Below are 144,179 nucleotides of genomic sequence, written 5' to 3'. Positions count from 1 at the left end.
AACACAATAAATTTTATACGGTCGGCTCCAACATTCAACTTTAATATTGCCTCTCTTCCTTCACTATATCACATTGCAGTGTTAATCTGTTTTTTTGAGGCGATAATGTGTTTGTTTGTTTAATGTGATGTCCTTACGAAAATGCCATTAAAGTGTTATGGAATTTGAAAACTCCGTTCAAATTAAACGTTAAAAAGGTATGAAATTATGACGTTTTTTTACTAATTAATTTTTTACGTAATATTTATGGTAAGTGAAATAATTCTTTAGTAAAACATTCGATAAAAACTTTTATGTTCTTTTATGCGTTTTTTTATTATTTTACGTTCATCTACTATTAATATGTATGATTAGATATATTTCTGAAAATATTATGTCCTGTGGATGTAATTTAAGGAAATTGGTGACGCAAGCAGTGCCTATATTAAAGGTTAGTAAAATAATGAGGATTGTCTTTACCTAATTTAATTGTAAATTGATCTTTTTAATATTCTTGTGGATTATAGAAGTGTTGCAAACGCTACAAGTCTTATTATTAGGGTATGAAATTTCACTTTTAATTTTTTGTTAGGTAAATTTCGTGTTATCAGTTGCAAAAACATCATTTTGTTTGGAAATTCTCAGTCGTTATTGTCTCTAGATAAATTTCATTCAGCAACCAAATTACAGTTTGAACGTCGATTAATTAGGTTATAAATCGTCAATTACTGTGTGTTTAATAGCTCGGTTTTCAGCTGACGATTATGATAAAAGGTATAATTATTTTTGATATGAGCAATATATCGGTAAAGTCTCCAACATATGTAGACATTTTCGAAACGTTTTTGGATAGCTACGGCGTAGCATTTACTAGCTAGCTTTAATCGGTCAGAGCTTTAAATAACATACTTTATTATATTAAAAAAGATCACATTAAAACGTCATAAAAATTAGCTTTGTAATTCGTATTGGACTTATAAAATACAGAATCAATAGATACTTGATGAGAAGACAAAATATGATTTTACGACAGCAACAGTAAGCAACGAATATGAGGAAAAAATCAATTTAAACAAAATATATATAATGGAATATTATAACCGTCACACAAATCCGGTGAACAATTCTCTTACACCCCAAGTCCGTTAGTTACTCTTGCAACCTTTGATGAGAACTTTCTCATTTACCTACTCGTTGCCTAAGCACGTTCCGTAATTTTACAAAACTTAATTATACTTCTATGCTTTGTGAATAATAATTTAATTACATATGAAAGATCGTTACACAAGCTCAAGAGTGTACTCGTATATGTTTCAATTGTTTTCCCGAGGGCATGATTTGCATTTAAAGAAAATTCATTATAACAAAACCAACCAGTTTTTCATACGAAAACAATTTACGAGATTATTTGTTTTAGATATTTTTTAATATACCCATTTAATTTTAAGGTGTATGTTTTAAATTGTATTTATGCTTATACTTTCATTTTAGTTAATAAGGCTTCATAGTCATATAACATCAACAGATCTTTCTTAAATTTCGCCAAAACTATTTAATTGTTTAATATAGTCATTTGTCAGTCAGTCCTTTTAGAAGTCGTCATGGCCTAAAGGATAAGACACCCGGTGGATTCTTGTTTTTTTTTTATTGCCCTTGTAGGCAGACGAGCATACGGCCCACCTGATGGTGGGCTTCAGCAATGCCAGGGGCAGAGCCAAGCCGCTAGCCGCCTACCGTGTCTAGCGATCCAACGGTGTTGAAATCCCGCAGGCAAATACCAATTTTTCTAATGAAATACGGATTTACAAAAATGATCACGATTGATTTCCACGCTGAAGAAATAACATCGTGTACCTAATAAAAATCAAACCCGCAAAATCTATACTAATATTATAAAGAGGAAAGATTTGTTTGTTTGTTTGTTTCGAATAGGCTCCGAAACTACTGGACCGATTTGAAAAATTCTTTTTCCATTAGAAGCCGACATTGTCCCTGATGAACATAGGCTACTTTTTTTTAATTTTATTTTATTTTATTTTTTTGGTTTCATGTGTGTTTTAATGTATCCGAAGCGAAGCGAGGGCGGGTCGCTAGTTAAAAATAATATTTGTCATATACGGTGCATAGAATTTTCCAATCAACATAATGCATACCTACATATCTTAGGCATGTTTAAACAATTAAATTACGTACTTCAGTTTATAATCCTAATAATCTCATATGGTAAACAAACTTCAATTTTTTTCCAACAAAAATAATATATTTCATGAATGTTCATTTTAGCTGGTGCAAATGTGAATGATCAAAATTCTCCAACATGGCTCTCACCTCCAATGGCAGTGTGGACCACCCAGGGCATTATACTTGTAAATATGTATATTTGGACAATATAACACATAATAATAAAGCCTTTATTCAGACAAATACATTTTTTTTTCTATGTTTTAAGTAAGTAGTGGTATTAATATTAATTAAATTTTTTTTTTGGAAGCTTTTTTTTTTACCTTTGTTATTATTAGTTATTGTCTGTTTGTATAATAAAGACATAGACCTCCTCCAACTGCCTCCATAAGCTTCTATTTTCAGCTGTTCTGGTTCATGTGCTTCCCGCAACTGCATTAATGTCGTCCACCCATCTCCTAATATAACACATAGCCTATTATATTTGTTGTTGTATCTATATCCCTTTAGTTTTTAATGTCTATATTGCGAGGATGTATTGGTCTCTTAATTAGCAAAGCGAATACGCAAGAATAAAATAAAGAAAATAACTAAACAAAGAACGAAAAGAAAGTGTATAAAACATTCGTTCACCGGAGTTACAAGTGGATAACAGGGTCTTGAAGCGGTTTAAAAATCCTTGACTTTGTCAAGTAAGTGGTTCACAAAGCTATGGCGCGCTCGCTACCCGTTACAGTACTAGTTAATAATACATAATATGTGCGTATTATACCTACTTCGAAGTTACTTGTTATGCCATGTTTTTAATTAATTAAAAAACGGCATTTAAGCCGTGTTTAAAAATAATCTGTATAAATAAATATGAAAACTCATAAAAAACACTCCGATTTCAATTTGAATTTTTTCTATAATATTATGCCCACTGTCAGACATTTATACTGGGCATTAACATCTTTATCATGCCTACATAATTGGGCCGGTTAAATAGTGGATATTTTATCACTTAACAAATATTAATGATTTTAATGGCTTCATCGATGACTACTCGCTAATTTATAATACATTGTAAATTACTGTCTGTGTTGTGAACTCAACGTTTTAGTTTATGAAGCAAATTACAAAATCATCCAATTTTTTTACAAACAATTTCGTATTTTCTGGACTGCGTCTCTATGGAGAATTCATTGGATTATAAGAAAGCGGTACCATTAACATCTAAGCTCTTAATTCCAAGCTGTGTTTAAGAGAAGGCGTTAACATTTCATTAACACATGTTTTTTTAAACTTAATTAATTACATCTGCATACCAAAAAACTATACAATATATTTTGATACTCCAAAAAGGACATATTTTTAGCGTAAAACAACACAACTTTTAATAACGGAGACAATTAATTTCTGCATTCGCTTGATTTACCGACATTAGGAATCGAAATCCAAAAAGTTGAAGCGAATTGAGTATTTTTTTTTAATTTGAACATATTTTAAAACATACTTTGGAGGTGCCTTTGTATGAGCAAAATAAAGTAAATTTAGGATTCGTTGAGCAGTGTTTTTAAACAGTATGTTGTTGTGTATGCTTAGCAAACATAAGAAACTTAGGTATTTTGAAAATGTAAAGTTCTGAATGTTTTTTTTTTTATGACAATGCGGTCACTGAATTTATTATAATAATTAAGACTTAATCATACGTTTTTACTAAATATGGTTTTTTTTCTTTAATACGCTATGTTATCTTTTTTTCAGGCAAAACTGTTGTTTTACAGTTAGTTTAATAGTTGCAAAGAATTCTTTACTATTGTAACTATATCAGGGAATTCTAATGTATGCTGTAAAATGTAGAAAAAAATCACATTTAAATGTGTAAAATATTATTATGTCAACATATACCAATACTAGCTCTAGAAAAGAGACTTAAAACGTAATTTGGTATCCAAAACCTACTCAGCTTTCTCGATCTTGTTCTTAATCTTCTGAAATTTATTGCCGTTCACCTTATTTTGATATAAAATTCAAGTTATTTGTAATATTAGCGCAAAATATTACCAATCCTCTTTATCGACTTAGACAGACTAGGAACTTCGTGCTTATGCTGCCGTCATAAAGAAACGAATCGGTACTGGCCGTTTCGTGTTCTGGCGATGCGCTACGCCAGTTCTACGTAGTATTAACGGAGAGCGAAGTAGCTGGGGCGGTACAAAAGTAGCAATTTATCAGGCGGCATTGTTAACCCTCCGACTGAGTTTCTCGCCGGATCTTCTCAGTGAGTCGCGTTTCCGATCCGGTGGTAGATTCTGCGAAGCACGGCTCTTGCTAGGGTTCGTGTTAGCAACGTCGTCAGGTTTGAGCCCCGTGAGCTCTCACCTACTAGTTAAGGTTACGCTGAAATAGCCTCTTAAAGCTCTCAGCTTAGGTAGGAAAAATAGCGGCATTGGAGTAAACGAAAAAAATACAAATAGATTTCTAGTTACTCCTTAATTTTTTTATGGCGGCGTCTTTGTGGAACTATAAAAACTCTTCAGTGTTAAATCCTTAAGTATTTCTTTTTGTTGCGTAGATGTCCGTCCACGTAGACGCACTGACGTAGATTAAACTGAAATAGACAAGGCGGTGATATCCACCCGTGCGAGCTCATAACACAACACGTCATCAAACCAACTATAAGCTGTGGGTATTAGAGACTGACAAGCATACTTATAAAAGTTTAAATATATAGTTAATAAACAACCAAATTGCAAATAAACCTGTTCATCACACGAAATTTTGCGTGATGTGAAGAGTCAAACCCACAACCTTCGGCGTAACAGTCAAAAGCGCTAAAAGATTTTTACGTAAGTTTCGTTCACCGAAACTCAACGAAACACGGCATACTAGCACGGCGTCATGCACCAGAAGACTTACGCAGCCACAAAATCTTTAAACATTTTTTTAACGTGTTAATATAGAGTAAGTACACCAATCTTTCGTGTCGGAAACTTGGATAAACTACATACATCTCAGACTTAAATTATTATTATTACGGGCAGAGAACAAGCTGGCAACAAATCAGTAAATTGTTCTTCAAGTTTTATTGCATGAAACGCAAAAAGCATCCATTAATAAAAAGTACTTCGAGAACGTAGTAGAGAAGGTTTTTTTTTACCATAGTTTCACCGCCACCGAAGCGGAGTTAATTAGTTTTATCTCTAGGACATTACGTTAAAGTTCTGTGCTGAATTCTTCAGTACGGTATTTCTTATAACATGTTTTCTTGTAAACGAATTTTAAGGTGAGCTTTTGGGATTTGCTTCTCAGTTGATGAAGGCGACAAATGCTAAAAATATTTAAACTTTGATTGTTCTTGTTTTTCGGGGATTTTCTTATTTGTCATTTTATAAGGGTGTCTCCTATAAAGTACATATTGTACTATATTTACCCTTTTTAATGGTCTTCATAGTTGTGGAAATTAGGCAAAAAAATCGGAAAGGGAATTCTGATATTATAGTACAGACATAAGCGACGGACTTCAAATGACTTCGTCTTGTACGCTTATTTAGAGATCAAGAGACAACGTCCCTCATCCGCCAAGAGACAGCCTAGATGGTTCTGTACGCAATCGCAAATTTCTTTACTAACGTCTTTATAATGAGAAGATGAGCAGCTCTATACGAGGGCGGCACTGAAAATTTCGGGAATTAACGAAGTGACACAACATTACTATTTAAAAATGTATTTATTGCTTTTCGAAGTATTCTCCGCGAAATTTGACACATTTTTCCATACGATGGAACCAATCATTGAAGCAACCATTCCATTCGGAAGTTGGGGTCTCCAAAATGCCCGTTTTGTAGGCGTCCACAGCTTCTTCAGGTGATGAAAATCTCTGTCCACGCAATTTATTCTTTATTTTAGGGAAAGTATAGAAATCATTAGGGCTTCGGTCGGGGCTGTACGGCGGATGGTCTAATAATTCTGTGTTTTCTTACTCTAAAAACTCTTTTGTTCTGTGCGCGGTGTGAGAACTCGCATTGTCGTGATGGAGGATGATGCGGCGGTTGCAGTTCTCTTTACGGAGTTCAGAAACGACCTGTGGTAAACAAATGCTAGCATACCATTCTGCATTAACCGTTCTTTGTCCCTCAAGAGGAATAGTCGTAACATGGCCGGATTTGGAGACAAACGTGGCCACCATTTTTTTTGCAACACTCCGTGAACGAACAATTTTTGTTGGCTTTAACTCATTTTCGAACACCCAAACTCGTGACTGGTTTTTTGTTTCGGGTTTGTACGCGTATATTCAGGATTCGTCACCTGATACAATGTTGTATACAGCATTTGAGGATCCTGCGTGGAATCTTTCGAGAGTTCTGACGCACCAAGTAACGCGAGCCGCTTTTTGCTCTTCACAGAGCGAATGCGGTATCCATCGGGAAAACAACTTTTTTACACCTAATTGTTCATGCAAGATTATTTGTATTTGACTCATGCCAATGTCTAAAGTTGCCTGAATTTCGCGGTATGTCACATGTCGATCTTCCTCAATCAGCTTACGCACAGCATCAACGTTTTCTTGGGTGACTGCAGTTTTTGGACGACCTTGACGGGGATCATCACTGAGCTTGACACGTCCACGTTGAAACTCAGCAAACCAGCGATAAATTGTGGTTTTGGATGGGGCTTCATCACCAAATGCAGAAATCATCCGGTCAACACACTGTTTTTGTGTTAAACCACTTCGAAAGTCATAATAAATCATCGCTCTTGAATTTTCTCGAGTCAATTCCATTTTCTCAACGACTAAACAAGTTTGACAAAACCTCGTGACAAGACCGAGAATCTTTCTTTAAATAAATAAATGGTATTCGATTTTTAAAACCAAGGTGTTTTCAATTAAAAAGATTTTAATATGACAGGAACAGTGGAAATATTCCATTCCCGATACTTTTAGTGCAGCCTAGTAGAATTCTATAGATTGTATCCTATATAATATCTAACTTTTGCGACTAGCAGATTGGAAATAATGGCGAGGTAATTTAAGTATTTACTATGATAGTAATTTCATGAACTGCTTTTACGATACCTCTGTATTTTACTAAAGCTCATAATAACCTATTTGCGTATAGATAAATATACGAATATACACGTAAACACGAGCCTGTAGATAGCGAAACGTAATGTGTTAGTCATTGAGTCGGTATTACTATGAATAAATAACTAGTTATTTTTGTTTATAACTATCCCTACAGAATTTCTATCAGGTTTAAGTTTTTGGTAGTCTAATGTAATCATGTATATTTATTTTGAAATTAAGGCTTTTTAAAAACGCAAGCACTAAGTAGACGCGTGTTTTTGTTTGCATATATTATACCTTCTTTATGTGGTTTTACAAATAAGAGATCAAACCAGCGTTGGACATTCGTTATAAATGTACTGGTACCAGTGAAATGATATGAAACACCCACAACACATCTACAGAACACTATTTAAGTGAAAATTGAACATAGTTTGAGATTTTTTCAGTAAAAATGAACTTTTAACGATATCCAAAACTTCAGCAATGAAGAATTTTAGCTAACATCTCTTATAAAAAGTTGTTAGATAAAAGACTTTTCCAAGATATTACAGAAAAAGTTTTTTTTTTTCTGTAACTTCTCGCACTATTACAACGAAGGAGAAGGGTAAGTAAAATAATGTGATAATAACGAACAAGATCGCACTGTCTACGGCACGTCACGTGGGCGAACATATTAAAACTTTATTACTAGAAACCCTTAACATGAACACTCACGAAAGAAGAAAATATTTAAGCACATTGTATACTAGCTAACGAATGTTTGTGTTATGCGCTATCCGCATAAGAGTGAGCATGAAATCAGTATTTCATAAATTGGAATCGATGGTTATGAGTTCGCAAGTGCGTGACATACATTGTTGTTGTGTGAGTTCCCAGCTCGAGCTCATTCATCACGGCTCGTCGCGGTTTCGTGAATCTTATTGTTATGTTATTGTACTTACATTCTTTTAGATCCTGAAACATATTTATGGAACGTAACGTAAATTCTAGCCCATGATTTGCAAGCGAAGTAAATTGTCCCCTAGTAATAAGATGACACTCTACAAAACTTGCATACGTTCCCGTCATGATCTATGTAAGTGTAGTGTTCGCTCACGCGACCCGCACTAGTTTGAAACCCCTTCAAGCCATTCAATCCCGTTTTTGCAGGAGAGCCGTTGAAGCACCATGGTTCCTAAGGAATGTGAATTTCCATAATGACCTGGAGCTTGACTCAATCAGTATACAGTAGGCATTAATGCGCCACCTTGAGAAGGCGGCACGACACGAAAACCCTCTTGTCGTGGCCGCCGGAAATTACATACCCGATCCTGTGGACCGAATGGTAAACAGTCGACATCGTCGCCCTAAACACGTCATTACGGATCCTCCCGATCCGCTAACGGTGCTTTTAGGTACCTCAAGCACCGGTCACCTTCCTCACCGAGCCCGTCGCTTGCGACGATGGATTCGACGACTAAATTAACCCATAGACACAGCTCACTGAGTTTCTCGTCGGAACTTCTCAGGGAGTCGCGTTTCCGATCCGGTGGTAGGTCTGCGAAGCACTGCTCTTGCTAGGGCCAGTGTTAGCAACACTTCCGGTTTGAACCCCAAGAGCTCACGCTAGGGTAAAGCTAAAATAGCCCCTCAAGGCTATCAGCATAGGTAGGAAAAAAATGTAAAGAGCTCAAAGTATTAGTCGTTAATTCCATGTGAAGCTTCATACCTTGAATAAAATAACGTTTTATTGAAATTTACCAACCAGCCTATAGCCATATTATCGGCAATTATTTCCACGACAATTTCGGAAATTGTTTTCATACATGTTTTAAATACACCAAAACTGACGGGAAAGGCTTTAAATTGTTAGAAAAACTGTCATAGAAGTTGCCTATTTTGTCGCTGACTAAAGCGTATGAGAAGCATTATATCGATTGAATCTCCGAGCGCTATTGATTAACATGTATAAATCTGAATTGGATATTTACATACATATTTGATGTAGATGCGAGATAAAACTTAACCAAATATCTGAAATAATTTGTATTTTAGTATTTATTCACACAGACAAATATGCTTCATACCATTTGAGAGAAAAATTACTCTCAGACATCTCGCATAAGAGCATTGTCATTTGCTTACACTGATTAAATATGTTTTAATAAGTTAAAACGACGAATTCCTATTATTGATATTAAGCATATAAAGGAAGAAAATCCACTATAATTTAATAATAATTTAAAATACTTAAACAATTTTATACTCATAAATCATAAAATGTCTATAATTTGGAAATCAGAACCGGGCCCTTATGGCTGCGTTATATAAGTATATTATGTACAAGTGAACCTAGTAGGTATAAGAGACTCAAAGAAAGTATCGCAGCAGATAGATTGATTATTCATTCTCATTAAATAATAAATAACATTATCTATTTCACCATGAGAGACTCCAGTGACGTACTAGTCTGCATAGAACACAATTTTAACAACAAAACAAACTTGGCGTCTCCCTCGCGCAGCCACGCCGTCGCTGTAGATAATAAATCCCGCATAGAGAAATTTCCCGGATATCATTTGTACAGATGTTTTAGCAAGCGTGACCCTTGTCAGTATTCGGGAGAAGGCCTGGCCACTACGAGATACAACTGAACGAATTCCCTCACTATTTCTGTAGTCCGCAACTCAGACCGCCAAATTAATTGTATTCGTGCAATAACCATTAAATATAGAGCAACCTGTTGTATTTTTACATTGTTGGTAACGACAATGATTCGCTATTGTTTTCTCTGTTACATTTATTATACTCGTAATAACTGCTGTTCATAATACAATAAAAAAAAAACATTCCCTTCAAAAACAAAACAAACAGCTATCTATTATCTATTTACTGGTGGTAGGACCTCTTGTGAGTCTGCACGGGTAGGTACCAGCATCCCGCCTATTTATACTGTGAAGCAGTAATGTGTTTCGGTTTGACGGGTGGGGCAGCCGTTGTAACTATACTGAGACCTTAGAACTTATATCTCAAGGTGTGTGGCGCATTTACGTTGTAGATGTCTATGGGTTCCAGTAACCACTTAACACCAAGTGGGCTATGAGCTCGTCCACACATCTAGGCAATAAAAATAAAAAATATTTATAAGTTTTTGATGGCATTTGCGCCTTCGATAAGAAATGACAATTCATTACATGAAGAAGTTTTTTTTATACGTTTTTTTTAAATACTATAACACTATGAAAGAACTATGTCTGTACCAGCTCAATAAAATTAGGTAACCATATAATTTTAACACTAGGTACGGTTTAAAAAAATACCTAATGAAAATTCATAAATAAAATTTTGGAAATGGAAACTTTATTTTGTTTTTTTTTTGTTCTAGAGAAAAGCTAAGTTAAGGGTGTGTCGGGGAAGCATGTCGCGGCGATGACGTGGTGCGCCCGGCGCGGCATGCCCTGCTGACATGGCACGCAGCCGCTCCGCCCTGCTGACGCTAGCTACCATCACAGCATTTATTGGTGAGTCGTTTTTTTTTTTATTGCTTAGTTGGGTGGACGAGCTCACAGCTCACCAGGTATTAAATGGTTACTGGACCCCATAGACATCTACAACGTAAATGCGCCACCCACCTTGAGATATAAGTTCTAAGGTATCAAGTATAGTTACAACGGCTGCCCCACCCTTCAAACCGAAACGCATTACTGCTTCACGGTAGAAATAGGCAAGGTGGTGGTACCTACCCGCGCGGACTCACAAGAGATTACTCAAGCTTATTACCTAATCATCAATTCGACAATAACAATTGAAAATAATGAACAAAACATTTGACAATCAGCTCAAATTAAATAGTTTGCCTTAATATACCAATTCGTAAATTTTATCTGATAGCTTTGCCTTGACGAATAATCGCGAAGCCTGTATATAATGTAATTATCCCAAAAAGTCATACAAAATAGTTTTCAGAATTTTACAATATTTGGGCTTAGACAATATTTGCTGCCTAAGTTTCTTAAAAATTGCAAAAAAGAGAATTAACTTCTTAACATCTTCACCAACTAGATAAGTATAATATATTTTCAGTTAAGTAATGGAAATTTAATAAAAACGAAGATTTCAGTCACAATTCCTTAGGCATTATTAGAATAACTAAGATTGAAATATTGAAATTGAAAAGCCGTTAACTAAATATAAATAATAAATTGTTTACAAATTCCCATAATAGTTTCTAATCTGTATATGCTTCCCTGAACTTAAATGGAGTAGACATAAAGGGTGTCTATTTGAATGGAGTCGATTGTAAACTACACTGTTGAATTATAGTGGAGGAAAACAATGGATGAATAATACGAATTGTTCTGTTAAGCTCGTTTCAAAGCTTCTGTCCTTCTGTCTTCCGTTTTCCTTGTTGGCCCGTAGTATCAACTATTCATGACACATTGAAAAGTGCTTGTCTGCGAGAAGTGAAATGGATCGCCCTACGCTTATTTGTTTCCAGAAATTAATGTTGATGCTGGAACGATGATTTTCGTAATTGTATCCATCTTAATTTGTTTAGTTTTGTAGTAGTATTATAGTAGTAGTAAAGTTTTATCTTAATAAACAAAATCGTTGTATAATATATGACGGAGGAGAAACCTCCGTAATGTTTTGCTGACGTCACGGTTATTACTTTCTTTGACGATGACTCATGTTTGGGCTTCGAAACAAAACTTCACGAGAACTTGGTGAGCTGCGTATATTTCACGAGGAGCGTAACAACGTTCCAGAGAGATCCGTACTGTATTACGGCTCGGACACGAATGACCAAGCGCTTTTTTTATCCTATCTATGCTGATAGCCTTTAGAGGCTATTCCAACTTCGCCCTAACGTGTGTAGGTGAGCTCACGGGGCTCAAACCGGAGTGTTGCTAACACTGACCCTACCAAGAGCAGTGCTTCGCAGAATCTACCACCGGATCGGAAACGCGACCCACTGAGAAGATCCGGCGAGAAATTCAGTGGGCTCGGACCAAGCGCTAGACAGTACGGCCGGCCGCATTTATAGGGCTTGGTACACGTGAGCGTGTTTACACGTTTTTAAAGTATTGAAATTACAATAAAAGGGACTGTTTAACATCAATTTCTCATCGTAATAAACACAGAGTAATTAATTGATGATCAGATGATTCCATTATCACACTCAATCATTATTATTTTTATAATAAGTAGGTAAATAGTCATATTTGCGCCGACATATATAAAATTCAAATATGTTTGAGAGCTTTTCGGTTTCTTGGAAGTAAACGGCAGGCAGCGAGCGGCTTGGCTCTGCCTCTGGCATGAAGTCAATGGGCGACGGTAACCACTCACCATCAGGTAGGCCGTAAGCTCGTCTGCTTGCAAAGGCAATAAAAAAAAAATGTTGTGGTCACCACGCTTTTACGTTTTCTTCGACAGCTCCGAATATATATTTTTTAAGACTCTTGCGATAAACGGTTTGTTAAGATAATCCTACACCGAATTGAACGGGCGCTCTATTTCCAAAGTAATATTCTAAAATTTGACCAGATATTCTAAAAGATGAAATAGAGAAAATACGAATGTCTCAACACAACAGTTGCTGTGGCTAATAAATACAATGCACGTAAAATATGTATGACAAGGAAAACAAATTATAGTACAATAAAACACGTGACGGCCACGCACACTAAAATTATTAAGGGACATACATTTTTTTTATTGCCTAGATGTGTGGACGAGCTCACAGCCCTCCTGGTGTTAAGTGGTTACTGGAACCCATAGACATCTACAACGTAAATGCGCCACACACCTTGACGTATAAGTTCTAAGGTCTCAGTATAGTTACAACGGCTGCCCCACCCTTCAAACCGAAACGTATTACTGCTTCACGGCAGAAATAGGCGGGGTGGTGGTACCTACCCGTGCGGACACACATAATGACGCTTTAACAGAGGTGCCCGCTGGTGGTTACCAGCCAGGAACCGAACTTCGCGATTGCGATGTGTCTACGCCCTAATATCATTCGAACCAGGCCTAATCTCGGCAGTCCATATTGGAGGTACAGTCTAGGTGTATGCCCGATCCTTTGTTCGAGGTATTTAAGTCGATCTTCAAAAACTGAATGAATTGCAACGCATCGCTATCCGACAGGTGTAGACGCAGAATTAAACAATCAATGTTGTACTTTTTACACAATACATTTTATATTCGAGTGACCTAGTGGATCGTAAAATTGTCTACTCAGCAATGATTAGCAATACAAAAAAATATTTCTCAAGAAAAATGTATACATTTAATTTTCTTTAACATCATGTTGTACTCGGAAATGAAAATATTGTATATACTATATGTATATAGTACAATTTAATAAAGGCAATTACTCAAATAATTAAAATGATCTTACAAACTTTCAATTTCACGCCGACATTACGTCAATCTATTATTGATTGATGGTTGTTTTCGACACACTCCGATGAACTTTGAATCTCTCCTCTTCGTGTACAATTTCTGAAAGCACAAAGTTATGGAGATTACGAAATGCTGAAAATAGTAACATGATCGCAGACTGAACAATAAGGATTTTCATCGAACAATTCGATAATGCTTTTGCAAATTTTGAATCAAGCAATAACGAATTCAAAATCATGTTTATAGCTGTTTTTGTTTTACTGACATGTGTTTTTTTTTTATTACTTAGATGGGTGGTCGAGCTCACAGCCCACCTGGTGTTAAGTGGTTACTGGAGCCTATAGACATCTACAACGTAAATGCGTCACCCACCTTGAGATATAAGTTCTAAGGTCTCAAGTATAGTTACGACTACCCACCCCACCCTTCAAACCGAAAAGCATTACTGCTTCACGGCAGAAATAGGCAGGGCGGTGGTACCTACCCGCGCGGACTCACAAGAGGTCCTACCACCAGTAAAAAAGTCTAGGTAATAAAAAAATAAAAATATGAAACCCGTGGCGGAAATTACAATTTTAATCCAGTTTCATTTAAATTCCCTTTCACGAAAGTGACGTCACAGTAACTAGAGCTGAGAAAGGATCCCTTTACATAGGTCGGTTTAAATTTTTAACGTAATTCGGAAGGCGAAGTAAGTGAGTACATTTTGTTTAAACAGGGTGTTGTGTGTGCGCGCCGCAAGGCAGCGTGCAGGGCGGCGTGCAGGGCGGCGCGCAGGTCCCCCCCGGGGTGCCACACTCCACCTCGCCGCCCGCCGGCATCGGCGGCGTCCGAAGGTACTTTCAAACGATTATCTTACTTATTCTTTTTTAATGTCCCTCTTAACGTCACATATGAGCCAATACCCCTAATTTAATAACATACGACCGAATGGAATAAATGACATGTCTCTAGAATATGAACTTGACTGTTAACTTATAGGTGTCGTAATAACGTCACTTAAACAAATAATTCTGACTGCTTCCAATTAATTGTTTGTGTTGTATTGATGATATGTATTATTTTAATTTTTAAAAATACTGAATTTGTAAAAACCAATAAACTCTTAAAGATGGAATACAGCTGATAGAAATATTGTCATAACGTCGCAGCCGAAGCTAAGCCTAAACTAAGTATAAAGTCCCAGAAGAAGCAAAACTGAGAGTTTCAATTAGTAAAACTACTGAAACACTCACGCTTCATTGTGACTAACGCCAATTGTATGAAAATTCTCCTAAGAATGTTCTTACCTTAAATGAATAAAAAAAAACTCATACTGGCCTTGTCCTGACAATTAAAAACTAAAGAATTCCGGCAAATCTGTCGAGTCGTTCTCAGTAATGCTTCGTCACGTAATTGCAATCGGGCGGGAAATTTATATAAATTATATGTAAATACAGTATCGTTTTATCTGAATATATATATGTACTACTTGGTCAAGAAAGAACCGGGAAAATACACAAAATGTTTATTATTCATCAAAATTTATTTTATCACCTTCAAAGTATGCTGCTTCAGAAACGATACATTTACCAACGAATAATCCAAAAGCCAAATTATTTTTAAACGCTTTTCCGGAATTGAGTTCTGTTCTCGCCGCGAATTCTTCTTTATGTCTTTTACCGAATGAAAACGGGTGCCGCGAAATAGTAATTTGAGTTCAGGAAAAAGAATAAAAGTCGGTCGGAGCCATATCTGGTGAATAAGATTGGTCGATGGTATTTATTGTGATTTTGGTTAAAAATTTGCTATCACTGATGGCCTCCTGCGAAGGTGCATTTTCGTGATGCAAATTCCTAGAATTTTCTTTCCACAAATCTGGCCTTTTTCGTCGCATTGGCTCTATAAAATGCCCCATAACGCTCAAATAATATTTTTTATTTACCCTTCAAGCTTCCGGTAAGGATACCGAGTGTACAACACCGCTATAGTCAAAAATTCGTTCTAGCATGTCCGCACCGACTCTTATGCCATTGTGACTTTCGAGAAAATTCAGGTCTTTTGAGACTAGTCGTGTGGCAAGATGTTTCATACCCAAGTGATCATTTAAAAGCGCCCTACCCTTTTAAATAATCGACTTGTGAGACACAGAAAGTTCTCTCAAACTATAATGAGGATTTTCAGTCACTGTTTTCTTTATTTTTGCGATGTTAACTTCAGTTACCGACGTTGATGTCTCATCAGAGCGAGGCAAATGTTCCATCACGTCTCGATCGCTTTTGAATGCTTTCTACTACTCATACACGTGCTGTGTTTGGTTAAAGTCAATTTACTGTGAGCTTTCTATAACGTTGTCGGTGAGTCCGAACACGAAATTCCATCGGCTATCTAAAAATCAAGGCAAACTCTATGAAATTCGCAAGATATAACGAAAAAGCATTGTATTTTATAAGAGCTATATACGGGATGCAACTCAAACTCTGTGTTAAAATGTAAAACAGCTGTGCCAATCTAACAACAACAAAAAAAAATTGAGTTTGGAACCACAAACAAATCATCTATTCCCGATACTGTTTTGATTGAATTTATATACAGTATTGTTGTAAATAATAAGCACGATAGACAGGTGTACGTTCAATTACCAAAGCATAGTATCAAAAAAAGCTATTTTTTTACATAATGAACATTCGAACATTGGAACACTGGAAACTAAGTTTGACAAACACTTTGACAAAAGTTTAATGTCAACGTTTCAAACAAAAAAAAATATATTAAAAAATGTGTGTTAATAGGACTAAGGCTAGATCCGTTGTTAAGAAAGTCCTTAAAACTAGAAATTTCATCAAAACCTTAATTTAAACACACATTTTGTGCGGAGCTGAAATGTCGGCTAGACTGCGAGTAAAAAACAACGAAATGCTGGTAATGTGTTCGTTAAATAATACATACGTACGTAATACGTAATAATACATACGCAGTGATTTATTCGATTGTCTAATATAGAATTCAGAGATTATCAAAGGGCTTTCTTTTTATAGTCTCAGGCGTTTATGGTATTATACAATTCAATGAACCGTATAAGTAATTCAGATACAACTTAAAATTATTGAGAGCAACGACCGTGTGAAAGAGAAATGCGTAAATGATTGATCATTGATCATTGACTATTAATGTTAATTGAAATAGAGGAATATAACTTAAATAATTAAATAAGGTGCAAAATACACTAGCTACGTTATAACATCTATTTAGAATGCGGCTCTCGGAATAAAATAAATGTATTTAAAATAAGAGTTCATCTTGTATCGGATCCAAACGTTGCTTTGTAAAATAAAGGAGATAAAAATCTCCGATGCCCGTAATCGTGGACAGATAAAGTCTAACCCAAGAATAGGTTTTCAGTATCAAAAATGTTATCATGTAGTATGTACTGAAAAAAAAAGATGATTTTACATAGTAAAATTGGTCCAACGAAAAAAGAATCAAACATATTTTAATGAAATGGAGATCTGGGTTCAGTTAACTGAATATTTTCAATTCAAATAATAATTGTTCGTAGTATTTCAACTAAATTTTGGAACAATCATAAAGCAAATGTTAGTTAAAAATAAAAGTTACAAGTCACAAATAAAATTTATTAAATTAGTTTCAATACGAAACTGGCTGTAATAAAACAAAAAATGCAGTGTTTGATGTCTAAATAATTTCAAAACATCCTTTCTTTTCTTCATTTCGATTCCATTGAAGTTTGTCACATTAATTTAATAAATGAAATAAAATAAGTTTTGACAATGGGCACGGGAACTTTATTAATTCGTCAACATGAGTACCAATGTACTTTAAGTATTTATATAATGATATTGGGTACTCCAGAATAAATAAACAATAAAAGACTTAATTGCGTTTTCTGTTATGTGTATAATGAGAAAACAACATTTAAAGCCCTTAATTTAATAAAAATTGTTTTTTTAACAAAGTGAACTTTCTTTTTACTGAATGTCAAACTTCACTGAATGACATATATGAAAAATCCTTTTTATAAAACTAAAGAGTTTTAGACTATGAAGGTTTTTCTTTACATTTATAAGCCCGTTGCCACTATTTTCGTAGCGACCGCGATGACTTTTCGCAAGAAACTGTATAAAGCGAAACCTTTCATATTCATCATCTATGCTCGAATTTGCCTGCTGTATAAATAAAACGCGTCACTCGTGTACCTTATTCCTGACTTTCGTGAAATGGACATTAAATTATCATTAGTAATACAGATTTCTAAGAGATATAAATCTCATTCATATAAATAGGTGTTGAGACTTGCTTGACATTTGCTCAAATTGGTACTAATCTCGTGGAATTGTTTCATGAATTCACTGATACGTACGTATATTATAGTACTCTCATACTTAACTCATACTTACCCCTGAGGGCATATTGAATCCCATATTGAATGAAATATTGAACGAAAGTATGAGTTATATTACTTATTTCTGTGGCGAAGCAGTCATGTGTTCCGATTTGAAGGATGGGAAAACCGTTATACAAATATAATGATTTAGAATATTCTAAAAGTGGTTAAACAATAATGAAATACTTAATTGCGTTTTCTGTACAATATTAAGAAAAAAACATTTAAAGCCTTTATTTTCCACAAATTATTTTACATATGTAGTATTCTTGAATTGAATAAAACTAAACTCGTCTGTTTTCTCAATGATAGAGAGTTCAGTCAATCTATATAAGAAAAATACTTTTTTTTAACTAAAAAGGTTTTATATAAAAATTAAATAAAAACGGTTTTTCTTTACATGTATTTAAGATTTCGACCTCATGTTTAACTGTGGGCGATGAAATTTACTTTGTGGCATCTATGACCTGCGATAACCACTTAATCCATGTATGCAATGAATGAATAAAATATATCTAGACAAATTGTGACACTACACTACTTCATATTTTTTATTTTAAAACATTACTTGTGGTGATGGATGTAATTAGACTAACTTAAAATAACAAACAATGGCGTTACAAGTACGGCGACACGCATTCTCATTCCTTCACAAATTAGATTTAGTTAATTGATGAGATTGGTCCAACAGCGAGTCGAATGGGTGAAAGCAAGGGCCATTTTGCAGATACGTTGTGTGTTGTTAGACTGAAATCTGAAATTAAAATCATAGTACTCGTGTTGTGTTGTAAAAAATAAAGACTTACTGTTATCCGAGTTATATTTAAGAACAAATGACAAATACCTATTATTCAGTGGGCACATCACTTTTAAAGTATTGCCGTAAGCTGTACCAAGCTATTCAATTTAGATTTATTACATTCTAAGATCGTAACGTCATACGAGTATAACCTATGTTCATATATACGATATAATAAGCACGATCACTTTTGAACGACGCTATCATTTCAGATATCCAGACGTAGATCATTAATTTAAATATGAATATAATCAACCATAACAGCCCTATCTTTTTGTGATATTAGCTATTGTTCAAGTTAAAATGAGAATCCCCCACACAAACGACTACTATACTAATTTACATGAAATTATTTTTGTCCATAAATAAAAGTTATCAATTATTTTCTAAGTAAAATATTTCATCATTACATGTACTGAATATTTTACTATCTGCAACATAACCGGTGAGACGAGATATTTACAGTAAGTAATTTACTAATTTACAAAAAGTTTTTTCAATAAATAGGAGCTAAACCCGAAATGAATAAAGCCATCGAATGTGGCCGATGGATGAATTAGATTACGCTGCATGATAGAAACATTTTATTGATTAACATTGATATGCACGTTTTACACATAAGTAGTCATTGCGATAATTACCGGAATATTTTAACCTTATTTACAGTTATACAGTTGTATAAAAGAAATTTAAAAAAATACATCAATTAAGAACAATTCCATTTATGTAAGCGTTAGATTTTGTTCTGAATAACTTAGTAGAAATATTATTATCCCGTTACATCTATGAAATTAAAAACGTGAATTTACATTAAGAATATTATACTCTACAAGTTTTTATAATACTTTCAAAGTACATAAATCGTACAGAGCTGCGAAATTGAATTGTTTTGTAAAACAAAACATCTCATAAGCGAGCAGCTTGATTTCTTAAATTAATGGTTTTTAACTGTATCAACTGGAATGTTTTGTGTATAACTTTTGATTCGCTTTCGTATACATATATATTTCTCACCACGGTAGTTTAATTGCATTAGCATGTGTAATTAGCACAAGCAGTAACTTTTCAAAATTGAATGTACCAACAATTCAATTTCGCTTATTTGCTAAAAATAATGTTTTTAATGTCCAATTTATGTGGATGAATGCTTCAGCTTTGATGGCTTGGCCACATGCCTTTTCTGGGATTGAATAATCCTAAAGAGTTACCACTATGATATAATGTTATCCTTTGGTATATAAATTTCAGGATTCCCTATCGTATATCTGCCTGAATAACGTAATTAATTTTATGACATCGTAAACTAGAGAACTTCTGCTATAATTAAAAGGAAAACGCAACATCATTACAAACTATTGCTTTAATGCGGTCGTGTTTGTACGCAGATTCAGCCAATATTCCAGAGGGAGAGGGTATCGTGACTGGCGAACGCGAGGAGATCCCACTCTCATCAATTCACTTTGGCGCAGCCGACAGCCACTTGGCATTCGAAAGCAATTGGGTTAGAACATCATCAAAATCTTAAAATTTATATTCAGTGTCACATAATTAAGGTTTGCTCTTGGAAGATGCCCTAAATTATTAATCCACGTCGTGGTGGTATAAATGGTTTCGGTAATATCTTACTATCTACTCTAATAAAACTAATAATGAACACCAAAAACAATTCAATTACAATTATAATACAATTTAGCGGTAGGCAGCGGCTTGGCTCTGTCCCTGGCATTGCTGAAGTCCATGGGCGACGGTAACCACTCACCATCAGGTGGGCCGTATGCTCGTCTGCCTGCAAGGGCAATACAAGGGCAAAAAAAACGTTCAAATTTCATTAATTGTTTTATTTTTGTATCGCACAGGAAACGCAGAAGTTTATATAATATTGGCCCTCCTGATCGGGTTCGTGACTGTGGTGGTGGGGTGTTGGCTATCGGACAACTGCTGGTCTCCGGAGCCGGAGGACGCGCTGGCTGGCGGCTGACCCGTGGCGGCGGGCGCGTGCACGCACGTGTAGCGCCCGCCGTCCGCACCCGTCGACAGGGAGAGTCCGCTGGGCGCGGGCTCACTGTCGCCGGTGTTGCCGCCGCGCGCTCCTACATTACTGCACGCCGCTCGTCACTTCTGTCAAGAAACTTGTCCGAGCTTCGTCTGTGACGGGAGACATAGACCTACAGTTTTCTGACCGGAGCACACGCATCACTCTTGTCGTGTTCACGAAAAGACGAATGGAAACCACATTTCCACAGTAACAAACGGTAGAGTGTGCGATAATTGATTAATAAATAAATAAAAACTCGGAAATATTCAGCGTTTCGTAAACAATTGCAACGCTTTCTGATGTATATTGTGGTTGTGTATTTATTCGGATGAATTTTTAAACTCTAATATAACTTCGTACGTATATTAGTAAAAATGGTGATAAAGTGCAGGTAAGCATTTGTGAAGAACTTTAAGAGCTTTGATTTAGATTTTTACCCTCTAGTCAAATGTCGTTCGAAATGTGCATGTAATATTTAATGGAAGTAATTATGAAATATGTTACAATGGGTCCACCTGGCCGCGCCTAGATCGATGACCGTGCGCTAGGGATTACGAACTTGTAATTGTTAAAGGCTCGTTGTGTATCTAAATCGTTTAGTCGTAGACTTTGCTTCTAGTAATTGCTCTTACATGAACTCATTCGATCTTACATACCTTAAGCGTGGTGCACATGTACTTCTTTGTACCGATACTATTTTTTCTAAAAGTATGTGCCTTGAAAATTATATGCTTTCCTCGATTTGAATTGTAGTTTAGAAAGTGTTTTGAACCATTTAGAGAAAACTCTTATCTCTGTCTGTTCTACGGACAAGTAATCCCGTAAGTGCAATACACATCATAACCGTGCCTTTACCGTTCTATAGACTTTGAGAGGGACGTAATTAACAATAGGTTTTAACGAGTGCTCTTCACTCTTTGGAAGGCACCAGACCTGTCAAGCATTCTTTCACAAAGTGTCCTGCTTCTTCCATAATTTCATTTTAATATTAAGATGCAGTATAATCATCATAAATAAAAAAAGAGTTAGGACCAAACGACTTTAATATAAACGTCAATTGAATTTGTAGAAATATTCAAAATCACTATCACAATAGAATAAGCACTAACACTAAAAGACAACGACATTCGAATATTAATAATAACGCTAAATGTAATGTCAAAATATTATTTGCTAGAAAGAAGAAGCCGTTTCACTTCAGTTATCAGTCAACAAATTCAAATTATTGAGCCATGCTAGAATCAGATTTATCTGACATCAACTTTTTGTAATTTTAATAGTTTGTGTATTTTTCATTAATAAGTATATTTTCTGGTACGGGTCCTAAGCAAAGGCCGATCTCTGCTAATTTATTCTACATGTTTTGACTTTCACTTTTACAACAAACTGTCAATCCCCTAGTCTTATAGCTTTTGTAAGGGCTCTGTAGATAATTAATAGAAGCGAACTGCGTTTGTAACTTTGTGTACTGTACATGTATTGAATATTTGGTAAAACAGAGATTCATTGAGAGAGTGTGCCAGAATTTTCTTACCATTCCATACATATGAAAAGATTGTCTACGAAAATATAAACTAAATCCGCCTACAGGAAATATTTGTTCTTTTGTCTTGAAAAGTAGAACTCTATTTATTAATTTGTGCTTATACGGCATCAATCCATTGCAGATTTAGTCACAGTAAAAACATGACGATAAATTATTGTAACTCGAAACCTTTGTACATGTGTATTTTGTAATTAATTTTACGAGCAAAAAATCTCTAAAATTTGTTGTGCAAAAGTATTGTTAAGAAAAAAGTTCGATGATCAAGTTTACGCACCCATCGATTTGAAAAAAAATTGTAAGAAGTGTAAAATTTTCATACACACACTGGTTAAGTTTGAGGTTTAACATAAATAAAGAATTCCATCTATTAATGTGATAAAAATAGCAAATGTTTTTGTTTTTATCTTGTTATCAATTCGGATCTCGATTCAAGCAACCAAAAATAATTTTATGTATTTCCTTATTTACTTATTTCAACAAAACGACGAATATTTTCCTTCCTCAAACGTCCTATCTCTCCAACTCGTACAATAGTAAACATGTCTTGTGTTTATAAAAATGAAATGTAAAAAAATGAAAGGATCCAATATAATTTTGGTTGCATCGTCATGCATACGCTCAATGTTTTAGAATTTGATTAAATTTTGTAGATGTGATTATTTTATTCAAGTGTTGTTCGTGTCACATATTCGTGCGCATATGCGTACCCTTTGTAGGAATACGTTAAAATACTTAGAAAAATATAAGCTTAGATATTGGGTTATAAGACACCGGTGATTCATTTCCAATTTGAAAGTGGGTGTGAGTGGGAGAAAAATCATATAAATATTACAAAAAATGATTTTCTTACATATTGTATTTAAAAAAAAAAGTGTCAAGTGTTACATACCAAAGTATAAAGACTATTAAGCCCCACGAGATTGTGGATTATAGTATGTCTTCATCTTAAGATAAACCACTTTGTTAACCGATAAAATTAGTGAAGTTTTTGTAAATTTAAGGAACCCGACTGAATAGTCAAAGTTTTTTAAGTATTGTGTAAATTTATATATAGTTAGGTGAATATACTATGTCACGTAGGTACACGGGCATCGTACTATAATATTGTGCGAAACAATATGTTACAATTAGCATTGTAACATAAAACGTAACACAAGGGAATGCAATTGTTTAATTTTTGATAGTTTTTATGATACAATAAAGCTAATTAAATTGAGCAATAGAATTAATTGTATTATGAAATTGCTAACGTACTTTTGTCATATTTTTTTCTATGTTTGTACGGTATTTTAATAGGCTTTTCATAGCTGTGTTATTCTATGCGCTTTTTGCTTATTTGCAACATTATTTTACTGTTTATTCCGATAGAATCTATAGACATTTGTAAATATTCAACTACTAAAAACTTTCACTAAAATAATAAAATTAAATAATAAAAGTATTTTTTTTTTTACGTTCCTCGTTCAGTTAATATTTTATGGCACACATCACAATACTGAGCTACAAAAATCATTACACTTTGTAAATGAGCCTGATAAGACCTTCAATGATTTTAATACTATTTAATAACGAATTATATTTTTATGCTTTATCACTTTCTATTTATTATCAGTGCGATATCTCAAGCCCATTAAATTTAACCGGCTCCACGTAATTTTGATTCAATGCTCATAGATTTTCAAGCTCTATAATTAAATCAAATACATAATTACCGTCACACAGCTTTAAGTTTAATGCTAAAAATAGACTTCACACATTTTTATTATTCTGAAACAAATTTCCTATTGAACAAATGGGTATTCATTTAATTGTAACAATAAATTTGCTTTAATTGTAACAAAAAAAGTTGCTTATTCGGAGAATATAAAAAAAAATGGCTTTTATTGAAAATAAAAACATAAAGAACGAAACTGACAGGTTGTTTGTATGAGACTTTGAGAGACTTTGATAATATCTGTCCTAGCAAGAGCGGTGCTGCGCTGAATCTACCACCAAATAGGAATTGACACCCACTGAGAAGATTTGGTAAGAAACTCAGTAGGTTAAATTGTTATTACTACATAAATATTAAAAGCTTAAATAAATAAATCCAATTATTTTCGTCCAATCGTCAACGAAATCCATTTTTTCTATTAAATTTTTATGAGGTTATCAAATTAAATGCAGTAATTTTAAACATTTAAAGGTATTTAAAAACGCTCATTTGTAAATAACTATAGAAAATATATTGAAAATGAAAGTCTGGCTTGGCTCATTTAGGAATTGAAAGAAAACATAAGCTCAAACATATTTAACATAAATATGCTATTATATGAATTATATGTATAATATGTATGTCATTTGTCACGAATAAATTAATATATGTACTTAATAATATCAATACGAAAAAACTGTGTTTGATTTATAAAACTGTCCGAATAATGCAGAAGAAATAAACAAATCTTTTACGTTTTAGAAAAAAATCACAGGTAAGTTGGATTAAACTCGAGGAATAAGCATGCTGATTGGGCATTATAGCTGTTAAAAATACATTACCTATGCAATTATTTTTAATGAAAGTAATTTAAGACGAATTTACTAAGATACTTCCTAAATAAAATTAGTTTCATTTTGATAAAATTGTCAAATGTCTCTTGATTATTATTAAAAGTGTTCGCCGATGATTTATCATACATTCGACCACAATCACTGACTGACACCTCATGATTTAGATTAATTTTATTATATGGGTTAATTTTTTTCTATTCTTGTGTCATTGATACTATAAACATTTTGCTATTGATTGTGCCCATTTTTCATTTTTTGATTACTTACACTAAGGCTCGTCAATACCAACTAAACAAAAAATGAAAATATATTGGCAAACAGAGGATAACTGGTACTTAACTCAGAAAAAGAAAGGAAGAAAAAATAAGAAGGAAAAAGACTTTCTAAAGTTTTTATGGGTGACACTAAAGCACGTCAATACCTATAATAATAACAGAAGAACAAAATACAGACGAGAAAATAGTTCTGAGCTGTTTTGTTTTTTTTTTTATGACGGAATTACGAAGAAAGGCATTATTACGGTGAATTTGTGATCTCTTAAATGATAGTGCTATATTGACTATGTAATTCAATTAGGAAAGTTCAAAGGCCTAATTTGATTGGGAGTCACTGCCAATTGGGATTTGATCACCATACATATGTATACCAAACATAATCTATCTATGCAAATATCCATTGGAAGCGAACCAATGCGACAGAGCTTAACGTTTAACGCGACGTGTGGATATGAGACAGAGATTGCTGGCATTCACCCGGCACGACGCAGAGCCCGCTCCGTTGATTGACCGTATCATTAGTGGTACTGATCAACGTCAGTTATTACACGTTGTCATTAATAAACAACAGAAACTACGGACTGTATTGTAGTATAACCGTGTCTTCATCATCATCATCATCTCAGCCGGTCTACTGTCCACTGCTGAACATAGGCCTCCCCAATTGATGTCCAGTGCGGCCGATCCGTTGCCACCTGCATCCAACGTAACCCAGCAATTTTCACCAGGTCATCGGTCCATCTGGTAGGTGGCCGTCCCACACTGCGTTTGCCAGTACGTGGTCTCCACTCGAGGATCTTTCTGCCCCATCGGCCGTCCGATCTTCGCGGTATGTAAGCAATAAAAAAAAAAAAGAAAAATAATATGTGACCTGCCCACTGCCACTTCAGCTTGCTAATCTTACGGGCTGTCAGCAACTTTGGTTCTTCTACGGATCTCCTCAACCGTGTCTTATAATACCATAAATATAGAAAACGTGATGATCACTTTTTTCTCTACGTATCGCTAGTAACCTCGAGGGGTTGCGCTAGCTTCACCGAAAGTTTAAGTGATCTCACGGGGCTCAGCTTTGGATAGTGCTATCTACCACTGGATCAGAATCGCGACCCACAAAGAAGAGCCGCCAAAAAACTCAGTGGGCTATGTCCCTGGGTTAAGTTGTGCAACGAATCGAGGTGATGAGCAGCATTTTTAATAGTAATAATGTAAATAAATAAGTAAGTAAAAAAGTAAAAATAAATAAATTGACCTCGAAGTTCACCTTAAGTATGCTCGGTTGTAAAACAAATGAGGTATTATTGTTAAACATATCTCTAGGTTGCACAGTCGTACGGGAATGAGTTAAAATGTATATTTTCAATGTCTAATCATAAACTACTGAAAAAGAAGTTGCATGAAAATATAATTCTATCGTGAGCTCATCGGCATCACAAGCAGAACGCTAACACCCAAAGTGAAACATGAAGTGAAGAATTCAATTGTACTAGTAAAAAAAAAGAAAGAGCACATCGAAGGAACCCGTATGTATCTATTCTTCCCGCATAAATTGGCAAAGTGGTCGCACGGCTTACTGGTGGTAGGACCTCTTGTGAGTCCGCGCGGGTAGGTACCACCACCCTGCCTATTTCTGCCGTGAAGCAGTAATGCGTTTCGGTTTGAAGGGTAGGGCAGCCGTTGTAACTATACTTGAGACATTAGAACTTATATCTTTAGGTGGGTGGCGCATTTACGTTATAGATGTATATGGGCTCCGGTAACCACTTAACACCAGGTAGGCTGTGAGCTCGTCCACCTATCTTAGCAATAAATAAAAAAAAAACCTTCCGAGTGAGCTGCTCACTATACCCCTACCTGAAGACGCGCTTTGCCAGGGCGAATGCTCATATCGTGCGACGCTAGAACGAACTCACTCATATAACACACCGACAAGCTCAGAATTTATAATAAACTAATAAGTATATCTCGCACTAGATTTTGTTTTATATACATATTATTATATGTACATATATAAATGCACGTTATGGGTTCAACAAAATGAACGTTGATTAAAATCGCTATTGTTACAGTATTAAATCCGTAGAAAAAATAAACTATTAAAATACAAACAAACTTCCTCCTCGCATTTATGCCAAAAAGGTCACTTCAACAGCTAGAAGAAAATATTGAAAGAAGACAAACAACTTTTCTTTTAAAATGACAGTATATGTGCGAACTATTTTCAGGGAAAGAAATAGGACGTAGGCGGAGTGACACAGAAAGCCTTTGCGCTTGATTTCTACATGTAGCCGTAGAGATGTATGTCAGCCGTCTGCTTTATTGAAAGAATGGGCGCTACCAGAGCATACTAAGTACTTATCCATTTTATGATGTTGATACTGCGATAAGATGTAAGTCAAGCACTAAAAAAGTAGAGTGCCTACTAATAATCATTACTGACGTGACAAATTTCAATAAATAATATAATAAATAAATAAATATAAATATTTAATAACAATCACGCCAGGTTAACTGGTCCCGTGATAAGTTCGTAAAGAACTTGTGTTACAAGTACCAGATAACGGAAATAAATATAATATTTTTATTATACACATACATATATTTAATATACACCCATAATCCTGGAAAGACATTTATATTTATTATACAAATATCTTCCCTTGGCGGGTTTCGAACCCGTGACCCCCTTGTGTAGTGACCATGTCACTTACCACTACACCAGACGGCCGTTTCAATATTCATAATATATTTAAAAAGTCCAATGACACAAAAATATAAGTGTGTATATACGTAACATATTATATGCACATAATAAATGTGTGATTTGGCTATACAATATTGTTATGAAATCATTCGTAAGCTTGTCGCTTTTTCAGTAACATGAGTTAAGGAAAACTCCGAAGAAAACCCACACAAATTTACTGTTTACCAAATTCCGCAACATGTTTCACGAGGACTAAACCATGTATAAGGAAAAACCATCACGTTAATTAGCTTTCGTCATATCTCAAGCATAAGCTCGATACTACAAAATCGAAACTATATATTTGTTTCATATTAAATATAAATCGAATGCTATCAATAAATGTTTCTTTTTTTAAAAAGAGTTTCCAACATAATTTCTCTTTGTTAGATCAGCTCTTTGTTAGTAAAACACCTCGAGTGCTCGGAAGAGTGAGTGTTCTTAGTGAAACCGAGAAAGTGTTGTGAGAAGTTTAAGTGGGACTCTAAAACTATGTTTTTTATTGCATAGATGTGGGGACGAGTTCAAGACCCATCTGGTGTTAAGTGGTTATCGAAGCCCAAATACATCAACAACGTAAATGCCGCCACCGTCCTTGAACCTTGAGTTCTTAGTCTCACTTTTACAATGTAAAGGCTACCCCAAGCTTCAAACCGAAAAGGATTACTGCTTCACGATAGAAACGGGCAGAGTACATATTTTTTTACCCACTTTTACTGGTACCTACTTTTTATTGCACGATGTTACGAATCCTTCACGATAGAAGTCATGCAACGTTAAAAAACGTATTTCACGTTCACGTCAGGTTAAATACGTATTTCATTACAAAAATTGGTATCTGCCTGTGGGATTCCAATACCGGCACAGTCGCATCACTCGATGTACATATAACCTTTAGCATTTAGATAAATTTAACAATGAAAAGCGATGATGTCTACACATTTTCAGCAATGTTATCTTTTGGATTACATAATTATAAAATGAATGAATAAGTCATATTTTCCCTCTAAATGTCAAGAATTTCGTACAGCGTGGGTTGGAACAGATGCTCAACAAGAAACTGTGGGTGGTCCGTACTACGTTGGCGTAGCTCTTTGTAGCTGAACTGTAGCATTTGGATAACATAGACAAAACATGTCCAAAAAACTGTTTTAATTTTTATTCTGGGTAGCTTAATGTTCGTTTTAACACAAAAAATCACTTTTTCTTACACATATGTATATTTATGTATACTTATATATGTATACGTCTTAACCTAGAGAAACGTATCCGTAAAAAAATTAAGTACACTGAAAAAAAAAAACTAATATAGACACAGATATCCAAGTTTTCTGAAATAAATCGAACGCATATTTTTACATGATATTTTGTGATAGAGCTCAAACTAGTGTCTGTTTAGATCTGCTGAGCTTTGTGCAATACTGATTGCATAGCTGATTTACGTGCGATTTACATGGGTACTTGCTTGTTTTTGACTCAATGTAACTATAAAGCGAATACAAAATGAAGGGAATAGTCGATGAAAACTTCAGACTTTAATCTCATACTAATTTATTAATTTTATAAACGTACACATTACTTAAATATACTTAAACATTTTAACTAATCTTATTACAGTTCTTGTAGTCGTGGAAACATGTCTTCATTAAGTTAAGTGTTTATATTATGATTTGTGTGTAGTGTTTATACCTAGTCTTGCCATAAGTACTGAGACAAAGGAAAAAAATTCTATTGCAAATAACATTTATTACTTTTACAGTGTGTTAGTTTAATACATCAATATAAAACAATTTAAAGTTTAAAAAGCTTATTCGAAGTGGTCTCCATTGGCTGCAATACAGTCCTTTAAACGTTGAGGCCAGTTATCAATAGAAGCACGCACTCTTTTCTTTCGCAAAGAAAAAAGAAGAGTTAGAAAATTTTTCAATCGTACGGATTGTTTTAGGGACTCCAAATTAACATGGCATTTAGAGCAAGCCGTACTCTCCAAAACTGACCACAAATCATAATGCAGCGGATTAAGATCGGGACTAGACGACTCCCGAGATAAAATCTTTTGCTTTCGGACAGGATTTCTTCAAATTCTTTCCCTTACTGCTTTGACCATCTTTTTCGTACGAACACTACGTGGACGGCCAGATCTTTTTCTGTCACAAACAGAGGAGGTCTCATTGCACCTATTAATAGCCCGGTACACAAACATTTTACTAATACCAAGCGTATGGAGAGTTTTAAAAATTGCATTTGGCTCCATACCTACTTTGTGTAATGCAATCACAGTGATTCGGTTCTCTTTATCACCCCATTCCATTTTAATATCGCAAAATTTTGTACAATGTATTGGCGCCAAAATGAGAAAACTCAATGAGCAATCATAATAATATAAAAATGAGAGATTCCAAATTCAAGTGTAATATTTTGTTTATTTTTAATTGTAACAGTATCTATGGCCAGACTAAGTATATATCATTGTGTCATACTCTGTCATAGTTCAATAATTTAAAGAAGTCAAGTTGATTGTAGCCTAAAAATATGCAAGTCTAAAACTGCTTGATAGAATACAAGTCGAAACTAAATTAGAGATGAGTTTATTTATGGTTGCCTCCAAGAAACTGATGTTGAAGCTAAAAAGTAAAGGTCGGTACAATCTGGGCCGAAGCCAGGCTATAAACGCGATGGCCCATATTGGAGCTATATCCGTCGCGTATCGTGACACCAACCCGGCGATACGGACGTGTTTACGTTGCTATCTAACAACATGGCACCTTTGTGTAAGACATTTCGCGTTATGTATCAATTACAAGTTTCCTTGAAGAAAGACATCTGAGATTTGTAAGGCGTAAATAAGACACCTTTTTAAAATATAGCTCAGACTACAGAGAAGCATGTGGAACACCTTATGCTGAGTGGCTTCTATTTCTTGTGAATATCAACAATACCGTTTTTACTTTACCTTTTCCTTTCCAGTAATCTCCTTCCCCTATGTTCTCCTGGTTGGTACATATTTCTGTAGCAAATAATTCGTACGTTCCAGTCTGAAAAGTGGAATAAGACTTCTACCTCAGGCCCTAAAGTTGACATCGTCATCCTATTTGTGATGTTTATGAGCTTCGGTAACTACTTTATACCAGGTGAGCACTGACGTCGTCTTTCCAACATCATAAAAAAATATACGGTGTCTTCGATTTCTTACAGATTTGATTGAAAATGTTGTAAATACTGATTAACTCAACAAGCGCCATAAATCTCAATAACTTGCATGGTGCCCTTACCCACTTCTACCTAAATATCATCAACTACTTGGAAAAAAAACAAACGTGTGGCACTCGGGAACTGCCGCGGTAAAGCTATTTATTGCATAGTATTTTTTATCAACTTATGCAATTATAATAAGACAATGATAATTTAATATTAAAACAATAATAAAACAAGACCACGCTATATTAAACATTAATAAAAGCAAAACATTAACTGCCCCCTTCACACTCATAAGCTAGACAGCGCGAGAGAGAGATGGGCAGACTTCACGTGACGTCACGCCACGCGCTTATTCACAAACACTACACAAGCGCAACATGTGAATGTGTTGAACGCGAGCTACATGGTAGGTTTTTTTCGTTACGGAATTTCATGATTCGGTCGCCGCGCTCAAGGCCCGCGATAAAAGTTATGCAATAGCTTAAAAGTTCCATTTTCTTCTTAAAAAAATAGTCACTGAAACCAATTTATTATACTTATTCATTTAAGATGACAAGCTAAAATATTTTCTGCGCTCACCTTGAATACATTATTTCTATGGATTTAGGTTTACGTTTTATTTCATGCCCTTGTTGTTTATTTTTGTTGCCAGATTTAATAAACGATTTAGAATAATATTCAAATATTGATAATTTGGTAGTAAGAAATGCAAATCAGTTGAAGGTTGTTATGGCATTAAAAAGTAAGTTTTTTTTTGTTTTAACATGTTAGCTGCTTTAAGATTTACATTCAAATTCAAAAAAAATTTTTAAATATGAATTTAGGTTGAATCGGTGTGATTTTTAATGAGTAGTAATTAACCTTCTTAAGACCTTATTTTATTAAATCTTCGTAGCCTAAGCGCCGCTTATGCCTACACGTACTGAGCGACACGACCAATATTCAAATCCCGCAGGAAAATCTCATTAATTTTTAATTTAATATTTCTTATGGAACGGGGGTGACTGAAAATGTGTTTGAGACAATAAATTATTTTATTATTTATTATTATTGTATATACAGAGGAATAAGCTCACGGTCAACCTCGATTTTAATGTATATGGGAGTCCATAGACATTAAGAATTAAATTCAGCCCCTTGAAACATTTAATCCAAACCTAAAATATAAGTAGCTGCTTAATATCCTTCATACCGAAACACCTAACAGCTTCGCAATTGAAATAGACAGGATGATGGTACAATATCATTATAAGACAAGCCATGAAGTCTAAATACCTGTAATTTTATCACTCCGATCATGACTCATAAATTTCACTATACTCTTACTTAAGTTCTAAAATCTTCACTAATAAATAAATAAGAAATAAAGTAATAAAGTGTATGACGTTTTGAATCACGTGTATATTAACTATTCGTATACGCTACACCATTCCGTCGGACCTTTGTAATTTTAATCTACAAAACATGAGAGGAATTTCACTGTGACACATTACAGCTTTCAACTCACGAAAACGTGACATGTTATTAAGTATGACATAGTTACGCCGTCGTGAAGCCATGAAATTGTGTTTCAGTATTTATTAACGTAATAGATTTTGCACATGGCTTCGCTCGCATTGATATAAAAAAAAACCTCAAGAAAGTACAATTTTCTGTGTGAAGGGGTTGTCCTTTTCTATACCCTATTTCTATATAGAGATTATTGAAATACGGCAATCTAAAACGAGACTATAAAATTATTAAAGAATCTATGGAAATTTAGCGAAAAAGGAGAGAGAGTTCTGTTAAATAAATCTAACAAAACCTTATAACCTCTTTTGACTAACCTTCCTTTTTCCTTTGAAACTGTTCTTTCTAAGGTATAAAGTTTTCATGATGATTTCGAACTTATTTAGAAAACTCTGTATACGGTAAAGTAGAAGATTCAATTAATTATAACTGAAATAGTTTAAAAATACACTTTCTATCTTTAAAATTCTAAAATAGTCGTTAGCGCTGTTCATTTTCTTTTTAGGATTTATGAAGCCTAATAAACTCATTGAGCTTGGATTTTATTTTTTATTTGATAGCTAACGAGTAAAATAGATGAATCAGAGTCTGTTTAGTGTTAAGCGGTACCTTGAAAATAATAACCGCGGCTTACATTAGATTAATGAGCAAATCACGTCAAATAGTTTGAAAATTGACTAAACAAAGGATATAATCGAACCCATCCCCATTAATACTCGGCTTTAACATGTTTGATATATATTATATGTAAAATAGATGAATTATTTGAGTAAAATCCAATGGAATACAACTCATAAAACAATGAACGAGTAAATAGAATATTAAGGAAGTGGTAAAGTAATCTAAATGCAGCTCGCCGAAACAACGAAACTTCAAGCAAGTAATTTTCAAGATATCAAAAGAGGGAATTTGTTCCGGTACTTTGATCTTAAAATTAATTAATTGCTCGAAAAAAGTTCGGGTCGAAATTAAAGGGTAAGCTGATATCAGTCACTATTGAGAATCTGTCTAATTTGTTAACTTATTTATAATTGATTTTAAGTTGTAAGACTGCGAAGTCTAGATCACAAATTTAGGTGCTCTAAAAATATCTTAAACTGACCATTCAGAGAGTATGTTTGCAGTCTTAATAAGCCTGTGAAGTTTAGCATGATTAAGAGATTAAATTAATAAAAATTTAATAATAAAGACTGTTGTTTATCAACAAAATATAATAAACAGTAAATATGTCCATCAAAATCAGAATTACCACAATTCTATTTAGTCCCTTTAAGCCGTGTAACAAGTAAAACACAAATATTTTAGTCAAGTCACGATGGACGATAAATATAGCAGAGGTACCAACTAATAATTCAGTGAACTTGTGTGAAAACTACCGGAATTGGAGTGTTTGGCCTAAAGATGAGGTCGGGGAAATGGAAACGTGCACGTAATCAACAACGAGAATAGGACTCTATTTTTAATATAGAAAGAGCAAAATTAGATTCTGCCATGCTCCAATGTGCTATCAATACACGTTGAGGTTCTCTGTTTTTATTTAACTAAAACAAACTTATGATCGAGTATTCGAAGCATGATATTTTCACTGTTATTTAGTTCGGCTTTTGAAATAATTAAAATAATTCTTAATGTATAATTTTTTTTTGGAATGTCTAATATAACCATGATAACATGTTTAGTTAAAATTTAAGTATTCGCATTATTATGAAAACAAAACAATACCGTATATAAATAAATAAATAAATAAATATAAATATTTACTAACAATCACGCCACATTAACTGGTCTCGTACTAAGTTCGTAAAGAACTTGTATTACAGGCACCAGATAACCGAAATAAATGTAAGATTTTTATTATACACATACATATATTTAATAAACATCCATAACCCTGGAAAAGACATTTCTATATTTATCATACAAATATCTTCCCTTGGCGGGATTCGAACCCGTATATGAAGATGAAGTACACTCTTATTACTTATATTCTTTTGAAAATTAGGTTTACTTATATTATATAACTATAATATTGTCTATGGTTTGTATGTATATGTGTTACATAACTAATTTATTAAAGAAATAATACAATGTCGTTTTAATTTTTCTAACTATTATGGAAAAACATGTACGTATGTGTTTTTATTATTTTCACCTGATAGTTAGTTTTCAGGAGACGTCTCGCTTGACGCTCTAAGGTAACTTTAAATGGAAAAAGTTTTGCTCAGGTTCGTTGTAATTCACATGGCGACTATTATACAGACGTTTAATGTGCTTCGTGATCACCGTCTACACTTATATGCAATTTAATTAGTTTCTCTTCGTAAATACAAAGTTCAATCACTTATATTATAATCTGCTAAGTATTTTTTGAGTTCATTTACCGCTTATACTTTTGTATAATATAAATGACGATATTAAAATTTTACCAATACGTTTTTACTGCTCTATGCTGATGTTACACATCATTTTCTTAGTCACGGAATTAAGTCAGTTTTCTTCTAAGAATGTTATCAACAAACCTGAAAATCTAAAAAAAACTAGAATTAATTTAAATAGTCTCAAAAGACTTTTAGTAAAAATATAATGATTTTTTTATTATAAGAAACAAAAGGACTTCAATTTAAAATTTTCTAGCCACTGTACCGTTCTTTCGTAAGCTACTCACTTTGTATCTCTTGCATATAATTAGTTGGTTATTTAATAATTTGAATGTATAATGTCGACTAACGAAACATCCGAAATAATGAAATATAATATATATATGATTTAACCGTAAAACTAGTTTTACTTTCGCATTTTGTAACGCGATCCTGACCGGAGACCTTGCTTGAAAACTTGCTTAGCTAGCTTCTGTTTGGCTTGTCCGCCATACCCAGATGAACAGAGTTTCAACATTGAATTCCATCGATTTAGATTTCTAAGTATTATGATAAAATTATAACACATTTATTATTGAGATTCCCTGGAATACTCGAGAAATAAGATAAATAGGTAACTAAAATATTATAACAATATTTACATTACTCAAGTTTATGTTATCTTTACAAGCGAATAAAGGAAGGAAGGAAAGTTTCTTATTTCCTAATTCCAAAATCAAGAGCAATGTGTAATAGCGATGTATCCTTTGTGTTTAGAATAAATTTATATTCTTATTTTATCCCCGTTTATGTATACCGATCAAAATTAAGAGACATTCATAATAGTCTTCGATTAAGGTCATAGAGTCATGTCATTTTTTTAAATAAATAATACTTATGTGACAGTGTAACTATATAGGCACCTAAATGATGTGACCTGTGACGGTTTACCTCACGTTGACCATGAACGTAGAAAAATCCTTTTTAATTCAATAGAGCGTCGTTATTGTCTTGTCCCAGAGATAAGTACTTTTAATAATAGGAATTGCTTGCGGTGATCCCATCCTTAATTACCACCACTGGTCGTTGAATTGTTCACAATGCATATTTCGAAATAATTATATTACATGTCATGTTGCTCAGCTTTTTTTTGAGTTTGTATATCATCTTTGTCACCTGTTTTGGGAGCATTCGAAATCCCGCTGGCATGTATCAATTTTTATTTGAAAGTATGCATTTCCATGTTATCACGAAAGACTTCGTCGATAAAAAGCATCATGGTCTAGAAAATAAAATGTGATACTTTTAAATTAATGTAAGTAATTATTGATGGTGGGGCACAATTAAGTTTACACTGATAGTTCCCACCATCTTGGGAACCAGTTTTGCATTCCGGTTTCAAGGGTAAGACGACCGCTATACAATACAATTAAGACACGAAATATGACTATGGCATGTAGCTGCATTGACATTCTGATGTACATAGGTGGGTTTTGACTATAACTTATCACCAGAGATCAGATCGGCCTTAAGCTAGTCTGGCCTTATAGAATAATAAAAAATCAATTTCGGTTACGAATACGTTTCGCTTACAACTGGGGAAAAAGTTTCTTCATATTTTTAAAGAAAATTCACAACATTTTTTAATATAGTTTATTTACATTTAACTAAAGTATGTAGGGACCGTTTTGTTCGATAACTTTTTGCCATCTTGTAGGTAGGGACATGATCCCGTTGCTATAGAAATTTTGGGGCTTCTGATCAAAATACCGCAACAATTGGTTTTGACAATCCTCTCGTGATGTTAATTAACCTGACACTGCCTAAAAAATTCTGAAGAGATCGAAACAGGTGGAAATCTGAAGGTGCAAGGTCAGGACTATACGGCGGATGCATTAACACCTCCCAGCCAAACTCTCTTAATTTTTGCTGAGTGGCTAAATATGTGTGAGGTCTAGCGTTACCATGATGAAAAACCACACCCCTTCTCAACAGAAAGCGGCCGGAATTAATCAACATTAATTCCAGTCGCTTTCTCTCAACTTCTTGCTTTAATCTCATCAGTTGTTCGCAGTAGAGTTCAAGATCGAAGGTCCTGCCTGGTGGTAACAGCTCATAATGAATAACGCCCTTCCAATCCCACCACACACACAGCATCACCTTGTTGCGAGTTAACCCGGGTTCCGCCACATTGTCTCACATACCCCGCGCGCCCCCTAGGCGCGGGGACCTCGTAGGAGGTTCGAGCACCGGCTCGGAAAAAAAAAAAAATTGGGTTCCGCCACATTCTGTGAAGCCTGACCGGCCTTTGACCACAACCTTTTTCGCGCGTTCTTGTCGTAAGTGATCCACTTATTATCACCAGTTATCAGCTTCTTCAAAAATGGTTCGGTTTCATTACGTCATAATAAAGAATCACAAATGAGTACACACTTCATTAGGTTTCTTTCAGTGAACTAGTGAGGTACCCAAATATCAACCTTTTTTGTGTACCCAGTTTTTTTCAAATGCGCCAAGACTGTTTTGTGATCAATTCCTAGTTCTTCAGCTACGTCGTAACTACTGATATGCCGGTCTTGCTCCACTTTTTCAAAAATGGCATCCATTATATCCGTAATAGGGCGACCAGAGCGACCTACATCTTTGACATCAAAATTTCCGGATTGAAAACGCTTAAACCAAATTTGTGCTACTCTCACAGACACTGCACTAGGTCCATAAACATCGCAAATTTTTTTCCTGGCTTGCGTTGCATTTTTACCTTTTTTGCAGTAAAATTTTAAAATGTATCGAATTTCTTCATTAGATTCACTCACCTTGACAGTACGAAAAATAAATAAAAATCACACATTTTCCTAATTTGAATTTGGAATTATCTTCTTTAAAATTTAAACTTTTAATGATAACAAAACCAGTCAGTTACAAATAGCCAAAGAGATTTTATTACAAGTTCATACATACTATAATGCGAAAAGATTTTTTCCCCAACCTATTATATATATGATATCTCAAATCAAAGGATTTTAATACAAAAAGAGTGTGTACATGCTCTTAACTTAAACATATTTGCTTCTTTTACCTTCACGAAATAAGAAAACAAAACAATATGATCTATACTTCTGTAAGCAAAACTGCTTTTCCCCCAAAAAAGTGCGAACAGTAAAATTGATTGACTTTAGTTTTTCTCATCTCGATTTACGAACAAATGTAGTCACGTAGTACGTAAGTGGTCCACGTACAAACTATAGCCAACTGTAGATGATCTCGAACTGTCTGACTCCAATAGCTACATTCTATTTCAAGAGCTTCATATAACTATTAATAAAGCCAGGACTATAGCATTTATCTTAGGAATAGTGATTTTGGAGCATTTTCAATTTATTCTAGTCAGGTTTTTTATTTTTTATTACTTAGATGGGTGGACGAGCTCACAGCCCAACTGGTGTTAAGTGGTTACTGGAGCCCATAGACATCTACAACGTAACTGCGCCGCCCACCTTGAGATATAAGTTCTAAGATTTCAGTAATAGTTACAACGGCTGCCCTATCCTTCAGACCGAAACGCATTACTGCTTCACGGCAGAAATAGGTGGGGTGGTGGTACCTGCCCGCGCGGACTCACATGAGGTCCTACCACCAGTGGTGCTACTGTATAACGCAGTAACAGCTCAAAACTTAATTTTTGTTTGTATTTTCCATTGTCTAAACTCCCACAATACTATTACTTCTTCAAGACACATAATTAAAAAAACGAACAAGGTTGAACGAAACTCGTGCCCTGAGGGTTATGGGGTTTTGGGTCTTCTCGTACACAAGGCTGTGTAATTTTCCAGAACAGTTTTTTTAATGTGTTTTACGTGTATCATTGACATAGTGTTTGTGCTCAATTTGTACTCAAAACCAAACAAAAATTTTAATCAATTTAAAATAATACAATATTTTTTTGTTTGACTACTGACTGTTGTTTCGTTCGCCAGCCCAGTTAAACGAACACAAGTTATAACGCGAGATAATTAATCGCGAAAGTCATTCGTGAATATTTCTTCAGTAAATATTGCATTGGAACAATTGGATTGGTGCGGTATTCGAACACCGACATAGCCTTATCCTTTAGGCCAAATGACGACTAGACTGGCTTGTCGCATTACTGAATACAAAACGCCAACTGATGTACCTGTATTAGAACAAAAGATTACAGAATGATATCTCCTAATATAGAATATAATTATAAACTAGAGGTCCCGCAGTAGTCGAAATTCGACTATAATTAATTGGAATTGTAAGTTTGTACACTATAATGATTGTATTTTATACTTCTATAATCACAAATTTCGCCAAGACTACACTATAAAAAATATTAACAAAGACAAACAATATTCAATCTATTCTCAATTTGACAACAGACGTCAAGAACAAAAGTTTGACAATAAATAGCATGCATGCGTGTGTGCGTCAAATACACGGTATGTAGTGTGTGTAATGTTTTCTTTATTGATTTAATGTATCTTTTATGCATTATTTAAAAAAAATATTAGCATTGTGCACTTTTCGAGGTGGGTGGCGCGTTTACGTTGTAGATGTCTATGGGCTCCAGTAACCACTTAACACCAGGTGGGCTGTGAGCTCGTCCATCCATCTAAGCAATAAAAAAAAAATAAAAAAAAAAACTTCTTCTCTATATTCTCTATAAGTGTGGAAAATTTCATACTCCTCCGTCCGCGCAATTTTCGTAAAAAGGGATACAAAGTTTTTGCTTCACGTATTAATATATAGATAACTAAGAAAATGATAATTACCAAGCATATTCCTAATTTAAATTTTGATTATGAAAGGCACTAAGAAATGTATTTTATACATATTTTATTATGTAAGGTCTAGTAAAAACTAAAAAAAAACACCCCGTCCATACGAAATTATTCAATACTGATTACAAGCGCACCCAATAATGAACATAACTAACTAGTAAGTACCACTAAGCTGCACTAAGCACTGAGCATAGCTTACTAGTAACTAACCAAGTAAGGTTTAACTCAGTGTTTCCATGTCCATTATTTTATTTCTTTAGAATAAAATTCGTTAATAAACAAACTATAATATATTTAGTTGAATGTAACCTCAATCTTGAACTGCAAACAGTTTGAAGTACCCAAATCTCCTTCGAGCCACAATTTTCCTGTACTCGGGTTAAATTACCTACCCGCAAGCAATATTGACATTGCCTTTTTGTACTCATAGTTAAGTAGGACGAATTTCTCATTAGACCTCTATATTTTTTGTCATAAACCTTTTATATCGCAACGGGCGGATGCTCGATTTTTTCAATTGAGTCGAAAGTAAGGCCTAAGTAGTTGTTTCTTGTTCAAAATGGTTAGCAAAGCAAGAATTAATAATATTAATCTGTCACTGTTCCATATGTACAAAACCAGTAAGAAAATGAACAAAATTTAAATGAGCAAAATGAGCAAAATTCTTAACTACATACAAATGAACTTTAGCGCGAGTGACATCACCTATCTTGAATATTGAAAGACTCTTTTATGTTACAGGCTTAATACTCCGGTAAAATAAATAGTTCCTAATTTAAAACATCTATTTGGTAAATTATACCAAAATCTACCAAAACGAAAATTCAATTTCCACTTAACAGTACTAGAACGTTTTCAATATCATTATTGCGCGAAATTAACAAGTCCAATTAAATTTTACACGAACGTTCATCCTCCATGAAACTAGCTAAAGTAATACAACTTAATTTATTCTTACGCACGTATACTCGTAAAAACATGAAACTTATGTGTATTGAATTTCATAAATATACGGTCGAACGGAATGCTTCATATACGGGATTTACTGTGTAAATTTTATGGCAACCATAAATCAAAGTAGTTTTGCACTTTACAATTTGTAACCACAGCATTAGGTAAATGAGCCTTTATTTGATAACATCTAGGGTTACTTCATTATCTTATAGATTCGGACATGAGCGACAATTAGTGGTTTGGCTGTACTCTTGACGATACACATGATGTGTAAGAGCTTTAGTAATTGCTTACTACAAGATGTTCCGAAAGCTCATCTGCTTTTGAAAACATTACAAAGAAGCTCCTGTTAACACAAATAGTACAAACATTAATTATAGCGGTCAAGCATAGTATAGAAGTGCTGAATGGTTCGAAGTGAATATAAAACCTTTAACCTTTAACCTAGAACTTCTATTTAGATCCGTTTTCGAATAGATAATCGAATGTTGCACATTTTTTAAAGAAGAACCTCATAAGTGGTACCATTTGAAAAAACTTTCACTCCAAAAATCTCAAACCATGAAGGCTCTATGTCAATTCGAAGTACCTATTACAATAGAACGGCAATTTCCGGCAAAACGGCAAAAAGCCTCGGGAATATTTTTTTCGGAATCTTTTTTCCACATGAAAAGTATGAAAACTGTCTTGATTCGGTTGAATAACTAGGACTTAAAAGGGAACAAAAAAAACGATGTTCGTATTTTTATAATAGTTGAAAATATAATAACAGCAAGACATAATACTCCTCGTATTATTCACATAATCTACATTCAATACGTTTTTTTAGAGCTAGGTCCGTTAATATAGAGGATGTTTCATTAATTCGAAGCCAGCTTCTTGAATAGCAGCCATCGCAACTATGGACTTTGATATGGGGGCGTCACCTTGGGAAACAAAACAATTTTAGCGAGTTCGCCACGCTGTCGCTTGCGTATTTCCTCACGCAACTTTGTTGTTTATCTTGGGTACAAAGTCCTCGTAATATTAGCTCCATGATTAAGGTATTCGATCATTACCACCCCTAACCTGTCCTAGAATAACAACCCATGATCTTACCCGCGGATAGAATCGCCTTAAATTTCTTGGGAGTTGGAGATGACGGCCTCTTCCAAATCATGTATAGTTTTTTCCGGAACATAATGGCGAAGCCACGTTTCGTCCATAGTTGTGAATCAAGCCAAAAATCGGTCAATATCTTATTGTAAGAAATCCAAACAGCTTTATGAAATTGTCTATGAAAAGTCTCGTTTGTTTCTATGCATCAGAATACATTCTGGGTACCCAGCGCACTGACATTTTTTTCATACCCAAATGGATGTTTATCATACCCAAATATTCTACATTTTTCCTATAGAAATCTTCATTTCTTCTGCTATCATTCAAACAGTAACACGACGATCCGCCAAGACAATGTTTTCGACTTTTTTAGTCATTTGTTCAGTCGACCACAAATTTACTAAACAAATACAATAAAATAATTTGTACCGGCTTGATATTTGATAATAATGATTATTTGCTTGTTGTTGCGGTATCATGTTTATGGCCTAGCGGGTGCCAGACAAGTTGCAGACGCCATACTCAATGAGCACAGACACTTCATCATGCCATTTTAATTATTCATTATTCGAATTGCGTCGAGTTCCACTTCCTGATTTCCGTCACTTCTATTTTATTACAGTACTTTTTCCTATCTATAATGTTCCTCAACTTGGCGCGTGCGTAGAGTCGGTATTGTACTGTAGTTGTAATGCATGGCTGTGATTATTGTAATCCTCCTTTACCTTGCATCGTATTCCTCACTGCTGAGGATCATTGTAATAAGATACAAGAAAATAACACTTTAAAAAAATATTATAAACACAAGAAATGGTTAGGTACTCAGAAATAAATTACTTAAGATATAATGAACCGAATGTGATATTATTATATTCTCATAACATACGCAACCGACTTAAACGCAAAATTACGACGGAGTTCGTTTTTCGAGATATTCGAAACTTACAGAATAGTAGTAGGAATCTGAATCTTACCCAGAAATATATCTACAACGATTCAATTAGTAACGTTTGCTTGTACTGCATTCAGTGTTTTGGAAGTATAAGACTGCAGGTTCCTGCTCACGTATTTGGATATATTAAGTAGTATTAAAATAAAAATATTTGTAAACTTTGATCAAACAAATTAAAAATAAATTTAAATAATATAAATTATACAGTATGTTATTTAACTTAATGCGTAAGCGTGACGATGACATGTGATAATAAAATCTTATTTAATTAAAGATCTACAAATTAAAGTAGACAATTTACTTAAGACTGACTTTTTCAATGAATTCCACTTATTGAATTTCAAGCGTACAACAATAAGAACAATGAGCTCCGCCCCGTTGGGCTACTCGAGACGGAATGTCTTGTGCATTTTTAGAAAAAAAGGTAGAAACCTATGCTGATAGTCTTGAGATGCTATATCAGCGTTACCCTAGGTGAGCTCAAGGTAGGCTCAAACCAAAGGTGTTGCCAGCACTGACAGTGCAGTGCTTAGCAGAATCTACCAGCGGATCGGAAACGCTGAGAAGATCCGGCGAAAAACTCAGTGGGCTGTGTCTGTGGGTTAATTTACTCGTCGAGCCCATCGTCGCAAGCAACGGGTTCAGCGAGGACGATGACCGGTCTTGTGCGACAATAGTCACTCCTATTTATAGTAGAAAGGTGGCGGTAACTTAGTCAAGAATTCTTTTGAATACCGTTATAAACAATTATTTCCACGCGTTGGACTTTTAATAGCTAACCAACAATATCAATATTAAGGAAACAATTAATTTAAACTATTCTTAGTTAACTAAATAGTAACGATGAGGCGAACCATATAATTTTTATACATAGTGTACATACGATACATAGAATTTTACATAATTACCTATACATTTTTTATACATAGAACAGATACCATAAAACAAATAATAACATCAGTTTCAGCTTCTAATATGAACTACAGACTGAGAGGCATAATAGTGTTTTTCCATTAAGGTCTTTGTTCGGGAACAACTAACAGTGAAATTACAATGATACGAGTGTAATCGATAGAGCACACTGCTGGGATCGTATTTCGTATCGTCGCGACGCTTCGTTCACCCGGAGCGCCTTTACTTCCTGCACATCCATGGCATATTATGTATGTATGTACATATATATTTATAATATGTATATATAATAATATATGTATATATTAGGGTGGGCAAAAAAACTTTTTTTTCCTTAAGGTACTACGAAAATATCGTCCAAGATGACGAAAAAAAATTCTTGTAAAGTTTGAGCTCTTAATATTAATATTTAGAGGTGCCGTATCGTGATTTTTTATTTCCCATTTAAATAACACAGGTTTTTTTTTTCTTTTTCTCATTTTATTGTATCTCAACGAATTATCGTGTAGTAAAAAGAAATACAACTTTTTGTAGGGATTTAAACGGCCTACAAAAAGGTCTGAAATAATCTTTTGCTAAGTCAACTCAGTTAAAAGCTATTCGCGTATAACCTAAAATAATATATGATGACTCACAATTTTTAATACTTTAAAAAAAAAGGCTTAAAAACATAAAACAAAAAATTTTTTTTCGTTTTTACTTTCCATATTTATTGAGAATGAAAGCTTTGAAAACTCATTTTAATGTAGTCTATTATTTATTAATTTGTTATTTGAAATCAAGTTTTACCGCAAAAATTACTGTAGCTGGTGATTCAAGCGCCACCGTTGCGCCATTATTTACATGTAAATACTGCCTTAAGCTACGTTAATCTTTAACTTTAAATAAACTTAACGAAAGGTTATTAGTTATGGAACTAAAGTTAAGGTATTAGATATAGAACATAAGAGCTACCTACTATGAAGCTTTAACGCATTTTTGCTCCGACGGGCGCGACCATAGATTATACACTTAATATATTTGAGACGCGCGACGGGACCGATGCTTGGATACCTTTTTCACAAACATATAGCTCAGTCACTCCCTGATAGCTAACACTCCACTGAACTTTCACTGAAGCCGGAAAATACCTACATTATACTCTATTGGCTTTGAGTATAAAACTTACCCATTTATCTTATTAAAATGTTGCTCAATGGAAAAAAAAATCGTCTCGTGGTCGAAAGTAACTTTTTTTCTGAGGCGTGCCGCCTAGGAAGTTTTTTGGTATGTTTGTTTTTTGGAGAATAGAGCAACCGTTATCACTGCTTAATTCTATGGTAGTAAAAAAGGTATAATGGTAACTACAAACTCCTTTAACCCCTTAGCAGCAGTTGAACTTGGCTTCATTAAACAGGATAAGAACATTAGTGCGTCAAGGAAAACGAGAAGCGTAATCAAGTATCAATTACTTAAATTGGTAACGAAAATGCTGTCGAAATGTAAAAAGAGAACGCAAATTAATCAAACTAATGACCTCATTTTTCTGTGCCTAGCTTAAAAAGGTCCGTGACTTAGAATTGATTTAATTTTTAGGGCATCGTTTTGATAAACTGATTGTTTAAATAGAAAAAGAAACATTTATATTACAGTGTGATTATGTATTTGACTTCAAATATTCACAACAAATTACTTTGAAAAGTAAATTAAAACACTTTCAGAAACAATTAATTGTTCTTGGTCCATCTATTTTGTGAGTACAATTATACAATCTTATGATATTAATCACGATTAGAAACTTTCCTTCAGTACCTAAGTACCTATTGTACTGGTGTTATTTTATTGCGTAGATGGCTGAAGGAGCTCATGGTCCACCTGATTTTAAGTGCTTACCTGGACCCATGGACATCATAAAGTTTATATGATATTAAATATAAACAATGCATATATGATATTAATTTAAATTTAGTCATTTCATTTTATCACATCAATCTGTCTTAATAGGTTTGCGAAGCCAGTCAAAAAAGCGGTCATTATAATTTCATTCAGTTCGTCTATTACAATACTAAGTATTTTTTAAAGAATCGAAAAAAAAACGAATACTCACTTTGTTTAATGAAAAGAAGTGTAAAACATAAAAGATAAGTACAAAAGCACGTAAGAACAGGTATCATCAGGAAGATTCAAAAATTGTTAATTTTATTTTATAATAGTTAAAGTTATTCATCATTACAGAAGGTTTCAGTGTGCGTCTTCCGGGTTTTGACTTCTTCAGTTTTTTTTTTCTTATCTGACAACAGCAAAGCCTAAACGAAGGGTTATGTTTTTAGTCGTCTATGTACCTATGTGTATATTGATTGTTTATATTGATATTCATCATCTATTTGAATGTTTGCAAATTTGAAACGATTCTAAAAAATTGAAAACCGAAATTAGGACGAATATAGAATAAAAACTAAAAAACAATATTCTGTTCAACCCTTTGATTATATACACGTGTATATAGTCAAAGGTTCAACCACTGAGTAGACACTGATATTTCCGAGCGCACATATTTTATAACGCCTACTTTTTTTTATCATGAGTATTTATAAAACGAGCAAGGGGCGACGATCTTTGTATATTGGAATTTATGTGTATGTACCAACCAAAATAGAGTCGAAATAAGCCAACAAGCCTGAATCTCGGCAGACGAAAATCGGTCGAAGCAACGGAGGTATGGCTAAGCGTATGGCGTGCTGCACATCTCTTCTGATTACTTTACTCCATAGGACGTCAGTCCAGTGGCCGCAGCAATACCTCCGCTGGCTCTCGCGATCTCTCTGAAGCCGGATTAGATATGGCTGTTAGCTCATAAACCGGGATAACTCACTGGGTCAAAACCAAGGTAAGTTGGGCAGTGAAATACTGCGTCATCCGGTCCCTGAGTTTACACGTGGTCCTCTTGGATATTTTTCGTCAATCCCCAAGCTGGCATGCGACGTGATCCGAAGCACCTAGATAAATCAGGAGTCGAGCATTGATTATTTCTCCTATCCATAGGCAGTGACGAGTGAATATAGAATGAGGACAAAATTCTTTATCTCGCATAACCTGCACGTTACTACAAAATGGTGCATTAGCAGAATTCAAACATCACCAGTTGCTACGATCATCGCTTCAGAATAATAAGTCGTTTGTCCCCAAATTAGTCACGAAAGACCCCTCCCATACGGGGAAAACCACAAGCGTGTGCTTTACCGTATCATCGTAGTATCCACAGTGAAGGCACTCAACGATCAACTTAACTAGGATCCAGTGTAGGTACCTCCCGAAGTACCGTGTCCAGGTAGGACCTGCAAAACCCTAGAGGTGAAGCATCCGTGGTACGCTCCGTCCAGTCCGAAAAGACCAAGCAAATCGGCTAGACGGTCCGCAAGTTGACTGCTAGGTTAGCCAGCTGCTTGAATTAAGCTGCACACACGAAACACTGAAATTTTTGTTTTTTGTACTCTGAAAACGCTGAGCTTCAAACGATTACAAATTAAAAACTATTCAAGGCCTTTTTTTCAACTATTTCCCATCTTAAGAAGTCAAAGCGCCAGATTACAACTATAGCATATTAGCTACGGCTTCCTCCTAAAATATTTCCCAGCGTTCTACATTGTCTACATTTCACTTGCCTGCATTCTCATAAATAATTTACTTCACAGCCTTCGGGGTCGTTGAGACACTTTTTTTCATTGTTTACAGTATTTTTTGGCGAACGAAATGATTACCTCACCTTCAATAATTCATCTTAGCTTCTGCTGAATAACACAAAGGCCTTCCCTGTCCTTTGAATAAAATATTGCCGTTCCAAACAGTAAAAGCTCATTGATTCTTCACCACTTCTTTATCTCTTCGCTAAGAGTAAAGAATATTCTTAAGATTAAAACACATACATGAGCAAAGCAAGCGAAACCTCACATCAGCGAGGACCAATAAAATAAACGCCATTGTTCGACTTCCAAGAATAAATAACCACAATATTGTAATTATGTCAGATTGTGTCTCATGCACTGATAGCAGATTATTTTCGTAATGTCACAAAATCTTATGATGAGCAAGCAATCTTACACAGTATCAAATAGTAAAGATATTTCGAAACATAAGCAGTTACCTATTGCATTGTTTATTTTCAAACTTTAAATTGTTCAAACACAGAGTATTCAAAAATTTAAAATTTTTACGTATTCAGTTGGCAATATGTGGATCAACATACTACGTTGTTAACGGTTCTTTGTATTCCAAACAACACAAGTAATTTACATTCCGAATGGCAAAAATAACATCTACATGATGAAGCTGTGGGTAAATGTAATTAAAAGTAATTACATTTTAAAGTACATTACAGTACAGTTTAAGTTTACATTACAGTTTAAAGAAACTCAATACACATTATATTCAAATCATCAGACTAGCTACATTGTTTCCTAAATCTTTTTTACCTAGCCATCACCGCTTACGGTAGTGCCGCACTTTTTTTAGAAAAGGAAATCTATTGTACAAAATCCTATTACTAATGTAAGGGTATGGAGAACCTGCCTCTATTCATAACAAAATAAAATGATTTTTATCCGAATTACACCGTAACTGTCTCGGTGAGCAATGTACATATTATTATATATTTCAGGATTCGATTACCACATTTCTCAGTCAAATATATGAATTACATTTAAATCATTTGAAAAAGGGCAAATTAGTTAAATTATAAATATTAGGTAAATACTGAATATGTATTTTAGATACATATATATATTAGATGTCTTAACATCCAACGACCTATTAATTATTAAAAATTGACAAAAACATTCTTTTTTTTTATTGCTTAGATGGTTGGACGAGCTCACAGCCCACCTGGTGTTAAGTGGTTGCTGGAGCCCGTAGACATCCACAACGTAAATGCGCCACCCACCTTGAGATATAAGTTCTAAGGTCTCAAGTATAGTTACAGCGGCTGCCCCATCCTTCAAACCGAAACGCATTACTGCTTCACGGCAGAAATAGGCAGGGTGGTGGTACCCACCTGCGCGGACTCAAAAGAGGCCCTACCACCAGTAATTACGCAAATTATAATTTTGCGGGTTTCATTTTTATTACACGAAGTTATTCCTTCACCGTGGAAATCAATCGTGAACATTTGTTGAGTACGTATTTCATTAGAAAAATTGGTACCCGCCTGAGATTCGAACACCGGTGCATCGCTCAACACGAATGCACCGAACGTCTTACCGTTAGTCCACGACGACTTCAACGTTCAAATCCATACTGCAAGGAAATTTTAAAGCTGGGTTCAACGTGGGTTGTTATTGCTCGCACGCCACCTAATGTACCATAGTGTTTCAATGTCAGAAGGCATTTTATATAAAAAAATCTCAACATAAAAAATGCTATATTACCTAATATCGTATAAAAAATTATTCAAATTGAACTGAATCCACATAGAATTTTTTTCAGTATACATTAAGTTTAAAAATTTAGCAAGTAGGTGCCTAATTATTTTGACATCATAAGCTACTGCATTTATTTAAAAAAATACACAATCAAGTCAAAATATATTTCTAAAACAAAGAGCAAAGGAAACATTTGAATATTAAAACACGCAAGCTATTTAATGAAACACTTTTATGTTGAACCACCACCCGCAGACACTCTAGAGAGTTGTGACCGCACGAGAACGCCCGCAGCTGCGCATCCTGTGAAGCTGTGATCATTAACTTAACTCGCACTGTCTCAATACATACTCGTATTAGAAAGTACGAAATGACAGATAATGCTAGTCATATCCCCACTTTAAATCTTCTATCTTCTTCTTCTATATTATTATTATTATCTTTATCTTTAAATATAAAAATGAATTGCTGTTCGTTAGTCTCGCTAAAACTCGAGAACGGCTGGACCGATTTGACTAATTTTGGTCTTGAATTATTTGTGGAAGTCCAGAGAAGGTTTAAAAGGTTTAAATAAATATGAAAATGCTCGAAATTAAAAAAAAAACATATCGGCCCCCACAGACACAGAACTCAGACAGGGCAAATGGTCCAGTTGCACCGCAACAGAAATTTTCCACGTCGCACCCTAATACTCTGCTGTCTTGGTTGGTTATATAAAATGTGTTGTCTTGGTGGGCTATATACCAGCGTGAGGTATGGAGACACTGTAGACAGTGTCTCCATAGTCCTCTCCGGGATACCTCACTACGAAAGGCGGCATATACAGCAGAAGCGACTATTCGTGTTCTTTTTAGCTGTTAACTTTATACCAAAGCGGTCGTAATAGTAGTAATCCGTAGAATATATTAGTAATAATTGGAGGATCGACGTACCTCGTATATGTCAATAGTTAACAAAGCGATGCAGACCAACACTACGCAGTGGCAGTTTTAAAGTGGACTAGCAAGTAACAATACTCTAAAGATTTAAAATTAAAATAGCTATATACCTAGTCAGGTCATAAGTATTGTCACACAGTAAAAACTTTTCTTTTAGAATGCTGGCCACAAAAAAGTTTATTGAATTCGAACTTCGAATTGTTCATGAAAATAAAAATGTATACTTTTAGAGTTTTACTCATTTTTAAATATGGAGTGGACGCTTAAAGAAGACCGTGTTACAGTTATTGCGTTGCATCGTTGCGGTTACGCGCCAATTCAAATTTTTAACATACTGAAAATTTTGAATATAACCAAAAGATTCCTTTATCGTACTATCAAACGATACAATGAAGACTCTAGTGTAGATGACAGGTCAAGAAGTGGTCGCCCTCGGTCTGTTAGGACTCCAGCAGTGATAAAAGCTGTGAAGGCGCGAATTCAAAGAAATCCCAAACGTAAGCAGAAACTGTTGGCCCTTCAGATGGGGTTAAGCAGAACCACGGTGAAAAGGGTGTTAAATGAAGACTTAGGGCTTCGGGCATATCGAAGAAAAACAGGACATCGTTTGAATGCTCGTCTAATGGACCTGAGACTGAAGAGATGCCGCGCTTTGTTGAAGCGGTACGCGGGAAAAATATATCGGGAAATTCTTTTTTCGGATGAAAAAATTTTTACCGTAGAAGACAGCTACAACAAACAAAATGATAAATTGTACGCACACAGTAGTGAAGAAGCGAGCAACCGTATTTCGCGTGTCCAACGAGGTCATTTTCCATCCTCGCTCATGGTATGGTTGGGAGTTTCTTATTGGGGCTTAACAGAGGTACATTTTTGTGAGAAAGGTGTAAAAACGAATGCAGTTGTGTATCAAAATACAGTCCTGACGAACCTTGTGGAACCTGTTTCTCATACCATGTTCAATAACAGGCACTGGGTATTCCAACAAGATTCGGCGCCAGCTCATAGAGCGAAGAGCACACAAGACTGGCTGGCGACGCGTGAAATCGACTTCATCCGGCACGAAGACTGGCCCTCCTCCAGTCCAGATTTGAATCCGTTAGATTACAAGATATGGCAACACTTGGAGGAATAGGCGTGCTCAAAGCCTCATCCCAATTTGGAGTCACTCAAGACATCCTTGATTAAGGCAGCCGCCGATATTGACATGGGCCTCGTTCGTGTTGCGATAGACGACTGGCCGCGCAGATTGAAGGCCTGTATTCAAAATCACGAGGTCATTTTGAAAAAACTTTAGTGTCATAAGAATCTGTGTTTTGTTAAGTTCATTTTGGTATATGAATGGTTACATAATGAATAAACTTGTTTCAATTATTTTACATTAAACATGTGACAGAATTTATGACCTGACTAGGTATATACCTACATGTGTGGCGGTAGCCATCACAGAACACAAGATATTTGAAAGATGCCTAAATCTCGCTTACGACATTTTCAAGATAAGCTTGCATATATACAAGTTCCGAACAATAACATCCGGACCGTCGGTCTACCGAGCAAATATTACCCGCTCGGTGGAAGATCTTGCCTTTGTCGTATATCTCTCCAAACTGGTGACCTGCGACGGAACAATTGCAGCCTTCACACTTCATCATCAGCGCATCAAGAACTTCGGCTACCACAATTCCCGCATTCTCGCAGATAAAAGCAACTCATTGACAGTCGTTCCACAGCAATCCAGCATCGCAGCCTCAACAGGACGATCGCAGCCGACTCACCGCACTTCCTGGTCCTTCGGCACGCACCTACACTGCCTCATCACGCAGCATTCAAGCTCTTTTCGATATCGAGTCGAGGGAACCCGCTCCTCCCCGCGACCTCTCACAGCTGGAGTCCCGCAAGGCTCTGTCCTCTCCCCCCTCGTATTTAGCTTATTCGTCAACGATATTCCCCGGTCGCCGCCGACCCAGTTAGCTTTATTCGCCGACGACACGACTGTTTACTATTCCAGTAGAAACATCAAGGACAGTGGTTCCGAAAATGGCACATAGACATCAACCCAGCGAAAAGTACTGCGGTGCTATTTCAGAGGGGAAGCTCCACACGGATTTCCTCCCGGATTAGGAGGAGGTATCTCACACCCCCGATTACTCTCTTTAGACAACCCATACCCTGGGCCAGGAAGGTCAAGTACCTGGGCGTTACCCTGGACGCATCGATGACATTCCGCCCGCATATAAAATCAGTCCGTGACCGTGCCGCGTTTATTCTCGGTAGACTCTACCCCGTGGTCTGTAAGCGGAGTAAAATGTCCCTTCGGAACAAGGTGACACTTTACAAAACTTGCATAAGGCCCATCATGACTTACGCGAGTGTGGTGTTCGCTCACGCGGCCCGCACACACATAGACACCCTCCAATCTCTACAATCCCGCTTTTACAGGTTAGCCGTCGGAGCTCCGTGGTTCGTGAGGAACGTTGACCTACACGACGACTTGGGCCTCGAATCTATCCAGAAATACATGAAGTCAGCGTCGGAGCGGTACTTCGATAAGGCTATGCGGCATGATAATCGCCTTATCGTTGCCGCCGCTAACTACTACCCGAATCCTGATCATGCAGGAGCCAGTCACCGTCGACGCCCTAGACACGTCCTTACGGATCCATCAGATCCAATAACCTTTGCATTAGACGCCTTCAGCTCTAACACTAGGAGCAGGCTGAGGAACCCCGGTAACCGTACTCGTCGAACTCGACAAAGAGGTCGACGTGCAACCTAACCCATGCATCAGCTCGCTGAGTTTCTCGCCGGATCTTCTCAGCGGGTCGCGATTTCGATCCGGCAGTAGATTCATTCGCGAAGCAGTTGTTCTTGAGTTATTAGATCTCCTTCGGAGGCGCTCGGGCAGCTGTTAGCAAATTCCACCCCTTCTGGCTGAGCCTTTGCTCGCCCACCTGTCCTGGTGAAACTGGAAAGGCCTCCAGGCCACCAGTAATCTTTCTATCATCAAAAAAAAAGCATTCAAGCTCAGTCTCGACTCATTGCAGACTTCGAGCAGCACTGGCACTTGCAAGCTAATCTCAACACGAATTCAAATTCAAATTCAAAATCATTTATTTCAACTTGGATGTCATCAAAAACACACTTTTGAAGTCGTCGTGGCCTAAAGGATAAGACGTCCGGTGCATTCGTATCGAGCGATGCACTGGTGTTTGAATCTCGCTGGCGGGTACCAATTTTTCTAATGAAATACGTACTCAACAAATGTTCACGATTGACTTCCACGGTGAAGGAATAACATCGTGCAATAAAAATCAAACCCGCAAAATTATAATTTGCGTAATTACTTGTGAGTCCGCGCGGGTAGGTACCACCGCCCTGCTTATTTCTGCCGTGAAGCAGTAATGCGTTTCGGTTTGAAGGGTGGGGCAGCCGTTGTGACTATACTGAGACCTTAGAACTATATCTCAAGGTGTGTGGCGCATTTACGTTGTAGATGTCTATGGGCTCCAGTAACCACTTAACACCAGGTGGGCTGTGAGATCGTCCACACATCTAAGCAATAAAAAAAAAAAAAAAACACTTGTTGAATGTCAAAATGTAAAATAAAATGTTAACTCTACCACCGGTTCCAAAAAAAGCCACAGTCCTCAGAAGAACCGGCGAAACAAACTCAGCGGCCTTTTTTTTTTTGGATTTTATCAAATATTTTCTTTTTTTTTTTAAATAAGAAAACATATTTACATTATACGAAAAAACAAGTCAAAAAAATACAATTCAACAAACAAACAACAAAATTCGGACAACGCTAACTAAATGACACGACCTCCAGTCTCGGAGGGGAGTGGTGTGGCGGTAGCCATCACAGAACACAAGATATTTGACAGATGCCTAAATCTCGCTTACGACATTTTCAAGATAAGCTTACATATAAACAAGTTCCGAACAATAACATCCGGACCGTCGGTCTACCGAGCAAATATCACCCGCTCGGTGGAAGATCTTCCCTTTGTCGTTTAAGCCTCCCCAAACATGGTTTAGTTTTGGCTATGGAGGGTACAGGTAAGGAAAACTGTATCTGTGTGTGAAAAAGTGTCCGTTAAAATCTGCTAAATAAGGGTGGCACTACAGTAACAACCGGGTAAATTTTAAAAAAGGTGCTGAAAGTTATTAGAATAAAATAGATAAATAAAAAAGGACGATAGAACTGTAAGCACTACAAAATCGCAAAAAGTATTTTATTTAAAGCTGATAAGAAAATGCAATCGATGTCTCCACGTTCTACCACAGCAATAATACTAGGTTTTATTGACGAAATTAATTTGGTAGTAAACATCTGAGGTCTATATTACAGTGTCCGCCCGGCGGATACTGCCGCTGGGTACCGTCCCATCGTGTTGCTGGATGAGGTGGGCAAGCTGCTGGAACGCATTCTGGCAGCCCGCATCATCCAGCATCTGGTCAAGGTGGGACCCGATCTGTCGGCGGAGCAGTATGGCTTCCGAGAGGGCCGCTCAACGGTAGACGCGATCCTTCGCGTGCGGGCCCTCTCGGATGAGGCCGTCTCCGGGGGTGGGGTGGCTTTGGCGGTGTCACTCGATATCGCCAATGCGTTCAACACCCTGCCCTGGTCCATGATAGGGGGAGCGCTGGAACGACACGGAGTGCCCCCCTACCTTCGCCGGCTGGTGGGTTCCTACTTGGAAGACAGATCGGTCACGTGTACCGGACACGGTGGGATCGTGCACCGGTTCCCGGTCGTGCGCGGTGTTCCACAGGGGTCGGTGCTCGGCCCTCTTTTGTGGAATATCGGGTATGACTGGGTGCTGAGGGGTGCCCTCCTCCCGGGCCTGAGTGTAATCTGTTACGCAGACGACACGTTGGTCGTGGCCCGGGGGGGGAGTTTTGCTGAGTCTGCCCGTCTTGCTACGGCTGGGGTGGCGCATGTCATCGGCAAAATCAGGAGATTGGGCCTCGACGTGGCGCTCAGTAAATCCGAGGCCATGTGGTTCCACAGGCCCCGGAGAGTGCCACCTGTCGATGCCCATATCGTGGTTGGAGGCGTCCGTATCGGGGTCGGGGTGCAGTTGAAGTACCTCGGCCTCATTCTGGACAGTCGTTGGACCTTCTGTGCTCACTTTCAGAATCTGGTCCCTCGTTTGTTGGGGGTGGCCGGCGCGTTAAGCCGGCTCCTTCCCAATGTCGGGAGGCCAGACCAGGTGACGCGCCGTCTCTATACAGGGGTGGTGCGATCAATGGCCCTATACGGGGCGCCCGTGTGGGGCCAGTCCCTGGCCGTGGGGGTAGCGAAGCTGCTGCAACGGCCGCAACGCACCATCGCGGTCAGGGTCATCCGTGGTTATCGCACCATCTCTTTCGAGGCGGCGTGTGTACTGGCTGGAACGCCGCCTTGGGTCCTGGAGGCGGAGGCGCTCGCTGCTGACTATCAGTGGCGGGCTGACCTTCGTATCCGGGGCGTGGCACGTCCCAGCCCGTGTGGTCACAGCGCGAAGGGCCCAATCTCGGCGGTCCGTGCTGAAGTCATGGTCCAGACGGCTGGCCGATCCTTCGGCTGGTCGTAGGACCGTCGAGGCGATTCGCCCGGTTCTTGTGAATTGAGTGAATCGTGACAGAGGACGCCTCACTTTCCGGCTCACGCAGGTGCTCACTGGGCATAGTTGCTTCGGTGAGTTCCTGCACCGGATCGGAGCCGAGCCGACGGCAAAGTGCCACCATTGTGGTTGCGACTTGGACACGGCGGAGCACACGCTCGTCGCCTGCTCCGCATGGGAGGGGTGGCGCCGTGTCCTCGTCGCAAAAATAGGAAACGACTTGTCGTTGCCGAGTGTTGTGGCATCGATGCTCGGCGACGACGAGTCGTGGAAGGCGATGCTCGACTTCTGCGAGTGCACCATCTCGCAGAAGGAGGCGGCGGGGCGCGTGAGAGACACGCAAGCCCGCCGCCGTCGAGCGGGGGCCAGGGAGGCGGATCTCGCCCAAGCCCTGGCCCTCTAAGTGTTTCGGGTCCCCTTCATATGTCGGTCTGGGGACAGGCGAAGGGGGCCTAAGAAGACGACGTGCAAGCTGCTCTGCACGCGTTTTACGCAAGAGCATCCGGGTGATGGAAGGCCGGCTATCCTCGACCTACGCTGGTTCTGACCCAGCGGGGTATTCCGTAGGATAGACCATTCTAACCGGCGCCATCTAGGCGGGCTCCGGATAGCCTGCCGACCGAGAGGGCTGGTGGTCGTGGCGCCGACGACCACTGGTCCAGCGTCCCGAGGGGGAGGGTGATGGGAGAGATGTGCTCCGCACTAAACGCTTCACTTTCCCCCCTTTGCCTTTTCATGGGTTCTGTCTCATGCGAGGTTCGGACGCAGGTTGTTGAGCGACAGGAGGTTTTAGTCAGTTCGACTCCGACATGCCCCGCCTTCCATCCCCAGGGGAGGGCGGAAGTCCGGCGATTTCCTCCTGACCAAAAAAAAAAAAAAAAAAATTACAGTGTCACTAACTACAACTTTTTCAAAATCTCCCATATGAGATAGTTCTCCTTACCTCTACCCTCCATAGTTTTGGCGGCCTTTTTAGATTTTCCACAGATTATATCTTGTTTTTATTTATTTAAGAGATTTTACGACCTATAACTAAAACCTTTTATAAACCCAGTCATGTCTTATTTTAATTTAATATTCTTATTTTTATGAAAAATGATAACATGGAGTGAAATGAAATAAAGATGATTCATTTGAGACATTAATCAACTGGGATGAAATTAAATGAAATGAAATGGGATAAAATATAATCTCAGTAAAATGGTGGTCATTTACTGAGATTTTTTAAGTAGACTTTTTGGAGGATCCCGAGAAGTTACGTCCAGCGGCTTTGTTTCATTTTCCTACATTTGTGCACTTTCACAGATATTAAACAGTTAATAAACCACCTGTACGCCATACACATTTAAACCTGAAGAAACACCAAATAGACAAAATAAAACAAATCACACAACTTCACTCCTCGCGCTCCCGCCAAAAAGTCCTATATCTTAGTTGTTAGTAAAAGTTGGTTGTGACTGCACCTAGCTGTAACTACAATATGCCACAGTAGATGGAAACAAAACTAACATCGTGTACGAATTGATGTACCTTTGTTACATTAGAATATCTTCGGGTTTAATCATATTAATTTATTACTTAGTTAATATTGGCGAGGTAAAAACCGATTACCATATTGAAAAAAGAAAATGGCTAAAAAGTTGAGTTGCCAAAGAATTAACTAATAAAAAATTAGGTTATGTTGACATGTGGAATTTGTGGAACTGTATTGCAGAGTAGATTTTCCTAAACACATTATTATCACTAATTACGCCGCTTACAACAAAAAATACGTAGTTAAAGACTATATATATTGGAATTTCAAGGAATTACGCTCTGTATCTAATTGCTATTTTAGATAAATTCCCATTTTAAATTAACATTTAAGTTTTGTACATTCATTAACGCATGTTCAACTTTCTTGTATTTGTACTTATTAATGAAAATGGTGTCTGTGGAGATAAAGGTAAAGAAAGAAAAGAAAACCAAAGTATTTGCAGGGAGCAAAGTTGTCAAGCATAAGAAAAATAAACCTAAGAAATCTGTAGCTGAAAAAGCATTAAAACCGAAAAATTATGTACAAAATCCAACTCCGGCACCAATTATAAAGAAAAAGAAAAAGTATATTATGCCAACGAAGAGTGTGACAAACGACGTGGTAAATTCTTGTTTAACTGCTATCCTGCAGTTATCCATACTCCACAAGAAAAAAAATACTATCCTTGATGACGAGTCACCAATATTTTGTGAGATATCCTGCATCAAGATACAAAGTGTTCAAACTAATATTAAATTGTAAGTAATGCCATGTTTACCTACCCAATCGCTTACCTAGCTTCAATCCTTATTATAAAAGAGCTTGAAATTTAAAAACAGAATAAGATTTGATACGAAAATCAGGTGATGATACCACCACTTAAAATGCAGATTAGAAAGTTTGTAGTAACCTCTTGAAGCAGTGAGCATTTCTGAGCCTTCTGATTTAAATGTAATACAATAAAAAATGGACATATTTATTAAATGGGAGATAGTTTTATTTTAAAAACAGCTCTTTGTATTGCTTTGCTACTAAAAAAATGAACACAGTGTAAGTAAACTAATGTATTTTCCTTGCCTAGTGTGCTACCTAATAGCACTGCAGCATCAACAGGTGAAATATGTTTAATAGTTCCTGATATGAAAAAAGGAAGAAGGTTTGATCATGAGCCAACAATTGATCACTGGGAAGAATTATTAAGGAAATCTGGCGTAACACAGGTAAAATGCATACCTATTTTTAGTCTTTATTTAAAAATAATTTTGTACTGGGCCATTAACTTTCAATTTATCTAATACATATTTTAAAAAAAAAGGTTGACTTACAAGTGTGAAAATAAAATTTGGTGCAGTCATGGCTTAGGATAAGGGTTTCGGTGTACTCATATTGAGTGATTCAAATATTCTTGTTTTTAAATCCCACAAGTAAATGCGAATATTTCTGCTGAAATATATACGAACACATGTTCACTTCCACAATACATAAAATAAGTACCAAACCCATAAAAACAATTTACAGTTACTAGTCTTGTTAGTCTTTCATCAAGTCTTTTGCGGTAATACAGTTGGATGAGGAGAACCAACAACATATTGAGATTTAAACCTCATGCTTAAGGTGAATGGTGATATCTGAGTTCTGGTAGCCACTTAACCTCAGATGTGAGCACATTCACAAAAAATATTATAAAACTATGGTACAAATTGTACATATTTTTAGAATCATGGCTAACTTTTGTAATATTACAGGTAAAAACAATACTTCCACTAAGGCAAGTAAAGGTAGAATATGATCAGTTTGAGTTAAAACGTAAATTATTAACTCAACATGACTTTATCATGGTTGACACCAGAATATTGAGCCATGCATCACATTTGCTTGGAAAAATGTTTTTCAAGAAACATAATATGTTAATACCAGTAAGACTGCATGGCCAACGTGACCTTAAGAAAGCCATTGAAGTTGGTTTACGCACTGTAGTTCTCCGTTTAAATATTGGAATAACATCAACCATTCTTCTTGGTCATACTGGTATGCCGCTGGATACATTACAAGAAAATGTGATTTCTTTTGTTGATCAATTGAGAACTAGATATCCAGGAGGTGAAGCCAATATAAGATCTCTTGCACTATGTATTCCGATGTCTATAGCTGTGCCACTATATCTCACTTTAAGTAAGTAATATTAAATTTCATTTTTATGAACAGTTCTCTATTAGGTTGAAGGAACTGGATTCTTCCACTTCTTATGGCTGTCCCATTAATGATTAAACTAAAATATTTGAGATAGCTATTAAATTTAAAATTTTCTAATAGCACTCTACTTAATAGCAAATGAGCTGTGCGTATTCCAATCATTTAGTGTATAATAAACATATATATGTATACAGATAGACTGGTCCTATGGATTTTTTAAAATGATGACTTCAGCGTTACGGATTCCATTCTCTTCATCATTTACTTCGTCATTTATCATTACCTTCCATATTGACAATAATTAAGACTTAATTTTCCAATTAATTCCATTCATTCCCTTTCAAGTGTACAATGATAAAAACAGAGAGCTCCGCCTTGATCGGCTGTTTGTGTCGATCGAATGTTTTGTACGTTTTTTTTTCTACTTAAGCTGATGGTCTACAGAGACCATATCAGCGTAACCTTAACTAGTAGGTGAGCTCACGGAGCTCAAACCTGACGACGTTGCTAACACAAACCCCAGCAAGAGCCGTGCTTCGCAGAATCTACCACCGGATCGAAAACGCGTTCCACTGAGGGGATCCGGCGAGAAACTCAGTTGGGCTGTGTCTGAGGGTTAATTTACTCGCCGAGCTCTTTGTCGCAAGCGACGGGTTTGACGAGAACGAAGACCGGTGCTTGTAGTACCTAAAATTTTTAGGTACTCCAAGCACCGGTCCGGCTCCCGAGGCTAAAAGCACCGTTATTGGATCGGGAGGATCCGAAATGACGTGTTTTGGGCGACGTCGAATGTTTACCATTTGATCCGCAGGATCGGCTATGTAGTTTCTGGCAGCCACGATGAGAGGTTCTCGTGTCGTGCCGGTTTATCGAAGTGGCGCATTGATGCCAACTGTAGATACTTACTGATGGACTCTAGGTCCAGCTACAAAATTATAATTTGCGTAATTGCTGGTGGTAGGATGTCTTGTGAGCCCGCGTCGGTAGGTGCCACCACCCTGCCTATTTCTGCCATCTAGGAATAGTGCGTTTGAGTTTAAAAGGTGGGGCAGCCAGTGCACTGTACTAAGCCGCGTCCTCATTGCAAAAATAGGACCGGAATTGTTGCTTACGATGCTTGGCAGTGATGAGCCCTGGCAGGCGATGCTCCACTTTTACGAGTCCACCATCTCGCAGAAGGAGGCGGCGGAACGGGAGAGGGAGAGCTCTTCTTTCCTCTCGGCGCCGTGCCACCGCCGCCGACTTCGGGGTCGGAGGAGGGCGTTTATCCAGCCCCTGTGAATAGGGAGTCTCCTCCCGGTGATGGTCACAGGGCGACCTGAGGGAGTTGAGGCTGCGCCGCATGCTACCGTCACTCTAGCGCGCTGGCACCAAGAGGACAGGACGACGCATCGGCAGCTGCGGCTTGCGATGCGGTCCGCATTTTCGTCGGCGGTGTATCGCGTTCCGACCCCGCAGGCTGGTTCTGGCCCAGCGGGGTATCAGCGGCATCGCCCGGGCGGCCTGTTAGGACCGTCGTACCGTGGAGACTGGCGTCGTTGGTCGTCGATCATCGTCTCAACGACCCGTCGGTCAGACGTTCTCGGGGTTGCGCCGCATGTCTGGTTGTAGTGTTGACCGCGGGAACCTCCCTACTCTGACCGGGTTCTGACCCAAAACGGAGATCGGACGTCGGGTGTAAGAATGCAGGGGAATCGCGTTTAGTGCGGTAGGGCCCTAAAATTTCTAGGGCCTGCGGTCTGCTACCAACACTTGCAGATCGTCATGTCCCACATACCCAAAAAAATGTCAACATCAATCTAAACAACTCAATGCTAACGTATTACATTAAATTAAATTGTTTAAATATATTACAGGATCATCAAACACAGTTAATGCTCCCAAAATCAAAAAGAATAAACCAAAAACTTTCAACACAATAGAGGATGAATTGTCAACAATTCCAGGTAGCACAGTGACTGTTGCACCAGACGGGACAGTACATGTTATAAAACCCAACACTCAAAAGAGGTACAGTTTACTTATAATAAAGAATACAAAAAAAAGGTATGATACTTCACAAACTAGGACTATTTTTACTATAGCAGCTAATCTCTCCTAGTTCCAATAAGTTTATTTAGGATACAAGCAGATACCATGAATGCATCTGGCCCCCTATTATGCATTGCTGTAAATGGCAATAAAAACCCATATTTACTTAGTGCTTAGTGATTATGGGATCCTATATATATATATATTACAATTTGAATCCCATTCCACCTTCAAAAAAAGGTTGAAGTCTAAAATTTCTCTGTCTGGAATTAAAGGAATGGCTAGGTAGTAAATAATGAAGGACGCTTATACTTTGGATGACTAATAAAAAAAAACAATTCTTGATGTAGAGCTGATCTTTGCGCTCATTAATGAGGAACTTCTTTGGTATATTGTTGTGCCTTGGTGTGTTGTCTAATCAATTTGTGCATCTATTCCTAGGATGGGAGACTAAATAAAATTATAATATATGGCTTCCATGATAAAGCCTTTGCAAGCTCAACTGATTTATCAGTCTCAGGAACACCTTTGTTCCTTTATTCATTAGACCAAAACGCCTTGGATTGCCAGCTTATCTGATGCATCATTGACTCATGAACATTTTTGTCCAATATTCATTGGAAGGTAGAGCTAATTCAATAGCCAACTCCAAAGCTTCTTTCACAGTAAATAACTATATTGCTTTTCTTTTAATTTATAATGCTATGCTATATTTCAGTAACTGGCACTGTAAATTATTTAGTTGTCTTTGGTTCATTAAAAACAATATCTCTTAAAAAATAATAATATACATTGATGGCTAAACTGTTTTTTTGCTAATTTTAATTTTTTCTACTAGGAAAATAAATACTGTAATTAAGGAAGATGAAGAAATTGAATCTGAAAATGAATACAGTGAAGACAAAGATGCAGCAGAAGATGACCAATCTGAATAAAGACTTAACAAAATAAAATTAAATAATATTGAATGTGACTTTATTTTGCTTAACAACATATAAAACATTTACAATGATATCCATAATATAGATTTAATCAATTCTTAATGGCTTAGGTATCAGTTATTGTCCTGGGTATAAACCATAGAATTTACTTCATCGTTCAATTGTTTGTCTTTTTCTATCTTTGGTACAACAGTGACCATCATTTTCACTGGCCAAACCTTCTTAAATTTTTTGAAATTTTTGACTAATGATACTGGTTCCTGCATTTCTACGGGTTCTTTTTTTATTATCAATTCACTTTTTACAGTAACAACAGTGGTTCCCAAGTCAAGATCATTCATTTTTTGATTTAGGTCATCACTTATTTCTTTTTTAATCCAATGCTTTACCTCTGAATATGGCTTTGTATTATTTTTTAATTCTTCAAGTTTCTTTCCTCTCATAGCAATTATTTCCTCTGTTGTTATAGTTTTCTTGACATTTGAAATAGACACTGTGGAGTTTCCTTCATCGCCTTTATCTTCATATCTACACAGTTTTGATGCATTCTCTTTTGTATTATCATTAAATTTTATAAAATTGAATAAATCATCGTCTGTATCGGCATCAGCTTTTCGTTTCATTGGTTTGGATAGATTTAGTTTTTTTTCTGATGTTTTGCTGTTATTTTTATTGGTAGGATTTACGAAGTTGAATAGCTCATTTTCAGATGAATTCATTTCCATGGCTAGTTTCTTGGGAGGATTCTGTACATCATCAAATTCTTGATGTTCAGTTTTTCTTTTGTTACAGTTATCATTTTCAATGTTGTTAGTCCCAGAAGCAAATTTCTTGTTGCTTTGGGTATAACTGCTTACTTCACTTAACTTTCTCTTAGAACTATTTGTGACTTCTAATGTTTCATTGAGAAGTACTTGTTCTTCTTTATTTATATTTGTTATTTCTTGAGACTCTGGTGCCAAAATGTTAGTAATCTTATTTTGATCTGTTTGTTTAAGTATTTCATTAGAAAAATTGAAATCAGGATTGCAATATTTATTTAAAGAACAATAAAGTATAGCTAATCCAATTTCTGCATCAGGAATTACTCTTTTACCCTTGCTTTTTAAATATGAAATGATTTCTAACATCTGGTTTTTTTGAGCTTGGGTTTCTTGGCTTGTATTTGATATATTATATTGTATGACTATGAAATCTGGCTCACAGAGCGAAGCTTTTGTTAGTTTTGACTCGCTCAACAACAAAGGTTCTGCAGAACTTTTAACCAGGACTTTTTTATACACCTCAAACTGTCGTTTAGAAAAGAAAACACACTTTATTCCCAAAAATAAACCCTTTCTTTTATCATTAGGCAAAAATGAAACAATTTCTCTGTTCAATGTTGTTTCTATAATTTCAGGAGTAAATAATTGAGGGTCTGGTGGAATTGAAAGGCTATGTATAGATTCAAGGCATTTGTTCCAAAACTCAGTGGTTACTATATACGATCCTTGAACTAGTGCAAAAACAACTTTTATAGTTAAAGTCAATGCTGGCATGGTTAAATAACCACAACTATCATCCCATTCATTTTTTAGTTGCCCTCCTATTTTATCCAGAATAGATTTGAGGTGGAGAAGATTTTCTTTTTTAAGTGTTGATGTACATGTTACCAGCTCAAGATTGTAAACCCTCCAAATGCAATTAAGCTTTCCTAATTTCACAATATCATCAGATTTGAGTTGAACTTTAGTAGTCAGTTTTTCGGTGCAATCATTAATGAACGTACCATACTTGGAATCCAAATCTTGCACAAATAAACAATTATTTGAAGACAGCGTTAAAGAAGCATGTCGCCTGCTCAGCGACGAATCATCAATTACAGGAAAGCTACATATCTGTTTATCAGGACTTCGGCCTATAATCACTTCCCTTTTTTCAGGGGTAATGTACAATACTCTTTCGTCATTCTCGGCTCTTAAGTACCACATCTTTAGAACTTGAAATCAGATCGTTTGTAGATTTATCAACACAAATTACCAATAGCAGTAAATAGCTACGCTTTTACCATAGACAATTTATTTTTACGATTTTTTTATATTTTTTTGATGATAAAAGACCTGGTAACAGGAACATTGAGCTATAGTAGTTTTTTCAGTATAGTCGTCAAAGGGAACATTGAACACAGCCAGTTCTTTTGTAATATAATATAGATCAAGTTTTTGAAGTGAATACTTTGTGGTGTTTATGAACGCACATTTTTATGATGCGTAAGCCGGAACGCACGAGAGGTGGGAAACAGAATATAGTCTGTGAGACGAGACCTTTTTACCGCCAAATATTTAAAACATAAAAATATTTTATAATGTGTTAAATAACTAATATAATATAATTAGCTAGAATTGTTTATGCCGCTACATCAATAAAATTTATATTGTTTCAACTGTGATGTTAATTACATAAAACACGACTTTACGGCGAAAGAAAGATGGGACTCTACATGAACTCCCTCATTGGTGACCCCGACGTGATCGATCGTTACAAATAGAGATCGAGTACAAACCATATACACCTGGCGCAGCATCCAGACAAGGTCGAGTATAAACTATTTACACCTGGCGCAGCATTCAGGCAAGATCGTCTACAAACCATATACACTTGCCGCAGCATCGCCGCGCACAGCAGAGTGATCAAGTACAAGCGGTTAAACACCTAGTGCGGAATTCCACAACACGGAACTTATTTTCTTCTTTTTTTGTGTTTTCTGATTAACTCAGTGAAGTGTTTTTATATATTTTTTATTTTATTTTAATCTTAATACTTTTTCATATTCTCCGCCTATACTATAACTTTAATTTTGTTACATATACAACAGCTTTGTCGACATAAAAAAACAAGAAAAACAAAATTTTAATTTAATTTAAAGGTTCCTTTTGTAACAATAGTTAATCATATTTTGTTAACGGGCCTTCATTGCTCCACCAATTCATTGTATAACATTGTAGTTAATAATAATATTAAGGTATTATTGTACGATTAGTAGTAAGGAAATATTTGTTTTTACGAGGCAAAATAATTACAGTTTTAGGTTTTATATACATGAATGCTTTAGAGTAAATCGTCACGAAATGTAAGTCGGTGCTAACATCACATCTGTATTTTACTAATTTCTATTTTCTTGTTTACTATAATTTTATTTCATTGTTATACTGTGTCTCTTATAGTCAGTATTTTGCCATCTTTTAACATAATCATTAATTTTCAATTTCCTCTTACTTATTATTATTTTTTAAGTTGTTACATTGTATATGTAAGCTTGAGGGTAGACATTATTTTGTTAAACACCAAGTAAAAGGAGGTCACTTTTTGATTCCTGATTTAATCAACAATATGATAACTTAATTCACTTTCACTTATCCAATCTTTAACCAGTACGTACAACAGTCACTGAATCACACAACGTAACAACGTAGTAAGTGCACCGGGCAAACGCAGTCGAACGAATGTTCATTTCAAGGCACGTTCCGCCTTTTTATACTAGCCGGCGCAGCTGGCTTATGAGTCACTTCTGTTGCAGCTGTTGTTTACGAGTGGAACGACACGGCCGGCGCACCTTGCTTGTGTGAGTCACTCCTATTGCACGTGCTATATAACATAAATATCGTTAACGCCGTCACGGCCATACTGACGTGCGCTCGTCCTCGTGCGCGCATTCTTATGGTATGTCTGTGAACAACAAACGTGTTCGTTCATCCTGACATTAACGGATGCAACTTAAAACGTGGTCTATGATATTAACAATCTAGTAGGGTTCGGTTCGCATAATTCTTCAGAAAATCCTATACTGGCTATAAATAACCTTCAGACTGCTTACATACCTGGGCCAGTTCATTTAAAACTCTTCAGGTATGTAAGTATGTCCCTTTTAACTTAGACCGGAATTGTTATCCCTTCAGTTTTTCGAACTGGACCGGATAATGCTAGACCGAATCGCAATCCCTGTAGCTAATTGTTGTGGCTAATCTGGATGAAAATCCCTATAGCCAAGCCATTGGACCGGACAGACCCTTCAATGACTTCACACTTTTTTTTTTTTTTTTTTTTTTTTTCTCTTTTTTTTTTGCTAGTCCGGATTAACATCTCTCTAGCCACATACAATTCTCTTTTTTTTCTTCTTTTTTTTTTTAATCTGCATGTACGTTAGCTTTTGTTAAAACATTTCTTAAACCAGAACATTTATACGGAATTTCTTCAGAAATAGTGCGAGACCGACCATCGTTTTCTACATTTCCAACACCTGCACCTGAGGTGCCTGAGCTTACAGACATTGTATCACTACCCACAGACTATGTTTGCTGTATCGCTATTTGCGGACAAAAATGTCGCTTCTATTGTCAGTGATAGAGTCGTCATCATTAAGATCAGTTTCATGAACAAGATTAATTAACCCATCTGTGTACGCCGTCACGTCATCGTCACTATAATTTTCAGAAATTTCTAGTAGGCCTGACGGGCCTCGAGGTATTTTACGTAAGTTTTCATGGGGAAATTTGTACACTCTATTAGAACTATTTACATGTCTCAATTTATACCTATCGTTTTCCATAACTGCAGTAATGTTGAAGGGACCTTTACATTTTCGGTCAACTTACGAAAACAAAATCCCCAGCGGAAAAAAGTTTGACTTTAGCTTTGCCTCGACTAAACCAAGGGATTATCACTCTGTTGAAACTTTAGATATTTCAAGTGAACTACCCTGAACGGTAAACATCTATTCTATTGGAGTAAACCCTGTTACTTGACAACGTGTACTATTAAGGGCGAGTTGAATATCCCCTAACTGCTCTTGCCATGATTGGTCCGAGTTACTTTCAGATCAAAGAGTGACTTGTTCATGAAACCTCTTACCATTGAATAAATTACTATGGCTTTGTTTTATAAGACTACATTCTGACCCTCAATGGAACATAAAGGGGAAGCCAAAACCACTTATCTGTAACACACTGAAGCTCTGGAACACACGTTGACGTCTCTGGTTGCACCTGCCACAGCACCTGGAGCAGTGTCGTTTTTCTTCTTGTAGCGCATGGAACACCCAGAAGCTACATGACTCGCATCACCGCACACGTAACAGCTGACTTGCAGGCGAGAGCCGGGCGCCCACGGATGAGGAGGTTGTTCAGGTTTTGCTGGAATATCGAAAAAAGTTTGAGAGCAGTATCTGTCGCAACACCCTTCGGCACGATGCCCAGGTTTTCCGCAGAAATGGCAGCTTCCACGGAAAAAAACTTCGAGAGCGTTTTGGTTCTTTATCAGGATCTTCGTTTTTTCTTTTGAGGGTAAAGCCACGTAATGTGTGAAATAGACGATTTTTTGTGGTAATAACGACAGAGTTCAATTCCCGACGGATTCTTTCATCACACTGCGACAGTATTGATATAACAAATCCGGTGGCTATTTGTTCTGGCACATTAGCGTCGGGAATCTTCTTTATAAGTTGCCATAGCCGGATACCGGCTTCAGCTGGTCCCTTTTTGCTTTCCATTTCAAATTTAATAACCAGGTGGAAGTGGTCTTGCATCATTAGATAATTTTGTCAGCATCTCTTTAATAGTAGACCAGGATATCTTACCAGGCTGTATTTTTGTAAGGCAAGTAGCAGCTTGAGCCTTAAGCGAATGTGTGCGAGTCAAAATTAAATCGACACCATCCAATACTTCAACTACTTTAAACGGCCCTTTAAACTTCGTATCTAATTTCGTTTGATTATGCTCTTCGTATTAATGTGTGGACGAGCTCACAGCCCACCTTGTGTTAAGTGGTTACTGGAACCCATAGACATCCACAGCGTAAACGCACCACACACCTTGAGATAGAAGTTCTAAGGTCTCAGTATAGTTACAACCGCTGCCCCACCCTTCAAACCGAAATACACCACTGCTTCACGGTAGAAATAGGCAGGGTGATTGTACCCGTGTGGTCGATGGCACTATACGGAGCACCCGTCTGGTGCCACGTCCTTACCCACGAGAACGTCGCCGCGCTGCGACGCCGGCAGCGCGCGATCGCAGTCAGAGTTATTCAATGATACCTCACAGTATCCTACGAGGCGGCGCGCCCTAGCGCAAGTGCAGCCGGAGCGCGGGGGCTCCAATATCGGCAGTCCGTGCTGGAGGCGTGGTCTCGTCGTTTGGCAGACCCGTCGGCCGGACTCCGTACCGTCGAGGCGATCTGCCCGGTTCTCGCGGACTGGGTGGGCCGCGACCGCGGAAGTCTCACCTCCGGCTACCTGTGCAGACTCACAAGACATTTTACCACCATGCAAACTTCTTACCGCAACAAATCTTACCAGCCACCACGCAAACTACAATTTTACGGGTTCCACCTCTCTTACACGATGTTACTCCCACACTGAGGAAGCCAACTGCGAACACTTGTCAAGCACGCACAAGCACGCACTTCACCGGAAAAACCTGCATCCGCCAGCGGAACCCGAACACCGCCGCATCGCCAGACACGAACGCACCGGACGTCTTATCTTACAGGTCACGACGACTTCAGATGTGTCAATTTTTCTTCCCCACGGAAACTTGCTTGCTTTCTTGTTTGCTTGCTTGCTTGCTGGAGCCCGAAGTCATCGAACGTGTAGTGTTATTGGTATTGAATCGAGTAGATTCTAAAATTTCAGCGACAATTCACAGTCTCATGTCCTGGTTTACTGTACTAGTGCCATGTAACTCTATCAGTAGTCATTGGCTTAAAAACGATTCGTGTCGGAACTATCCACTCGTCATGACAGATCCATTATTGCGATCGAAGTTTCACTTGAGATTTGCACTTACCTTAATTTCTTGCAATAGCTTGTTACGTGTTGTATTTCCGTTAGTAAATGCCATGTGATGAAGTCGACAGTCAAACTGGGCAACATGAGCCAGAACGTAAGATGTGACGATTTCTTCGTGGCTCAGATCTTCCATCGAGGTAACAGAGACGTTATTACACGACTTACGTATGCTGCATTCACGCTCTTGTGGCGTACCACTACTAGTATTCTGATCTGCATCATGTTTTTTTTTGCTGTACTTCGAACATGTTCAAACACGTCACGCCAGTGAGAGTAGAGTCCTGATCTTACTTCTGATGTAAGCTTGAGGGTAGACATTATTTTGTTAAACACCAAGTAAAAGGAGGTCACTTTTTGATTCCTGATTTAATCAACAATATGATAACTTAATTCACTTTCACTTATCCAATCTTTAACCAGTACGTACAACAATCACTGAATCACACAACGTAACAACGTAGTAAGTGCACCGGGCAAACGCAGTCGAACGAATGTTCATTTCAAGGCACGTTCCGCCTTTTTATACTAGCCGGCGCAGCTGGCTTATGAGTCACTTCTGTTGCAGCTGTTGTTTACGAGTGGAACGACACGGCCGGCGCACCTTGCTTGTGTGAGTCACTCCTATTGCACGTGCTATATAACATAAATATCGTTAACGCCGTCATATAAATGCTTAGGTTTTTTTTTTTGTTTTTACAATTGTAAACGTAATGTTCAATAATGGAGGCAAACGAACAATTAGTTAGAGAAGAAAATACACTGTTAGTACAACAAAATGCCATCCTAAAGGCTGAGTTACAAAAACTTAAAATGCAAGGCATTGATAAAAGGCACCCACCCCCCACAGACCCATTATTTCCTCAACCTACGTCAGTATGCAGAGTAGCCATAAAATTTTCTCCTTTCTGGCCTGATCGGCCTGCAATTTGGTTTGCTCAGGTAGAGGCACAGTTCTTGATTTCAGGCATCTCCGCTGACCTAACTAAATTTAACTACGTGATTGCTCAGTTAGATACCAGAGTTATTGGGGAGGTAGAGGACATTATTCTCCAACTACCACCTGAGGACAAATATGGTCGCCTCAAATCCGAGTTGATCCGTAGGTTGTCCACGTCTGAGGAGCAACGTGTCCGGCAACTTGTCAGTGATGTTGAGTTGGGTGACCGCCGTCCTTCGCAGTTTTTACGTCATCTTAGATCATTGGCAGGAAACACCCTCACTGATGAAAATTTGCTTCGCCAGCTATGGATGCGTCGCCTCCCACAACATCTCCAAGCAATTTTGGCCGCCCAATCAGAACTCTCGCTGGACAAAGTCGCTGAGCTAGTGGACAAAATTTTGAAAGTTTCGCCTGGTATGGTCGCACCTCATTCATCTGCTGTTTTCTCAGCAAGCACGTCTGCCGTCTCACCCCCTTCGTTAGAAGATATCACACGGCGTCTGGATGAGGTCACGCGTCAGCTTGCTGTGCTTACTGCAGAGCGTGGTAGAAATAGGACCCGGGATTTCTCAAACCAGTGACGACGCTCACAAACGCCTGGTAAGCTTCAAATGTGCTTTTACCATAGGAAATTTAATACTACAGCTGTTAAGTGTATTCAACCATGTACCTGGACGCCGCCGCCACCTTCGGAAAACGACAAAAGCAGTCAATGATGGCGACGTCTGACTGCTTAAAGGAGAGTCGCCGATTATTTGTCACCGAAAGCGCAACCAAGCGCCGTTTTTTAATAGACACAGGCTCCGACCTCTCCTGTTACCCATACCAGTGGTTAGCAAATAAGCCGGTACGTTCAAACTATACGTTAGCGGCTGCCAATGGTAGTGAGATACGCACATTTGGTCACATAGAAATGGCGCTTAATTTGGGGCTACGCCGCACATTTCAATGGCGATTTATTATCGCTGACGTCAACACCGCCATCATCAGCTCCGATTTTCTGGCGCACTATCGGTTGTTGCCAGATTGTGCCAGTAAGAGACTCGTCGATAGCATTACCGGGTTGTCATGCGTTGCTGCCGTCGCTGTTTTAGACCAGACTAGCGTCAAAGTTGTCTGCGCTCCGTCATCAATTTAGTGCACTTCTTGCGGAATTTCCGTCCATGACGAAGCCACCAGGACTTATTCGTGAGCCGAAGCATAACACAGTTCATTATATTCTGACCACTGAGGGCGCCCCAGTCTCTTGTCGTCCTAGACGTCTGGCACCTCAAAAACTTCAAGAGGCCAAAAAGGTTTTTGATGATATGGTACAGTGTGGGACAGCCAGACCTTCGAAAAGTTCGTGGTCTTCTCCACTTCATATGGTCCCTAAGCGCGACGGCACCTGGCGACCCTGCGGCGATTATCGTGCGTTGAATTCACGTACCATACCCGACAGGTACCCAGTTCGCCATATCGGTGATGTCGGCCATAACATATCTGGGTGTAGTATATTTGTCGGCGCGCGGCTTAGATCACAAAGCGCATCCGCACCCTTTGTCAGCGAGCGCCGCCGGCACACTTGCAACGGTCGACGGCAGGCGGCTTGAATCACAGAGGGCGTCGGCACCCTTTGATGGCTCGGGTCACCGGCATATTTGCAACGATCAACGGCAGGCGGCTTGGATCACAGAGCGCACCGGCACCCTTTGACGGCTCCGGTCACCGGTACACTTGCAACGTTCGTGGCGGTCGGCTTGGAACACACACCGCAGCGGCACCCTTTGATGGTGCGGGTCGCCGGCACACTTCAACGTTCGCGACGGGCGGCTTGGATCACACACCGCAGCGGCACCCTTTGATGGCGCGAGTTGCCGGCACACTTGCTGACTATAAAAAGAGCTGCTGTACAATCCTTAGCTCAGAAGCGAGCGAGTCACCGTATCAGACAGAACGCTCCTGCGTAATATACGCTCTGAGTTAACATTTCTGGTTTTATTGACTTACGAAGACCACCCGCTGACCATGTCGCTACCCGAAAGTGGAAATACTCCAACATATTTAGTACAATCGACCTCGTTAAGGCATATCAGCAAATTCCTGTTGCGCCTGAGGATATATGTAAAACCGCCATCATAACACCCTTCGGACTCTATGAATTTAACTACATGACTTTTGGTCTGCGCAATGCAGGCCAAACGTTTCAAAGATTTATAGACGAAGTTGTCCAAGGTCTCGATTTTTGCTTTGCGTACGTTGACGACATATTAGTGTATTCCCGTGATGCTCTTCAACATGCTGCACACCTTCGTACTCTTTTCAAGCGATTTGAAGATTACGGAATAGTTATAAATCTAGCAAAATGCGTGTTTGGAGCTCCTGAGGTTACTTTTCTCGGAAACAGAATATCCGCCGACGGAACACAACCACCATCAGAGCGCATTCAAGCTCTAAAAGATTTTCCTCTACCACAGACTGTACAAGGACTCCGTCGTTTCATTGGGATGGTTAATTATTATCGCCGATTTCTGCGCAATGCGGCCAAGTTACAAGCACCGTTAGTCAACGCGATCGTGGCTGCTGGAGGTAAAGGTCTCACACCGATCATTTGGACACCTGAGCTCGAGGAATGCTTTAATGCTTGTAAAGATAGCTTGTCATCTGCAGCTCTGTTGGCACACCCGTTGCCTAACGCTGAACTAGGGCTTTTCACCGACGCTTCCATTTCTCACGTTGGTGCCTGCCTTCAGCAGAAAGTCGGTGATGCTTGGCAACCTCTGGGTTTCTTTAGTAAAAAGCTGCATCCCCGACAGTGCCAGTGGCCAGCATACTACCGAGAACTTCTTGCAGTATATGAAAGTGTGCAACATTATCGACACTTTCTAGCCGCACAGCACGTAACGATTTATACATTAGTTTACGCGTTCTCGCAACGTCGCGAAAGGCTTCCTCCGATACAGTTAAATCAACTGTCTTTTATTTCGCAGTTTACCACGGACATTGTCCATATAAAAGGGGTGTACAATACGGTGGCGGACGCCATGTCCCGCATTGAAGCTGTTAGTTTTGAAACTGACCATTCTGCTCTCTCCGCTTGCCAAAAACTTGACGACGAATTGAAAAAGTATCGTAACGATGCGAATTCTTCTCTAAAACTAGAGAACGTCTTAGTTCCTGGCACAAACACTGTTTTGGTCTGCGACATGTCAACAGGGCGACCACGCCCATTTGTATCGGAACTTATGCGAAAGAAGATTTTTGCTCAGCTACATAATCTTAGCCATCCTGGTACTAGATCAACCATTCGATTGATCTCAGACCGTTTCGTGTGTCCTGGCATTGCCAAAGATTGCTGTTATTGGTGTCAAACCTGCGTTGCTTGCCAGCGAAGTAAGGAGACGCGGCATATAAAATCTCCACTTGGACACTTCTCCAGTCCTACGTCTCGGCTGAAGCATGTCCATATTGACATCATAGGCCCTCTTCCATCTTGTTCTGACTACCAATACTGCCTGACTGCTGTGGATCGCTACACTCGATGGCCCGAAGTTTGGCCTATGCACGGAATAACAGCAGAAGAAGTGGCGAGCACCTTTGTAGCCGGTTGGATTGCTCGATTCGGAGTACCTGCTGTCATCACAACCGACCAGGGACGACAGTTCGAGTCGGACCTTTTCAGACGCCTTACTAATTTATGTGGTACTAAACGTATATGCACTACTAGTTACCACCCTTGTGCCAATGGGCTCGTGGAGCGCATGCATAGACAATTAAAGGCCTCTCTGATGTGTTATGATGATTCGTGGTTGAATGCATTACCTTTGGTCTTATTAGGAATGCGTTCTGCTTTTAAAGAAGACCTACAAGCAACAGTAGCGGAATTGCTTTACGGAGAAACATTAACGCTTCCAGGGGAACTGTTAGTACCTCCCGGTCCTTCTGGTTTCGAGGACCCGACGGATTTTGTCGTAAAGTTAAGACAGCGTATGTCTAAATTGCGTCCCACTCCATGTTCCTCACACACTAAGCCATCACCTTTCATATTCAAAAATCTTTCCACTGCCTCCCATGTCATGCTCAGGGAGGATTCGGTTAGACGTTCAATGCAACCACCTTACTCTGGTCCTCATAGAGTTATATCTAGAGCCGAGGACGGAAAAACGTGGTCGATTGAAGTAAAAGGGAAACAGGTGACGGTCAGTGTCGACAGAATTAAGCCAGCTTTCGTCGAACATTCTTTAGTAGATCTCGTTCCGGCACCAGCACCGCGGGTTTCTGTGCCTCAACCAGCGCAACCGGATGCTACTGATGTCCCTTCATGTCTACTCGCGCCTTCGGCACCTTTAACTACTACTCCTACGCATACACCTCAATATACCACCAGGTCAGGTTGCAGAGTCCACTTCTCCAAACCTTTCGACCTATGATCATTTTTCTCTTTTTCTGCGGATTCTCCTTCTCCGTAGGGGGGTGGTGTGGCGTTTATGAACGCACATTTTTATGATGCGTAAGCCGGAACGCACGAGAGGTGGGAAACAGAATATAGTCTGTGACACGAGACCTTTTTACCGCCAAATATTTAAAACATAAAAATATTTTATAATGTGTTAAATAACTAATATAATATAATTAGCTAGAATTGTTTATGCCACTACATCAATAAAATTTATATTGTTTCAACTGTGATGTTAATTACATAAAACACGACTTTACGGCGAAAGAAAGATGGTACTCTACATGAACTCCCTCAACTTCTTTAATAACGTTGAACACTTTGGTAAGGAAAAGTTTTATGAAATCGCGTACTAATGTTACGTATAACAACACATCGTATATGACTGACCGTGTGCTATACGCGTTAGCGTTTTTTGGAAATCTAAAATTTTGTGAGATTGCGTCACCGACATGCATAATAGCAATATATCTGTAGTTATAGAGATGAAGTATTGTGCATCATTAGTGCTGTGCTTATCACAGCCCACCTGGTATTAAATGGTTACTGGAGCCCATAGACGTTTACAACGTAAATGCGCCACCCGCCTTGAGATATAAGTTCTAAGGTCTCAGAATAGTTCCAACGGCTGCTCCACCCTTCAAACTGAAAGGCATTACTGCTTTATGGCAGAAATAGGTAGGGTGGTGGTACCTACCCGTGCGGACTCACAAGAAGTCCCACCACCAGTAATTACGCAAATTATAATTTTGCGGTTTTGTTTTTTATTACACGATGTTATCCTTCACCGTGGAAGTCAATCGTGAACATTTGTTTTAAGATTTTTTGGAGGATCCCGAGAAGCTACGTCCAGTGGCTTTGTTCTTTTTTCCCACATCTGTGCATTTTCACAGACACTAAACAATTAACAAACTACCGTTATTACACATTTAAACCGGAAGAAACACTAAATAGATAAAATAAAACAAATCACACATCTTATAATATTTATATATTATTATTATTTATTAATATGTGTAACTACATATATTATATTAGGTTAAAAAAGATTAGGCTGTATGGTATTATACCTTTGCCTGTCCAGCTGGAAAAAGAAAACTACTACTATTAAGTAGGTACCGCATTTGACAAACATCAACAACTTTCAATCAATGTAAACAGATACAAATACCTTTAATTACTAAACACAATAGTTAATTTCATATGAGAGAGAATAAAAAAAATTTGTTATTTAGATGTGAAACGCCAATAAAATACAGATCAAGAACATTACTAACATAATACTAATATATTATTATATTAATAATATACTCAATGTAAATCTAAATGCTGTAAAAATCACTAAATATTCCTGAAAATATACATACAAAACGATAAATTTAAAAATAATAATATATTATCTTATTTACACAGCACAGCATGTTTGTGGTGTAAATATTAAACTAACATATCTATTGTACCTCTATTTATTTTGATACAAAACACAAAATAATTTTGGATGAAATTAGAACTTTAACGAACTAGGCAAAAACAAATCTGTAGATGGCGTAAAGTAGAAAAAATTCAGTGACCAAAAATCAGTAAAAGAAATAATATCGACTCTCATTATGACTCTATACATAGATACTAAACTTAGTTTTTCTGATGAGAATGTGGTGTCAACTGTGGCTGCCTGGCACCCTTCATTGCCATTTTTGGCTATTGGATCTTACAATCAAGAAAAAGGTGGTTTTGCTACAATTTTCCAAGAAAACGTAAGTTTAAGAAATATCAATTGAAGATGAAACCTAATTCCATACAATCTCTGATTATTAATTTGAATAAAAAAAAAAACTAGTTTGCACCATGCATTATTACATCCATGCTATATTATAAAATTAAAAAATCTTGTATTTTTTTCAATTAAACCTAGTTAAATAAAATGTTCCATTATTCTTATTGAAGAAGTTGTATTAACATACAAAATTAAATTAAGTCCCATATTAATTATTCATAAAAGTTAATTAATTGTTTCAACCCTTTTCTTTCTCTTTGACACTGGAGAACCCGTTTACGGATACCTGGTCGAGGGGGCTAACAGACCGATGGCTATGTTGAACTCCAGTGCCAATTTGTTTCATTATTTATTATATCAAAATTGTTTCAACTCTGCCAAGACGAGTTAGTAAGTCATGACTCAATATTCAATTTATCATTATACAATTTCAGGGTTTACCTTTAGAGGGTTGTGAATGGCCCATTTTGTCATCTAATCAAGTGACTGCTCTTGCTTGGCATCCAACAAGGCGGTTGTTGGTTGTTGGATGGGATGGTGGAGAGCTTTACATCTGGCTTGAGTACTCATGGGCCCGATTAGAAGCACCTCACAATGCAGCATTAACTAATATTGCTTTTAGCTCTGGAGGAGGGAGATTGCTTGCATCTGATGCTGCAGGATCATTGTCAGGTTGGCAATCCAGTTCAGGAGCACCACTTACATCTTTTCATCATCAACTTGGTGAAGTCATAACTCATATTTCTTTCTGTACCCCTAGACCAAGTACAGAATCTTCTATTAGGGGTTTAGCTCGAGCAGCAGTTGCTGGAGATGAAAATGCTCTAGATGCTTTAGCAGCTTGGAGACCTAGAACAACAGCTAAAATAAGAGAAGGCTCACAACCTGATAATCATTCATGCTATGCAGTCCAAGATAATGGAGTGATACTTTATATTGACCAGACAGGTGCATGCTCAGAAGTACTCAATGCCCCTGGCAATATAATGTTCATGGGTATAATAAGCAACATATATCTTCTTGTTGCATGGGAATCCGGTGGTGCATTAAGCTTGACAAGATTCCTAACCTCTGATGAAGGCTCATTAACAACTGACACTCATGTAAGAATGGCTGCAAGAAATGGACAGTCAATTGTACTGGCTGGAAATTTCTTTGTGGCTGTAATCACAGGAGACAATGTTGTCAGAGTGTGGGATAGTGAGACTGGCGATAATGATGTTCTGCCAAATGAGAATGAAAACATATCTGAAGGTGACACTTTTTCAAGTATTAGTTATTGCAATTTAAGTGATACTCTTTGCTGTGGCACAGCACAAGGTAATTTATATCTATGGAGACGAGATTATCGGAATATTTGGAAACTGATAAGTAGTACATCTGTTAAAGGAACAATTAAAGGTGTCAGTTGGGGTTCTGAAGGATTAATGAACCCACTGTTACATGTAAACTGTATAACCAGTGCATATATTTTACGGGAACAACCTGTTTGTTGGGGCTACTCTCCCAATATATCAATGGTACAGAAATCTGCTAATGAGATATTTATAAATCACATAAATGAAAACACAACAATAATAAAGAGCAATGTAACCATAAGGGCTTTTGCATTCAGAGACCAATATATTGCCATAGGAGATGGAACTGATGTACAGGTACTTATTATTTTAGTAAAAATATATAAGTAGTAATAGCATCTCTTCTGTCACGATGATCAAATAATAATAATGTTACTGATAAACTTTTGCATATGTATTTAAGTCAGAAAAACAAAACAATCTGATGCAACAGCAATTTGTTACTGGGCAAGTATAAGCAGATACTGGGTAAGAGCAGTAGAATATCTAGTATATTTATGAAAATGAGACTTCACCCTCAAGTTTTAAAGTGGGTAGAATTATTGTGCTGCATGTAGTCTACTGTCCTATGCGATATGGTAACTGCTAATGTCAGATGTGCTTTAAACTTGTGTATATCACATCAATAGTAATGTTCAAAATATAAAACTGAATTGTCATATTGTAATACTTGCACGATTTTTTTATTGCCTTCTTAGACAGACGAGCATATGGTAAACCTGATGGTGAGAGGCTACCGTCGCCCATGGACGTCAGCAATGCTAGCGGTATGGCCAAGCCGTTGCCTACCGTTCAGTACTCTAATTTGGAGTCTTCTTGGCCTAAAGAATAAGACGCCCAGTGCATTCGATGCAACAATGTTCGAATCCTGCAGGCAGGTACCAATTTTTCTAATGAAATACGTACTTAATAAATGTTCACGATTTATTTCCAGGATGAAGCAATAACATCGTGTAATAAAAATCATACCCGTAAAATTATAATTTACGTTATTGGTGGTAGAACGTCTTGTGAGTCCACACGGGTAGGTATCACCACCCTGTCTATTTCTGTCGTGAAGTAGTAATGCGTTTCGGTATGAACGGTGAGGCAGCCGATTTTTCTGTAGAAACTGAGGCCTTAGAACTCATGTCTCATGGTAGCGGCATTTACGTTGTAGTTGCCTATGTGCTCCGGTAACCACTTAACTTCACATGGCCCATGAGCTCGTTCTTCCATTAAGAACATTGAACATTGAAAAAAAGTTATTACATATTACAAAAACGAATTGTTACAGATCTGGATGTGTAACAAAGATAATGACTTGAATTTTTCAATGATAAGAACCTTTCCATGGAAAACAGATGTGCTAATATTATATAATGACATACTAGTTGGTATAATTAATCCGCACATCGAATGTCATTCAGTTACGGGTATACGCCTCGGAAGTCTGCCTACTAGCGAAGGTGAAGGAGAACCAATTAGTATCACTCAAACAAATAAATACGTTATAATTGTTACTTTGGACGGAACACTCAAACTAGCTGAGATCACTAAAAAAGGACTAAAAATGCCATGTCCTCCCAAAAATTGTTATCAAGTTATTGAAGATTTTGGTGAAGTTATGAGAGCATCTGTAAGTTGTAATGGACGTTACATTTGTTTGAGCGTAGCTAATTCTGGTTTAGCCCCAGACCCAAGGATTTACTTATGGGATGCAGCTAACGATATCCTAACGAATATCCTCATCGCTGAAAGTTCAAAACCTCCATACCAAACGGTACCTATTGCAATAATATGGGATAACAATGATCCGAGAATTGTAGCCGTACACATGAGATCAGCAGAATCAGATAAAATCTATTTATTTTTCTGCCATGAAGGAAAACTTAATGAATACGTGAATTGGTGCTCCGCGACGGAAGATTATGTTCAAACGGATTTTATACTTTGTTCCTTATGTAGTCCACACGTAGTCATATTGTCGCAGCAAAATATAAAGAGACTTTTGATGAGTGAATTTAAAGATGTAAACGACTGCGATACAAGCACAGTAAAACAAGTTTTAGATTTCCTTTATTATACGACAACAGGAAACTTAGAAAAGGCTGTCGTCGTGGGTTCTAGTATTTCTGGTGGTACCAGCCAGGTGATTTGGTATAGCTTAGCAAAGATGTGCGTATCTCTGAAACGACCTGATGTAGGATCAATATGTCTTAGCAAAATGGAAAACATAAAAGGTGCTCTAATGATGCGTAAAGTCATGAATGACAACAGCATGGATGACAACTGCAAAGTAGCAGTGCTTGCTGTAAATCTTGGTATGATAGAAGAAGCCGAAAAGATATTTCGTGAAGCTCAAAGGCCTGATCTAATCACTCGGCTCGTATCAGCAAAGGAAGGTGGACTACTTCAAATAATTGAAGGAAATAAAGACGGTGAAAATATGTTATTGATTAAAAGTGCACAACACAAATTAGCTAAACATTTGTGGTCTAATGGAGAAACAAACGCATCGATTAAGCTATTTGAAAGTGCTGGAACTTTAGTACCACATGTTCCCAGAATGTTAATAGCTCAAGGCCAAACATCGGTACTAGCTCAGCATGTAGCTAATTCAAATGATACAAATTTGATAACATGGTGGGGACATTATTTGGAAAGTTTAGGCGATCTAGACGGAGCGCTTTCAGCATATGCCCGCGCTAATGATTTCGGTGAACAAACAAGGTTACTTTGTCACATGGATAGAATAGACGAGGCAGAGAAGTTATGCCAAAATAATCGAACCGCTATGTACCAAATGGCCCGCTATTTCGAAATGCAACCCGACAAAACTGAAAACGCTGTAAAGGTATATAATATGCACTTGCATAATAAATTTTGAGTGCGAATATATTTTTAAATATAAATTTCAACTAGATGTATATGAAAAGCGGTGCTGTGTCGTCGGCTGTCCGTGTTGCAGCTGAGGCAAGCGCTTGGAATCTTGTTTGGCGAGCTGGCTCTTCCTCTCCAACTCACGCTCTATACGCAGCATCTATACTTGAAAATGCTGGACAAATAGAACAAGCGATTGCGTTGTATCAAAAAGCGGGTTAGAACGCTGTTTCTATAACGTACCTATCGTTCATGTACCTGATGATTTTTTATATTTTAATGAAATCCTTTATATTACAGGAAAAATACATATGGCGTTAAAATTAGCTCTGGACTCCGGTGACACAAACGCAATGGTTGCTGCTGTAGAATCATTGGGCGATCGAGTAGACCCAGAAGTGGCTCACACTCTGGCATCGCATTTACGGAAGGCAAACCATCACTCGCATGCAGCTGCACTTCTAGCTACGGCAGGAAAAGTATTTTAATTTATTTTTTTATAAGGGATTTTATGACCTGGTAACTAGGACCTTTAGGTCAAGTCTTAGTTTAATTGATATTCTTATTTTTATGAAAAATGGTAATATGAAGTGAAGTGAAATGAAATGAAATGAGATGATATAGTATGAAATGTAATCTCAGTAAAATGGTGGTCATTTGAGACTGAGACTTTTTCGGTGGACTTTTTGGAGGATCCCGAGAAGTTACGTTCAGCAGCTTTGTTTGATTTTCCCACATTTGTGCACTTTCATGGATACTAAACAGTTCATAAACCACCGTCATTACATATTTAAACCTGAAAAAACACTAAATAGACATAATAAAACAAATCACACAACTTCACTCCTCGCGTTCCCGCCAAAAAGTCCAACAATTTTAAAATGTGTAATAGAAATGTAGTAGGTATATATGCAATAAAAGTAAAGTCTGTAAAGTAAAATAAAAAATACAATCCTAATGGGCTCTAACTAACCCATGTATTTATATTGTATTTTTCATTTATTTTAAGTATGAAGAAGCATTAGAGTTGGTGGAGCAAAGCTCGGCACCATTGTCGGAAGAAATGAGTGAAAGGTTGGCCGCTCCTGCCGGGACCAGTGGACGTGATGTCCTCTTGCGGCGCCTCGCTGACGTGTTAGGCACTCGCGGCCTATACCACCAGGCTGCTAAGCGTCTTGCCCATGCCGGCGATAAGGTATGTGTTAGTGCATAGTACAAATCATATATAACTTTATTTATCAGTTTTGTTTATTGCCCTTGTAAGCAGACGAGCATACGGCCCATCTGATGTTAAGTGGTTACCGTCGCCCATGGACTTCAGCAACGCCAGGGGCAGAGCCAAGCCGCTGCCTACCGTTAAGCACTCTCCACAAGCCTCGTTTGAAGAAGGACATGTCTAAGCCGGATTGATTGTGTTGACCACAAACGTAGCAGTGGTTTTAGAAATGAATAGATTATTTTAGTAATATTGTTGTATAAGGCAACAAATGGGTATATACTTATAAAAAGACAATACGCCGGAAAAAAATATAATTTGCGTAATCATTGGTGGTAGGACCTCTTGTGAGTCCGCACGGGTAGGTACCACCACCCCGCCTATTTCTGCCGTGAAGCAGTAATGCGTTTCGGTTTGAAGGGTGGGATAGCCGTTGTAACTATACTGAGACCTTAGAACTTATATCTCGAGGTGGGTGGCGCATTTACGTTGTAGATGTCTATGGACTCTAGTAACCACTTAACACCAGGTGGGCTGTGATAAGCACAGCACTAATGATGCACAATACTTCATCTCTATATCTACAGATATATTGCTATTATGCATGTCGGTGACGCAATCTCACAAAAAAAAAACTGGTACCTGTGACTCTGAAGATAAAGAATGTAATGTTTCGAGTATTTAACAAATATGAATGATCTATACGTTCCGTTATAACTACTGAACCATGCATCCGATTGACTTGAAACTTGGTATCCATGTAGAAAATACATGTACATAATGGATAGGCTAATATTTATATGAGTGTTGAACTCCCTACACCAGTTGCGGGGGCGTTATTGATGAGAATCTTTGTGGGGGTGAGAAATAATAATGTTAATTTTAAATGCCCAGCGAAGCGGACGGGTACAGCTAATGTATATATATAAAAATTAATTGCTGTTCGTTAGTCTCGCTAAAACTCGAGAATGGCTCAACCGATTTGGCTAATTTTGGTCTTGAATTATTTGTGGAAGTCCAGAGAAGGTTTAAAAAGTACATAAATATGAAAATATTCCGAATTAAATAAAAATAACAATTTTGTTTTTCATTTGATGTGTCCCCCGTCGGACGGATTCCTTTTGTTTGTTTCAAGTTTATTTTATACTAAAAATTTAGGTCATTTATTTATCGATTGAGGCACTACGAAGTCTGCCGGGTCAGCTAGTAATTAATATATGGCGAAGTTAAGGTTAGGTTATTGAGTTGATAAATTGAAGTGGAGAGGGTAAACAAATATCGCTACTATACTGTTCCTTCAACTATTTCCACATAGGCAGGCGCGATGCGTTGGTTAATGCGTTCGGGAGACGCCGACCGCATCGCTACGTTTGCAGCGGCAACCCGAGATCGCAACGCCCAATTAATGGCGGCGGACTATCTGCGACGCCACGCCGACTGGCGAACGAGACCGGACCTTATGCGCCATATTTTGCATTTCTACACGAGAGCCAAGGCGTACAGTAAACTAGCCGCTTTCTACGCGGAATGTGCCAAGACAGAAGTCGATGAGTATGACGTGAGTTGAACTTGGCTTATTGCGAGATTTGACCGTTGAAATAAGTAAAAGCTGAAGCTCATGAATTAGTTAAGCTCGCCTTTGTACATAGTATTTAGACATTCTTTAAATCTGTTTTTATTTTATTTTCTTTTAAGTACAATAAGTATAAATAAATAAAAAAGGTACACGAAACACAGATTTATTTCTGCGTTCTTTTTTTTAAGTAACTACTCGGGTAGTGCGGCTGTCCACTCAGAAACAGAATTATCGTAATTTGAGTACATAGTTGGCTCCCACTCTTTAGCACTTCCGTGTGCTTAGTGCGAGTTTTTTAACGTTTTCGAAAGCGTAAAAGATAGCTCATATTTGTATGGAATGGGATTGTTTGCGTACGTTTGCCGCCAGGGGCGCTGTTCCAACTGTATACAAAATTGGGTTAACTTTTACGCTATCGAGAACGTTAAAAAAACTCGCACTAAACACACTGAATACGTTTCGATATTTTTACATGAACCATGCTGTGAGTGCGTACGTGGAGGTTCCACTGTCCTTCCCAACTTCGTCATGACCAAGCGGATGAGTTGTTATTCAATACAAAAAAAAAATCGAACTCGTATCTCCAGATGGGTGGCGCCAATCACGTTGTGATATCGATTGGCTTATGTATCAATATCGTCCTTGTGCGCGTATGAGAGAAAAAGCATATAACGTATCTTTTAAATCACTTTAAGATCTCCTCCGAGACCAGGCTTAACAAAAAAAAGTTTAAAAACAAAATTGATTGCTTAATAAATGAAATGTTGATTTTCAGAACTATGAAAAAGCACTTGAAGCTCTAAAAGAAGCCGTCCGTTGCCTAGCGAAGTGTACTGATACAGAAACTGGTGACTATCCAATTCACTTCCCACTACCTACATAATAATCATAACAGAACGTGAACAGTGAAAATGTGTGTCTTTGTTAATATTCGTTCTGAAAGAGGTGTACAACTGCTTTTTTGTACTGACCGAATATCTCACCGGTCGAGAGACGAAAGTTGTAAGTCTCAATTGTGTGGTATAACGTTCCCCCTTTAAACATACAAAACCGTCTCTAGACAATGCAGCGGCTGTGTGCAATCATTACCCTAGCGCCCTCTAGTAAGCGTGCGGTCAAAATGGAATAGGTACAAATGTAACGAGTTCATTGAACCGTTGCGCCCACACCCTGCACTAATAATAAAACAGCCGCCACCAGTAATTACGCTAAGTTTTGTGAATGTGATTTTAATTACACGATATTACGTCTTCGTTGTTGTGGTCTTATGGTATGACAACATTTTATTAAGAAGATTAGTGGCTGCTTCCAGGATTTCCATCACGGCGCATACGCGTCGATCTTGTACACAGGGCGTTTTATCTTTTTAAACATAAACGTTTCAGAAATGTTATAACTTCAAAAATCTTAGTTATTATATTATACTTATTTAAAATTTAATAGCAGTTATATGTTTTGACGACTTGTCTTTCGTAACCACAAAAAAGTGTTCGAAACATCGGAAATAATAAAATTAGCAGTAGTTTTAGTCGTTTCTACGACGCGCGAAAACCAAAAATAAAATTGCAACACCAAATTTGTTACCGTTAAAGCACAATAAACGAAATCAATAAACATTTTTTGTTATCTCGTATAGATTAGTGTTGTTAAGGTATTGCATAGCTTTTATCGCGGACTTTGAGCTCGGCGACCGATACAAGAAATTCCGTAACGAAAATAAAACATAACACCCCCCACTCCGCCTATTATGTAGCTCGCGTTCAACACATTCACACGTTGCGCTTGTGTAATGTTTATAAATAAGCGCGAGGCGTGACGTCGCACTGCATGCGCATCATGACAAGTCTGCCCATCCCATCTCTCTCTCGCGCGGTCTAGCTTATGAGTGTGAACAGATGTTTTGCTTTTGTTAATGTTTATAAATATAATAATATAATAATAATAATAAAGCCTTATTTCCCGAAAATTTTACATTTTAAGCTTATAATTTTAAGTAGACTAAAAAATAACTAAAAACAATATAACAAATTAAAACAAAATATAAAAATAAAATCTACACTTATACTACAAAATGTCTCTTATCTCGGTGTGCCAATGTTTATAAATATAGCGTGGTCTTATTTTTTATTGTTTTAATATTAAAATATTATTGTCTAATTATAATTGCATAAGTTGATAAAAAATGCTATGCAATAGCTTTACCGCGTCAGTCCCCGAGTGCCACACTTCTTTTTTTTTTTATTGGAGGATGGTTCTTAATTAATTCTTAATTTTAAATCAAACATTTGTAGGTTCTCAAACGATGGCTCTACAAGAACAGAGTACCCTCGTCAAACGATTTCTGGATGTAAAAAAGATATTTGAGTCTGGAGAAATCAGTGCTGGTTAGTATTTTTGAAACCACATTAAATTAGAAAAAATACAAAAATTAGAATACATCTTATATTCATGTTGTACCTATACCAATTGTTCAGGTAAGCGAAGACAATTGATTGGATTAGTGAGTAATCAGATAACATTCCACAATAAATAGCGATAAAATTATTGTATTTTTTTTTGTAATTTTCTTTATTTTGGGGCCTATTATCAGAGCCCCCATTTTACTAATATTTTTGGGTAACATATTTTATATATTTTTTTTATTGCGTAGCTGGTACTCCAGTTTACGGCCCGCTTGGTTGGTGTTAAGTGTCAATAGTGTAGTACATATATCGTCTGCCCCACTCACCAAACCGGAACCCAACACTGCTCCGCGCCTTATATCAATTATAATTATCAAACATGCGATAAGTAACGTATTTCATTAAAAAAAAATTGTACCAGCATACTGACTTATTTAATATTGACTATATAGGATAAGAGCATGAAGAAGAACAAAAACAATGTTCAACTTTTATAGCAATCTGTAGGAATTTATTATTTAAAAACCAAATTTTTTGTTACGAAAATGTTATCCCTATCCTTTTAATAAAATGTATTCGTAAATTTGTTCAAACTCTACAGTTGTTATAATAACATGATAATGCTTTTTAAAGGTGTAACAAGTGGTCAACAACTTCTTCGAGCCGTCAGCGGTCGATCCGGTCTCGTGACAGAAGAAAAAGTCCTTCGCCTATTACTTAGACATGCTCCTGATCACGGTGGTAAAATCAACTATTTGTTACATTCATTGTTAATGGTGAATCCCAAAAATGAATAATGTATGTAGTAAAAGTATGTAGGTACATATCGCTGTAACAGAGTGTGTTCAGTGATTTAAATAAGGGCTTGGAATGGTTTTAAGTGTAATTCAATTTAAATTACTATTATATAATCTGTCACCCTTTGAATTATAATGAAAATCAAAAATGTTTCAGATGATATGCAAAGCGTTTTTTTTTTTTTAATTACACTGTATAATAAAGCACAGCATTACCAAAAATAATAATGAAACCTATTTTTCAGATTTCGAGCAAAAACTTAGAGCTATACAGAGAGATTCCACAGATGACGATAGACAAAGTACGGCGTCTCCAAATCAAAGTATTGAAGAAATCGTCTAACTATGGAAGTTAAAGTTATAGATTTATGAATTTTGCACATGAGTATTACTTACAGTACTTATCATTGCTATTGTGCACGATATTTTTAATGATGTTGACATCAAATATGTAACTTATTCCGTCCGTTTATTTTTAAGAGTTCAATTAAAGATGTAATAGAGAACCGTACAACTATTATTTCTCCTATTTACCGTGCATACCTACTAGGTAGTGGGCAGCTTCATTGCTTATGACGACATTTGGCGCCAAAATGTGCATGGTAACCAAATTCAATACCACCACACACTAAACAACGATTAACCACTTAAAACATTGTGTGTTGTAATTAGTGTTTAGCTTGACGAGAAAAAAATTAAATAAAACAATGTTGGGTTTTTATTTAGTTATTTAAAATAATAATTACCCAATAAGTACTGATATTTTTAAATTTTTTAAGTTTGTTTGATATAATCTGTTCAAAAAAAAAAATGTTAGTGTTAAGAAAATAAAAAGAAAAAACACTAGACATAAAGTTATACCTGTAAGTATTGTATTTTTAACAATGAAGGAAAAAGCAATTTTTTTCATTACTCTTAAACTTCTAGGAAAATGACTAGTCATACTCAAAATAGAAGATTATTTAAGTTTCTTAGGTACATCAAGTAATTATGGTATTTTAATGTTTGAATAAGGGTATTTTAAAATTTCAAAAATAGCTTAGTGAAATATATCGCACATTCGGTAAGACAAGGGCCGAAATGCTAAAATTTTTGAAAATGAGTTAAATATGCCAAAGTGCCTTAAAAACTAATTTCTACCTGTAGGAACAAAGACATTCAATAGATTCAGTTTATGTTCGCCAGATGGCAAAAGTGTCTTTGTACCATTCGTTCGTTTTTTGGATGATATTGGCGCGACAAAATCTTATTGGTCATTTGCGGCACTCGCCCGCGCGAGTAGTGGTTGTGTACTGAACCATAAGGGTCATTAGGGTAAATATGCCCTTTTTTGTTATAAATTTTGGAAAGACATGGTCAAATTTTGTGTACATAATATGCCTAATTTGAGAGCACATATTTGACAGAAAAAATAAATGTCTTACGCATATACTTGGCATTCCACAAAGGAATATGTGACATTTTATAGATTTAATGTAAACCTTTTAGAAGTAAATTTTATGTTATTTTTTTTATTTTAGTTTTATTTTATCATTGATAAAGATTTTCCTAAGAAAAAGAAGAATAAAGATGTAGAAAATAAGTAGTATTTTCATTTAATAAGTCATTTCAATATAATGTGTAACTTTGGTCGCAACTGCACATTTATTTAAATGTTGGTGGGATAATGGCATAATTGTAGGCATACATTAATATTTCATTAAATAATTAGTATAAATAAATAAATAACTCAGTCTTTCAAATTACATATTTATATTCACATGTATAAGCTATATTTTTGCTATAAATAAAATACTATTTTACATTAATATGGGCAGAAAAACACAATTTAAATCTATAAAAATCTTAAAACGTCTCCTGAACATTTTTAAAATTAGCACTTCGGCCCTTGTCTTACCGAAGGTGCGATATGTTAAAAGTTCTTCTTATTCAGAAGATCTAAAAAATCTTATTTATTTTCTTAACATAGTCTTTGGATGTAAATTTGCAATAATGACCGTTTAATATTCAAGTTACAAATACTTAAAATATATGTAGAAGCTAAATGGCACTGTGTAAAGATTATTTCAAATGGGAATGAAGTAGATATTATTATGAGATTGCAACTCAATTTCAATACGATTTACTTGTATCTGCTCCAAATAAATCTTTCTCTACAGTACATTAGGTTTATTTTCATTTGCGTATCTATTTTTCACTACTGTATAATGGTAGATTAGCGTTAAAATAACTGCACCTACTCGCTCATTCGCAAGACACGTGCAGTGTAATGTTCCCCACATGGAGAGACTCAAAATAATTTGCAAGGGGTAGATCAAAATCTTGGACACAGAGTCTACATCCGAGGCTCCCAAACTTATTTTGTCTACTGCCCACTATGTGAATATTTTTAGCGTCCCCATTTTTTCACCTACTTAAAATCCACTATAGCGAGAGCTCAGTCGGTGTCTAAGAGTCTTAGATGCGATTACAAATCGCCTCCCAAACCTCTATACAACGCCCCCATTTTTTTCTGGGTCTCTTACCGTCCCCCTTTATGTCCGCAGCGCCCACAAGGAGGCGTTATCACTTTGGGAAATGCTGGTCTACAGCGATGATTTGGTTAGGAGAGTGTAGCAAAAGAGGCATAATGAAACATTGAATTGAAATTTGAGAGAGTGGCGAGAACGACAGAATTAATGCTACCTGAATTGTTTTATTTTGAATATTACCTATTATAACGGAACGTAATTTCCGAACGTGCGATACCGCCCCCGCCGCCGCCTTACCGCCCGCTGAGACAGAGCTCTCTGAGCGCGAAAACACACGCCCTCAGCGCGCGCGACGACGACCAGTAAAATATTGCGAGTCTTAGTTTAACTGTACGATTCTCAACTCATTTTGTATTTTATTTTAGTTATTGTGTCTTTTATATTAAAACCTCATACCAAATCAGTGTAAACATTATTTCTATATCATCTTCGCCAACAGCCCGGAACAACGAACTCACAAAAACTCACAAAAGTCCCGCCAGTCGGACTTGTAGTGTTAAACTATTTAATTGAACCAGAAGAAACACTAACCTAACTTTACAATACGCCATTCCTCGCGTTCCCGCCAAAAAGCCATTTAAAGCCATTTAAAAGCAATGCTTTAAAGCCAAGGTCTTTAACTTGGTGCCTATTGGGAATGGTATTAACAATTTTTTCTCTTAGAGTAGCCATTCTTGTTATCTGGTCACTGTAAATCTCTAGTTTAGTTAGGGCTATCTTAGGGCCTTCACCTTTCCAATCTTCGGTCAGAACTTTTAATTTAGTTATTACATATTTTGCTTTAGGACCGTTATCCAAAAATTACAGAGAGTAATGGTGTACAAGACTTAGTCAATTAAATACACTGAAGTATGAATATGTACTCTAAGGTCTATGATTAAATAGGTACAAAGCTGAATCATTTATGTCACTGTCATATTTCTCTGTCATTGTCATAATACATTCTAAAAACATTTAAATCAGCTGATTGTAGTTAATGAAGAAAGTAACTGTATAATTTGAATGCAAGTTATCGCTTCATACGTAGGTAACCATTAGAATAATGGTTACAAATATAAATTTTATAAAATACTTGTATTACAATTCTGTTAAATATCATCAAAGGTAAAATAATATTGGTTTATAGGTTAAAACAAAATTGTTCACTCCAAATTTAAATTAAATTTTGCCTTTATCCAGGGTTTTAATGAGACGTATGAGTTCAGACTCAAGAAAATATGTAGATGTGGAAAAAATAAGAAACTTTAGCATTGTAGCTCACGTCGATCATGGCAAGAGCACTTTGGCTGACAGACTTCTTGAGTTAACCGGTGTAAAGAAACCGGGCGATGAACAATCTCAAGTTTTGGACCAACTACAGGTAAAATTTTGTATACAAAATGAATAAATTCAAAATTAACTAACCTGATTTCTAATGAACGAACCTTAAAACTAGAAATGGTCTTAAATTATATATTTTTTGTGAATTTTAAGGTTGAAAAAGAAAGAGGAATTACAGTGAAGGCAGTCACAGCTACTCTAGACTATACATATAACAATGAGACGTACCTACTCAATTTAATTGACACTCCTGGACATGTGGATTTCTCCAATGAAGTAATGTTATTAATTTAATAGATACTTAATAAAAAAAGGATTCAAGGCAAATTAAGTGACAACTATTAGAAGTTAAGAACTGCAACATCTTTTTTATAACAATTTTCTTGAAGTTGGTTTTGTTTTCTTACAATTAATAGAGACTACAAAGTATATAGACGGTTGAAAGGTAAACGTGACTAAGCGACAATGCGTGAACTTTACAGCAGACTAATTTAAAGTTGAAATACCTGAAGAATTTTTTTTTTAACGAATTTAGCTGTAGTAGGGTCTAGCTAGAAGCTGTAAGATTGAAATGATTTTAATAGACCTAGAAATATATATTTTTTGTGTATAGAATATGGTTATTGCCTATCATTTATGTACAAAGCAGTTATTGTTGCTTAGTCATGTTTGCCTTTCAAGCATCGATACTATGTTATTAAATATTGGATATGTTAATTTCAACATTTCATTAAGTCACTGGATGAGGGGAGAGAGAATTTATTAGAAATGGACAATAAAAAGAAATTTAGGGCTCCAGATTTAAACAGAAATTTGATGCTGACTTTGTGTTAATTGCAATTTTTACATAACTCTTAATTTCTCTAATATTACTCCATGTGACATACTTGCAATTCATGAAAATTCACTCTATTCTCTTGACACACCCTTTTTATTATGGTATGGTATCAGTCAATTTGTGAACCAGTAAGTACCACAAACCACAACCACAGTAATGTGGATATCTATATCAGCCTTTGAAACTATTCAACAGTCAACTATCGGTAATTCTTTAGATATGTAATGTTGTGATTAAGCTGATTCAAATTGCTTCAAGTTATATGCTAATATATAATTATTTTAGATTGTGAAAACAAATTAAACATCACATAAATGTGTAATATTATATTTTGTAAAAACCTTGTGAACAAGCTAGTATCCTGTTTAATATAATATTATAAACTATACTGTAGACAGAAACCTTATGCTTTGATCATATTGTCATTGTCACATTTGTTCTACTCCATTGGAATTTTATCCTATAATATTCGGTTTCATTATAGGTAGTGAGAAGTGTAACAGCATGTCAAGGAGTCATTATGCTGGTGGATGCTAATGAAGGTATTCAAGCACAAACAGTAGCTGTTCATTCATTAGCTAAGAGAAACAATTTAGTAATAATACCAACACTAAACAAAGTGGATCTTCCAAGAGCTAACCCTGACAAAGTGAAAGAACAGTTACAATCAGTTTTCAAAATAGACCCTAATACAGTTTTAAGTATATCAGCAAAAAAAGGTTGGGGTGTGCGAGAGCTACTAGAAGCTGTAATAATGAGGATCCCACCACCAAAAGTTGTGTTAGATGATCATTTCAGTGCTCACATAATAGACACATGGCATGATAAATATAGAGGGGTTTTGTGTTTGGCATATATTAGTTCTGGGACAGTTAAAATTGGACAAGCAGTGAAATGGCAATCTGATTCGAAATTACAAACAGTGAAGCATTTGGCACTGTTGAGACCTACTGAGGAGCCCATTGATGAAGCTATTGCAGGTCAAGTTGTAATGGTAGGTAAGTATTTTTTAAATTCTGCTAAGTTAGAGGATCTTAATGATATGTCTCATAGTCAAACTACTTCCCTTCATCACTACACAGTAGTAGTAGTAGTAGTAGAAGATTAAATAATATTGAATAAAAATTTAGGCAGGACACATGCTTAGAATAGGCCCTACCAGCAGTAAAATTGGCGATTGCAATACGTTGTTATAATACACTGAGAATGCTGCTGCACAATCTCTAATGAATGCCTTAATCGCCTCATAATACAACAATAGGGGTTTGGATACCACTGGAGAGACTAGTGCTATTTTAGACACTATACCGCACAATTAACCTATATTACTATAATTTTTTTCTCATAAATTCACACTTAACGCAAACCACAATGTGTGACGTTTTATGTAATTAATCGTTGTGTATTTATTCTGTTAGGTTTACGATTTAACGTTAGTTTGTCGCTTGTTTATTACGTGTGCAGGAAAACTACAAAAAAAATGTCCGATTCCCTGCTTAAGAATTGGGATCCTTGTTCTTTTATAAGCATAATTAAAAGAGAACGCAGCGACGCGGGTACCATCGTCTTGTTCAATTCCAAAAAAAACCTAATAGTTAAGTATACTAAAAATATTGACTACAAATTCGAGTCAGCAGCGGTGTTAACGTTGTTTATAAACTAAAAACATCTTAGAACCAATATATAATTATTATAATTTAGTACCTACGTGCACAAATATAGGACCTTAGTCAAGTCAGGAATTAAACAATAAAAAAATATTTTAATTTTTAGGTTGTGGACCAAAAGGCGGTGGTTCTGTTGGGGATCAATTAGTAGCTAAAGAATTAGCTAATGCTAGTGAAAGAATATCTGCACCTGCAGTGAAGCACATGGTCTACGCTGGTATATTTCCTGCAGACCAATCACAGCATATATTATTGAGTGATGCAATCAAGAAATTAGCCTTAAATGATTCGGCTGTTTCAGTTACGATAGATTCAAGGTAACTTCAATTTTAGTCTGTTTGAATTAAGAAAATAGTGATTCATCATTGTCTGCCGGCCTAGCCACGCCTCCAGACCAAAAATGTCACGTTCAATTAAGCCCATGCTTGTGAAGCATGGGCTTAATTGAAAGTGAGTGAAGATAGGCAGACATAAAAAACAAGTTTATTTTATAGTTAGTAATAGCGGCCAAGCCGCCGTCGGCCCGAAACACGTCTTGTCGGGATCGCCCGAATTCACCCTCGGTGCAAGCACCGGTCACCGTCCTCGTCGTCATAATCGTCGAGTTCGACGAGCTAACTAACCCTTAAATACTGCCCAGTGACACGTCATTTCGGATCCTCCCGATCCACTAACAGTGCTTCTAGGTATCCCAAGCACTGGTCATCGTTCTCGTCGAACCTGTCGCTTGCGACGAAGGGCTCGGCGAGTAAATTAACCCACAGACAGCCCACTGCGTTTCTCGCCGGATCTTCTCAGTAGGTCGCGATTCGGATCTGGTGGTAGATTCTCCGAAGCACTGCTCTTGCTAGGGTTCGTGTTAGCAACAACGTCAGGTTTGAGCCCCGTGAGCTCACCTACCCATCCAAGCGTAGCTGGAATAGCCTCTTAGGCTACCAGCAAATAAGTAGGGAAAAAAAACACTCATTGGCACTGATGACCGCGAATGGACTATTTTTTTGTTGTTGTTTATACCTATATAATAACAGTAGCGTCGTGTTACGGTTAATGTGATGTCTCATATTCCGAAATGGGGTTTGACAAAAAGATTGGTTTAATAAAATACAACTTAATAGTTTCTGTGTGTAATCTCAATAACATCCTGGTTTCAAAAAAGCGGTATCCCGCTGTCTTGATGGCCGTTGTTACAATAGCTAACCTTTGTTTCAAACTAAAATGCATGCTTTGCGTTAGTAACGGGCAGGATGGCACCTACCCGTGGGGAATTACAACACGCCCACAAAAAATAGTTTTTAATCGCTTTCAAAATCATATTTATAAAAAAATTAATATACGGGGAATGGTGAGACAGTTGTTAAACATAAAACCTTCGACCTCATGCCTAGGAGTGGATGACGGCATTCATGTTGTGACATCTGTTGGATTCCATCAGCAATTCACACCGGATGGGGCGTAAGTTCGACCACAACTCTAGTGTAATAAATATAATTATTTGTTACCAGTCCAGCTCTAGGTCAGGGATGGCGTATTGGATTTCTGGGCTTGTTGCACTTAGATGTTTTTACACAACGTTTATTGCAAGAACACAAAGCCGAGGCAATTCTCACAGCACCTTCAGTGCCCTATAAAGTTAAGTATGTTTCATTGAATTAACATTTTTTTAGTATTACTTGCTGACCCAGCACCTTGAGGACGCAATGTGCGGTTTTTTCACAGATCATAGAAACACATTCTATGATCTGTGGGTTTTTTCAATATACTGGAATCAGTAATTATGTAAATTACATCATTTACGGGTTTGATTTTTATTACAAAGGTACACAATGAAATACCTTCCACGCCAAAGGCATGAACATTAGTCAACTATGTATTTCATTAAAAAAAATGGCCTGCCTTATACTTTAGGCCATTACGATTTCGGATTTTCTGTTAAATTTTAATGTGAAAATACCAATTTGCTATTATTAAAATTTGCCTAGCGTTATTTGAGCCCTTAAACTTTTTTACATGATTGAATAACATTCAAATTTTAAGACTGTAAAGTAATTATATTTCAAAAGACCACGTCACACAGAACGATGTTTTTTTCCCTTAAAGCCAGAATTAATACCTAAATTGAGTAATTTGTCTCAAAAAATGTCGAAATAATAATTAAATTATATTTTTACACAGAATAAAAGGAGCCAAACTTATAAAACATTACAAGACTGATGAAATTTTAATCACAAATCCTTTACAATTACCGGACCCAAACAATGTAGTAGAATATTTCGAACCATTTGTTAAAGGTATTTATCACAACAATCTTTTGAACAAAAAATAATATGAAGCTAAAGATATTAACTTGTTATTTTTAGTATCATTTTATAACCTTTTTTTATTGCTTAGACCGGCAAACGAGCTTACGGCCTATCTACTGTTAAGTGATTACAGGAGCCAATAGACATCAGCAACATTTTTGCCGCCATCCATCCTTAGACATGAGTTTAAAGTTTAAGTTTTATAGTACAATCTCTACCCCACCATTCCAACCGTAACACATTGGAACGTTGACTCTCATGTCGAGAACACATTTCACGATTTATACTCAATGACGAATGAAAAGCATTTAGCCAGTGAACTAAGGTAACAAACATGGTGGAGGTCCTAAAAGGCAACCAATCGATTCACCGGATAATACACACTGCTCTTGTGGGCCCACGGGCGTTGCCGCGATCCAGCCTGTCTCTGTCGCAAAGTGCAGTCATGCTAAAAGCTGGTGACGGCATTTTCGTTGTATTGGCATCGGTCTCAACTTAATATTTTGGGCTGATATTTAGCCTACACGTTGAAAACAAAAAACATATAATGCATTTAAGTTTTTCAGATTTTTTTATTTTTATTGCTTCGATGCGTGGACGAGCTCACAGACCACCTGGTGTTAAGTGGTTACTGGAACCCATAGACATGTACAACGTAAATGCGCCACCCACCTTGAGATATAAGTTCTAAGGTCTCCAGTATAGCTACAACGGCTGCCCCACCCTTGACTGAATATTTTTATTTTTTTGCTTAGATGGGTGTTCGAGCTTTCGGCCCACCCACGGAGTTAAGCTGTTACCGGGGCCCATAGAAACCTACAATGTAAATTCCGCCACCCACCTTAAGACATCTCAGTTTGAACAGTCCAACGGTTGCCCCACCTTTCAAACCGAAACGCATTACTGCTTCACGACAGAAATACGCATGCAGGTGGTACCTACCCGTGCGGACTCACAAGACGTCCCACCACCAGTAAAATAACAAAATAAAATTAATTACATATTCCTAATTTAATCGAAACTTTTAGGTACAATAATTACACCTGTAGAATACATAGGCGCGGTGACATCCCTGTGCATAGACAGACGGGGCACACCCCTACCGTCCAGCGCAGTCGACGACACGATGACCATGTTACAGTTTATCCTACCGCTATCTGAAATCGTCGTCGATTTTCACGATACATTAAAAAGCATAACTTCAGGATTCGCTAGCTTTGATTATGAAGATGACGGCTTTCACTCCAGCTCTTTGGTCCGGGTACGTGTGTGTCGTCTACTCTATTTAATTTAATATCTCGTATGTTACATTATTAATTGAACTCTTGTATTGCAGATGGATATATTAATCAATGGTATGCTTGTTGATGAATTATCAACAATAGTGCACGCTAGTCGACTAGAGTATAATGCGCGGAGATTAGCTGAGAAATTAAAAGAAATGATCCCTAGGCAAATGGTGCAGGTAATTTAAGACACCAATCAAACTCATTAAAAAATTTAAATATTTTTGTAGAACTTTTTTATGAAGGCTATACGAGTATAGGTACTATTATTATTTATTACTGGTGGTAGGACCTCTTGTGAGTCCGCGCCGGTAGGTCCACCACCCTGCCTATTTCTGCCGTGAAGCAGTAATGCGTTTCGGTTTGAAAGGTGCGGCAGCCGTTGTAACTATACTGAGACCTTAGAACTCATATCTCAAGGTGGGTAGCGCATTGACTGTTTTAGATGTCTATGGGCTCCAGTAACCACTTTACACCAGGTGGGCTGTGAGCTCGTCCACCCATCTGAGCAATAAAAAAAATATATATTATATTATTTCCCGACTCGCTTGTTTCTGGCTTCTGCTCGTTTAGTGCGAGTTTTTTAACGTTCTCGATAGCGTAAAAGTGGAACAGCGCCCCTAGCGGCAAACGTAGGCAAACTTTTCAACTTCACACAAATTTTGGTTAACTTTTACGCCATCGAGAACGTTAAAAAAGTCGCACTGAGCACACTAGTGTGCATCCACGGTATGTGTGTGGTGATTTGGGCGACGTTGGATGCGACGCCCGGGGCATGCTAACAATGCATTATGAGCTGCTTTAGCGTTGTACGTTGAAGGTGTTATTTCGGATGTTGCAAACCATTATATTTTCATTTCGACATTCCGATCCTGATATGGGTGGTGTTCACATAAAAGATCACGAAATTGCAAAATTTGTCGCTCGTTCCCTAGGTTCCAAGATGTAAACCTTGATGGTCAATGATTCGTTGTTCACCGTCAACTCCACGTAACTCTTCATACTTCTCCCGAGAATGTAGGGGATACGTATAATGAATGACACTGGCAGCTCAACCCAAAAAGGACAATGCCCAAAAGTGGGCCAACTTTATGTCAAAACTATTTGTACTTGAAAAACTATGCCTTATTTTTTTACGTTGTTTAGTTTATGTATCAACATTTCTTTAAACCTGGCATTGTTTTACAAAAAAATAAATTACTTATTTGAAAACATCCCAAAACTGAGTGCCATAGTTTTTAAATTCGTCAATAGGCAAAGGGCTTAGCCCATAATGCCTTATAGTAAACCTTTAAGCTGCCAAACGAAAGAGTTGTCTGTAACTTGAACAACAAATTAAAAAAAATAGCTAATGGTTATAATTCACAGACTTTTTAGTTGATTTTTGTTCAATTCAATATTTATATATTGTAATAATAATTATTACTTAAAACCATGAATTATTTAATATTTTTAGATATTATTGATTCCATTAGTAAAAATCTCAATGGTCTACCATTACTCTATTCTTATTAAATATGATTAGAGGGTTTTGGCAGCAACCCGAGTGAAGCGTCACTTGAAGTTTTATTTTAATGTTTTTTTAATAGTTTATTGTGATGTATAATGTATAAATTGGGTGTTGTTTTATGTATTAAACGTCTGTAGTAAAAGAATAAAATTGTGGCTAACATAGCAGTGACTGCTTTTTTTTTTCAAGAGAAAAGGTTGCAGAAATTCTGCAGTAGAGTTGACGTCAAAACTCCCAAAAAGCAATAATAAGAGATACACCAGCTTTTTATTGAAAAAAAATATATATATGTAACTACGACAGACTAGGCTGTATAGGCTACGCTCTTTGCCTGCTTATTGGCGAATTTAAAAACAACAACAACAATATCGTTGCCGGCTTCCGGATTTTCATTTCATTTTATTATTATTATGAGGATATAATATTAATAAAATGTACGTAAGGGTTTATTTCTAGCAACATTAACCACAATTTACTTATTTAATACTGTAAATAATGATGAGAGCGATTATTGATTTCGAAGAAAACAATGAACAACTTAATTTTAGCTGCAGAAAAAAACAGATTTCTCTTAAACCTGGGAGAGAATATAAAAATCGTTTTCTGAATATGAAACGATATTTGTTTGTCTATCAAATTAAGTTAAAACCATCATGACCCGACGACTTTTTTAGGGGCCCAAACGCCCTAAGAAAATGGGCATTGTCCTTTAAAGCAAAAAAAGGAAAGCTAAATTTAAATTTCATTCAAAAATCTATGGCGATGATTGTGTGTATACTAATTCTTTGGTACCTAACTTTACGTTAAACATTCGAAAACTTACAAACTCTGCATTGATAAAATGGAAATTTGATTTAAAACAAGAACCATAAGCTTATTATTTTATTGTAGGTTGCCATACAAGCAGTAGTGGGAGGAAAAGTATTCGCACGAGAAACCATCAAAGCCTACAGAAAAGACGTCACCGCTAAATTGGTAATTTTTTTCTATTAGTATTGATTCAAATTTTCATAATGTAACACTTTTTAATAAATTAATTGACCATCACGTTCATTCTTAGCGTATGAAAGCGAGATATGATTTAAAAATATTTAAAAACATCCTTTGGTAATAAACCTAATTAAAATTTTAATAATTATCTTCATATCTAATCATCGCCAGTACATTAGGTCAAACTAACGAAATTATTACGTCGATGGTATTATATAAAATATGACAGAAACCTATCCCGCAGTGCCAACAACTGCATCGCGTTCCATCACACTCAAATTGATGATTCACGAAAGCACACTGGATAAACAATAATTGTTATTTATATTGATTACAAAATAATATAATAATAATAATAAAGCCTTCATTCAGACAAATACATATTTTTTTTTACATATACAAGTGGTATTAATATTAATTAAAAATATTTTTTTTGGAAGCTTTTTTTTTTACCTATTTTATTATTAGTTATTGTCTGTTTGTCTATTATAGACATAGGCCTCCTCCAACTGCCTCCATAAGCTTCTATTTTCAGCTGTTCTGGTCCATGTGCTTCCCGCAACTGCCTTAATGTCGTCCACCCATCTCCTAAATGGTCTACCTCGGTTTCTTTTTCTGTCTCTCGCATACCAGTACATTATAGTTTTACACCATTTCTCCTGTCCTCTTATAGTATGCCCCGTCCACTTCCATTTAAGTTTCCTTATTGTAACTGAGACATCCTTTAATTGAGTTTGTTTTTTAATTGTTGATGTTCTTATTTTGTCTGATAATCTTTTCCCCGTCATGCTCCTCCCTATAGCGTTTTGACAAACTTCTAATTTTCGAGCATGTGCCTTTGTTAGGGCCCATGTTTGACATCCGTATGTAAGGACATACGGATGTCATACGTCCTTACATACGGATTACAAAATAATACAAACTAATTATTTCGACAGTACGGCGGCGACGTTACTCGAAGAAAGAAATTATTAAAGCAACAAGCCGAGGGTAAGAAAAAAATGCGCAGCGTAGCGAACATCAAAATTCCGAGAGATACGTTTATAGACGTGTTGAAAAAGTAGAAATAAAACTCTCATTCAAATAATTTGCCTGTATGATTCCGAATAAATCTATATATTAATACGTGAAGCAAAAACTTTGTATCCCTTTTTACGAAAATTGCGCGGATGGAGGAGTATGATATTTTCCAAACTTCTAGAGAATATAGAGAAGAAGTGCACAATGCTAATATTTTTTTTAAATAATGCATAAAAGATACATTAAATCAATAAAGAAAACATTACACACACTATATACCATGTATTTGACGCACACACGCATGCATATTAATTATTGTCAAACTTTTGTTCTTGACGTCTATTGTCAAATTGAGATTAAATATTGTTTGTCTTTGTTCATATTTTTTATAGTGTAGTCTTGGCGAAATTTGTGATTATAGAAGTATAAAATACAATCATAATAGTGTACAAACTTACAATTCCAATTAATTATAGTCGAATTTCGACTACTGCGGGACCTCTAGTACAAATTAATTTACGATTTACCGACGGAACGTTTTAAGTATTCGTTAGGTACCTAATTAAAATTAAATTCGACAACTTTAACAATCCCGTTATTTTAATATCACAAATAAAAGTTTTTTATTCTCGTAGGTGCAATTATATAGTACTTACCTTTTTTTTCTTACCTAAGCTGATAGCCTCAAGAGGCTATTTCAGCGTTACCTTAGCTAGTAGGTGAGCTCACGGGGCTCAAACCTGACGACGTTGCTAACGCGTACCCTAGCAAGAGCCGTGCTTCGCAGAATCTACCACCGGATCGGAAACGCGACCCACTGAGAAGATCCGGCGAGAAACTCAGTGGGCTATGTTGTCTATGGGTTAATTCGCTCGTCGAGCCCTTCGTCGTAAGCGCCGGGTTCGACGAGGATAGTGACCGGTGAAGTACCTATAGAGTCAGTATAATCAAAAGATGGTGTTTTTAAAATTGCGTTAAGTGGATCATCGTGGTTTATCTATTTCTTGTTTTTCCAGGCCGGGAGCCGAACTAAACGGCTCCCGCGCCCAATGTTGCGGGCGGATATTAAGGACTCTGTGGCCGAAGATGGTAGAGACCCACCCATTAGGCTGCCCGTCCACCGGAACGGTGCGAGGCAGCGGAGCGGAGAAACGGAGAAATATTAAACAATAAGATTGCATAAAATCATTTTACAATCTTATGATGTTGATTTTGTGCAATCTTATTGGATATTCCGTTTCTCCGCTCCGCTGCCTCACACCGCTCCGGTGGACAGGCAGCTTTAAGCGACTAACGACTCCCCTTCACAATCACCCGACGTCCGATACAATACATGCTAAGAGGACAGGTTGGTTTCTGTAGTCAATACTAAACCAAACTCGCAACTCATCCGGGGAGGCTCGGCCGGACAGGTCGTCGAGACTATAGTCCAGAGTTCCCCAAACTTTTTTGTGTCGTAGACCCCTTGCCATGTTTTTCCGTGTTGGGTAGACCCCCTACTTACCTGATATTGATTTCCTGTAAATTTCTAACTGTAGTAAAGTTTTGTGTTAAAAACTTAAAGTAAAAACACATGTTAATTTATACATTTATTAATTGAATTTAAATTAAAACTACTCAAAATAAAATTTTGTATCTGTTATGTAAAATACACGTAACATAAAATAAACTATAAATAAAATAACATAAGCAATAAGTCAATATTTTTAGTGAGAAGGATGAACCTGATGCTTCAATAATAAATTATCAACATTTGGCGTTAATTTTGTAAGGGTTAATCTTAAATCTCCTTGGCTAATGATGTCTTGATATTATAAGATAGTATGATGTAAGTAAATAGGTACTATCAGTATATGTGTTGAGATCCACTATCGTGGACCCCCAAAATTATTTTCGCTGACATTGACCCCTTTCAGGTTTTCAGACCCCTAGGGGTCGATATAGACCACTTTGGAAATCACTGGTATAGTCGATAACTCTCCGTCAGTCATATTACCGCTGGTTGCCGAATACCCCGTTGAACCGGAAACAGTCTGCTGAGTCGGAAGCGCGATACACCTGTATAGTATGGCTGTAAATCCCTACTCTTTGCCGTTGCAGTATGTAAGTGTTGACACGACATCGATGTTACTCAACATGGCCGAATATGTCAACGTACCGTAGATTGGGGGAATCGGGACTCTTTCCAAATCCAACTCAAATTTTCAATGGTTTTTCTTAATACCAATAAAATTGAGATTAAAATGGTTCCGGAGGCTTTTTATATACAATGCGTTATTATACCTAGTCAGGTCATAAATTCTGTCACATGTTTAATGTAAAATAATTGAAACAAGTTTATTCATTATGTAACCATTCATATACCAAAATGAACTTAACAAAACATAGATTCTTACTACACGAAAGTTTATTCAAAATGACCTCCGTGATTTTGAATACAGGCCTTCAATCTGCGCGGCCAGTCGTCTATCGCAGCACGAACGAGGTCCATGTCAATATCGGCGACTGCCTTAATCAAGGATGTCATGAGTGACTCCAAATTGGGATGAGGCTTTGAGCACGCCTTTTCCTCCAAGTGTTGCCATATCTTGTAATCTAACGGATTCAAATCTGGACTGGAGGAGGGCCAGTCTTCGTGCCGGATGAAGTCGATTTCACGCGCCGCCAGCCAGTCTTGTGTGCTCTTCGCTCTACGAGCTGGCGCCGAATCTTATTGGAATACCCAGTGCCTGTCATTGAACATGGTATGAGAAACAGGTTCCACAAGGTTCGTCAGGACTGTATTTGGATACACAACTGCATTCGTTTTTACACCTTTCTCACAAAAATGTACCTCTGTTAATCGCCAATAAGAAACTCCCAACCATACCATGAGCAAGGATGGAAAATGACCTCGTTGGACACGCGGTATACGGTTGCTAGCTTCTTCACTACTGTGTGCGTACACCTTATCATTTTGTTTGTTGTAGCTCTCTTCTACGGTAAAATTTTTTCATCCGAAAAAAGAATTTCCCGATATTTTTTTCCCGCGTACCGCTTCAACAAAGCGCGGCATCTCTTCAGTCTCAGGTCCATTAGACGAGCATTCAAACGATGTCCTGTTTTTCTTCGATATGCCCGAAGCCCTAAGTCTTCATTTAACACCCTTTTCACCGTGGTTCTGCTTAACCCCATCTGAAGGGCCAACAGTTTCTGCTTACGTTTGGGATTTCTTTGAATTCGCGCCTTCACAGCTTTTATCACTGCTGGAGTCCTAACAGACCGAGGGCGACCACTTCTTGACCTGTCATCTACACTAGAGTCTTCATTGTATCGTTTGATGGTACGATAAACGAATCTTTTGGTTATATTAAAAATTTTCAGTATGTTAAAAATTTGAATTGGCGCGTAACCGCAACGATGCAACGCAATAACTGCAACACGGTCCTCTTTAGGCGTCCACTCCATATTTAAAAATGAGTAAAATTCTAAAAGTATACATTTTTATTTTCATGAACAATTCGAAATTCGAATTCAATAAACTTTTTTGTGGCCAGCATTCTAAAAGAAAAGTTTTTACTGTGTGACAATACTTATGACCTGACTAGGTACATAGTTCATTACGGAATATACACAAAAACTGAAAAAACTAGCTTGACCCGATTCACCTTGGCTTTGAGGTGAATCAGGTTACGTATGGGGACAGTAGAGGTTTTCGATAGGGCTGGCACTATTTAATTGTTAGGTAGGTACCTAACTTTAAGTAATTAACTTTTTAATAACTTTAATGAGTTACAAAACTTTGAACACTAAATAAAGTAATTTTCAGTTCAACAAAGTTAAATCTAACAACTCAACAAAAGTATTGTGACATCCCAGATTTGTCCCTATTCTAAAACTAGTCTCTATTCCCCCTAATCTACTGTAACGAATTTGCAATGTAAATATTTATTACCCGCGTCTTCACATAGTTATTAGAGATACGTAAAATTAGACTGGATATACAATTTAAAGAATCATTTGAAAATATAATATCTAATTTATTCGAAAAATCTTATTACAATAAAGACACTGCATGGTAAACGTACATCACATAATATTAATCGTCATACAAGAAATCAATATTTACGTTTAACTCACTAAATACATAATATGAAAAAAAAACGATGATATAAGGTTTATTATAAAAATCTGTAGATAAGGTCAATAACTTTCATACTTCATTCATTGAACTATTGTTTGGTATTCTTAGTTTCAATGAAAAGGTATTGTTTAATAAAACGAAAAAGTTTCTAATACATTACACAAATTACAAACATTTCTTCATGATCAAATAATTTATTCCATTGCTGTCGTTGGACATATGAGTTCAAGACCTGGTGTTAGGTGGTTACCAGAGTCCAAGGTAAAGTGAATTTCCCCATCTATCTTAACAAATTTGCCATATTGCCCATGCGAGAGATACAAATTCGCCCCGCCTGCTTCTATAACATTTAAAATAGTATAACAATAGAATATTTTAAGGATAGGGATTATTTTACTTTTACTTACCTAACACCAAGTGAACTGTAAGAAAACCTAACTGGCCAGCACATCCAAAATATAAAATACGTTTATATACGCATTAACACTGCGATGGTCGACTGTTGTAGAACTTATCTACACATTTTATATATCATTAATATAATTACATCATAAACATTAATATAATTACACAATTATTTTAAGTAATCTACGACATGTTCCCTTCTGGTTGATTATAATTTCTAAATTTTTAACAATAATGCTCGATGTAATTAATTAATTAAAATATAGATAAAACGCAGAGTCGGTGCTCAGCATTAAAATTTAATTTTGAATTGAGATCAGAAAGGCATAAATTTAGAGCATTTTTTACTATATTACCTACTTTTATGATCAACTGCAGGAATAAATGATATTCTTTGGTAATTATTTTAATAATTTCTGTTTCATTTCCTTTTTCCATTAGAAAAATATTTTTTCAAATGTAAAGTGCGTGATTTTTATTTATTTTTATTTTGTAAGCCACAAGGTTTGACATTGTTAGAACCCAACTTAGTCTTTGTCTTGTTGATGATCTCAATAATTTTAGATATATTAGATTGAAATTGTCTTTTCAATCACGTCGTGTTTACATGAAATATATGGTCTTAAATAAAACATTTGGAATGCTGTTACAAGACTTCGTCTATTTTTCTGCTAATGTTAACTTTGATTTGCTGTGTGAGTGTTCTGCATGTGTGAATGAACTTCATCTAGTATTGGTCTGAGCCGATCCTACAATAACAGGTATTTCCGGCTACTATTCATTATGGGATATATCTCAGCATCCCCAGTAAATTCTACTAAATTTCTTTAAGTTGATCCTAATATTTTCTTAATTAGGTTTGAAGTTGGACATACTGTGAGTGCACACAGGTGGCCATGACCAATACCTGTCGTGAATATTTTTTCCCCGTTTTGAACAGTAGGATAGGAATAGAATAGGATCCTACAGTCGGATAGGTGGTCAAAGTCGTGACCGTAATAGTAAGTACTGAAATAGTTCAGTTATCAGGATATTATTAAATGAAATGAAATATTCTAAATAGTTCTTCTCACAATAGTAATATTGAAATGTAAGCTGTTTGAGCTATTGTAACAACTACCTAAACCATGAAAATAGGCCTTTAGCACATTTTGGATAGGTCACACATTAAATAAACTTGATATGATTCTGGTTACATTTCAATCAAATGTAGATATACAAATTTTTAGATCTAAATTCAGAATGTGGATGTCTGAATCATTCTTTTATTAAAATTTTCAATAGCAATGTAATATACTTAATTTAAATAACAATTTCAACAGAATTCATAAAAAATTTGTACTATTCAAAATTTAGCATATCTAGATCAAGCAGACAATGTGCTATTAATAGCAAGTTACACATCATGAATCAATAAAAAGTGATTAATATTATAATGCATTAAAAATCAATTGTGAGTCAAAAAGTAAAATGGAGTAAATTGAAAACAAACTTTGCGATTCGTTAATATTTCAACACCAATATAATTATTTTCGCGTGGGAATAAACCCAACAATTAAAAACTAGTCTAATGTAAAAAAATAGGAAACAATCTTACTAGCACAGCATTCATCAATCCCCTATATTCTCAAGATATAATTAATGATTTTTATTAAAATATTTATCTATCTTCAGAAGTCTCCAAAAACTGATCATAAACATCTCTGGTGCATTCCCCCTTTTCATTGAATTTGTATTTGTAGTAAGAGCCGTCAGCACAAACCACTGAAATTTAGTACATAATGATATACCAAAATAATGAACGTTTTAATTGTATAATTTATATATAATATTTATTGTACCCCAACAATGTTTTTGTAGGGATTCAAAATAATTATATTCATAGCAATCCATCTCACTATTTCTGTCAAAAATGAAATAATTACTTAAAAATAATAATTTGTTAGGGGCGTCGAATAAATTATTAATAATCTGTACTGGTTAAAACAAGCTTACACACTGTGAAAAAGGTTTAAAAAAACAACTTAAATAAAGTGTTTAAAAGCTGGCTCCTTTTTCTGTTAAGAAAATTCATCTTCTACATAGAAAACACATGCATATTTATTTTATGGAATAATAAGATAAAATATTTTTATTCAGATTCATTTTAAGTGATTTTAGAGAGGGAGTCCAAGGAATGACGTTTGTAATTAAATAAATGTTCTGAAGGTTTTTGAAGTTATACTTCTATAGGCGCGTTATGAAAAATTTATGAGAGTGAAATTTTACGATGCGCGCGCACCGTGACACAAAATTAACAGAAATGAAGGTGCCCACTAAATCGCTCATTACAATACGACCGACGTAGCTTGGCGAGTCTGAATATAGCCACAGGTGAACTTTCGCGCATGTACACTCGTAAAAAAGTGTTATTAGCATTCATTTTTTAACGTTAAATATTCATTATTAATTATTTAATATTTAAAAAAAAAAGAAATAAATTTAATAAAAATAAAGTACAACTTCTTACGCGCGTACATAAGTACACGCACCCTTTTCATTATCACACGGTCCCTTGATAAGTTTAAAATTTAAATCACTTTCAAGTGAGTGATTCAAATGGTGCGGCGCCCCTACTTTGAGGTGCGTTGCGGTAGTGTGTTACAGACTTTAAGAGTCAGCAACACAATTAAAATAGATTGTAATAGAGAGTTTATAAAGTTGTCGTTTGACAACTTTATACAAATAATCAACGAGACAACTTTATATAATAATAAAATCAGTGTAGCAACTTTTAAAAATCGTCATATCGTTTCTTTGGCAAATTTGAAGGACGAACTTGTCTTAGATTTCACACATCTAAATCAAATCATATATGCACATAACAATATACCTACTTACTTCCTATTAAAGCATAAATTCTACAAATAATTAATACTCAACAACATTTAAAATAAAATGAGCCAAGAACGTTTATCGATAAAACCTAATAACATTAAAATCTTCTGGGCAGCACTAAAACCACCATGTTTTGTGGCCAGATGACGTCACAGTGGCACACATTTTTTGTTGACGTTTCATTTCCATAGGTTATGACTTCAGTGGTTAGAAAACCCTATATTCTTCATATTGTAGGCAAATTTAAAATTTATTATAAACTAGCTGACCCAGCAGACTTCGTAGTGCCTCAATCGATACATTTTATACCTTCTCTGGACCTCCACAAATAATTTAAGACCAAAATTAGCCAAATTGGTCCAGCCGTTCTCGAGTTTTAGCGAGACTACTGAACAGCAATTCATTTTATATATATATTTACTGGTGGTAGGACCTCTTGTGAGTCCGCGCGGGTAGGTACCACCACCCTGGCTATTTCTGCCGAGAAGCAGTAATGCGTTTCGGTTTGAAGGGTGGAGCAGCCGAACTTATATCTCAAGGTGGGTGGCGCATTTACGTTGTAGATGTCCATGGGCTCCAGTAACCACTTTACACCAGGTGGGCTGTGAGCTCAATATAAGCAATAATAAAAATAAAAAATAGATAGAAGATAGATTATACTTACCAATAATAGAACTCTTGTCAACACCAAACGCACAGATGCACGGAGGACCATTTGGTATTGTGAATTTGCAAAAACTCCAATTGCTTGAGAAGTATTTAGGCAAAAAGTTAACAGTGGCCAAGGTGGACTGTTTATTGAGTTTCTCATCTTCTAAACTGAATACATGAACAGTTCCATGATCTGAGGTCACACAAAGATTTGTACTTGTGTGGTTAAAATTAATGCAGTATATAGTTGCCTGAAAACATTTTCAACAATTACTATGATAAGAAAATTATTATACTTAAAAAATTGTATGCTGTGAACAACTTAAGTTTAAACAATAATATATTTAATTTTTTAGAAAGTAAACAATTCAAATACATAGTTAATTCTCTTAATGTTTATTTCATTGATCCACTGAACACTTTCACTTAACAATGACACAGTTTTTGCACAAGAAACACAAAACAAACTATGCAGGGTCATGGACTCGTTTTTCTTTCATTAAAATTAACTTTTACCTGATGAGCTCCTCTTCGCAATTCAGCCAATTTCTGTCCTGTAGATGTATCAAAAACCCTTATTAGGGTTCCTTTAGTCGAAGCAGTGGCTAGTCTGGTACCTCCAACATTAAGTGCCAAACAACATAGAGGGGCCTCATGTGCTGCTATTAGATGACTTTCTGGGGCTGTGCTTGGCCCTGCATGACTACTTAACTCTACTAACTGAAAAAGGGTGAAGTTTAGAAAGCAATATTAATGATAATGTAATTAACTACAACTAATATGGCATAGTTATTAAGAAATGATATAAGTTTTGAGGTAATGCAATTTTAAGCATTGTACTACATTTTTGTTATTAAAAAAGGTATATACATAAATTGATAAAATTTGTTACCTGCACATGACCAGTTTTTCGGCTGGGATAGGCAAGAAGAGCATTATTACTGTTAGGACATACTACGCACAATCCTTTTGTGTTTTGACAAGTTTCAAACACATGGAGCAATTGGGGCTGAGCCGTAAAAGTATACACTTTTATCAATTGTTCTGGAAAAAGTTATTTATTATTTTATTTTTAACTTCAAATAAGGCAATGGCTTTCTTTACTATGTTCTCTAGTAAGAGCATTAAGCAACAAGTTGTTGAGTGCAAAATGTGCTTTTCTTAGTGGTAGCTGTTAACATTCACCAGTTTATAGTATCATTGTTATCAATATCTATAATTTTTCTACCATGTTTTGACTGTCAACATAAACCAAAGTTTTCAAACTTATAATCTATTAAAATTAAACATAGTAGTGTTTCAATACGAAGGTTTTACCTAGAACAACAACAATACGGTCTCTCCGCAATTTCACAGCTTTCACAGGGCTGTTGAAGTCAAGCGATATGGCGGAATCTTTCTTTAGATCATCCCAAATAATAACTTTGTTCGGAGGATAGACCGGTGTTTTACCACCTCCCACCAAAGCCATATAATTGCACCGGAATAACATTTCCACGTACGAAAGACCGCCAACAGCAAAGTTCTGCCGTTCTTTCTCTTGTACGGGGTCACTATTGAAGACACGGAAACCATTTTCCGTTCCACAAGCGAAACAACCTGTACATTCAAAAAGCGATTATTATAAAACAAATAACAATATTTCCTCAACAATGAAAGCAAAAGAAATATGTTACTCATTTTTTATAATTGCGTTTATACCTTGATCTTGGTTAAAGCCCACGTACAAAAGCCCGTTACCAAATGGATTTTCTTCAGACAAGTTCATTTTTTACACGAATCAAGATATAAGATTGTGAATCTACTTGTACATAGTATTTTGCAATTTGTGAAAGAATCAAAATAATTTACAAAAACAAATCAACCAGTGTTGCCATTTGCCAATGTCAATCATAAATCATAATGTCAATTTTCTCAATTCTCTGGAAGTCTTAAAATTATGCTCAAATATTTATATAAATAACGACCCGCCCTCGCTTCGCTTCGGAAACATTAAAACACACATCAAACCAAAAAAATAAAATGATAAAAAATGAAAAAAAAGTAGCCTATGTTCATCAGGGACAATGTCGGCTTATAATGGAAAAAGAATTTTTCAAATCGGTCCAGTAGTTTCGGAGCCTATTCGAAACAAACAAACAAACAAACAAATCTTTCCTCTTTATAATATTAGTATAGATGCTACTGTACGTATTTAAGCCACTGAACTCCTCATAAGCGGCTGGACCATTTGAAAGAATTTTTGAAGTGAAACTTCTTTAGGCGCATGGGGGTAAAATTTTTACAGAACGTCACGCAGGTATGCAACGGAAGTGACATCAAACTACTATTGAAATTAAGTACCGTAAAATGGGGCGATTAGGGATTGAAAGGGTAATTGGGAAAAAACAGGAAACTCTTTCGACGCTCAATATTAGTTTTATATTCGTTGCAAAATCTTCCATTTTTTGTAGTTTAATAGTAGAATGTTGAAAGTTCACAAAACAACTCTGAATATGCATGATAATAGCTGCTAACTTATAAAAAATCGCGTTTCAAATTAACTTCCTGTGGTGGTAATTATTTTAGTGCCAGAAACTTTGCTCTCTTTTATTTATTTGATAATAATAGAAGACGACTGTGATTTATAAACGTTATTTAGTGTTTGAACCATCATATATATTAAAGGTAAGTCTCAGTTGTTATTGGATTTAATGTATTTGATAAAATAAAAATACATGTAAAAATCTGTTGCTTTTGGGGATATTGGGGACGTCCTAAGTACAAATAACAACGAAAAAGGGGTCAATTGGGATGAGAATAAGAGAAACGGAAACGACCTAAGTATAAATAGGTACAGGTTTGTAGGGTCGTCTATGTAGTTTTAACAAAAAATTTTAAATTTTTTTGGTAAAAATGGTTTATTCATGATGTTTTTGTCTAGAACTTTTATTCAAAATTATCAATGTGTTATTTTATTATTTGGTAAATATTTATATTTAGGGTTGTATGTATTTTTGTATGCTGTATCATAAAAAAATAAAAACAAAAATTTTTGTCTAAAAAATAAATAAATAAATTTAGGGGTTACCCTTAAGATTTAGGGGGATGAAATATAAATGTTGTTTGATTCTTCACCCTGGCCGATATGCACGGTAAGATTCACGAAAATCGGTCGAGCCGCTTCGGAGTAGTTCGATCACGCACCCCGTGACACAAGAATTTTATATCTTAGATATACTCTATATACAGGATTTTATTTTTAAAAAACCAGAGTATGTGTCACCTAGCACCATGGAGTTAATAGTAACTCTATGCCTAGCAGCCTCACGAAGTTTTTTATGTTTTAGAACCACAATGAGTCAATTAATTGTGATTTTTAACGAGTAAAAAAATGTTATGTTCTTGTGTTATTTAACAATACAATTGATTCTGAATAAAAAAAAACTAAGCCTTGTAACATATATCAATCAAGATATTTCTCGATAATAATAATTAAATTAATATAGACGTAAATATATATTTTTTAAATTAAATCCTGTTTATAGAGCATATATATATATATATATATATGTATATGGGTGCAAACGCCAAACAAACGATAATTGATAAAAATTAACTAATCTGAGCGATAAAAATAAAGATATCCAGTAAGAGGGGGTCATCTTAAGGGTCATCATTTGTTTAATTAATTATAAATAAATAAAAGACGAACAAACAATTTTTACATTCGATTATTAGCGAACAAACGACGAACAAATAATAAAAAATAAAAAAATCCGTAAATCAAAAAAGGGGAGCCAAATTCAGTGAGCCTTCATTTCCATAAGTTTCATACATCAAGTTCAGTGGTTAATACACGGATGCATAGATAATACACACATTTGAGACACGGACGGCGACGGTATTTTGATAGTTGTCAAAAAGTCAAAGCCTACGTAGAAGTAGAAAATAGAAATTATCCTAAAAATATAAGATCGTTGACGTCGAAAATTAAGTATTAACAAATCAACACTTGAAAACGATTCAAGTTTAACTTCGTACTTAGCCATTTTCATGTAAATCCAACAGCACCAAGCCTTCAAAATGCTAAAACCGAAAGCATTAACAGAAGTTTTAAGTCAAGCTAATACAGGAGGAGTAGAAAACACTTTGTAATGAAAATATTTAGTTTCGTTACATATTTTATTAGACACTAAACATCAAAATTACAGGTGCTTCTTGATTTTAGGTTGTTGAATCATCAAGGTGCACTTCTAGCTTATTCTGGTTACAATGATAAGGATGCTAGAGTCACTGCTGCAATCGCTAGTAATGTCTGGTCAGCTTATGAAAAACACGGCAGAAATGTTTTCAAAGAAGATGGACTACATTTAATACTAGTAGATTGTTTAAATGGGAAAATTGCAATCACACAAGTTGCCAATTTATTACTGTGTCTTTATGCGAATGAGGCTGTTGGTTTTGGCATTCTGAAAGAAAAAATCAATGCTATTGCTCAGTATCTAGAAGGCCCTTTGAAGCAAGTTGCAAGTTCATAATATGAATTTTAAATAATTATGAGCAAAATATGAGAAGTCACTTAAATACTCTACTTGGTGTATATTCAGTTATTTGAATCTTTAAATTTTATAGCTATTAAAACATGATAATTGCAAATTTGATTCCTCTGATTTGTACGCCATGTTTGATAATAAAAGGATTTACTGAGATAGTAGCTTAATGGATTCATTTGAATAATAATAGGTAAGATGCCTCATATACTTGTGCTATGCAACTATGCTGTATTTTCTGGGACAGGTATAAACATATTATTAAATATCTAGGTTCACAATAAACTTTCACATTAAAAAAAAAACTTAGAAATAAAATAAAATATTCAAAATTAATAGATTTTCATAATAACTGTCAGTATGGTGGAACCTGGATGGGTAGATAATATATACAATATATTAATATTGGAAAAATTAATGTACTGTAAAAATGTCTTTTCATTTTAATGTCAGACATTGTTACTGCTGTAAATCTAATTAATATGTCCATATGTTAGTTTGCATGGCTTCTTTGTCAATTTGATAGTGGAACAAAATAGAAAAAGTAAAGTTCAACTAAATGGTTAATGCTAAAACCCTTACAAGTTGATGTACATTTAGTCATTAATATTTTATAAACTTTAATCATTAGAATATTTTGTAGTATCACAATTAATGATGACCCAGTATAAATCTATTGAATGTTTAATAGTGACAACATAGAGCTGAGCATAGCCAGGAGTATCCTTTATGTAAATCATAAAGTTGCTCCTCATATGCACATTGTATCATGGTAACCTAGGATAGATAGATGGTTTATATATAAAAAATCGAAATTTGTTAATTGTTTCTTACCAGGAATTCCAGTATAAATGTTCCCTTGTTACAAGCAGTCTCGTCTGATCATTAGCTTATAAAGTCATAAATACCAAATAAATAATAGGTAATTTACCTGTGAAATTGCCATTAAGCATACAGAAAATGAAAGCAATATTTTTATAAATTTTTTTTTATTTCTATAATTAAAAATATGCATTATATTGATGCATCTCTACCAATTTTTCAATGCATTTACTGAAGAACTTAGGTATGGATGCTATCAAACTCTTTAAAGGCATTTTAAACTGCCTCTCGGGTATTAAATTTTAAGTTGTCCAAACTTTGGAAAAAGTAGAAGTCTGTCATCACAGGGTCTGGTGAACATGTTGCATTATGCAAAACTTTCATCCTTAGCTCTTGGAGCTTAGAAACTGTATAATGTATCGTACAGTGTTGTTTTTTTTTTTATTGCTTAGATGTGTGGACGAGCTCACAGCGCACCTGGTGTTAAGTAGTTACTGGAACCCATAGACATCTACAACGTAAATGCGCCACACACCTTGACACCTTGTCTTGCACCTATACTACAGCAGAGAGGAGCAAGTAACCAAGGCTGGCATTCGCAAGCTTTTCCATCTTGTCTAGTTAATCGGGTACACATTCGGGTCAAAGCTAGTGCCATTTGGTTTGCTGTATTGAATTATTGATTAGACCACCAAACAGTGACCATTAATATTTTAACCACGACGTTGGGCAACGTAAGGCATTGTGTTTGGGGCAGGGGCCGAACTTGATTCGAGGTGTCTGTGTCCATGGTACGATGGCTCATCAGGCCGCCCGGGTGGGCCTGCGCCAGCCTGCTGGGTGGGAACGCGATAGACCGCCGACCGGGTTGCCCATCTACAGTGCGTCCGGTGATGACAGCGACGACGGCAACGCGGAGTGTAGCCGCTGAAATGTCATCCTATCCTCATGGCGCCAGAGCGCTAGAGTTGTTACGGTAGCGGGCGGCGCAGCTTCGATTCACTCTTCACCCTAGGACCATCATCGGGAAACGTGTTTCACACAATGTTATTTATCATTTTTATTTTCCAGAAATGAAAGTAAAACTACAAGTGAAGATAGAAATAATATATATTTGAAAACATAAAATTAAATAAGAACTTATTTCATTTTCTTCTGTTTAATTAGGTAGTTTCTAAATGCAATTTGCTTTTCTTTGAATGATCTCTTGATTTTGCCTTTTGCTTTGTGTTTTACCATTTGATAGTTTTTAGTTTTCCTTTTTTCCCTATTTGTTTTAGAGCAGTTTGCATTTTTCCTGCGATCTTTATATCCATATTTTTGCCTATCTTCTCGTCCTTTCATTACACTCTCCAACCTTGCATTCTTATCATGTTTTTTCTTTTTATAAATATTTTCAATAGCACCAAGTTGAACCAATTCTCCAGATTCTGCCTCCTCTTCTTCAATGTTAGTATTTGATTTTCTTTTGACGCCACTAATATTCTTTTTAATTTGTGCAGCTTCAATTCTTTTAAAATCTTCATCCGTAAATATTGTCTCCATAGCAATTTCACGTGCACATTTTACTTTTTCTTCATTGTCCAGTTTACGTTTTGCTTTTAATATTTTTCTTTCTTCATTTTTTTGTACAGTATCTTCAGGTCTGTCAAATATGTTATCAGTATCGTCTACATCACATTGTTCAGCTTCACCATTTTCGTCTATGTCACTTTCTTCACTGTCTGAGATTTCAATTTCTGAAGCAGATGACGCAACGTCAACCCATTCTTCACTGTCAGAATCATTCTTTTGCTTTTTATTTTTTTCACTTTTCTTTTTATCATTATTTTTCTCTCTCTCTTTTTCCAACAGGACTTCAGAACCAGGAATATAATCCTTGGTTTCTAGTTCACCATATTTCTTTGTTTTCAGTTCGATTGAGGCTTCTGTAGGTCTACCTCTGTCTTTTTTATGTAGAAGTTCTGGCATTGATTGTCTGTATAATTGAATTAAGGATCTAGCAGCCATCATCACAGATTTTTCTTTATAACTTTTATATTGAACTAAATCTCTTAGTAAATCTTCTCCAATAGCAAGGGGACACCTTGTGCATATTTCACGCACAGCATTTAATCCCACTGCCATTACATCAGTTGAATTTCGTTCAGTTATAAAGTTATTTGCAATGGCACGCATTACTGGCTCAATAACTTCATATGGTACCAATTCATGGGAAGCTTGGGCAGCAAATTGCAAAATTCGAGTAACTTCTCTTTGATGAGGCAAAAGTAATCTAGCTATAAATGGGTAGAAATTGAAAAGGAAAAGATTGTGTAGACCGATCAATCTTGACACAACATCTAAGGTCATTAACTTTACCTCAAATCTATCATTTGAAGCCTCCATCTGTTTGAATAATTTCTCTGCAAGACCTTGCGGGTTGTTGATTAGATGTAATGCTGAAAAATTGAATGCAGGAGCTTTTTGCTTCTTTTTCTTCATCTTTTTTGCAATCTTTTTTACTTTCTCCACCATTTTTTCCCTTTTCCTTGTTTTCTTATTAAATTTATTAGAAATCATTGTATCTCTTGGATCAATTTCGTCATCACTATCTGAATTTTGTTCTTTTTCTTCCTCATCTCTACCCAGGAAAAATTTTAATGATGCTACAAGAACTTTGGTGAATTTGGAAAAGCATCCAATATCAGCAATAATGTTGACAGTTTTTTGATCATTCCAAATATTTTTGTGATATAATTCAACAAGTATGTCAATAGAGAGTTTAGCAGCTCTTGTGTTTGAATCTTGTAACATGCTAAAAATAAAGTTCTGCAATGTTGAATTCAGTTTCATATCTTTATTTTTCATGTTCATGTTTTTGATGTCTGTTATAATATGAGTTTTCAAAAAATCCCTCAAATATTTATCTTGGCATTTTAAAAGTGTAAAAAACAATTCTAGCAAATCAAATGGCGTAATAAAGTTTTTATTTCGAAGTAAAATTAAGCACTTGCATAATGCCAAACGCATTTCATTATGTAATGTTGTGTTATGTGTTTTTAAAACATCTACAATTTTTTGTGGAAAAGTTTTCATTTCATTAAAATAACACTGTGCAACTTGAGCTAAGAACATAGCTTGCTCATCGAGTTTTTTACTATATTGTGTGGGGTTCAAGTTGAATATTTCTAAAGTGGTCTCAAAATGTGCAAGTTGTTGATGAAACTCTTCTTTGTAAGATTCTGGATCACGTTTTATAAGATTTTGCAACTGCGTTAGGTTGTTCGGAAGTTGATTATTATGCCTAACCATTTTTTAAATATTTTTGTACAATAATAGGAACAGACTGTGGCACTAAATATTTAGATTTTTGTTGTTTCAAACACAAGACTACGAATTAGAAGTATTCTTTCAAACACGTTTTTAATGAAACAACGCACAAAACTATTTGCGTCTGAGCATAGTGGATGCTATTATAATATGTGAATTATTCTGAATTGTGAATATTATGTACGTTATCAGAGCACGTTAAATATTTCATAAATTTAACCTATTTGCTGAGCACATGTTTTTCTAAGGGATTTTATGACCCGGTAGCTAAGACCTTTAAGTGATGTCTTATTTTAATAATTTGTGTTCTTATTTTTTATGAAAAATTATAATATGGAGTGAAATGAAATGAAGATGATTAATCAACTGGGATGAAATGAAATGAAATGAAGGAGAAGGAATCTCACAGGGAGCCAGGAAGATCAAGTACTTAAGTGTCATCCATGACATTCCACCATAGACCTATATAGTAGGGACACGACATATTGTTCTATACGTACAATTGCTTATATAAATAGTACCCATTTTGAAGGCACATACATAAACATATATCTATCTCGCTCTTACTCAGCACTTTAACTCGCAGGAAAACAATATAACAGTATTTCAGTGCGTACATAAAATGAAACATGAATATACGTAAATGTCTCCGTCTCCGTCTAATGAGGCCGAAAATCCGCCATGTTTAGCGCGCCAAATGTCATTGTCACGTCAGTTCGGCCGTCTGTTTCACTGAAGTAGGAAACCTATGGAAATGAAACGTCAACAAAAAATTCGTGCCACTGTGACGTCATCTGGCCACAAAACATGGCGGTTTTAGTGCTGCCCAGAAGATTTTAATGTTAGTAGGTTTTATCGATAAACGTTCTTGGCTCATTTTATTTTAAATATTGTTGAGTGAATGTATTTGTAGAATTTATACTTAATAGGAAGTAAGTATATTGTTATGTGCAAAGATGATGTGATTTAGATATTATGTGAAATCTAAGACGAGTTCGTGCTTCAAATTTGCCAAGTAAACGAAATGACGATTTTTAAAATTTGCTACACTGATTTTATAAAGTTGTCGTTTGCCGCAAAACATAAAGATATGGCGTAGTAGAGTGCCATCTGCCCATTTCTAGCATGCTGAATGTTATCGTATTTTGAGTACGTGTTTTTCTTAGACTATTACAATCTATTTTAATTGTTTTGCTGACTCTAAAGTCCGTAACACATTACCGCAGCGCACCTCAAGGAAGGTACGCCGCACCATTTGAATCACTCTCACTTGAGAGTGATTCAAATTTTAAACTTATCAAGGGACCGCCTGATAAAAAAAAACACCTACAGAACATTTATTCGTTAATAAAATTACAAACGTCATTCCTTGTGACTTCCTCTCTAAAATCACTTAATTAATAAATATTTAACGAGTTGACAATAGTGTTATAAAACTATTTTATATAAATAGTTCTGACGACTTTCTTGAGATCCTATAAAATATGTTTTAATTATTATTTTTGTATGTTTTAAGCATGATAAAATAAGAAATTTTATATAAGCAATCATATTAAATCGATATCAAAGTCAATAAATAATGTACAACCCAAAACAGACGGCCGAACTGACGTGACAATGACATTTGGCGCGCTAAACATGGCGGATTTTCGGCCTCATTAGACGGAGACGGAGACATTTACGTATATTCATGTTTCATTTTATGTACGCACTGAAATACTGTTATATTGTTTCCTGCGAGTTAAAGTGCTGAGTAAGAGGGAGATAGATATATGTTTATGTATGTGCCTTCAAAATGGGTGCTATTTATATAAGCAATTGTACGTATAGAACAATATGTCGTGTCCCTACTATATAGGTCTATGGTCTGTTTTGGGTTGTACATTATTTATTGACTTTAATATCGATTTAATATGATTGCTTATATAAAATTTCTTATTTTATCATGCTTAAAACATACAAAAATAATAATTAAAACATATTTTATAGGATCTCAAGAAAGTCGTCGGAACTATTTAAATAAAATAGTTTTATAACACTATTGTCAACTCGTTAAATATTTAATAATTAAGTGATTTTAGAGAGGAAGTCACAAGGAATGACGTTTGTAATTTTATTAACGAATAAATGTTCTGTAGGTGTTTTTTTTTATCAGGCGGTCCCTTGATAAGTTTAAAATTTGAATCACTCTCAAGTGAGAGTGATTCAAATGGTGCGGCGTACCTTCCTTGAGGTGCACTGCGGTAGTGTGTTACGGACTTTAGAGTCAGCAAAACAATTAAAATAGATTGTAATAGTCTAAGAAAAACACGTACTCAAAATACGATAACATTCAGCATGCTAGAAATGGGCAGGTGGCACTGTACTACGCCATATCTTTATGTTTTGCGGCAAACGACAACTTTATAAATCAGTGTAGCAAATTTTAAAAATCGTCATATCGTTTACTTGGCAAATTTGAAGCACGAACTCGTCTTAGATTTCACATTATATCTAAATCACATCATCTTTGCACATAACAATATACTTACTTCTTATTAAAGTATAAATTCTACAAATACATTCACTCAACAATATTTAAAATAAAATGAGCCAGGAACGTTTATCGATAAAACCTACTAACATTAAAATCTTCTGGGCAGCACTAAAACCGCCATGTTTTGTGGCCAGATGACGTCACAGTGGCACGAATTTTTTATTGACGTTTCATTTCCATAGGTTTCCTACTTCAGTGCATTCCACCAACAAAATCAGTCCGCGACCGTGCCGCATTTATTCTCGGTACTCTTTTTTTTTTTTTTTTTTTTTTTTTTATTGCTTAGATGGGTGGACGAGCTCACAGCCCACCTGGTGTTAAGTGGTTACTGGAGCCCATAGACATCTACAACGTAAATGCGCCACCCACCTTGAGATATAAGTTCTAAGGTCTCAGTATAGTTACAACGGCTACCCCCGCCCTTCAAACCGAAACGCATTACTGCTTCACGGCAGAAATAGGCAGGGCGGTGGTACCTACCCGTGCGGACTCACAATAGGTCCTACCACCAGTGATTACGCAAATTATAATTTTGCGGGTTTGATTTTTATTACACGATGTTATTCCTTCACCGTGGAAGTCAATCGTGAACATTTGTTAAGTACGTATTTCATTCGAAAAATTGGTACCCGCCTGCGAGATTCGAACACCGGTGCATCGCAACAACGAATGCACCGGACGTCTTATCCTTTAGGCCACGACGACTTCGTATCTACTCTATTCGACTCTATCCCATCATGATCTGTAAGCGGAATAAAATGTCCCTTCGGAATAAATTTACACTTTACAAACTTGCGGTTCGTCATGACTTACGCGAGTGTGGTGTTCGCTCACGTGGCCCGCACATACGTCATAGACATCCTCAAATTCCTACCCACTTCGATAAAGCGGCACGATACGAGAAACCTCTCATCGTGGCCGCCGGTAACTACATTCCCGATCCTGCGGAAAGAATGGAAAGCAGTCGACGTCGCCCAAAACACGTCATCTCGGATCCTCCCGATCCACTAACGGTGCTTCTGGGTACTTCAAGCACCGGTCACCGTTCTCGTCGAACCCGTCGCTTGCGACGAAGGGCTCGACGAGTAAATTAACCCTCAGACACAGCCCACTCAGTTTCTCGTCGGATCTTCTCAGTGGGTCGCGTTTCCGATCCGGTGGTAGATTCTGCGAAGCACGACTCTTGCTAGGGTTCGTGTTAGCAACTTCGTCAGGTTTGAGCCCCGCGAGCTCACCTACTAGTTAAGGTTACGCTGGAATAACCTCTCAAGGCTACCAGCTTATGTTGGAAAAAAAAAGCAACCTAACCCATGCATCAGCCCGCTGAGTTTCTCACCGGATCTCCTCAGTGGGTCGCGATTTCGATCCGGTAGTAGATTCATTCTCGAAGCAACTGCTCTCTGGTTGTTAGATCTCCTTCGGAGTCACCCGGGCAGCTGTTAGCAAATTCCACTCCTCTTGGCTGAGCCTTTGCTTGCCCACCTGTCCTGGAGAAACTGGGAAGGCCTCCGGGTCACCAGTAATTCTTCAATCATTTAAGAAAATATTCAAATTAATGGAACATAGATTACATTTATAAGCGAATATTCCTCATTATGTTATTGACATCAAATACGTCGTTTGTCATGTCAAATGGCCACGTCATTTTGGCTTGAATGAGAGGCATACGCGGCGATCTTTTAATTAATTGTTTAACGAACAAATAATAGAAACATGAATATATTCCGTTTGCTTGGTGATCTATCCCACCTGTTAGCTATAATAATATTGTTATTAAAGATTTGGAAATCAAGATCATGTGCAGGTAAATTACATGCGAAGAATTCTCCCGGCGTGTCATTCAAATATTTATTTAACTCTAATAAATACTTAAATTATGTTTCAGGGATATCAGGAAAGTCTCAGATTCTGTTTTCAGTGGTATACACGACACGTTATTTGGATCTACTTACAACTCATGTGTCCCCATATAACACTGTCATGAAGTTGGTGTTCATCTTTACCTCCTATGCAACTATTTATTTGATGTATGTCAAGTTTAAGGCCACCTATGATCACAACCATGACACATTCAGGATTGAATTTCTACTGATCCCCACTTTTATCTTGGCTTTATTGATAAACCATGAGTTTACTGTTTTGGAGGTAATGTTCTGTGTTTTTAGATATATTATCCATTTTTCTCAGAAGCACTATAAATAAAATAAATTGGAAAAACTGGACTTTGATAAATGTTAAAATAATATTTTTTAATTGTTAGTAATTTGTATATGTACATGTTTTGAGGATATGCATTGTTTTAGGTATTGTGGACTTTTTCCATTTATTTGGAATCTGTCGCTATTCTACCTCAACTGTTCCTGGTTTCAAAAACAAGAGAGGCCGAAAGCATTACCTCTCATTATCTGTTTGCTTTAGGTTCATATAGAGCTCTGTACCTCTTGAACTGGGTGAGTACATTTCTGAAGTGAAAACTGCACACCCATATTTGTTAAAACTAAAGTAAAAGTAATTCATGTTAATAATTATAAACAGCTAAATTCACTTAGAATTTTTAACTGAATTTTACTGGTTAAGGTAGGCAAAAGGCCTCTCTGCTAATTTTATAATTATATCTCAAATCAAGTTGTCTACTTTTGTGGAAGTTAAAGTAGCCACACATAATGCACTTAAGGGTACAGCTAGCTGTAAAATACAACAGGGGCATCAACCTCTTGTATTAATAAGTGATAGCATGCAAAATGTTGTAGGCCCGTAATCAAATTACATAGAGATAAATTTAAAAAAAATGTCCAATCATTGTAAACAATAGATGTATTATACAATGGCTTGGAGCAATAAGCAACAACATCAATAATAATATGGATATTGTATATTTTTGTTATCTCATATTATAAATCCTAAATATATCACTACACTGATAAGGGTGACATAATTACTCACACCATACTAGTTTAATAAATCTCTTTGGAATTGCCTATAGTGGGCATTTTATAAACATTAAAATAAAGCCTAGGTAAAATTAATAACTTCTAAATTGGCTAAGTTGAAGTATTAATAGATTTAAATCTAAAGATAAAATACCTATTAGATACCTGGAAATTGGCTAAAGAATGGGTTCATGCACTAAAATGTGAATTGTATGTAATTGTGTACGACAACAATTATCAAAAGAGCTTTTAATTTATTATAGTTAAATGTTTACAATAATAATCATAATACAAAATTTATTTAATTTTGTTTATCATATTACAAAATATAAATAGTCATTATTATACATTACAGGTTTACCGTTATGTTGTGGAGTCTCACTATGAGTTGATAGCGATTATCTCGGGTGTTGTGCAGACAATTCTGTACTGTGATTTCTTCTACCTTTACATTACGAAAGGTAAGAATTTTAATATAAAATAATATTTAAATCATTGTCATATAGAAAATATCTGTAGTCACTGGGCCAATAGTAAATGTTCCATTGCAACAGCTTTCCTTTTTAAAATCCTAAATTAATTGTCATGATATTATGAATTTTACTTGTCAACCTCAGTAGGTACTTTAGACTTACATCAGGATTGTGACATTTTATAATTATATTTTTCATATAAGTACACAGCATTTTTGGAGTTTTCTTTATTAGTAGGGTTTTACAAAGATAGTTTTTATTAATAGAATGGTTTCCTTAAAACTATTTCATTAATTTTACTACATACTCATTGAGGAAATTCTAATAATTCTTATTTGTTACAGTGTTGAAGGGAAAGAAACTACAGTTGCCAGCTTAAGTTTTCTGATAATATCTGTTTAAATGTTTTTGGTGTGAACCAATAAATTACCTAAGATTTAGTTTGTATAAACTTTGTCTGTTTTGTGCTATTGTGAAATTGTTTATTAACTAATCACAATGTATGATTGTAATACTGCAACAAAATGAATGCAGTCACAAGCAATAAATAATTATTATATGGTATTTAGGATTTTTTAATTTGGTACAACAAATGTAAAAAAGGATAAAATTATTACAAGAAAATTCCTAGGATTTCTTATGTATGTTTGAAGTACTATGGACTAATATGTATTTAAAATTATAATTACGTAAGTGGTGGTACTTGAGGTAAGAAAAAATGCAGTCAGTAAGTATATACACAAGTGTAGTTCATTAACATCAAAAGTATGGCTGTTTGTCCATTTATAACTTCCTGTCCTGATCATTAAATTCCCTAAAGTGGTATGTACCATATTATTTTGCCCTAAAAATCGATAATTCAGAACTTGTCTGTTTTGCAAGTGTTTAAAGACACTTTAATTTTCGTATTCTGTATTGGAATAAATTTATAGAGTCATAATTGTTTTATTTTTTATAATTGAGCCATTTAACGAGAAATTACTAGGTAGTAGTTTTCAGTCTACCCTTAAAATCTATAAGTTTAGTAAATTGGACTCTGTAGCTGTGACATTATTGTATGTGACTGCTTTTACATTTTACGTAAATTTAAATAAATGAGTACTTTCGTACTCGTACTTCGTAGATTGACGAATAAGTTCAAAATATTATGAATACCTTCAATTATGACTGGTTTTGCCAATATTTATTTCTTATAATTACACAGGGTCAATTTTTAGTGGTGAATCAAATATTTTTCTTAGTTCATCATACAATTACTTTCACTGGTAGTTAAATAATTAAAATTTTGTTATCTAATTTATTTTGAATTATTGGTAACATTTCATTAGGTTTCGCGTTTATCACGACCACGACTAGAATTTTGCTGGCTGCATTTTGTTTTGGTGTGAACAAGATTTGGTGTGGTGTACCAAGAGCAGCAAAGTACTATTTTTTGTATGTAAGTATACAAATTTAATTCCGACGAGTGAAGTGATCCGACTGCGGGACCATGGAACACAACAGTAACACTGATAGTATTTCTTTTTAATAATTAAATAGCTTATTAATAATAATTGTGACCAATGTAAATGGTTCGTCTTTGACTTTATTGCGAAATGCAGCTTCGATTCACCATTAAACATTCACCCTATATAGGACTTAGATATAGGATGAGTCCATTACAAACAATTTAAAAAATCGCGTCTTCTAAATTATAAATTAATATTACTTATATTAATTTAGACTAACAATAATATGTATGTATAAGGTAGAGCCGACTAGAGCCAAATTTAGTATTATAATATATTTTTTATGTGTATGAATTTCATATTATTTGTTGGATTTGGTGTGCCTATAAATGATAGGCAAACTACATAATAGGTTAATGTATGGAAGATTTCCTACCGGTAATTTCTTCCATACATTGATTTAATACATTATAGTTTAAATAAGGATACGTTTTACTGTGTGCACGTTTATATTTTTCATTTATTACTTTAAAAAAGACCTTAGCCAGTTTAGGGCGTGTTTAATTTTAATAAAAGTAATTAATAAAATATGGCTTTTAATTTACACACAGATCTAGGCTGTAGATATCATACGTACGTATTTACGACTAAAGGTGCAACTAACTGTGTAAAGGTGTAAAGGTGTAACTATACTGAGATCTTAGAACTTATATCTCAAGGTGGGTAGCGCATTTACGTTGTAGATGTCCATGGGCTCCAGTAACCACTTTACACCAGGTGGGCTGTGAGCTCGTCCACCCATCTAAGCAATAAAAAAAAAAATTGTCAAGCGATATTGCCACAACAATAATGCAGGATTAAGTTTTTTGAATATCATTTCTAGTTTATAATTAATTAATTTGGAACAGTCAGAATATCCTTCCGTACCTACTAGAATTAATGACCATTAGTAGTCACTCTAGTGCATAATCTTATACTTTTAAACGAGCAATTCTTGTATATATATATAATCTGAATCTCGGAAACGGCCCTAACGATTTTTATAAAATTTAATATACAGGGAATTTCGGGGGCGATAAATCGATCTAGCTACGATTTATTTTCAGAAAATATTGTTTTATTCCTGTTTTCAATAATCAACTTTATCGATAATCAACATTATGACTCTTCCCGACATCTATTGGCGAATAATACTACTATTTTTCATAATTGAGAGCAACTAAATGCTTTAAAGACACAATAACACTAAAGCTATTTCAGCAGATGGCGTTGTTAAGCCACCCGAAGCCGACCCGAATGAGTGTTTGGTTTATGGTTAGACCAAGAAAATGAATTATTTAAATTATTTGTGTCTTTTTAACTCACGTGTTCACTTAAAAATGCCTAAACGATCTTGGAATATTTCATCATTTTATCAATATGTAATTCGTATTTAAATATAATTTCTAAAAACAAAATTTAAAAAAATATATAACTAGTCAGGTCATAAGTATTGTCACACAGTAAAAACTTTTCTTTTAGAATGCTGGCCACAAAAAAGTTTATTGAATTCGAATTTCGAATTGTTCATGAAAATAAAAATGTATACTTTTAGAATTTTACTCATTTTTAAATATGGAGTGGACGCTTAAAGAAGACCGTGTTGCAGTTATTGCGTTGCATCGTTGCGGTTCCGCGGCAATTCAAATTTTTAACATACTGAAAAATTTGAATATAACCAAAAAATTCGTTTATCGTACCATCAAACGATACAATGAAGACTCTAGTGTAGATGATAGGTCAAGAAGTGGCCGCCCTCGGTCTGTTAGGACTTCAGCAGTGATAAAAGCTGTGAAGGCGCGAATTCAAAGAAATCCCAAACGTAAGCAGAAACTGTTGGCCCTTCAGATGGGGTTAAGCAGAACCACGGTGAAAAGGGTGTTAAATGAAGACTTAGGGCTTCGGGCATATCGAAGAAAAACAGGACATCGTTTGAATGCTCGTCTAATGGACCTGAGACTGAAGAGATGCCGCGCTTTGTTGAAGCGGTACGCGGGAAAAAAATATCGGGAAATTCTTTTTTCGGATGAAAAAATTTTTACCGTAGAAGAGAGCTACAACAAACAAAATGATAAGGTGTACGCACACAGTAGTGAAGAAGCGAGCAACCGTATTCCGCGTGTCCAACGAGGTCATTTTCCATCCTCGCTCATGGTATGGTTGGTAGTTTCTTATTGGGGCTTAACAGAGGTACATTTTTGTGAGAAAGGTGTAAAAACGAATGCAGTTGTGTATCAAAATACAGTCCTGACGAACCTTGTGGAACCTGTTTCTCATACCATGTTCAATAACAGGCACTGGGTATTCCAACAAGATTCGGCGCCCGCTCATAGAGCGAAGAGCACACAAGACTGGCTGGCGGCGCGTGAAATCGACTTCATCCGGCACGAAGACTGGCCCTCCTCCAGTCCAGATTTGAATCCGTTAGATTACAAGATATGGCAACACTTGGAGGAAAAGGCGTGCTCAAAGCCTCATCCCAATTTGGAGTCACTCATGACATCCTTGATTAAGGCAGTCGCCGATATTGACATGGACCTCGTTCGTGCTGCGATAGACGACTGGCCGCGCAGATTGAAGGCCTGTATTCAAAATCACGGAGGTCATTTTGAATAAACTTTAGTGTCATAAGAATCTATGTTTTGTTAAGTTCATTTTGGTATATGAATGGTTACATAATGAATAAACTTGTTTCAATTATTTTACATTAAACATGTGACAGAATTTATGACCTGACTAGGTATATATACCGAGCAAAGCTTGGTCATCGTTTAGTAATATATTATATTACACTATGTCACAATTTGTAACTTTGTATAGCTTTTCACTTCCGTCTCGCTTCGCTTTCTTCAGTTCGTCTTGGTTCTGGCATCCGGGTACGGGCTGTGACTGACCAAGCGACCAAGTCCAACTTGATGTATTCCTCATTGAGGCTTGTATTCCTTACCATTCTAGACTACAGTGGAACCCATCTCAATGTTCCTCGCGCTATACGATTTCTAATAAGGTCTCAATAATTGTTACATGCTTGTTATTACTTGGCGTTATTTGTCAATAGATGGCTCTTGCCTTCACTAAATCATATCGGTAATAATAGTTTTAATTTAAGTGGTAAATGTAGAATCAACATCCCGGTTTAAAATGAACCGATAATAAGATAAAAACGTACCTACAACTAGATTTAAACCGGTTCGTTAAATACTACTAGTAAATAAAACCACATAGGTATGCCATCTAGTTTATTAGTTATAACAAATTCAATAACTATAAAGACATTTTTTACTATAAACGTAATTTCCGATAAAAACGTATTTAGTAGTTGAATAAACTTGACGCGTATTCATGGAAGTCAGCAACGTGAACTTGTTCCTGTAGAATAAAAGCATATATTTTTAGTTTAAAATTTTTCTTTATGATTTTAGGGAAACTATATTAATATGTTTTTATTTTTTATTTATTGCTTTATTCGGTGGTCGAGCTCACAGCTCACCTGGTGTTAAGTGGTTACTGGAGCCCATAGACATTCACAACGTAAATGCGCCACCCATCTTGAGATGTAAGTTCTAAGGTCTCGAGTATAGTTACAACGGCTGCCACACCCTTCAAACCGAAACGCATTACTGCTTCACGGTAGAAATAGGCAAGGTGGTGGTACCCACCCGCGCGGACTCACAAGAGGTCCTACCACCAGTAAGAACCTGCGTGCTTAATGCAAGTTTTTTAACTTTCTCGATCGCGTAAAAGTTAAATTTGTATTATGTAGTTGGAACAGCGCTCTTAGCGGCAAACGTCCCAACTCCATACAATTATGAGTTAACTTTTACGCTATCGTGAGCGTTAAAAAACTTTCACTAAGCACACTGTACGGCATTTGTGTTTGAAATTGTGAGAGCGCCCCAAGTCTAGCCGAGCGACGGATAGGCGAAAACTTAATATCGAGCGGCTACACTATTCGTTCACCAAATGATGATAACATGGTTATTTATCTCAAAAATTATTATAAAATTTGAGATGTCAATCCATGCGTTTCCCGCCCCGCCATGACCGCCATTATTGTGTAAACGGACACCAAGGGGGCAGACGCATGACCCATTGAAGATTTCTGACTTGTGTTTTAGTAATTCTTTAAATCTTTTCATAGGTATTGTACCTTCAACATTGTGCTGCTGTTCAGTAATTGGAATATACCATTTTCTAAGGTTGTTTCATCGACGATAGCAGTATAGGTCACGCCCATTTGAAGATTTTCTTTGATCTGTAAAAGCATTAAGTAAGCAAGCGTTATTTATAGAGTTACCAAATGTCCACAGAAGGTAAGGACCGTGATTTACAAACTACCCAGACGATACTATCGACAAAAATTCGGAACTACCTAACATTTTGTTTGGAATTTATTGCATTTACTTTTAAATACGTGGAGTCGTGTTTCCTTATAGGCACGGCCTCTGGGTAGTTAGTTCCCTTTGCCCGAACTGGTGAGGCTCCAACATTCCCACTTGTACTTGCGGGTAATTTAGAATTTTGAAGTCTCTTGAACTTTGAAGTCATCGTGGCCTAAAGGATGAGACGCCTGGTGCAATCCTGTCAAGCGATGCATCGGTGTTCGAATCCCGCAGGTAGGTACCAATTTTTCTAATAAAATACGTTCACGATTGACTTCCACGGTGACGGAATAACATCGTGTAATAAAAATCAAACCCGCAAAAATATAATTTGCGTAATTACTGGTGGTACAACTTCTTGTGAGACCGCAAGGGTAGGTACCACCACCCTACCTATTCCTGCCGTGAAGCAGTAATGCGTTTCGGTTCGAAGGGCGGGGCAGCCGTTATACTGTAAAAACGGAGACCTAAGAACTCATGTCTCGAGGTGGATGGCGGCATTTATGTCGTAGGTGTCTATGGGCTCCGATAACCAGTTAACACCAGGTGGGCGGTAAGCTCATCCACGCATCTAAGCAATAAATAAAAAATTTGAATCCAATTAGAAAGAGTCCACTTCTATGATTTTTTTTATCTAGTTTTACATGGACTCACCTGAGAATCTAGACTCATTGGGATTGAGGGTAACAATGCAGCAATTTGGTTTCCCTTCAATTTGTTGAACAATACTTGAACGAGTTTACTCAATCGTTCCTTATTTTTGTTATCTGAAATGGAATAAAAAATATATATGTGGGTAGTTAAATACTTATATAACAATGAAAAAAAAAACAACATTTGAAACTTGTTTGAGTGAAACACAGTAATTGTGAAACATAATTACAAATATGTATGTGCAAGTATCCAGACATGAAAACTTGGCCTGGCAAACAAAAAACATTAAGGTAACATCTCACTATCTCTAACTAGTAAAACCATCAGAATCCTTTATTTTTTTAATCTTTAACAATCATTCAAGTGAAAACGTTAAAACTTTTTCGTTTATTATAATTTCATTAATAAAAATATCTTATGAATAATAATTCGATTTTTATTTTTTATTTATTGCTTAGTTGGGTGGACGAGCTCACAGCCCACCTGCTGTTAAGTGGTTACTGGACCGAAACGCATTACTGCTTCACGGCAGAAATAGGCAGGGTGGTGGTGCTACCCGTGCGGATTCACAAGAGATACCAGTATTGTCGTGAGTCAGGTTTTCAGATGACATGGCGATACTGACGTGGCTGACGTGCCTCTGGAATTTCTGGAATTTAATGTTATCTGTGAGCCAGCATTTTGCACTATGCTACTATAATATATGTTCTCCTTGATGGTAATTGGCTTTTTTATAATCATCATAGATTATGCTTGTCTTGTAAGCTGTCTTCATTTTTTCCAAACAAATTCGAAGGCTACCACTTACATAACCACTTATCACATTTAAAGCATATTAACAAGTAATCTATACATATCAATAAAATTGGAGTGTCTGTTTGTAATATTGAAATAACCGCTTTTTACTACATGCATATGAATATATATACGGTACATACACCAAAATAACATTTTTTACAATTTTTGTCTCTGTCTGTCTGTTTGTTCTGGCTAATCTCTGGAACGGCTGGACCGATTTTGACGGGACTTTCACTGACAGGTAGTTTATGATATAAGGAGTAACTTAGGCTACTTTTTTTAGACTAGATTCGCCCTCGCGGCCTCACCCGCGTTACGACAAGAACCCCGGGTAACATCGCGGGACTCAAATATCAATAATAAATGTTAATGTTTCTGAAGCGAAGCGAGGGCGGGTCGCTAGTTTATTAATAAAAAAAGAATATATATAAATTCAATGCATTTCCATCTTAATATTATATTTATATGGGTATATTCTATCCCTATTAATGAAAACCTCACCTTCAAAATTGAAACCAAAGGCAATCTTATATGGTGTGATTTTTCGGTGAAGTCTCAAATATTCTTCTTTTGAGTAATAATTACTTAACCCATCAAGGAGTATTATAAATAGTGCATTTTCTAATGACATGGTACAACTGAGGTGATAATTGTTACTTTCCTGGAATGTCCAAAATATATACTTCAAACAAATTTTACCTTTTTTAACAGTGTGAGCTAAGTTTATTAATAATTAGAATAAATTTTAAACCTTCATGATCCAGTGCCCACATGTGTTGGACATTTAGTCACAAAGATCACAGTCAATCAAGTTCAAGTTAGATCACAAAGGGTTAATACTAATAATTAATTTAACCAATATAATTCATACATTATCATCGCATGTAATAGTAATTCTTTCAACAGGAAATGATCCAAAAGGAAATTTTGCTAATATTTCAACATTGGCTTCATTATTTTCCAACTTCATGTCATTTATGCTAAACAAGCTGGGTGTTGTGGTTATCTGAAAATAAGATATATTTGAATAAATATCTGATAATATGCCAACATTTCTGACAAGTGTTTAACCAGTGGTGACTTAGCACTGAAATACAGTCTTTTTTTAATACCAGTGTCGGCAGTCTTCATATAATGCATTTAATAATGAGCAGTCACAGTGACTTGTGGATGTCATGTAATACCAAGATTGTTAAGCTTGCCCTTAAACCATGGAAATTAGCATTCTGTAAGCGAATAAAAAAATGAAAAATTTCAGAGAATAATTATGTACTGTTTTATGCTTGAATCTCCAGATTGTATTTGGTTCAAATTTTAGTCCATTCAAAATAGTAAATCCACAAAATAACATAATTTTTAAAATATGTTACATTTACTTCAAAGAAAACTTAGCCAGATTAAAAGTAATAAAAATTTTATGGACATAAGGTGTGAGGACAACATTGATATATTTTAAAGATGCACCAATAATAATTAAAATATAAAGAATAAAACTTTGTTTATATTTTTATGTGAAGGAATTCTCGATACAGACAAGCTGTCCAATAAACCATACCAACATTAGTTATACCCAATACAAAAATATAGGTTATTAGATGTCAATAAAAACTAAAATATCTTTAACTTACAGAACTCCACCAGTATTTCCTATATCGTTGCCATTGAATAAAATTTTTCATTATGTCTTTTTCGGGTATAATTATGTTTAGTGCTAATTTAGAAGTTTCTTCTGGATAAACACTTCTCAGGTTGTGAGTTAGTATTTCGGTAGACTGTTTATCAATTGTTATAAAACCAAATGGTATATTCTTATCACATAACTCAAATGTTTTTCTATCCAAATAAACTGGCATGTGTTTCTGTGTTTTGCCTAATGTGAACCGGAGCCAATTCACATGGATATTTTTCATTAATACCTGACTAGGTTTTAATAAAGTAAAATCAATTTTTGTTGCATTATTATTAATCATTTGAAAGAATTTTTTCAGGTTTAAAACTTTAAGAATTTCAGTTTTCATTTTTGTTGGTTTGCCTTCAAAGGAAGTTCTTTGTTTTCTATTTCGAGCAATGGTATATTCCCAGTCGGAGCCACAAAGTAATCATCCTCTTTCACTGTAGCATTTTTTAATATGTCCTTTTGACAATTTCCTTGTGTAATCTTGTCAGGGCGAAGATTGAGGTTTCTGTAAATCAGCATGTACTAAAAGAACTTTGTTGATTTAAACATAAAAATCGTTTCAAGATATTGCAATACAGAGTAATTATTTGATTAATTTATAAAATAATTAGAATTTGTAATAAATTTTACATATTTAGTGAGATCTTACTCATTTTCTAGGGTGGTATAAAGAGGTTCTATATTGTCAGTGTTTATATGAAGTATTTTATTGGCAAAAGTTATTGAATCTTCCAATACTTTTATTCCTTTTGGAGTATCATACTTTACTAGTGAAAGTCTTTCAAGCAGCGTTATAGTACTCGGATCAATACATATTTTATTTTTATCCTCATTTTGTACTGTACTGACAGGCTTGGAAGGTACTTTTGAACAATAATTCTTGGACAAAATTCTTTGAACTGTAACACGATTTAAGGCGATAAATCGAAATAGCATAATTAATTATTAAATAAATACGTTTGTGTTTGGGTAATTTATTTTAAAAAAAAATTTTTAAAACTTCACTGTTTGTACATAACTTTTTTTAGGGATTTTATGATATTATGACCTGGTAACTAAGACCTTTAGGTCATTACATAGTATTTCATAGATTATACCATAGATTCAAAAACAAGATTTGAGGTTTATACACTTTAATACGTATTAATTTATTTTAAGTACTATTTGAAATAAACTCAATATTAATTTGTTTACAGCCCTTGGTGGCTCGATATTATAACATTAGACATATATAATACACTTGTATTAGAGTCCATCTTAGCTGTTTTTCCAAAGAGCATTAATATTTAATCTTTGGAAAAAAAACCTGTGCTCTTCATACGGAGGAGAAATATGTACGTAATTTCTGGCAGAAGTGTGAGAAGTGAAGTTGTGTGATTTTTTCTATTTTGTTGATTTTATGTTATTCTCGTTTAAATATCTATAAATTGTGACTTATGAGAATGCACTAGTGTGTTTTCAGATTTAGGAAATGTAGTGGAAATAAATGATATTAATTACTTTATAATTGAAAATATGAATGGGAAAAAGTATCGTAAAGTTAAATCCTTTGACAATGTGCTATGACGCTACACATGGTGGACGCAACACATGGCGAGAGGACAGAGCCTTGGGTGACTCCAGCCGTGAGAGGTCGCGGGGAGGAGCAGGTTCCGGCGACTCGATATCGAAAAGAGCGGTTCGACAAGAAGTCCCGTATGATGAGCACGAGACTCTCCGGCACGCCCATGTTGAATAGCTTGAAAATCAAATCGTTATGCCAGACTTTCCGAACGCTTTTGCGACGTCGAAGTGATGAGTGATTTGCGCGGAATCCAATTTGTTCATCGACGAGAATGCCCCTGGATGAGATAAGCTCGACTTGATACCGAAAAGTAATTTGGATCAAAAATTTAAGTAAACTAACGAACTGTATTAAGAAAGTTGTAGCTAGATTATGAACCGTACACTTTTTGATTGAGCCACAGAAGTTCTTGTTACCAAAAAATGGAATGTGCCCGTTATATTGCTACATTCTAGTGACTATTTCGCAATATTTCTGAATTGCTTAAAATTTTATTATCAGTCCATAAAATAAAATTAAATAGATCTGTGGAGAAGTAATTATTTGTTCTTATTGAATTCGATAACCTTTTTCTACATTTTTTTCTACATCTAATCTCATAAAGAAAGTAGTTTAAAATACCACAACCATGTCGTCCGTGTGACTATGAAAACTGTAAACTATATGATACGTTCGAAACAATATGAACCTTAAAAAAGGGAAACGTCGTAAAATTAGTTTTATTAATATCTTGGAGGGTAAAAGTACTCTCTCTGCCATTGCCGGTTAACTCTGCCATTGCCGGTCCCAAGCCCGGATGAGAAAAGAGGAGGGTTGAGTAGAGCTGGACATTCCTACCGTAAAACGTCAACGCTGAGCATTGGGCGGCGGGAAATAACCCAGCCCCCGGATCCAACCAGAGACCCGGAGCGGGACCAGTTGCCGTGAAGGACTAAATCCCTTCGAAATACTGATGTGGAAGGACGTGGGAACCCACCACAATTACATCCCAAGAGAGTCATGGACAGAGAAACATTTAAACTGTTTTAAGGCCATGACCACGACCCTCAGTAATGAGGAAACCGACGCAAGGAGGGAAAAGTACTATGTCTATGATCGCAAAACTGAATACAGTACTGTATACTTTTATACGTCGATGTCGTTTAATTTGTTTAATTTCCAGACAAGGGGAAGATTGAATATAGATCATAGAGTTAGCAATATAGATAATAGAGTTAATTTATACAATACGTGGACCGTAGTGTGGCGGTAGCCATCACAGAACACAAGATATTTGACAGATGCCTAAATCTCGCTTAAAACATTTTCAAGATAAGCTCGCATATATACAAGTTCCGAACAACAATATTCGGACCGCCGGTTATAATGTTACTCTATGCCGCCGCTCTACTGAGCAAATAACACCCGCTCGGTGGAAGATCTTCCCTCCGTCGTTAAGTATCCCAAACTGGTGACCTGCGACAGAACAACTGCAGCCTTCACACTTCATCATCAGCGCATCAAGAACTTCGGCTACCACGATTCTCGCATTCTTGCAGATAAAAACAAAGTCATCAACAGTCGTCCCACAGCAAGCCAGCATCGCAGCCTCAACAGGTCCATCGCAGCCGACTCAGCGCGCTTCCTGGTCCTACGGCACGCATCTTCCCTGCCTCATCACGCTATTACATTCAATCGCAGCCCACGACCGGATCATCAACGCTTGGGGTCACACATCTCCGGCGTGGCAGCTCTGCATCACATGGACTACACACACAGCATTCAAGCTCAGTCTCAACTCACCGCAGACTTCGAGCAGCACTGGCGACAATCACGCAGCATTCAAGCTCAGTTTCGACTCACCGCAAACTTCGAGCAGCGCTGGCGACACTCACGCAGCATTCAAGCTCAGCCTTGACTCACCGCAGGCTTCGAGCAGCACTGGCCCTTGCAAGCTAATTTCAGCACGGACAACGCTAACTAAATGACACGACCTCCAGTCTCGGAGGGGAGTGGTGTGGCAGTAGCCATCACAGAACACAAGATATTTGACAGGTGCCTGAATCTTGCTTACGACATTTACAAGATAAGCTTGCATTTATACAAGTTCCGAACAACAACATTCGCCGGTCATCGTTCGTACCAAGCGACGGGTTCGACGAGTAAATTAACCCTCAGACACAGCCCACTTAGTTTCTGCTAGGGTTCGTGTTAGCAACGTCGTCAGGTTTGAGCCCCGTGAACTCACCTGCTAGTTAAGGTTACACTGATATAGCCTCTCAAGGCTATCAGCATAGGTAGGAAAAAAAAACAAAAAAAACAACATTTGGACTATCGGTTTACTTAGCAAATTTAAATGTGTAATAACGATGGTTTATTAATTGTTTAATAACTGTGAAAGTGCACAAATGTGAGAGAATGAAACAAAGCCGCTGGACGTAACTTCTCGGGATCCTCCAAAAAGTCCACTGAAAATTTTTCAGTAAATGTCCACCATTTTACTGAGATTAGATTTTATCCCATATCATCTCATCTTATTTCATAATTTCATTTCATTTCACTTCATATTATCATTTTTCATAAAAATAAGATAAATTAAAGTATGACATGACTTAAAGGTCTTAGTTATCAGGTCATAAAATCTCTTAAAAAAAACCTATTTTAATAGTAGGTATATAGGTAATTGTAAATCAAATTATATAGAGAAAACAAACATAGAAGTAATAGTGTTCTGTGCAAGTGACACTTAAAAATAATTCCCATTTTCAACCCTTTCAGGTAATTTCATTCATGTAACTTTAAATATGTGTAGTACATATCTATTATTTACGTTTTAACATTGATAAGATTCATAACCTATAAAGCTAAGCCAGAGAAATTTTATCTACCTATAATAACGTAGCAAGCCTAAAACTGTTTTCGTAAAAAGTTATGTGAGAGGTTTTTATAGATAGAGGCTGGATCTCATGTGCTAATTGTACGAAATTATCACACTTATAATGAGTGAAACGAGTTCGCCCATCTTCATCAGCCGATTTTCAGAATAAAATCGTTTTTGTCCCAAATGTGGGCTTTAGAATATTTTACAAAACAAAATAAAGTTCTTAAATTACTAGTAATCCATTTTTTAGTACTATGAAGAAATACGGATCCCGCAATGCTTTATATGATAAGCTGCACAAGGGTGGTGTATTAGTTTGCATCGGATTGACATTGTATGGGACTGTTCTACTCACTGATCACTTTTACAAGTACTTCAAGTATGTGAGGCCACAGATACAAGCATCCAAAGCAGCTGCTGAACAAGAGCTTTTGTCAGAAGGTTCTTCAGAGAAAATTATGTAAAGGAGGATTTATGTAATATTTTAATGTTTGTTTTAATAGTGAAAATGTAAATATAGTTTTATCTTTAATGTAATAAAATCAGTGGATATTTTTAAAATATTGGATTTCAAGGAAGTTTCAATCATAACATTTATTTGTATGAAATCATAGGCTAACATGGCCACTAGATAAATGTTACATTCTATTAGTGTCAATACTTGTAAAATAAGCATACAAATGGTTAGTGTTAGGTAAGGTCAAATGACTCCGACAATAATTAAATTCTTAATCAGTGCACTGGTCATTATATTACTATCATAATCATTATAAATGACAAAAAACTATTATCTATTTATTTCACTTAATTAACTTTGGTAAATTCCAAAATGTTAAAAACAAATCAGGCAAAAGCTTTATTACATTTATTTACAACGAACAAACTCCATACTGTCACTAGGTACGCAAAATAAAATGAGAGATTTTTTAGTAGCAATAAAGTTCAGAATTTCTCTTATTGAACTCAATTCAGAGAATTCAAATTTCTAATGAATGTTTGAATTTTTCGAAATTGTGTTATATTAAAACTGTGGTATAATTATTATTATTATCAATTCTTGTACCATGTAGTATCGAAATTGTTGCATGAGGAAGTCCGTCAATCTGTGTATACTACTGTCTATTATGAGACATGTTTTATAATTGAAGTTTCAATTGCATGTTGAATGTAAATGATATGGATGGATGGATATGAATAAATGACATCCTACAACATAGAATTGGATTTCAGAAAACATTCTGGTATGGTTAGGAGATTGGTTATTAGATTGTTTTGTAGGAAAATAGATTAGGATACTTTGGTAGGATACTTTGATGTTAGACTTCCAGTATCAGTAGACCAAAAGTATAGGCGGTTGACAGCTGTTTTGTCTGTCAAATAGTTAAATAAATTATTGGTGTTTGCAACTTCTACCCTTAAGGGTTATATTACCAGTTAGTATTAATGGGTAGAAAATATTATGGAAATGTTGAGAATGGATACTCGTAATTTTATTTTTAGTAAACGTAGTGTAGAGGCAGATGAGCGCATAGTTCATTTGTTGGTAAGGTATTCTGAGCCCATAGACAATGAGTCCACAGTGTGAACATGTACTGATATTTCCAATATAATTGCAGATTCATGACACCTCATTTAATAAAAAAGTATTATTACTTGGTATAATAGGATAGTAAAGCATCAGTGTAAACACACAGCAGTGTAAGTTTCAGTTTAAATAGAAATTCAACCCGATATTTATCAGGTTATGAAGTTTGCAAAGGCAGGCTATAAATCGAAGTTTCGCATGCTCTTTCGACAGATGTCGCTACCTGTAACATGTGATAAATCGGTCAATAGTTAATACTGCTATACATATATTCTGAAAAGTAGAAATAAATAAATAAAGTAAGAAATAAATTCACTAATTGTTCGCTGAACGTATTGAATGGTCCGAGTTTATGTTTAGATATTTGCAAGTAAGCCAAACTGCTTTAACTGCATAAAAATGTATGTACATGTACACACATCTATATACCTACACGTATCGTCATGGCCTATGCAAGTTTAGTGTTCGATCCAATCGCAGAGCACCGTACTACGTGAGGAACGTCAATCTTCATGACAACCCAAATATAGAACCGATATGTAAGTATGTAAAGGAATCGTCGGAACGCTACTTTGAAAAATCAGCGCGACACAAAATTCTCTTATCGTGGCCGTCGCTAACTAATAATCTGATACAGGCGTCAGGGCAACGCAAAGCCGCCGTTGTAGAAACATGTCTTGACGGATCCCACGAACTCATTCTCGGTGCGTTCTCGGTGCTTTCGACGAGCGAACTAACCAGACACAGCTCACTGAGTTTCTCGCCGGATATTTTAAGTGGGTCGCGATTCCGATCCGGTAGTAGATTCAGCGAAGCGCTGTTCTTGCTAGGCTTAGTGTTGGCAATACACTCAGGTTGACTCCGTGAGCTCATTTACCCGTCCACGAGACACTGGAATAGCCCCTTAAGCTACTATCGAATAGCTAGGGAAAAAAACCTCGTTTTATCAGACCCATAGATACTGAAGAATCTGACGTCGTCGAACAGTCAGCTGGTTGTCCGAATGCGAGTCGCTTGTCCTTTTGTCATAACTTTGGCTTAAAATAATTATTTCCTTAAGTGTATTTTTATAGTATTTACTGTCTCTTTGTATCTTTGAAATAGTATTATAAACTACACTCTTCTTTGTGGTTGTGCTTCTTGTACCTACGTCGTAAATAAAGTTATAGTGTTTTAAACTGTGCGGGTGGTTTAATTTTACAATACTCATTGGTGATCTCGGCTTAATGACCTATCTTTAATAACAAATTAATTATATAAAAATATCAATATGATTTACTTTTTTAAATTTAATCCTTTTGGGAGAATAGATGAGTGTACTTTATGTATAAACAATTTAATTATACAAAAAAAGTGGAATATATTTATAAATCGACAGTAATCTAATTTTCCAAAAATTAGTAGTCTTTTTACAGCTATGTTACAGGCGCGGTGGTAGGCTAAGAATTCAGTTCAAGGGCGCCTAAAGAAGGGGTTTCTGCTTATTTATATAGACCAGTCTAGGCATACTATAAGTAACATTTTGCATCCCGCACTTGTATATAGGTACTACAATTGTCATACAAATCAAATTTGAAATAATGAGTAACTTACCTGGTTTTTTTCTCTTATTCCTATATAATATAATAAGTGATTTGAAAAATCTGAAGATCTTATGGGCAAAATGAGTTGAAGTTAGAGAGCAAAACTGAAACGGTATGCGTCGACCGTCCTTTATTAGTATGATCTCGAACCCCGGTAACTCATTTAAAATCCGTCTATCTAATTGTCCTCCAAGGAAGCATTTTGGTTTAAGAATCAGCTGTGCCGAGAGAAATAAGCGATTTTACAACGGAAATCCTTATAATATCATCCGAAGCGCAACGTTGATGTAACCAAGATGCCATGTCCTTGCTGCTCAGAATAAAGGTGTGTTTATGAAAATATGTACGAGTATTAGATTTTTTACTGGTGGTAGGACCTCTTGTGAGTCCGCGCGGGTAGGTACCGCCACTCTGCCTATTTCTGCCGTGAAGCAGTAATGCGTTTCGGTTTGAAGGGTGGGGCAGCCGTTGTAACTATACTTGAGACCTTAGAACTTATATCTCAAGGTGGGTGGCGCATTTACGTTGTGGATTTATATGGGCTCCAGTAACCACTTAACACCAGGTGGGCTGTGAGTTCGTCGACCCATCTAAGCAATAAAAAAAAAAGGTACCTCTAGTCATCATTAACAAATAAAAAAAAAACATACATACTCTCAGACATACATAACAAACCATCCTTACAGCTAATTTAATTAATCTTTTTGCCTTCATAAAGATGATACAATTATGTAATTTCAAAACTATGAGCGTCCACGCAAACAAAGGTTAAGGATATTTTAGTATTTATAAAATTATAACCTGTAAGGTATACGTATATCGTTAAATTTTAACGAGGTAATTATCAATAATATAGTTCATTAAAGTTTCACGTAAGTAATACGGGGGTACAATAACTTAGGGAAGTTAGGAATAGGCTCTAGCGATATCCTTAAGAGAAACTGTGGTTATAATAAATGGGTTGATAGGGCTGGTCACGTGCAGGTCGTCCCATTTGTGCTTCTTGTGAACACTGAAGGAAGTGCTGCAATTACCTGTGATGGATAGTCAGAGTTGGATGTGACCCTACGGGTCGTGCCATCCATATAACTTTCTTATCTACCTCTGTAAGGAAACTTTATGACATATTTACGGGAATCGAAAAATATGGACGACCCTTGACATTAAAATCCTGGTCTCGTATACGCCTACTCAGACGAATTTCTAAATTAGTACAGAATATGTCGACTATTTGGGTAGGTTTACTTTGTATTTACGTATTTATTAAATAAGGTTGTGTAATTTAATTCAAAAAAATTAATTAAAATATACTTAATATTATAAAGAGGAAAGATTTGTTTGTTTGTTTGTATTGAATAGGCTCCGAAAATACTGAACCGATTTGAAAAATTCTTTCACTGTTTGGAAGTTACACAATTCCCGTATTTACACACAATTTACATATAATCTTTTTTGAAAAAAATTAGGGATCCTTACTAAAACTCCAATAATGTAACCCAAGATGTAAAAAAATTACCTAAAATATTCTTTACATCGTGTGCCCTGCGAAAACTATTGATGATAGAATAAAATAATGTACTACGACTTTGTAGAACACATTATTATTTACAAAAAGTGTCGGGACAGCATATGTCTAACTATTATAGTTATGGCGCAATAAGTGTTATTTTGTCAAAAAAATAAAACAACGTCAAATATCGTTGAAATTTTTGTTAAAGACCCGAGCGGAGCCGGAGCGGGCCGCTAGTATTAATATAAATATATAAGTATTTGGTAAGAAGGTACATTTATCTATTTGATTCTAATTAACTTCATAATAATCGCGGTATTCATGCGTTAGAATTGAGGAATTGATTGAACGAGAAGTGTAGCGCTATTATAGTAGATAATAAACTATCCGAAATACTTTTTTGAGTAACCAACAAATATATCCTCCAGCTAAATGTACTTACGGTCTTTCGATTTAGTTTTTGATTGTGAGAATTCGGATCACGATTTCGCCGGTGGATAGACGCGTAAAGGAGCCGTCAATCCTTGTGGGGCTAGCAATATCCGGCCAAATGTTACTCGTTGCGTGTGTTTCCGCACACTCGTCAAGGACTGGACTCTGCCTAATGACCGTTTTAATCGAACGAATTAAAAAAAAATCTTTAAGCAGTCGCAATTAATAAGTAGTCTGTACTTGAAGCTTCTGCGAACAGAATATAATACTTGATTTATTTGCATTAAGGTACTAATTCTATCGGAGTTACCTTGTAGGTTAATCCATAGCTATCTAAGAGGAGTTCATGAACGAATTCCACGTTGAGTGAGTAAGTAACACGGAGTAATAAAATCAAACTCGCAATAAATACTAAATTGCTTATTTACTGGTGGTATTGCTAGTTTTCAGTTTAAACATAGCTTTCTGCTGTGATCTCATATCTCTGGATAACGACATTCGGGTTTTAGGAATTCTGCTACTTATTATGCAATCCCATGCTATTTCACCACACCAAACCACACCACTTCGCACCGCACCGCACCATATCATACAACACCACACAAAGTTTCAATTAGGTACAATATTTTTGTTCTTGTAGACGTAGCAGTCAGAGACCCACTTTATCATAACTGGTCTGTTGGATATACCAGCAATTACAGATTAACTAATTAAATATTTAATTAAATTATTTTACATAAAAACAGTTTTAAGTGGCTCCCTCCTGATAATAGGATGACCTAATATACTTTTTCGTTTGACGTTGAAACGAAGAATCTTGAAAAGAAAATGTAATTTCGCAAATTGTATATCACGGCACGATACCCTGAGGCCTCTTTTCATTTGGGAGCACTTACATACATTTGTTATTTATTACTTTTGTCTGCTGCGATAAAAAAAAGCGTGTTATTCACGAAAATCTGCTTAGTTACATTGGGATTTTATTCATTGAATACTTTCAGAATTTTAATTGTGAATTGTTTTAATTAATATAAAAAAGTACCGTCCTGAGCTTCCCGGTGCCTGAAAATTCTATTACTTTACTATTAATTTGTTATTGATAATATTAGTTTATATCTAAGATTTCTGTTATTATTTAAAAGGTCAGCTATGCAAATGTGAAATAGTATTCAAATTTTTGTATGTAATATTCAAAATCATCAATACCATTTTACTGCGGCTAGCAAGGGATTATGCGCACTGTGCCTTGTATTTCGGCTCTCTAATTCGTTTTATGCCTTTTTATTCGTACATAAATGTTGCTACGAGTTGCGGGAACTTGGGTTTATTAATTAGGTTGCCAATTACGCATCAAAAATCAGCATCAGATTACGGTTCGTCTGCTCTCTGAAGGAAAGAAATAATGAGAATAAAATGTGGTTAATCAATTAAAAGTTCTTAACTAATTTTGCTATCGGAGACTCTGGTAATAGCCAGTATATTCATTTGTACTTAGAATATTTTTTATATGTTATGTTTTTCTACCGAATTGAAATTGAATGTTTATGAAATTGCCGTTTAGTATAAAGTTAAAGTTGTTTTTTTTATAAATATTGTTTACATCTATCAACCAAAATATGCTTCCATGCTGTCGATGCATCTCTGCCAGCGTAGTGGTTTTTTTTATTGGAACGAAGTTTTGGAACGAAGTTCCTTATCGCGCGTTGTGAAAGGGGGCTAGACGGAAAAAATTCTTACGAAAAGTTGTCACGACACTTTTTAGATCCGTCATTCTGACCAATCAACGTGTAGGCGCTTATCGCGTGACATTGCTCGTATCCGATTGGTCCACGTAATGAGTACAGTTTCTCGAGATAGCGTTTCAACAATAGTAATTTAGTTCATAGTATTGTTTTTTTCTTCTTCATAATGCCGTAATTTATTATTATAACTTAAAAAAAAAAATTACAATTCCTTCACTAATTAATCGAAAGGAACTTCGTTCCATCCGGGTGTCCCTTGACACCTCTGAAGTTTTTTATTTCAGGTGTACAGGAGGAACAAATTCTTCAAAGACATTTCGCGGCTTTTCAGTTCTTTTTTCCAGTCAAGAAGTCGTCCAAACAAAAACTAGAAGCGTATCAGCGTTAAGTTTGGTGAGTATAATGGGTGAGGCAAATCTTTCAACTCTAGCTCTTGTAGCTGAGTGACCGTCTGTTGTGTCGCATGAGGTCCAGCGTTGTCGTGCATCCATCTATACGGAGACGAGCGATTAACCAAAGCTGGCCGGAGATTCGCGAGCTTATCCATCATTGTATCCAGTTCTTCACAGTATACATCAGTACTAACGCCGGTGCCATTTGGGAAGAAGCAGTGATGAATTACACAGGCACTAGACTACCAAGGCGCCCATGTGGAGATTGAACTAAAAAAAACTTTTTTTAAAATTGGTGATACTGGTTATGATATTAGGCAGAATCAATAAAATTATTGTATTGGCATCGGTTCTTGATGAATTTAAAAGTTAATCAAGTTAATTCATAAAAGTTACGTTCAATAGGTTCAATAGGTCCAACTAAGAAAGGCGTGTTAACAGAATAATAATTACATAATAATATAATATAATTTCAATATAATTTATTTAATGTAAGGACTAAATTAATGCTAATAATACTGCTCGAAACATTAGACAAAAGAAACGTCCTAAAGTTATAAATTATAAAATCAAATACCTACACACACGTACCATCGTTCCGGACATTCAATTGTATGAAACACAGCCTAAACAATAGATTTCGTTAATAATACAATGGTCCTCTATTTTCATAATTAGGGTTCGACAGTAAATTTTACTTAGTTAGTCAACATAAATATTTCTCTAATTATAGTTTCCTTAGTTAAAAAATAAATAAATAATATTTTCTACGTAGCTCAATCTGAGATTTCATGTTTTCAATATTAAATTGTATGTTTTTCATGTTAAACGACACTCTGATATTAATTTTTTTTAAATTTGTGTTCAG

At 36.1% G+C, this 144,179-nt stretch overlaps 11 protein-coding genes and 1 non-coding gene across 14 annotated transcripts in view; 7 read left to right on the top strand and 5 right to left on the bottom strand.

Annotated features, from left to right (window-relative positions):
* LOC114253351 (uncharacterized) overlaps positions 1 to 22,078 on the top strand; it is a 22,309-nt gene extending 231 nt beyond the window's left edge. The window contains exons 1-5 of one of the 2 annotated variants that reach the window (XM_028188203.2): positions 1 to 197; positions 10,578 to 10,713; positions 14,322 to 14,439; positions 20,172 to 20,287; positions 20,643 to 22,078. The exon at positions 1 to 197 is cut by the window's left edge and continues 231 nt beyond it. In XM_028188203.2, coding sequence (XP_028044004.1) covers positions 10,659 to 10,713; positions 14,322 to 14,439; positions 20,172 to 20,287; positions 20,643 to 20,764 — 411 coding nt within the window. In that variant the 5' untranslated portion in view covers positions 1 to 197; positions 10,578 to 10,658 and the 3' untranslated portion in view covers positions 20,765 to 22,078. The remainder of the gene's footprint in view (positions 198 to 10,577; positions 10,714 to 14,321; positions 14,440 to 20,171; positions 20,288 to 20,642) is intronic. The other variant, XM_028188204.2, reaches the window with a different exon arrangement.
* Positions 22,079 to 57,151: 35,073 nt separating this feature from the next.
* Positions 57,152 to 62,365, top strand: LOC114253248 (ribosomal L1 domain-containing protein CG13096). Its single transcript, XM_028188038.2, has 5 exons — positions 57,152 to 57,931; positions 58,255 to 58,393; positions 58,919 to 59,345; positions 61,223 to 61,376; positions 62,236 to 62,365. The coding sequence occupies exons 1-5, from the start codon at positions 57,576 to 57,578 to the stop codon at positions 62,330 to 62,332; spliced, it is 1,173 nt and encodes a 390-aa protein (XP_028043839.2). The 5' UTR covers positions 57,152 to 57,575; the 3' UTR covers positions 62,333 to 62,365.
* On the bottom strand, positions 62,356 to 64,399 carry nbs. The gene has a single exon (XM_028188037.2). The coding sequence runs from the start codon at positions 64,306 to 64,308 to the stop codon at positions 62,452 to 62,454; it is 1,857 nt and encodes a 618-aa protein (XP_028043838.2). The 5' UTR covers positions 64,309 to 64,399; the 3' UTR covers positions 62,356 to 62,451.
* An 11,318-nt stretch (positions 64,400 to 75,717) lies between these two features.
* Positions 75,718 to 87,027, top strand: rempA (intraflagellar transport protein rempA). 2 transcript variants are annotated; one of them, XM_028188074.2, is made up of 11 exons: positions 75,718 to 76,290; positions 76,745 to 77,965; positions 78,945 to 80,504; positions 80,573 to 80,747; positions 80,831 to 81,009; positions 81,540 to 81,725; positions 83,062 to 83,304; positions 84,098 to 84,170; positions 85,614 to 85,706; positions 86,358 to 86,465; positions 86,767 to 87,027. In XM_028188074.2, exons 1-11 carry the CDS (start codon positions 76,144 to 76,146, stop codon positions 86,862 to 86,864), a joined length of 4,083 nt encoding a protein of 1,360 aa, XP_028043875.2. In that variant the 5' UTR covers positions 75,718 to 76,143; the 3' UTR covers positions 86,865 to 87,027. The 2 variants fall into 2 exon arrangements, with proteins under 2 accessions (XP_028043875.2, XP_089590623.1); XM_089734497.1 differs by lacking the exons at positions 84,098 to 84,170; positions 86,767 to 87,027.
* A 2,934-nt stretch (positions 87,028 to 89,961) lies between these two features.
* waw (Translation factor waclaw) lies at positions 89,962 to 100,101 on the top strand. Its single transcript, XM_089734495.1, has 11 exons — positions 89,962 to 90,156; positions 90,232 to 90,412; positions 90,526 to 90,648; positions 91,695 to 92,208; positions 92,984 to 93,194; positions 94,380 to 94,511; positions 95,050 to 95,165; positions 96,206 to 96,438; positions 96,514 to 96,642; positions 98,865 to 98,948; positions 99,902 to 100,101. Exons 1-11 carry the CDS (start codon positions 90,095 to 90,097, stop codon positions 100,025 to 100,027), a joined length of 1,911 nt encoding a protein of 636 aa, XP_089590621.1. The 5' UTR covers positions 89,962 to 90,094; the 3' UTR covers positions 100,028 to 100,101.
* Positions 100,102 to 103,981: 3,880 nt separating this feature from the next.
* Positions 103,982 to 109,928, bottom strand: LOC114253312 (WD repeat domain phosphoinositide-interacting protein 3). The gene is made up of 6 exons (XM_089734496.1): positions 109,741 to 109,928; positions 109,357 to 109,638; positions 108,932 to 109,083; positions 108,556 to 108,759; positions 108,053 to 108,290; positions 103,982 to 106,275 (listed from the first exon to the last, which is right to left on the bottom strand). The coding sequence occupies exons 1-6, from the start codon at positions 109,805 to 109,807 to the stop codon at positions 106,172 to 106,174; spliced, it is 1,047 nt and encodes a 348-aa protein (XP_089590622.1). The 5' UTR covers positions 109,808 to 109,928; the 3' UTR covers positions 103,982 to 106,171.
* Positions 109,929 to 111,911: 1,983 nt separating this feature from the next.
* Lamtor2 (Late endosomal/lysosomal adaptor, MAPK and MTOR activator 2) lies at positions 111,912 to 113,553 on the top strand. The gene is made up of 2 exons (XM_028188234.2): positions 111,912 to 112,172; positions 112,250 to 113,553. The coding sequence occupies exons 1-2, from the start codon at positions 112,105 to 112,107 to the stop codon at positions 112,557 to 112,559; spliced, it is 378 nt and encodes a 125-aa protein (XP_028044035.1). The 5' UTR covers positions 111,912 to 112,104; the 3' UTR covers positions 112,560 to 113,553.
* A 932-nt stretch (positions 113,554 to 114,485) lies between these two features.
* Positions 114,486 to 116,970, bottom strand: Mys45A (SDA1 domain containing protein Mys45A). The gene has a single exon (XM_028188174.2). The coding sequence runs from the start codon at positions 116,685 to 116,687 to the stop codon at positions 114,534 to 114,536; it is 2,154 nt and encodes a 717-aa protein (XP_028043975.2). The 5' UTR covers positions 116,688 to 116,970; the 3' UTR covers positions 114,486 to 114,533.
* Positions 116,971 to 120,844: 3,874 nt separating this feature from the next.
* Positions 120,845 to 124,680, top strand: KdelR (ER lumen protein-retaining receptor). Its single transcript, XM_028188087.2, has 5 exons — positions 120,845 to 121,045; positions 121,127 to 121,386; positions 121,545 to 121,691; positions 122,527 to 122,632; positions 122,989 to 124,680. The coding sequence occupies exons 1-5, from the start codon at positions 120,955 to 120,957 to the stop codon at positions 123,021 to 123,023; spliced, it is 639 nt and encodes a 212-aa protein (XP_028043888.1). The 5' UTR covers positions 120,845 to 120,954; the 3' UTR covers positions 123,024 to 124,680.
* A 2,677-nt stretch (positions 124,681 to 127,357) lies between these two features.
* DNApol-gamma35 (DNA polymerase subunit gamma-2, mitochondrial) lies at positions 127,358 to 131,983 on the bottom strand. Its single transcript, XM_028188059.2, has 6 exons — positions 131,594 to 131,983; positions 130,837 to 130,971; positions 130,467 to 130,626; positions 129,168 to 129,280; positions 128,282 to 128,386; positions 127,358 to 127,500 (listed from the first exon to the last, which is right to left on the bottom strand). Exons 1-6 carry the CDS (start codon positions 131,981 to 131,983, stop codon positions 127,444 to 127,446), a joined length of 960 nt encoding a protein of 319 aa, XP_028043860.2. The 3' UTR covers positions 127,358 to 127,443.
* Positions 127,358 to 132,579, bottom strand: LOC114253260 (glutamyl-tRNA(Gln) amidotransferase subunit C, mitochondrial). Its single transcript, XM_089734477.1, has 7 exons — positions 132,293 to 132,579; positions 131,594 to 132,148; positions 130,837 to 130,971; positions 130,467 to 130,626; positions 129,168 to 129,280; positions 128,282 to 128,386; positions 127,358 to 127,500 (listed from the first exon to the last, which is right to left on the bottom strand). The coding sequence occupies exons 1-2, from the start codon at positions 132,577 to 132,579 to the stop codon at positions 131,980 to 131,982; spliced, it is 456 nt and encodes a 151-aa protein (XP_089590603.1). The 3' UTR covers positions 127,358 to 127,500; positions 128,282 to 128,386; positions 129,168 to 129,280; positions 130,467 to 130,626; positions 130,837 to 130,971; positions 131,594 to 131,979.
* A 3,034-nt stretch (positions 132,580 to 135,613) lies between these two features.
* LOC114253297 (uncharacterized) lies at positions 135,614 to 136,630 on the top strand. Its single transcript, XR_016324542.1, has 2 exons — positions 135,614 to 135,964; positions 136,318 to 136,630. It is a non-coding gene; the product is annotated as an uncharacterized LOC114253297 (transcript).
* The last annotated feature ends 7,549 nt before the right edge of the window (positions 136,631 to 144,179 follow it).

Source organism: Bombyx mandarina, chromosome 17, assembly GCF_030267445.1.
Source record: "Bombyx mandarina strain Sakado chromosome 17, ASM3026744v2".
Lineage (NCBI taxonomy): Eukaryota > Metazoa > Arthropoda > Insecta > Lepidoptera > Bombycidae > Bombyx > Bombyx mandarina.
This window is presented reverse-complemented; position numbering and strand designations above follow the sequence as displayed.

What these genes read in the sequence shown, in the direction of transcription:
- rempA (XM_028188074.2), top strand. Translation starts at nt 76,144, where the DNA reads ATGACTCTATACATAGATACTAAACTTAGTTTTTCTGATGAGAATGTG. An exon ending in AAACTGAAAACGCTGTAAAG is followed by an intron (nt 80,505 to 80,572) that starts GTATATAATATG and finishes AATTTCAACTAG; the next exon opens with ATGTATATGAAAAGCGGTGC. An exon ending in GTGTACTGATACAGAAACTG is followed by an intron (nt 84,171 to 85,613) that starts GTGACTATCCAA and finishes AAACATTTGTAG; the next exon opens with GTTCTCAAACGATGGCTCTA.
- Mys45A (XM_028188174.2), bottom strand. Translation starts at nt 116,687, where the DNA reads ATGGTTAGGCATAATAATCAACTTCCGAACAACCTAACGCAGTTGCAA.
- KdelR (XM_028188087.2), top strand. Translation starts at nt 120,955, where the DNA reads ATGAATATATTCCGTTTGCTTGGTGATCTATCCCACCTGTTAGCTATA. An exon ending in GAAATCAAGATCATGTGCAG is followed by an intron (nt 121,046 to 121,126) that starts GTAAATTACATG and finishes ATTATGTTTCAG; the next exon opens with GGATATCAGGAAAGTCTCAG. An exon ending in CTACCTTTACATTACGAAAG is followed by an intron (nt 122,633 to 122,988) that starts GTAAGAATTTTA and finishes TATTTGTTACAG; the next exon opens with TGTTGAAGGGAAAGAAACTA.
- LOC114253248 (XM_028188038.2), top strand. Translation starts at nt 57,576, where the DNA reads ATGAAAATGGTGTCTGTGGAGATAAAGGTAAAGAAAGAAAAGAAAACC. An exon ending in GTTCAAACTAATATTAAATT is followed by an intron (nt 57,932 to 58,254) that starts GTAAGTAATGCC and finishes TTCCTTGCCTAG; the next exon opens with TGTGCTACCTAATAGCACTG. An exon ending in GGAAATCTGGCGTAACACAG is followed by an intron (nt 58,394 to 58,918) that starts GTAAAATGCATA and finishes GTAATATTACAG; the next exon opens with GTAAAAACAATACTTCCACT.
- LOC114253260 (XM_089734477.1), bottom strand. Translation starts at nt 132,579, where the DNA reads ATGCTATTTCGATTTATCGCCTTAAATCGTGTTACAGTTCAAAGAATT. An exon ending in TATACCACCCTAGAAAATGA is followed by an intron (nt 132,149 to 132,292) that starts GTAAGATCTCAC and finishes GCTGATTTACAG; the next exon opens with AAACCTCAATCTTCGCCCTG.
- waw (XM_089734495.1), top strand. Translation starts at nt 90,095, where the DNA reads ATGGTTACAAATATAAATTTTATAAAATACTTGTATTACAATTCTGTT. An exon ending in TCAGTTACGATAGATTCAAG is followed by an intron (nt 93,195 to 94,379) that starts GTAACTTCAATT and finishes ATTTGTTACCAG; the next exon opens with TCCAGCTCTAGGTCAGGGAT. An exon ending in AAGACGTCACCGCTAAATTG is followed by an intron (nt 98,949 to 99,901) that starts GTAATTTTTTTC and finishes TTATTTCGACAG; the next exon opens with TACGGCGGCGACGTTACTCG.
- DNApol-gamma35 (XM_028188059.2), bottom strand. Translation starts at nt 131,983, where the DNA reads ATGAAAACTGAAATTCTTAAAGTTTTAAACCTGAAAAAATTCTTTCAA. An exon ending in CTATTACATGCGATGATAAT is followed by an intron (nt 130,627 to 130,836) that starts GTATGAATTATA and finishes TGGACATTCCAG; the next exon opens with GAAAGTAACAATTATCACCT. An exon ending in CTTTGGTTTCAATTTTGAAG is followed by an intron (nt 129,281 to 130,466) that starts GTGAGGTTTTCA and finishes ATTCCATTTCAG; the next exon opens with ATAACAAAAATAAGGAACGA.
- LOC114253312 (XM_089734496.1), bottom strand. Translation starts at nt 109,807, where the DNA reads ATGAACTTGTCTGAAGAAAATCCATTTGGTAACGGGCTTTTGTACGTG. An exon ending in GGGCTTTAACCAAGATCAAG is followed by an intron (nt 109,639 to 109,740) that starts GTATAAACGCAA and finishes TTGAATGTACAG; the next exon opens with GTTGTTTCGCTTGTGGAACG. An exon ending in TGACAAGAGTTCTATTATTG is followed by an intron (nt 106,276 to 108,052) that starts GTAAGTATAATC and finishes ACTAAATTTCAG; the next exon opens with TGGTTTGTGCTGACGGCTCT.
- nbs (XM_028188037.2), bottom strand. Translation starts at nt 64,308, where the DNA reads ATGTGGTACTTAAGAGCCGAGAATGACGAAAGAGTATTGTACATTACC.
- Lamtor2 (XM_028188234.2), top strand. Translation starts at nt 112,105, where the DNA reads ATGCTAAAACCGAAAGCATTAACAGAAGTTTTAAGTCAAGCTAATACA. An exon ending in GGAGGAGTAGAAAACACTTT is followed by an intron (nt 112,173 to 112,249) that starts GTAATGAAAATA and finishes TCTTGATTTTAG; the next exon opens with GTTGTTGAATCATCAAGGTG.